This window comes from Lacerta agilis, chromosome 6, assembly GCF_009819535.1.
Source record: "Lacerta agilis isolate rLacAgi1 chromosome 6, rLacAgi1.pri, whole genome shotgun sequence".
Classification (NCBI taxonomy): Eukaryota; Metazoa; Chordata; class Lepidosauria; order Squamata; family Lacertidae; genus Lacerta; species Lacerta agilis.
Window position 1 is genome coordinate 89,305,449 of NC_046317.1, and position 136,738 is coordinate 89,442,186.

Sequence of the window (136,738 nt, forward strand, 5' to 3'; positions counted from 1 at the left end):
CCCAGCACGCACCTCTTTAGCAGCTCAGGGCATGGTGCTTCTGAAGCCCCGCTGGTCAGCTGCTCTTATGGAAATCCAGCATCGAATCGGTCTTAACTCACTTCTCAGTGTGTAATCTGGGCATGCTCCTAGATATACCTCTGTCGCTGGAGGTGCAGGTGTCCTTGGTGCCTAGGAATGCCTTTTACGAGCTCTGGGTGGTAAGACAGCTGCAGCCATTCCTGGACTGGGATATCTTGACTACCCTTGTCCACCACTGGTAACCTCAAAGGTGGATTACTGCTGTGTGCGAGACTGTCTTTGAAGTTGGCCTGGAGGCTGCTGCTGGTCCAGAATGTGGTGGCTAGGCTGCTTGTGGCAGGACCCTAAAACCAGCATATGATATGACACATTGACTTCCAATCTGCTACTGGGCCAACTCAAGGGTTTGCTACCAGCATTTAAGGCCCTGCACAGCTCAGGGCCAGGATGCCTGAGAGACTCCCTTATCTCCTTATATCACTGCATTTTGCAGGATAGCCTTTTCCTGAATTCTGTCAAATATGACAGAATCCTGTCAAACAGCTACTCAAAGCAAGGATTTCAGTGCTGCTGCCCTTCTTTTGTGGAACAGCATCCCTGTTGAAATATGTCAGGTCTGTACTGTTTGTACTTCCCAAAATCAAATGAAGACATTCTCCTCCACCCCACACGGTGCCTTTTCAACTGGATGAAGGGTTTTCCTTTTTATGTCTCTGCCTTGGATGTTTACCTGTATTGGGTGTATATATACGGGGGCTTTAAAACCCATTTATAGTTGTTTTTTATGGTACAATTGTAAATCCCGTTGAGACTTCTGTTGAAGATGATTCATAAATATGTATTATTGCTGTACGACTCAACTACTGTTTGGGCAGCTTCTTCTTCTGAGATGTCGACCTCTGCAATATTTAAGTCACTTTTGAAGTAGCACTGCTTGCCTCTGAAGCCTACCCCATGATGCAATGCAGGGCTCTTCCACACTTGTGCTTGTCCCATGCCTGGAAAGCATGGGTCTGAACCAGGCTCTCTCGGCATGGGTTCAAGTGGTTTTGCCTTTCCCCCACCACTTTCCCCCAGAAAACCTGTTGTTTGCAGCTGAATCAGAGCAAACATCACTCTGGAGAAAAGCTGGTTGACGTTTGCTCTGATTAAGTGGTAAACAGTGGGTTTTCCCTGGGGAAAGCAGCAGGATGAGTGAAAGTGTGGATGAGCTCACAGAGATGGAGACTCCAAGTCCCACCATCCCTGACCACTGGCCATGCTGGCTGGGGCTAATGGGAATTGCGGTCCAGATCTCCATCCATGCCGAATGCCTGCTCATTAATAATCCTTGACAAAAGCAATTATGTTTTGTCCTCCCAAGAAGGGTTTCCTCGCTCATGCATTGTAAGGATTTGGGAAAAAACAAGATGCAAGGTCTGGATCTGAAAGGTGTTGATGCTCCAGCTTTTATTTCTTTCCAATCCAAGCCCCTGTTATGCAATCCTGCTCTTTGAACCTGATGCCACTCTGCCGTTTCAAAAGGGCTCCTCCTGCCATTTGAAGTCCTTTCCAGAACTATGAGCTCTGAACTTCAAGTGTGAGCCTGCTGTGGCAAAGATAAGCAGCCTGATTTCATAGACCTGTAAAAAAGAAGAAGACATGGTGCATTTCCTGGTCTCTGCTTCAGAATGATTGTTTTTAAGTGTAAGGAGGGAATGCCCACCACCAAAATGATGGAGGAAGGGGAGAAGCCAAAAACATCAGCTTCTGGCCATAACATCACAGAACTTGTGTTAGAGGATTTGATGTTCCAATGTGTAGGTCAACAGGGAGTTACAGAATTGGAAAGGTCTGGGAGAGGGAATCCAGTGTGGAGCAAGGAACAACTAGGAACCAGGAGAAAGGAGCCAGACAACAGGAACAGACCAGAGGCTTTCAGGCAGATGGTTATAGCGTGACTTTCCAGCACCATGGAGAGCTCCAAGAGAGGGCACGTGTTGCTGAGATGAAGGGCAAAGGCATGCAACCTGGTCATCTGCAGATGATCCAGAATACAACTCCCATAAGCCCTTGCTAGCTTGGCCAAAAATCAGGGATGATGGGAGTTGTAGTCCAGGACATCTGGAGAGCTCCAGGCTGTCTGCTCCTGTTTTTAAAATAGCAAGCTTAGGACTGGACATGATTCTTTCTCAAGAAAAGGCAGCTGTGTGGCCCCTGATCTGGATCAGGTCAGCAACATGGGGAGGAGTTTAAGCTTAAACCCCTTCTCCTGATTCACGTTCCCAACTCCCCCCCAAAAAAACCCACCCCAAAGCCACTCATTATTTCCAGCAGTGCTATTTGCAAATAGCTCATCCAAGAGCAAGCACCAGCTTTGGAGGGGATATGTCTCAATCTGAAACAACTTGCTCTCTCTCCTCCCACTCCCAATGGGTGCTTTTTGTTAAGAAGGAGACATGCCCAGCCCACTGCTATACAGTATATATGAAATTATTGTACCATGTGTTGTAGAAAGCTAAAAGAAAACCAACACACTTTTAGCGTTCCCGTTATTGTCCCCCAGGAATGTAGACAAGTTAAAGTCTGAGGAATCTATCTGAAGGACACATTCTGCCTTGTGCTTGTGCCAGTCACTGCCTCTCAGACTGACCTACCTGACAGGGTTGTTGTGTGACTCAGATGAAGAGCCATGTACACCACCTGTAGCTCCTTGGAGAAGAAGCTAGGCTATAAAGATTGCAAACAAAAAAATATTAGGAGAAGTGCTGACAAATTTTCACATGGAGTTTTGTAAAAATATATATATATTATTGCAAACTGATGCAGAAATGTGGCAAACTGAACTGACGTTTGGGGAAAATGAGAAACCGACAGCAACATTATCTTGAACTCCTAACAGGGCTCCCAAACCTCCTGCAGACTCCAGGAAAGTCTCTTTTAATTTTCCTTTTTTTAAAAATTGCATTCTTCAAAAACTGTAATTTTTAAACAAGCAAAAACCCCATTAAAAGTTCTTATTCCCAAGCCTTGTTTTGGCCTGCTGTTTTTGCACTCACAAATCTCGGGCTAACCCTCATCTCTGCATGGCCAATGCCTGGCCAGTTTTGGACTCTTTTCTGTTTGGATTCAGCACAGAACGTAGTTTTCTTGAGGGCAGCTCTGGAGGAAAAAAAGCATAAAGAGCTTTCTTTTCATACCAAATCTCATCTTTCCCCAGAGCTGAAAGCGTACCATATCTGCGTGTGTCAGCCTAGAGCAGGAAGGCCTCGGTGGAAATGCTTTCATATCTTCTCCACCAGCAGAGGAGAGAGATGCTAAGAAAGACAGGAGGGATGGAAATCAAGGCTGCCTGCTTCTTTCTTCTCTCTGCTTCTTTCCAGAGAGGCCAGCAGCCTATCCAGGTCAGCAGGGAGCCTGCCAGACAGTGCTGAGCTCACAAAGTCCATCGAATGCAAAATCATTAGAAGACTCTTCTGCATCAGAGAGAAAGCAGGTTCAAGCTGTTGCAGGAACTGCGGAGGTGACCTCACCTGTCTGCAAAGTCCGAGGAGGTTGGGAGGAAATTACAAGAGGCTTCTGTGTCTATGGCATGTAAGGCAGACAGATTGACAAAGTATCTGCCTTTGCACATTTGAGACTTGCAGAATGGGATCCTGACAGCCTTGTTAAATTTGACTGATAAATGGTGATGCTTCTTTTTTTAACACACACAAACACACATACATACACACAAACACACACACACACACCGTTATCTTTCTGGCTGGTTAGTATCTCTGACATCAAAAGGAACCTAGGAGGCTGTATCCCGTCGGTCCCTAGGGAACATTCAAGCCCCTGAGGTTTCAGGGCCCAGTGATTTCAGCTGATGGTCAGGTGGACTTGGTTTGGGGGAAATGGCCTTGTAGGCCAAATTGGGCAGTCTCCTAGGCCAAGGTTGGTCTGCAGGTTGGAGGTTCCTCCTCCTCCTCCTCCTCCTCCTCCTCCTCCTCCTCCTCAATTATTCCTTGTGCCCTGCCCATCTGAATGGGTTGCCCCAGCCACTCTGGGCAGAATATAATACAGCGAGGGCATTAGAGGGCTGTTGTAGAGTGTGATGGGGGCTAATAGAGAGGCACATTTATTTATATACTTACATAACGCTAATTCGTTGTTTCAAAAAGATATCAGCCTGGTTTACAACAATCATACATGAAAACCACGCAATAAATATCATATAAAAAAGTTAAAACCAGGCAACTATTGTGGAAAGGTTTGTTCTCCGTCACCTGCACAAGCCTGGTGGAATAGATTTTTTTTTCAGCAGGCGTTTAAAAGCTGGCACAGAGGGACACCTGCCAAATCTGTATTGGTAGAGCGTTCCACAGGACCGAGCCAACAACACCAAAGGCTTGCTGTTGTCAAAGGAGCCTCATCGACTTGGGGAACGGCCAGTGACATTCCTGCAGGCAATCTCAGCGATCAAGCTAGGATGTAATGGTTCAGGTGGCTCCTGAGGTACCCTGGACCTGAGTTGTTCAGGGCTTTGCAAATTAATACAGGCCCCTTGAACCTGGCTTGGTAGCAGATGGGCAGCCAGTGCAGATGCTTTAACAATGGTGTCACAGGTTCTCAGCCAGATGCCCTCATCAGCAGTCCGGTGGCAGCATTCTGTGCCATCCGCCCCACTCTGCACCAATATGCAGACATGGCACAGGGGGTGTGTGGATGAACACAGTCTGAGACTGAGTGTTCCTAGTTCAGATAAGCGTTTGCCAAGAAACTCCTTACAAGATCTCTGACTGTAGCTGCAGCCTCCTCTTACCAGGGCCATGTGCTCTCACGCCCTTGATTGCTGAGTCGATAATTAATTTGGCTTTTCTTCAACAGCACTGGTGGGTAGGGATTTCGGGGAGGGGGGCCTTGATGCAAAGCAGTTGCTTTGGAGACTGAGAGAAAACGAACTTTAAGTGTAGCATGGGGGGTTATTTTGACTACAGCGGTAAGAAATGTGTGCCTCTTGTCTGATGGGAGCAGGGTTAATACCTCCATATGTTAAAAAATAATTGCATCAAATGACTCAGAGCAGAGAGGCGATTGATTTGTCAGAAACCACTGGGAATGTTTGGGGTTGGGGTTGCATTTGGACTGTGCGATTATCAGCCATAACTGCAATTCAAAGCACAGGCAGCCTCTAGCCCAGGGGTCAGCAAACTTTTTCAGCAGGCGGCCGGTCCACTATCCCTCAGACCTTGTCGGGGGCCGGACGATATTTTGAAAAAATAATAATGAATGAATTCCTATGCCCCACAAATAACCCAGAGATGCATTTTAAATTAAAGGACACATTCCATTCATGTAAAAACACGCTGATTCCTGGACCGTCCATGGGCTGGATTTAGAAGCCAATTGGGCCGGCCCCAGCCCCTGGGCCTTAGTTTGCCTACCCATGCTCTAGCCCTCTGGATGTTGTTGGACTCCAACTCCCAACAGCCCCAGCTAGCACGGCCAATTGCCAGGGTTGATGGGATTTGTAGTTCAGCAACATTTTTTTTCTTTCAGATTTGCCAATGACACCAAACTGCAACAGGTAGCTAATGCCACAGAAGACAGAACTCAAGATTACGATAACAGATTGGAGAACTAGACCCAAACTAACAAAATGAATTTCAATAGGGACAAATGTAAGGTTCTGCACTTAGGCAGCTGCACAAATTTATAGCTAGCCACACAATTTAAGATAGGGAACACCTGGCTTTCCTGTCGTACATGTGAATCAGATTTAGGGGTCTTAGTAGACTGCAAGCTTAACATGAGTCAGTGTGATGCAGCAGCAAAAAAAGCTAATGCTATTCTAGGCTGCATCAACAGAAGTATAGTGTCTACAGCAAGGGAAGTAATAGTCCTGCTCTATTCTGCCTTGGTCAGGCCACACCTGGAATACTGTGGTCCATTCTGGACGCCACAGCTTAAGAAAGATATTGACAAGCTGGAACGTATTCAGAGGCTGGCAGCCAAGATGATAAAAGGTCTGGAAATGAAGACTTATGAGGAATGGTTGTGGGAGCTGGGTATGTTTAGCATGGAAAAGAGAGTGAGAGGAGATCTTCAAACATCTTAAGGGCTCTCACATGGAAGATGGAGCAAGCTTGTTTTCTCCTGCTCCGGAGGGTCAGACCCAAACCTGTGGATTCAAGTTACAAGAAAGGAGATTCTAACTAAACATCAGGAAGAACTTTCTGACAGTAAGAGCTGTTAGACAATGGAACAGACTCCCACAAGAGGTGGTGGACTCTCCTTCCTTGGAGATTTTTAAGCAGAGGTTAGGTGCATTTCTGCATGGCTGGGAGTTGGACTAGATGCCCTCGTGGTCCCTTCTAACTCAACGATTCTATGAATCTATGAACATCTGGAGGGCTGCAGGTTCACTACTGCACTGTTGTAGAACTTGGCATTGTTCAGAGGCTCTGGGCCAATTCCACCCATCCAGGCTGATCATTATGCCCCTGTTAGACAGGAAGGGCTGCAAAAGGCTTCCTGTTTGGTCTGGGACTTTGCCTGAGCAATAAATCCTTCCTGCCTCCAATGTGTTTTTTGGCTTTGCCTCTCAGCTTGGTGCTGACTCTATTGTTCAAGACTGCTGTGTTTTTCTTGAGCCAACCACAGGTTCTTCCCAAGAACCTGCCTCTTGGAAGCAGGTGTGATTGAGTACCGTAAATCAGAATCTTGAGCCTGGGAAGTGCAGGTTTCGGCTGCTGCTGGTTTTCTTGTTATCTGAAATACCTGAAAGACCACCTCCTTCCCTGTAGACTTTCTTGGGTGCTCAGGTCAGCAGGGCGGGCTGTCTTAGAAGTTCTGCCTGCCTTGGAAGTGCAGAGAAGCAGTGGGGGGGCATTCTGTGTGGCAGCCCCTAAGCTGTGGAATTCCCTCTCCTTGGAGGTGCACCTCACTCTGCCCCCACTAGTCTGACCCCACTCATGTTCACATACATGTTATCTAAGGTCAGTGCTTTTTTCTGGCAGTACGCAGCAGGGATTAGGAAGAGGCAGGAGGGCTGCAGGATCCTGCCAGAGGTCTCACACCTCATTCCCAAAGCCCAGGAAGTGTTTAGGGAAGTTTTTAATGTGTGACATTTTAATGTATTTTTAATCTTTGTTGGAAGCTGCCCAGAGTGGCTGGGGAAACCCAGCCAGATGGGCAGGGTACAAATAATGAATTATTATTATTATTATTATTATTATTATTATTACTACTACTATTATTACTTAGGGAGGTGCAATGCTCTGGCAGGGTCGAAGAGCCCTCTCTTGCGTGGTGAGTACCGACACCCTTTTTGTAGAAAAAAAAGCACTGTCTAGGGTCACTTCCATACCATACATTTAAAACACATAGCTTCCCTCAAATAATCCCAGGAGCTGTAGTTTACTTTTCACAGATCTACAGTTCCCAGCACCCTTAACAAACTACATTTCCCAAGAGACTTTGAGGGAAGTCATGTACTTAAAAATATGGACTGGATGTAACCCAGAACTACTTCCGTCTGTTCTTGTACAGTTTCTGTAGTGTGTTCTCGTCTCTGCTGGAAGTGAATATTGAATTTGCTCGGGGAGAACAAAGTTCTGGCCCAAGTCCTGAAATCAGATCCATGTTTTGCAGGAAGACTTAACCAATTTATACAGTTGATGGTTTTAGGACTGTAGTCTTAATTGGGGCCCAGACAGAGAATGAGAGAGATGCTCAGTGCTCCAGCCATCATTCTCATTAGACATCCCTTGCAATCTTTACTTTCTTCCCTTGCCAATGATAACTGAATAGGGATGTTCCTGCTGCCTGCCTTTGGATCGACAAAAGATAAAATATTCATAACCCAGGGATGCAGACTCGGCTGCCAAGCATGATGTGATCTGTTTCTTTATCATGTTGGTGAGCTGTCGGAATCTGTGGAAGGAGCTTTCTTTGCCAGCTTCAGTCCTGGGAAGTGGCACAGGCAGAAAGGCTATCTTCGTTTAGAAATACTGGACACGCTCCATTTTAAAATGAGTTGATGGGTCCTAGGATCCATGAAGCATCACCCCAACCCCAAAAGAGTCTGCCTTGCCTAGGTGAGCTGAGCACCTGGCAGTGCTGGTTGTTCTGGAGGAAATGAAATGCACTGTGATTGGAATGGGTGAGCCAACTTGGGAGGCAGTGTTCTTCTGCATACCAGTTCCCCTCATGTCCAGCTTGGGGGCTTCTCAGAGACACCTGGTTGGCCCCTGCAGGGCTCTTCTCATGTTTATGGGGTGTCTTTTGTACCTTCAGTGTGGCAGGCTGAAAGCTCAGTTTCTGGGAGCTTCATTAACTACAAACTTGCACATTTGGGATCCCCTCCAAACCTTTTGCAGGGTTTTGTAAGGGGAGCCCCATGTTTAGCAGGAGCCCCAGTTTTAGTATCAATTACTCACTTGGGGGGTGGACTTTCAAAATGCTGGTTTGCACTGCAAAGCCCCTACAAAACAACTACAAAACTCTGGCACTGGTTCAGACTGAATAGGATAATGTTGGGTTTCCGAGGGATACCTATGGTTTGAGTATCAGGGACCACAACAAAACATGGAGTTCATGCTACAAAACAACTACAAAACAATGGCACAGGTTGAGAGTGAATCGCACAATGTTGGGTTTCTAGGTGTTAACTACAAGCCCCGGTTTGATATATCAGTTATTCAGTTTGGGGGCCCTACAGAACACAGGGTTCACCCTACAAAACCCCACAAAACGACTACAAAACCCTACAAAAGGGATGTTGGGGTTCATAGTTAATGAAGCTGTTTCAGAACATGTGGAGGAATTTGCACTCAGCTAGCTGAAGAATTGATGCTTTTGAATTATGGTGCTGGAGGAGACTCTTGAGAGTCCCATGGACTGCAAGAAGATCAAACCTATCCATTCTCAAGGAAATCAGGCCTGAGTGCTCACTAGAAGGACAGATCCTGAAGTTGAGGCTCCAGTATTTTGGCCACCTCATGAGAAGAGAAGACTCCCTGGAAAAGACCCTGATGTTGGGAAAGATGGAGGGCACAAGGAGAAGGGGACGACAGAGGATGAGATGGTTGGACAGTGTTCTCGAAGCTACTAACATGAGTTTGGCCAAACTGCGGGAGGCAGTGAAGGATAGGCGTGCCTGGCGTGCTGTGGTCCATGGGGTCACGAAGAGTCGGACACGACTGAACGACTGAACAACAACAACAAAAGCTTCCCACAAGCAGGGAGTTGTGTGTGTGTGTGTGTGTGTGTGTGTGTGTGTGTGTGTGTGTGTGTATGAGTCAAGCAGATAGTCTGCAGGGTCAGGGATGCTAAGCTGAAAAGCCTCCTTCCTCCAACTCAGTTAGGTGGCACAGAAATAGAAAAAAAGGTCTTCTTTGAGTGGTTTAGAGTTGTGTCGGTGGATGGGAATGCTTCTTGATCTGGGCTGCCTTTGCCCTCAGATATTATCTGGCCAGTCTTTTCTGCCTAGGCTGCCACTTCCAAGTTGGGCATTTAGCCCAGTTGCGAGGCCTGCGACATCGGGAGGGTGGCTGGAATCTGTAAGAAGCAAGTGGAATGGCTGTCCCAAACAGGATGCCTATTGTGTCGGCGAGTGGCAAAGTGACCCTTTTCACCCCACACACCCTGCCACTTTGCACTCTGCCAATTCCGCCCCCCAGCTTCCTGGTTTTGTCTGCCTGCCATCCAAGGAGAGGGCAACAGCTTCTTGTGGTCCTTGTTCAGTGCCAAAAGCTGAAAAAGAATTCAGCAGGATGGGTGACCTCCAGACTGCAAGTAATTCCTGGGCCCAGCTTTCCCATAGCGGAACATTGTGCCTGAGTAGAGAGACAGAAAAGTTTGTGCGATAAAGGGGTTGTTGAGGGAGCAGCCTGCTTCTGGCATCAGGCTGGTATTTGGGAGCCAAGATGTGACTCATCAGCATTGGCAGATGAAGGGAAAGCTCCCCAGACATGCAGAAATTGGAGAAGACAGCCCTTTGTGAACAAAGAAGGACTTTTATCTGTTGATAACACCAGCAGGAAGCTCCCTGCTGTCTAATCCGTTGTATTTCTCTCTTACTTAAGAGAGACCTTCCTGCACCTGGTACCCTCCAGATGTTTTGGGCTACAAATCCCATCAGCTCCAGTCAGCAAGTCCAGAACCACAAGCTTGGGATGGAAGGCCGACACATAGCAACTTTAGTCTACAAAGCGGTTTTTAAAATAGATAATTAAAAAAGAAGTTCTAAAAGCAAAGGAGCTGGTGTGGATCTATCGACCTCCTGGATCCACATTGGCCTGTGAAGCCAGCTGACCATATTTGGGCCATGGGATTAACTGACAGAGACCAGAGTGCTGGTGGTGCAAAGAGGGGTGGTGTCAGGAGCAAGCCAGCAGTAAATCACACCATGCAAGTTGGAGTTAACTCTTGATTAGGAAAAATATGATCTGCATAGGATTGCCAAGCCTAATGAGCACAGCAACCCATCCCCAGTAGGTCCTGCCCCTATGAATCAGTTGCTGAGACTGAAGGTCCCCGCCTCCCAACAGCTGCCTAAGTCCCCTCCTCTCCAGGGTTTTCCCCAAGCGATCAGAGATGGTGTCTGCACACAGCCAACCTCTCCTCCGCCCTTTTCATACCTCATTTGGTTCTGGGAGACAAGTGGAGAGGAGAGCTTGTCGCAGCAGGAGGGGTAGACATCCTTGCTTATTCACCAGCCTGATTCACTTCTGCTTCTTGGTCTCTCAGCTCCAACCCTCCTGTTTCAGCTTCTGCCTTTGATTCTGGACCACTCTCTGCCACAGACTCCCTCCAGCAGCTGAACACAAACAGATTTGAATTTTGCAAGTTAAAAGAAAGCCCAGTAGTATTTAAAGCAATCAGATACCTGTACTCAGAAAATACCTGGAGCATCTGTACTCAAAGACTGGACAGGTGAGTTTAGCTGTCAGCCTAGAACAGTCTTTGGTGCCCTGCAGATAGTTTGAACCACGGGTCCCATCAGCACAGCAGATGGACAAGGATAATGGGATTGCGGTTGGAGGATGGATGGCGGCTAACAGATTGAGGTTGAATCCTGACAAGACAGAAGTACTGTTTTGGGGGGACAGGAGGTGGGCATGTGTGGAGGACTCCCTAGTCCTGAAGGGGGTAACTGTGCCCCTGAAGGACCAGGTGCGCAGCCTGGGAGTCATTTTGGAATCACAGCTGTCCATGGAGGCGCAGGCAAATTCTGTGTCCAGGGCAGCTGTTTATCAGCTCCATCTGGTATGCCGGCTGAGACCCTACCTGCCCGCAGACTGTCTCACCAGAGCGGTGCATGTTCTGGTTATCTCTCACTTGGACTATTGCAATGCGCTCTATGTGGGGCTACCTTTGAAGGTGACCCGAAAACTACAACTAATCCAGAATGCGGCAGCTAGACTGGTGACTGGGAGCGGCCGCCAAGACCACATAACACTGGTCTTGAAAGACCTACATTGGCTCCCAGTACGTTTCCGAGCACAATTCAAAGTGTTGGTGCTGACCTTTAAAGCCCTAAACGGCCTCAAAGGCCCAGTATACTTGAAGGAGCGTCTCCACCCCCATCGTTCTACCCGGACACTGAGGTCCAGTGCTGAGGGCCTTCTGGCGGTTCCCTCACTGCAATAAGCCAAGTTACAGGGAACCAGACAGAGGGCCTTCTCGGTAGTGGCACCCGCCCTGTGGAACGCCCTCCCACCAGATGTCAAAGAGAAATACAACTACCAGACTTTTAGAAGACATCTGAAGGCAGCCCTGTTTAGGGAAGCTTTTAATGTTTGATGGATTACTGTATTTTAATATTTTGTTGAAAGCTGTCCAGAGTGGCTGGGGAAGCCCAGCCAGATGGGTGGGGTATAAATAATAAGTTGTTGTTGTTGTTGTTAGTGGCCCAAAAATCTGAAGTGCACCAGGCTGGGGAAAGTTGCCTCGAGGGAGAGATGAGTTAGCCATTTCTCCCTCTGTGTCTATTTATTTGCATCTCTAACAAATATGCAAATCCTGTTCCAGGAGCTTGAATATAAGTCTGGAGGGAAATTTTGTACCAGAAAGGGAAATTCTTATGCACCCAGAGGGAAATTTGATGAGGAAAATCAACACACACATCGCTGAAGGGCTATAATGGAACAAGCTGTTTCCTGCTTCTTTGGTTATACAGAGTGAGGCCCAGGGAGAGCAGAGGAATTGATGTGCAATCCAATTCTCTCCTTTTGAAGAGGAACCCCAAATTGTAAGGCTGATTTTTCAAATCATCATGTTTTGCCCCCCCCCCCTTTTGCCTATTGTTCTGTTTTGGCTGCATTTGAGGTTTCTTGGAGCACTGTCATTTGCAAAACTAACTTGCACACAAGAGCTGAGTTTACTAGCCCCCCAAAAGAGGGAGGAAAGACATTTTGTAAGTCCAGATCCTCTCTAAGCTTATTAAAATGAGGCTTTGGGAACCGGGGTGATGGGGAGGAGTACATCCCTGCAAGATAGCAGCTTAGGTAACCATTGCCAAACCTGAGCTGCAGCACTGGCAATCCTAGAGCAAGAATTCGGCATGAGCACTGCCTTATGTAGTAAGGATTAGAAAGCCTAGTAGACACTTGTATTCCTGTAAGAGTAATTAAATCCTGCCTAAGAGCCATTATTCCAGAGCATGGGTAGGCAATCTAAGGCCCAACCGCCTTCTAAATCCAGCCAGGGATCAGCATATTTTTACATGAGTAGAATGTGTCCTTTTATTTAAAATGCATCTCTGGGTTATTTGTGGGGCATAGAAATTCATTCATTATTATTATTTTCAAAATATAGTCTGCTCCCCCCCACGAGGTCTGAGGGACAGTGGACCGGCCCCCTGCTGAAAAAGTTTGCTGACCCCGGTTCCAGAGGAAAAGAATCTGTGGTTCTCCAGATGTTGTTGGACTCCACATCCCACCACCCCCTGCCAGCACATACCCTCCAACATGTTGAGGCCGAAAACCGGTACATGCGTCTTCCCGGCTATGCTCCTGCATGAGTCACATAACACGTGTGAGAGCACAAAGCCCAAAATCGTGCTTTTGGGGGCTCTGTGCTCTTGTGCGAGATCTTTGGGGCTCCGTGCTCTCATGTGAGAGACCAGCACCCCAAAACAGGATCAGGGCAGTTAAGGGGTATGCAATAGTCAGGGATGATGCAAGTCATATGCCAGAAGCACATGGAACCCATTCCCCATCCCTCCATTATACCTCAAATATATGAAGCTGCCCATTCTACTGACCCAGACCACCTAGCCCTTATCTCCTCTGGCAATGGCTCACTAGGGTCTCAGGCGGAGACTTCTCCCTCTGGAAGGGTCATACCTCAGTGGCAGAGCATCTGCTTGGCATGCAGAAGGTCCCAGAGTCAGTCCCCAGCATCTGCAGGAGGTCTGTGATAGTTTCCCTGTCTGAATCCCCAGAGATTTGCTGCCAGTCACTACAGTCCATATGGAGCCAGGTGAACCAATGGTCTGACTCAGTATATTTTCCTATACTCCCGCCGCCTGCTGCTACCAGGTTCTCTGCTTGTCTTGAGTTATCAGGGACTGAACGAACGCAGGCAGATTTGCCTGTAAAGCAGGGGCTCATATAGTGAGTCCTGATCTTGTATGGAAAAGCGCTGCCATTTCTAAATCCGCTGCATCTTGACCTCAGGTTGTTGCCTTCTTCTATTATTGTTAATTTTGGGTGTGAATAATTCATCCCTGCTCGGCTTCCCACCATGCCGTTCATGCTTTCGCCAGCTCTCTGTCAACACCATCCTCCAAACTCTCCTTTCCCCAAAGCTAATTGCTTAGCCTTTTAAACTAGGACCGCAACATTTTCTTTTTCCTATTTGGCCGGGCTTCTTCTTATTGCATTTGATTGTACTGCAATCTGGATTCTGTGCCATACAATGGAAGGCAAAATATGTCTGTAATAAAAGAGGCAATAAAAATAACAATTAAAAATCATACAGCGTCTAGCACTGTCACAGGTAGGTAGCCGTGTTGGTCTGCCATAGTCAAAACAAAATAAAAAATTTAAAAAATCCTTCCAGTAGTACCTGAGAGATCAACTAAGTTTGTTCTTGTTTTCTGAAGAGGTGTGCATGCACACAAAAGCTCATACCAAGAACAAACTTAGTTGGTCTCTAAGGTGCTACTGGAAGGAATTTTTTTTATTTTTTATTTTTTGCTATAATTATTACGGCTGGCAGGAAAATCAATAAGCAATCCTTAAAGACCCTTTGCAATTTTCTAAGTAACGCATTTTGAAGCAAGCGAAGCTACTGCACGTTCCCCTCTCAAGAGAGGGGTCTGCATCACACCATTAACTCCAGATTTTAGCCATCTGCACTATTGACCAGAAGTGTGTGCCACATTCCAACTTCAGGCCTGCTGCAGACTTACATAACGGCACGACAAAAGTTGATGGTTTGTTTCTGAGACCTTCTGAATGCGGCCTTTGCATTCCTCAGCCGCCGCATGACAGTCTGACATTTTCCATGAACTTTGGACCGTGAACCCAAAGTTTCATTCTTGTGCATCAACCGTCAATTCAGATCCTTCAGTTTATTGTAGGAGGGGAAAACCCTGGCAGTTGCATCATGCCGCTGTTTGAAAAGCTTGAGGAATAAAGTTGGGCTGGTCTCTCTTCAGGCTTTCTGATTTTCTTGACTCCCATCCAAATTTTTTTGGGGGGAGTTTGAGCCTTCCATATATTTTTTGCCTTCCCTGTAACACCATCAACTTACCTTGTCCGGTTTTTTTTCTCTATTGGTAAATACCCATTTTTTAATTTATTTACTCATTGCATTTACATCAGGCATCCCCAAACTCGGCCCTCCAGATGCTTTTGGGACTACAACTCCCATCATCCCTAGATAACAGGACCAGTGGTCAGGGATGATGGGAATTGTAGTTCCAAACATCTGGAGGGCCGGAGTTTGGGGATGCCTCATTTATGTTTACCACCTTTCCTTCAAGGATCTCAAAGGAGTGTACAGGGTTCTCCCCTTTGCTCTTCTCTTCTCACAACAACCCTGTGAGGTAGGTTCTGTTGAGATACAGTGACTGGCCTGGGGTCATCCCAACTTATGGGCAGTGACTTCATCCCTGGGAGATCAGCTGTGCAATTGAGTTCCCTACGTGAATCTCGTTCAGTCAGCAGATCCAACAGGGTTGACCTCACAACCTGCATGTGGGATTTATTATTACCGGTATTTAATTGTTGCATTTATACCCCACCGTTTTGTACTCCATCTTTGCCTGGTGCTAAAGAAGTCCCTCTACACTCCGATAGAAGAATCAGAGACCCAGGGTGCATATTTTGATTTAATCATGTTTTGAAATATTAAGGGCATTTAACCTTTAGAAAGATGGAACGCATCACTGAATCGTTTTTTTATGTAGGGCTCCTGTGCGCCTACATTTTATAACCCCTGTGCTCTCTAGGCGATAAACAACAAACCCCTGCCTGACCCCAAAGACGGCACAAATAGTCATTAAGGATGTTGTTTTAGTCAACGTTGGAGTGTAAATCCAAACATATCCTTGAAGCTTCCTGGGGGATAGGAGAGGCAAGGGAAGTGAGATAGAGAAAGGAATGTCAACAAGCCAGCTGCAGGCCTGTTTGCCAGGGGAACTGTGATAAAAATGCAACATTTGACGCCCAAATGGCCTGGGCACTTGGGGCACTCCCAAGGTAACTGCAGGGGAGAAGATAGCAGCATGGAGCCATAAATGTTCACCATCCCATGACCTGTAACCTTTATGTATGTAGGATGTTTAAGAATGCTATATTTTGGTGTTGTAGGACCCTTTGTGTGCCGTGGCTATAAAACCCTTGTTCTGAAGCTTCTCATGGCAGAACATTTTCTTAACCTGCTAGAACAACAACGTTGAGTTGAGCTCTGCCCTATTGCAATAACTAACCGGACACTGGACTTGCTTAATTTCCTTGGGTCCATGTTTTTTATTTAAGGGGGGTGTAGTAACAGGTTGAGCTCCTGTTGCTCAGTCCCAGCTCCTGCCAACCTAGCAGTTCGAAAGCACAACGGAGTGCAAGTAGATAAATAGGTACCATTCTGGCAGGAAGGTAAACAGTGTTTCCGTGCACTGCTCTGGTTCACCAGAAACGGCTTAGTCATGCTGGCCATATGACCTGAAAGCTGTCTGCGGACAAACACCGCAGCCTATAGAGTGAGATGAGCACCACAACCCCAGAGTTGTCTGTGACTGGACCTAATGGTCAGGGGTCCCTTTACCTAGAAGCTAAATTCTTGCCACAATTCCAGGCTTCCTTGATATCATTGCCAATTAGCCTCTGGAAATTCTGTTGTGCACAAGAGTCAATGGGACTGTTTACGTTATGTATTTGACAGTGCAATTAGATGACTGGTCTGGGATTATTATTATTTTTAATTCATTTATTTAAATGAATTTAATAAAGAAAGAAGTGCAAAATTTGGACTCCATTCACTGATTTCTGGAGTTGGAGGGTCGTGGGCGGAATGGGCACCATACCTATTTAATAGACACATTTGGAGCCAGCGCCAGATGGAATGAAATCACCAGTTTGTTTGGGCTGCCTGTGTGTTAATTAGACGCACGCTTAAATGTTGCAAAATGTGCGCCCACGTCTTCTCGGCTGTTCCTTCACACATACACATATGCACTCACACACCGAGCTGACTAACACAGCACATCGCACATAGCGTCACAGCTTCTTGAGTGTGCGAGGTGTGAAGTGTAATTGAAGGGAAAGAAACAGCCTGGGAAATGTTTCTCCATGCAAATTGGAAAGTAAACTCCCGTGTGCTGAGGAGAGAGTGCGTTGTCATCCTCGACTGTAGATTTTGATCATATTTTTTGCACCTGCTGATCTGCGCCGCCGTTTCTTGCATTCAGGTAAAAAGCTGCAACGCCAAAGAGACATTAGGAGGCCCATCTTAGTTTCAGCTGCTTTAAAAAAAAAATGATTTAAAAAAGCAAACCTGGAAACTTGTCTGAGCAGCTCCTGAATTAACACTTGTGGCAAGTATTCTTTCTCAATTATTGCGCAGGGCTGCTGCAACTCTCTGAAGGCAGGGTGGCCTATTTAGCAAAATCAACTGTGCATTAGGTAAACATTCTTCCTGAAATATTCATTGGTCCCAGGGAGGTACATCAACAGAAGGCCCTCAAGTCACAAGCTACCAACATCTGATTGCTTCTGCATGGGAAGCGGATGGTCAGATCTGAGCAGCGAAAAACACAAGTGTGTTAAGGAAGATGCAAGGGGGGCCTGCGACAAAATGCTGCAGTCATGCTTCTCCTGTTCAGTTCCCTCCTACAGGATACTCCATTCCTTTTCCCTCCCCCCGGTTTTCCCAGTGGTGTAGCGTGGCTTGCTGGTGCCTGGGGCAGTCATGAGCGCAACGGGGGAGTGGAACACAGAGGGTCATAGAGCCTGCCATACTGGCCCTGAGCTGCTTTGCGAGGCTGGGATCTGATCTGAATGATTTGACCCAGCAGAGCCAAGGAAGAGATTTCAAGGGAAATTGGGAATTATAGCTCCTGGGGGGGGAGGCAGTAGGAGACTCCTAACAACTCTCAGCACCCTTAACATGCTACAGTTGCCCAGGATTCTTTGGGGGGAAACCATGACTGTTAAAGTGGCATGTTTGCACTTCAAATGTTTGGTGCAGGTGTGGACTTTTATTTCTGTGGACTTACGATAAGTAGGGGGACTGGCACCCGGAGAATGGCTCTGCTCACTCAGATGCATCCTGAAAGGGTAAAAATGAGGATGTACAGGGGAGGGATGCGGGTGGCGCTGTGGGTTAAACCACAGAGCCTAGGGCTTGCTGATCAGAAGGTCGGCGGTTCGAATTCCCATGACGGGGTGAGCTCCCATTGCTCGGTCCCTGCTCCTTCCAACCTAGAAGTTCAAAAGCACACCAAAAAGTGCAAGTAAATAAATAGGTACCGCTCCGGTGGGAAGGTAAACGGCGCTTCTGTGCACTGTTCTGGTTCGCCAGAAGTGGCTTAGTCATGCTGGCCACATGACCCGGAAGCTGTACGCCGGCTCCCTCAGCCAGTAAAGCGAGATGAGCGCCGCAACCCCAGAATTGTTTGCGACTGGACCTAATGGTCAGGGGTCCCTTTACCTTTTACAGGGGACGGGCATCAGATAATGGGGCTGTCTCTGGTAAACAGGAACAGTTGAGCATCTGACTGAAGGGAGAGAAGAAGCCTGGCAAGATACAATTACACAGGGACTTAGCAAGGAGGGGGCGTAGGAGGCGGTTCGACCCAGGTTCCATAATGGAGGGGGTGACAAATTATCAAGGAACAATTACTGCCCTACTAGGGTGGTTCATAAAAATTGTTTTTTTTTAATGCCTGCTCCGAAGGTCTTATCTTACTATACTAGGGATTATATAGCTATATATGAAATTTCATGCATATCAGTTAATATCTTGACCCTCCTCCACCAAAATAGATGTTTACTTGGCTGTTTTCTTATGTCGTGAAGGCTGAAATTTCAGTTCAGTGGAGCACTTACTGTTCCCAAGCCTGACCCTGTGGAAAGCCATCTAATTAGACTTTTATTTGATTTTGAGATGTTTTTAGGAGGTAGTTTAATTATTATTTGATTTTATACCAATGTTATGTATCTGATGTTAGCCACCCTGAGCCCGACTTCGGCCGGGGAGGGCGGGATATAACGGAAAGTTTATTATTATTATTACTTGTTATTATTCCTTTGTAAAAAAATGAAATAATGTAAAACCATTTTTGCAGGGGGGAGGAATCAATGGGGGTGTGACAAGAAATTTTCCGCACTGGGTACCACCTGACCTTCCTACGCCTCTGCAATTACACAAGCAAATTGAAGAGGAAAGAGCACAAACAGATGCTGACCCATTAAGAGCTCAGGGGGAAAGAGAGAGAGAGAGAATGTTGGTGAGTTGTCAGAGACCAATATAAGCACACAACTCTGCATATCATTTACATAACTTTAAACGAGACCCAAGTCTCCGGAACAACTGTGGATCATTACCAAGGCCTATTTTTTTTACCACCACCCCCCAAGCTTCCACCCTCAGGAGCCAGGAAATCTGCTAGTCTCAGCTAATAGTTTACTTGGAATATTCACCATTTGTGGGACAACTCAGAGGAAGAGGAGAGGGCACTCCATTTCCTGCCAGCTGTAATTCTAATAATAACCATTTTGCCAGCTTCAGCAGTTTGGTTGAGATCTGGAATGCTGGGTATTTTTCTTTCTCCTCAAGCTGGGCGCTTTGAGGGAGTCTGGGATTTCATGGAAGCAACGAAGTTTCCAAGATTTCAGTGGTCGCAGAGAGAAAGCACAGAAATAGAACCCGTCAAGCAGCGTTGAATTGTCTCCCTGGGTATTTTTGCACGTCAGCCTTCTCACATTGGCGAGGAATCGGTGCGATTCATTGACGACTTCCCTAATCGCAGTTTTAAAAATACAGGGTTTTAATGTGCTTGTGGTTGAGGAAGGAAGAATCTGGCTGTTTCCTGAAATAGATAGCTGTGTACTTGACATCCAATCAGAAAGGCCTGTTGACTCCCAACCAACTGGAACGCAAGGTTGCATCCAAACAAAAAAACAAAAAACCTCACAACCTAAAAGTGCAAGGATTTCTGTTTGTGCAACAGGATTCTCCCCCTGTCCCCCCAATCTGTTCTAGGGGCTCGCCAAACCTACTGGATCACATCTGGGGAGAGTCTGGCTGGAACAATGCTCCCTACTTGCCTGGGAGAGCGAGAGGTATAGAAACATTTAGTGAAATGCTAAAATATACATTTTTGTCCCTGGCCCTGCCCATCCTTGGCATGTGGCCCCTGGAAGGTTGCGCAGATGGCAGAGTGGCCTTCAGTCTGAAAAAATATTTCCCAACCCTGGCCTAGGACCGGTTCATGTAATGGAACAACCTTGCTGCAACAAATTCACAAAGGATAAGGGCTGTCCACTGGCTACAAGTCCTGATTTCATAGAAATTGAGGAGTTGGAAGGGACACCAAGGGTCATCTAGTCCAACCCATTGCAATGCAGGAATCTCAGCTAAAGCATCCATGACAGGTGGCCATCTGTGTGGATTCTATAGTCGTTTCTGTAGTGGTTTCTCATGAGTAAGGAGGCTGGACTCCGGTTCGTCTATTTACAGGTTGTATTGTGCAAGTATATACAGTGCAGACCTCAAGAGTTCAAGATGAGCTCTGGCACATCCCCCAGCCCTCTCCCCTCCAGGCTTCCCTCCTGCCTTTCGTTTCCGCTGGATGCTGTCCTGCTCCCCTTGCGGCGCTGGGGCCCTGTGTCCTTTGAGAGCCCCTGCACCACCCAGCGGGTCTACGGCGGTTCCCTGACACCATCCAACCTCTGCTTAGAAACCTCCAATGAAGAAGAGTCCGCAACTTCCTGATAATGTTCATTCCACTGTCTAACAGCTCTTGCCTTCAGAAAGTTCTTCCTGATGTTTGCTTGGAATTTCCTTTCTTGTAACTTGAAGCCATTGGTTTCAGTCCAGAGCAGGAGAAAACAAGCTTGTTCCCTCTTCCATGTGACAACCCTTGAGATATTTGAAAATGGCTATCACATATCTCTTCTCATCTTCCTCTTTTCCAGGCTAAACATACCCAGCTCCTTCAACTATTCCTCATAATGCTTGGTTTCCAGACCTTTGGTCATCTTGGTTGCCCTCCTCTGCAAACGTGCCAGATTTCTACATGCTGTAGCTCTGAGATCGGAGGAACCATGCCTCTGAAGACCAGCTGATGGGGAACAACAGCAGAAGGCCATTTCCCTCATGCCCTGCTTGAGGACTTTCTCTGGGCAACTGGCTGTTCACTGCAGGAAGCAGGGTGCTGAACTAGACAGGCACCTATGAGTTGGATCCAGCACAATCTACATTTTCTGTTTGGTGCCTGCATAGGAAACTGCCTACAAACCTGTGCACTCTACCTTGGGTCTCAAGATGGAAGAAAGGTAAGTCAAATATATGGTGTAGCTTTGACCATAGCATATAATCTGCTTTGCACAGGCAAGTCTAGATGAATGGTCAGTAAATAGGTTGTCTAGAGGAGCTCGTGGTTTTCCAGGGACTTTGCAGGTCAGTCCTGGCCACTAGCACCACACCCATTCCGAGCTGGTCCTGCTTTGACCTTGGGACACATCAGGTCATACCCACAGCAGAGACCTGTCTGATGAGACATGCCAGCCAGGGGAGCAGCAGCTGGTGAGTTGGCAAGGGGAATGGGGACAGGAAAATTGTTGCATCTCCTGAAGGTCACCCATGCTAACACCCTCACCTCCTTCCTTGTCAACATCCTCCCCTTGCTGGGCATATCTGCGGTGACTGTTCTGTTTAGCTGGCTAGAACAGCCTGTCAAAACTGATGAGGTTATACTCTTTCTGTGGCCTGTACTACACATTGCATGCTGATAAGATCATTAGCCACGGCCGGGATTCATTATATTGGATTTCTTATTATGCTGAATTGGATTCATCTTTTTCTTCTTCTTCTTTTTTATCCCGCTCCCGTGGAATAAGCCTGATTAATTTTTCATGGGCCTTTACACTACTGTCTCTCCAGTTATACGGTCAAATTAAAGGCGAGCAGGTCGTGAAACCTGGTGAATTTAAATGGAGTAACGGGAGCTCTTAACACCTTTGTCCCAAACAATAAATTAAAAAGACAAAGCTTACTCCATCTGCTCCAAAGTAGGAAAAAAACTATGTAAAGGTCAATGGCTACCACTATGTCAGCAAAGAGGGTGGCAGCCATACAGAAGGTAGGGTATGCATTTCGCAACGTTTTAGAGCTGTCTAACTAACTCTAGTGCTGCTGAGGGCTTCTCACAGGCATCTGGTTGGCCACTGTGAAAACAGGATGCTGGATTAGATGGGCTTTCTGGGGAGAACACTTAGGCTGATATTGCTAAACAAGTGAGTGTCAGAAATCCATGCCTATCTCCCAGTAGACCCCAATCTGCCTTCTCTCCATCCCTAACAGAGGACTAGATCCGCTTGTAGCATTTGAAATCCGTTAGGTGCCAGGAGCATTTTGACCCCGACGTCTCCACCGCCTGGAGGTACATGCCTGGGGACCCTCGGATCCTGACTGTCTTTCACACACTAACGGCGCATCCTGTAGAATTCTACCTGCGATACTTTATCTGCACAGTCAGAACAAATTTCAGGAACCCAAAAGTCATATGGAAAAGTACGGCTTTGGAGTTGCTTGGCCCCAGGAGCCACTTGGCACCTAGCTTATATATCTTGAGTTTCTAACATGCTGCTATGTGGCCACCCTACAGCTTATTCCGCCCCCTGTCTACCAGCAGTCTTATCCTCAGCCAGAACTGACCCCACGTGACGTGGGTAAAATACCTGAGGGGACATAAGCTGTGGTGTGGGGGGATATTTGGCACCCTTGACCACACGCTCCTCTTGCTGTAAAAACAGGACCCCCTTCCTTCTATGTGCTTGGGGTCCGAAGATAGGAAACGGCCACCCTCTTACCATTTTTATGGGTCGAAGAAGCCATAATACGTAACACTGAAGTCTATTGCTGCTTTATGGTTTTTCATTGAGGCCTTCTGCAATATTCTTGCACGCTGGGAGTCATTGCATTGTATTTGCATCACACGCGCTTCCGTCCATATGCTTGCTACAAATGGTGTGTTCAATAATCCACAAGTGGAGACGTCATAGGTCACTGGAACACTCGGCAGTGACTCTGTTGCCTGAATAAGTAATCCAGGGCCTTCTTTGTATAGCCCAATTTTTTGCTCTCAGGGTCACTTTAGCAAAGCAGTCCATTGTATGCCTTAAATCTTCAGGCGTACCAGGCCTTGCCAAACTTGGCCCTCCAGCTGTTTTGGGACTACAGCTCCCATCATCCCTAGCTAACAGGACCAGTGGTCAGGGATGATGGGAATTGTAGTCCAAAAACAGCTGGAGGGCCATGTTTGGCCATGCCTGCCCCAATATAACCAAACTTCCACAGCTCTAGCTGCACTTGTGCAAGCCTGCTGTGATGGCCTGGGAGTCAGACTCAGATGCTGAACCTGAGGGATCCCAGCCTGCACAGGATTCCCCGCCTCCAGAACCAGCTGAGCCGGGGCCAGGGCTTGAGCCTGAAGGATCCCCACCTGTGCTGGATCCCCAGGTGCAGGCATCAGCGGAGTCTGCTCTGGCTCCTGATGGGAGGGAGGACCCATTGCCTGCAGGTGCTCCACTCCCAGCCTCTTCAGAGGAAGCTGAGGCAGCCCCTGGGTCCAGTAACCCACCAGCCTCTCCTGAGCTGCAGAGGCTCAGGGCAGAGAGATGAAGAGAGCTAAGTGCTTACAGGAGGAGTGCTCGCCCCCAGGCCTGGAGGAGAGGCGAGTCTCCAGAGGATCGGGGCCGCCCTAAGCATAGGGCCAGATAAAAGCCAGCCAGACCCAGCCCAAGTTGCGTGAGCAACTTAGTTGCAAATGTATGCTTGACCTGCAACCTCGTGCCTGCACCTGCCTTGGACCTTGACCTGCTCCCTGCCTTGCTCCCCGCTGGACTGACCTCCTTTGGACCCCTAGACCCAGGACTGGACTTGGACCTCGCTTCACGGACAAACCCCTGGGGCCAGCACACCTGCATCCCTCACAGTGTCTCCTTTCTTCCTTTCTTTATCAAGGAAGAGCTGTAGCTCAGGGGTAGAGCTACATATTCCTTGCATGCGGAAGGCTACAGCACAAGACTCTTAATCTCAGGGTCATGGGTTCAAGCCCTCGCCTTGGGCAAAAGATTCCTGCATTGCATGGGGTTGGACTAGATGACCCATGTGGTCCCTTTCAACCCTACAATTCTATGATTCAATCCCAGGCATCCCCAGGTAGAGCTGGGAGAGACTAGGAGAGCTACTGCTGGCCAGTGAAGACAGTATTGATTAAGATAGGCCAATGATCTGTCTCAGTGCAAGGCAGTTTCCTATGTGCTTCTATTTCCTATGGTCCTCTGTCTTCCCTGCTGTCAAGGCACAGTCTCTCAGCTCCTCAGGAGGTGGCTAGTTCCCTATCTCTCTGGCTGCTGCTGTCAAGCACTGTGTACATGGACTGCACCGCCTTATCCCTAACCGCTAGCTAATAGCAACCATTAATCAGGAGGTGGAGGGGGGGGGGAAGGAGGAAAACAAAGGACAGAGAGAGGGAGGAGTAAAACAGGCAACTCTAGAAAGACGTTGGCATATGGCTACAAATATATAATAGCTGATCCCTCCCCTGTGGTGGCTTGAGGCTAAATGACAGGTGAGCTTCCTTCCGATCTCAGAGTATGCTTTATTTTATTTTATTTTAATTCTGAAAGTGGCCGAGAAGCAGCTTAAGAAAAGACAGTCTGTGGTTTAAAACATCCCCCAAATAGCAATAAAGCCAAGCGCATTCTTAATAATAATAATAATAATAATAATAAACTAAAAGATTAATCAATTCAACCCTCTGGATGCCTACACGAAGCTCCAGCGAATTCGATTGGGTTGCTCTCCGAGTTAAGCGTGCATAGGATTACTTGGGAGTAAGCCATTGACCTGGGTAGATATGCATAGTATTGCACTGCAAAAGGCGTGGGGGGAAAAATAAATGAATAAAAAAGGTACGGCTGGCAAAACCAGCCCAACTAGAGGCAGGGCAGGGCGAGGCGGATCGGGGCGTGTGCGCAGTGGGAGCACGTGCGCGCCCAAGCGCGGGGCGACGGCGGAGGCCTCCCCGGGAGCGCCCTTGCGCAGCAGCCGGCCAAGCCGAGAGCCCTTCAGGGCGGTGGCCGCCGGGGAAAAGCCAGCGCGGGATGGGCGGGATCGCGCAGGGAGAGCTGCTGCTCGCCGGAGCTAGCCAGAACCCGGCCGGATGGTGCCCACGCCGGCCCGGCGGCCGAGAGGTAGCCCGCGAGCCTTGACCTCGCCTCCAGCCATCTCGATACGCAAACCAACGCCGCCAACGCGCCCTCGCCAGCCGCGCTACGAAGCACCTCCCGGTCGGGCACGCCGTGCGGCTCCCGGCTTCTTTCCCCGGCCGGCAGGTTGCAGGCCCGATCCCGGCGGCTCTCGCCTCCCGCGGCTCCTCCTCTCCTTTCGCAACCTCGCGGAGAGCTTCTCCTCCCTGCCGGAGCCGGGGTCGTGCCTGCTGGGCCCAGCCCAGGCGCCGCCGAAGGGCTCTCGGCGCGCTGGAGACGCGCACAGCGGCGCTCCTGTGCGCCGCCACCACCAGCACGACGCCTCGCCTCTTGCTGGGCTTTGTCCGGGACTTGCAGGCAGCCGCTGCGTCCGCAGCGCTTCCCCGCCCAGCTCGGGGTGGGAGGACCGGCGGCGGCGAAGGCGAAGGCGAAATTATCGCCTTGTTGTTGGACTCTGCCGTGCGCCTTGCTGCGCAACGAGGCAGGGGCTGGCATGGGCGGCGGCGAGGATGACCTTGCAGGGATGTCGGCGAGGGGCGTGTTTGAGCATCGTCTCCATCCGATCCGGCAGCAGCAGCAGCAGCAGCAGCAGCAGCGTCGTCGGGTGACTTGAGAGTAGGAGAGAGAGAGAGAGAGAGAGACAAAAGCGGGAAGGGAGGAGGAGGGAAAGAGGAGGAGGCGGATTTGCAGTGATAGGCGGTGCGCAAGGCGTGCGCTGGCCACTTTGCCGAAGTGTCTTGAACGCGGAAAGGAGGAGAGCGCCGGGGTCTGTCCACATCAGCGGCAGCAACGCGGGCTCTTGTCCTGCCCCGCCCAGCCTGGACCTCTTTGCGCCAGACCGTCTATCGTCTGAATCCCGCCGCCCATCCCCGCGCCTCGGGCCGCATGCGCTTGATGTTCGCGGAATTCCGCTCCAAAGGCAACCCCTTGCCGGACACGGGAGGGGGCCATGAACGGGCTCTGGCGATGAACTGCGGCGAGACCAAGGAGATGGAAGGTAAGAAAGCAGCGGGGTGGGTAGCCGTCACGGGGCGCCTGGGCAGCTTTGGGTACCTGGCGACCCTCGCCTGTGGCTCTCAGGTGAGCGGGGGGGCCCCCTCTTTGTTCTGAGTCCGGCTCGAGGGCTTGGCTGATGCCCTCCGGGGCTCTTTTCTAATCATCGCATGCAAGCCGGGACTCCGGAGGGCATTTGTTCGACCTCCGTGTTAAGTTAGGCGCGCGCGGCGTGTGGATGAGGAACAAGAGCTTAAGAGACTGAGAAATGGAGGTGAAGGGCTGGGGGTCGCCAGCTATTCTTCCGTCTTGCGGGTGAGGATGAAGGATGAGCATGCCCGAGGCTCTGATGCGCGTAGGTGGCTGGGCAGAAGAGGTGGTATGGGGCTCGGAAGGTGCCCCGATGCTTGCGAGTAGCTTCATGTGCCCGTGTAGGGAATGGTTGCACGGACTCTCCCGAGCGCTGGGTTTCTGAAAAGATGTCTGACCTGGTAGCCTTCCCCTGCTGTCTAGGTAGGTTGCTGTGGCGTCCTCCCATGCGTGCACGGGAAGCACTCTGCACAGGCTCAGTGTCCCTCTTGACTTCTGATTCCAATGTCAGAGGTGAAAATGAGGCTCTGTGACTTGGGGGGGGGGCACTGCTGCTTTTGTAGTGGTGGGTGCTGCTCTGGGCATCTTTAAAGTGAACAAAATGAAAAGCTGGCATCCCTGGGGACATTTGCATGGGAGTCAGCTGCCTTGAGCTGGGGGTGCCTCTGCTCCTGAAATGACCTGTATGGGGATGGGAAGTGTTTGAGACTGCCAACTGACAGCAGATTTAAGGAGGGAGGTTGCCGCTGGGAATGCTTGTATCTCAGGCACAAGGAACACTGTGTTGGGTGGGGGGGCTGTTTTAATTTCTTTTTTTAAAAAAAGGTTGTGGGTGTTAAGTCTGCTAAGCCACAGTCTCTGGCCTGGGTACCCTCAGATGTTGTGTAGATGTTATTCAGTGTGGGAGCGACTTCCATTCTGCACATGGTCAGGTGTACTCTTTGCTCTGCAGGTGCCTTTTTATATTCCCGAGTTTTGCCAAATTGCTGAAAACCATTCCCAGCCCTTAGAGAGGCTTCTATTTAGACCTTCTGTGGAGTGCTGTGAGTTTTCCAAAGCAGAGTATATACTACCCGTCCAATGTGAGAGCTGTAAAGTGCGATAAAAGAGAGAAAGACTAGCCTTGCATCCAGTTAGACCAGCTGTGCTGGATGAGACTGATAGGATTTGAAGTCCAAAATATCTGGAAGGCTCCCGGTTGTTGGAAGCACAGGGCAACTAAACAACGTTGCAGCTCATATGCCAGCCATGTTTACTAGGGAGTAACTCCCACTCATTCACAAGTACAGGCACTGAGCATTGACAGACATATCCTAAACAAGGAGGCTCCCTTTATACTGAACATTGGTCCATCCAGCTCGGTAATTTGTCTCTGTTGATCGGAAGCTGCAGCCCAGGATTTCAGACAGGAGTTTCTCGCAGCACTGACTGGAGATGCCATTGGGGATTGAACCTGGGACATTTGGGTGTGATTCTGCCGCTGAGCTATGGTTCTTTCAATAAGCCCCACTGAATTCAGCAGGACTTAATTCTGAGCACACATACATGTTTGGGGACAGATACCCATTGACCTTCCTAAATAAAACCACCCTGGGAGTAAGCCTTGAGGACTCGCAGATGTGTGTAAACAGCATTTCCATGCAATCTTCCAGACTGAATAATTCAGAGTAAATGTGGACGCTCGGTTCAGAGACTCACAGGGGCAAGAAGGCAGTAGAGGAGCAATCTCAAGAATCCCGTGTTATCCCTCAACATCCTTTAATGACCTTGTCAAGCTCTGAGTGGCGAAAGAGCGGTCTCCATCAAGGTTCTCCCCAACCTTTTTTTAAAGGAGCAAAATGGGTTTCCGATCAGCGTTTTGCATCTGCGAGGAAGGAGCCTGGGGTGGTAGTTATTCCGCAGCGAGGCACGACAACGGCAGTAGTAACGCCGTCACATTTATATGGTGCTTTGAAATTCACAGAGGCAGTCCATGTTCATTCTGGGCTAGCCCAGCACACTATGCAGAACAGGCAGCTGCTATGTGTGGGGCAAGAGTTCGGGCCCTCCAAACTAATTGGAGAAAGTCCTCTGGGGCGAGAATGGGGGGAGCTGTGGCCCTCCAGATGTTGGGCAGAGGTCAGGGATGATGGGACTGTGCCCCAATATTTTTGACACCTTGTGGGAAGGATCCAAGGGCATACCAGGAATCTAGGCTTCCACAGTTAAAGTGGATTTAAAGCAAATTAACTTTAAAAAAAGGACTTTTGGTGGATAGGAAGTTGGCAGGAAAACACACTGCAAAGTGTGTGTGGGGGGGGATGAATGAACGATTAAGAGGAAGATGTAGATAGATAGATAGATAGATAGATAGATAGATAGATGATAGATACATAGAGCCAGCCAGCCCCCTGCAAGTGAAAGGGAATGCTCACTGTCGTATAAACACCCCATAGGCACATAAGAATGAATGAGTAAAGCCCACATAAGATTTGGGCAAGCAAATAAATGGGTTCCCTGGAGGGGGCCAGACAAAATCTTGAAAGGCTGCATGGGCCCCATGATATCCTTCCTGGACCCTTGGGGTGTCATGTTGGGGGGTGGGACCAATGAGCCACCCCCATTTTCATTTTCCCGCCTTCTGCACAAGCAAATGGAGCGGAAGTTCCTCCTTTTTGCTCCATTCACTCCGATGGAACTGGAAAAGAGGTACCAGGAGAAGACATAATTGCTGCCTGCCACCACTTTCGCGCTGGGAGACAGTGTCTCGTAGTGGTTAGAGCCGAGTTTCAGACCAGGACCAGGGCAATCTGGGCTTGACCCCCCATCTCAGACATGAAACTGAATGGAGTGACTTGTCCTAGTCACCTGCCCACCCCGCAGGGTTGTTGTGAGGCTGGATTGGTGTATGGGGAACATACATGCTGCTTCTATATGGGGTTGGACTAGATGACCCTTGGGATCCCTTACAATTCTATGATTCTTGGAGGAAGGACGGGATACCAATGTAGTGCTTGAGTAAGTTCCGTTGAGCAACATCCTCGTGAATAGACAGGCAGAGGCTTGTTGTTGTTCGTGAGGGCTTGGCTAGGATGAGATTTGAACCTGGGACTTCTTGGGCCCCACCGGACCGATGTCTTTTTGTGGGCGTATCCTCCCAACATATCATTGACACAATAATGGCACGTTAGCTGTGGATTTATACTTGGCCACTCGCATGTCCTTCTGCTTTATTAGTTCTGCAACACTTCTTACCGCATAATTGCTGGAAACAAAGCCGTATGTCTACCCTGAAACTTTTGCAGGTGCAGAGCGCATTGGAAGCAGGTTCACGTATAACTGCCCAGATAGAGTCACGTGTGGAAATAATCAGGAACGCAGAAGAAAAGGAATCTCTGCAGGTTCCCTTTATTCTGTTACAGCTCAAGCCATGCAGCCATGACATTTCAGGCTGCTCTCCTGTACAAAGCATGTAGCGCTTAGGTCGTTCTTTCCTGGAGTGCTTCACGTGCAATATCTCAGCTGTCATAGAATGGTAGAGCTGGAAGGGACCCTGAGGATCATCTAGTCCAACCCCCTGCAATGCAGGAATATGCAGCTGCCCCTGTCGGGGATCGAACCTGCAACCTTGGGGTTATCTGCACCACAATCTGACCAACTGTGCTGTCCAGGCATCAGACCTCACGACAGTCTTGCAAGAAAGCGATAGTTCCGTTGACAAAGCATGAGGTTCTTAATCTCAGGGTGGCGGGTTTGAGCCCCACATTGGGCAAAATATTTCGGCATTGCAGGGGGTTGGACTAGATGACCCTGGGGAGACCCATTCCAATTCTATGATACTAAAACTTATTGCTGGTGGTTTATGTAAGGCAGAGGAATAGCGACGGCCCTAGGTAGCTTGAGACATGTGTGGCACATACAGAGGATCCTGCTGTAACGAACGAAAGCAACACATCCACATCAAACCAAACCAATATAAATCCCCCTTTCCCCAAATCAAGTCACTAGTCCATTGGATCTGTGAGCCACTTTGGTTTTCTTCTGGGCCGGATGTGTTGGCAGCCGCCCCAGCTATTTAAACAGCTGTGTGCCCTACTTACAACACTAAAGAGGGTGACGATGGCCCCAGTTTGTTACAGGTGCTGGGAAAGGTAGCTCTCAAATCCTGTGAATTATAGTTCACACAGAACTCTAATTCCCAGCACCCTTAACAAACTAAAGCTCCCAGGATTCTTTGAGGGGGGAGCCATCTGCTTTATATGGACGGTGTGCACGCAGCCATAGTCTAGCGATCTAACCATTGTGACACGCTGTCTCTAGCATGGAAGGGTGGCTGGGTAACAACTTTGGTCAGCCCCTGCCATCAAACAATTGCAGCTGTTTTGCTTCATGCGCTGAGAGCTCTGGCTATTTCTCTCTGCGGTTCCTGCCGCTTCCCAGTTGAGCAGGTGCCGATGTCCTGGCACCACACCCTTGCTGTGGTTTACGCTTAGCAGCCCATCCTAGCCTCAAAGGCTGAGGCAGGACAGCCAACCCTGTGACTCAACTCAGTATTATTCCCATTTTACAGATAAGGAACCGAGGCTGTGAGAAAGTGACTCACCCATGCCTCCTAGTGAGATTGCGTCTCGCCAGAGATTTGCGAACTCCAAGATGCTGCTGTAAGATTTGGACCTGGCTGCTAGCCCAGCTGGCTTTTTTTTAAAAAAAGGCAAGGATTATGTCAAATTCATTGCAACTAAAAATATTATGAGCAAGTTCAGGCGTGACAGAAACTGCATTATCTTTTCTGGCAGCTTCAACTCCCAGATATGTGGGAGCTGGTTCTGACTACTTGCTGAAATGCACTTTGCACATGCTCATATTTTCTTTTTATTACTCGCGTGCTCCATAGCCGAACCCCAGAACAATAACTTCTGGTGCAGCCCCCCCCCCCGGGGGGGGGAGAGACTATTGCTATAACGTCCCCATCCTGTTTTACAATGTAACAGTAATTTGAGTGTCTTGCCCCTCAAAAAGGAAAGGGGGGGGGAAAGGTTGTCACAATATTTACGCAGAGGAGACTGACCGCTGGGAGCTAGCGAAGCGAAATGTCTCGCTTGCAAAGTTGTTCCTTTCAGACGGGGAAGGTGAAGAAAGGGGTCAAGTTGTCCTTTCTGATCACACCTCTGGGCTCAGTGGGCAAACACAGCCCAATTGTTCTCTTTGCAAAAAAAAAGAGAGAGAGAGAGAGAGAGAGACCTCAGCCGGTAAGGAAGGCGATGTTGACAGCACACGAAAAGCTCATACCAGGAACAAACTCAGTTGGTCTCTAAGGTGCTACTGGAAAGAATTTTCGATGTTGACAGCGGCATGTAAGAATAGTCTGAGCACCTGGAGGTTCTTTCCACTGCGTTAAGCGGTCTCTCTTAGATGCCGGGCCGGGGTGAAAATGAAACGTTTCTTCTCCTGCCTCATTTCCAGTTGATTTGAATGGCCGCTGGAGAGCGTTTATTCCTCTGCTCCCCCACCCAGATCCTCAACACATAAATACAGTATAAAGGACTTGTCACCTGCAAAAGAAGCCTAACAAATTCATTGTGTGGTTTCCCTCTCCTCCAAACCCTCCTCCCTGGTCCTTCTCTGCTGCGTATGCAAATTCTTTGGGAGATATTCCAAACCACACAGATCAATCAAGTTAGAATCATAGAATCCTAGAGTTGGAAGAGACCACAAGGGCCATCCAGTCCAACCCCCTGCCAAGCAGGAAACACCATCAAGGCATTCCTGACAGATGGCTGTCAAGCCTCCGCTTAAAGACCTCCAAAGAAGGAGACTCCACCACACTCCTTGGCAGCAAATCCCACTGTCAAACAGCTCTCACTGTCAGGAAGTTCTTCCTAATGTTTAGGTGGAATCTTCTTTCTTGTAGTTTGAATCCATTGCCCCGTGTCCGCTTCTCTGGAGCAGCAGAAAACAACCTTTCTCCCTCCTCTATATGACATCCTTTTATATATTTGAACATGGCTATCATATCACCCCTTAACCTTCTCTTCTCCAGGCTAAACACACCCAGCTCCCTAAGCCGTTCCTCATAAGGCATCGTTTCCAGGCCTTGGACCATTTTGGTTGCCCTCCTCTGGACATGTTCCAGCTTGTCAGTATCCTTCTTGAACTGTGGTGCCCAGAACTGGACACAGTATTCCAGGTGAGGTCTGACCAGAGCGGAATATAGTGGTAGTATTACTTCCCTTGATCTAGACGCTATACTCCTATTGATGCATCCCAGAATTGCATTGGCTTTTTTAGCTGCTGCATCACACTGTTGACTCACGTCAAGTTTGTGGTCTACCAAGACTCCTAGATCCTTTTCACATGTACTGCTCTCAAGCCAGGTGTCACACATCCTGTATTTGTGCCTTTCATTTTTTTTGCCCAAGTGTAGCACTTTACATTTCTCCCTGTTAAAATTCATCTTGTTTGCTTTGGCCCAGTTCTCTAATCTGTTAAATTCATTTTGAAGTGTAATCCTGTCCTCTGGGGTATTAGCCACCCCTCCCAATTTGGTGTCATCTGCAAACTTGATCAGGATGCCCTCAAGCCCATCATCCAAGTCATTGATAAAGATGTTGAATAGACTGGGCCCAAGACAGAACCCTGTGGCACCCCACTAGTCACTTTTCTCCAAGATGAAGAGGAGCCATTGATGAGTACCCTTTGGGTTCGGTCAGTCAGCCAGTTACAAATCCACTGAATGGTAGCATTGTCCAGCCCACATTTTACCAGCTTCTTTACAAGAATATCATGGGGCACCATAGTGTTCCATAGTGTTAGTGCAATAGCCTTCCTTATCAAGTGACCCTCTCTTGCTCGGTATCATCATCATCATCATCTCCCTCCCAAACTCTCTCCTTCCACTTCCTTCTAAGAACTTCTAAGACCGCAAGAAGGGCCCTTCTGGATCAGGCCAGTGGCTCATCTAGTGCAGCATCCTGTTCTCACAGTGACCAGCCAGGCACCAGCAAGCAGGATTTGAACACAGGAGCAGCACTCTCCCTTCCTGTGGTTTCCAGCCACTGGCATTCAGAAGCATTACTGCCTCTGACCCAGTGGAGGGCAGACCATCATCATCATCATCATCATTTTATCTGTATGCTGCCTTTCCATAGTTAAAACTATGCTCAAGGCGGCTTACAAGATTTACATAATTACCAACATAACCAACATAACAAAAGTAATAAACAATAGATAAAACGCATCAAAAGGTACATAATAATAATAATAATAATAATAATGATAATGATAATAATAATAATAATAATAATAATAATAATAATAATAATAATTTTTTATTTATACCCCGCCCTTCCCCTCCAAACCTGGCTCAGTGCAGCTAACACCAATAAAATCACAACAAAAACACAAAACAAATCATTAAAAATACAGATTAAAATACAATTTAAAATTTAATTTAGACTGCAGCCTCATTTTTAAGTAGCCCACCAATCACACCAAAAGAATGAAAACATCAGGGTTAAACTGAAACCAACCCAAAGGCCAGGTGGAACAGCTCCATCTTGCAGGCCCTGCGGAAAGATGCCAAATCCCACAGGGCCCTGGACTCTTGTGACAGAGTGTTCCACCAAGTCGGGGCCAGTACTGAGAAGGCCCTGGCCCTAGTTGAAGCCAACCTAGCATCCTTATGGCTCGGGATCTCCAAAAAGTTATCATTTGAGGCCCTTAAGGTCCTACCCGGGACATACCAGGAGAGGCGGTCCCTTAGGTACGAGGGTCCTAAGCTGCATAGGGCTTTAAAGGTCAAAACCAGCACCTTAAACCTGACCCTGTACTCCACCGGGAGCCAGTGCAGCTGGTAGAGCACTGGGTGAATGTGGTCCCGCGGCAAAGACCCCGTGAGGAGCCTCGCCGCGGCATTCTGCACCCGCTGGAGTTTCTGGGTCAGCTTCAGGGGCAGCCCTGCGTAGAGCGAGTTACAATAATCAAGTCTGGAGGTGACCGTCGCATGGATCACTGTGGCTGCATCAGGGCGAGAGAGAGGTAGGGGGCCAACTGCCTAATACAACCAAATGGAAAACAATTTTCCATATAAATCATAAAATCTAAAACTAAAAATACAACATTAATAGTAACAACAATTTAAAATGACATAGTTAAATAGATAAATATAAAAAAACAATATTAAAAAGGAGCCCTCTCTGTTGATGAGCAGCAGCAGCAGCCCTTTATGGAGCCTGTCGGGCCCCAAGCCAGGTGGAGAGAAGCAGGGCAGGGCCCTTTGGCTCCCAGCAGGTCAGTCCTGGGGCATAGTTATCCTGGCTAGTAGCTGTTGATAGCCCTCTGCTCCATGAATTTGTCCAACCCTCTCTTAAAGCCACCCAAGTTGGTGGCCATCACTGCATCCAGTGGAGGTGAGTTCCATAGTTAAACTATGCACTGCGTGAAAAAGTAACTTTCTTTTATCTGCCCCTTCACATCTCTCTCTGTGGGCCCTCCGGACTCTCCACAGCCCATGCCCCCATCCTCAAGCACTTCTGATTGGCAGGAATGCATCCTTGGACTGTGATATTAATGCCTCTTGCTCACCTGGGAGGCTGGAGAGAGGTATTGGTTGTGGTTGGGGAGGGGCTGTAAAATCCTGTGAATTTTTGCATAGGTGTTGTATTGTGCAAAGGTAAAAAAAAAAGTTACCGGATATATATCTGTTGCTCTGGCCCTTTTTGCACCTGGCCCTGCCCAACACTGCAATGCAGCCCCCGGAAAAGGAATATGGCCCTCAGGCTCAGAAAAGTTTCCCATCCCTGCTTCACAACCTGCCTGAGCTGCAGAAAGGAAAAGCTTTTATCGCTGCACCTGAAGCTGTCTTTCTGCAGGAGGAAAGGGACACTTGTTAAATTTGCCAATTAAGAATCCACAGGATGCAGCAAGGTCAAAGGATCTCGGCTGCAACCACAAGTTGTGTAAGTAAATGGATTTTTCATAAAAGCACTCCAAGGCTGAGTTTATTTGCTCCTAGAATTATGTGCCACCTTTGGGGACACAGCCCACCTTAGGCGACTCACGTTGCCGTGAAAACAAAAAATACAGCGGTCTCAACTAAGCAAAACTAACCAAGGCAGTGGCCTTAACAAGGATTTAAAAGCCCAGTTTTTCAGTCTGCATGTGGTGGTGACTTTCTCTGTGTGTGTTTGAAGAATGGCAAGTACGGTGACTGCTCCATAGTTCTTCCTGGAAGGGGGAGCAGGAAAGATCGGCACTGACAGAGGAAAAGGGCTCTGTCTTCCTCAGAGGAATAAAAGACAGTGACTCAAAGTTAATTTTTAAAATGGATAGTAGTAAAACTAGAAATCGTTCTGTGGTCTGCTGCCATCGCTTTCAGCAATATTCATGTGGTCCAGTGCAGAGTTGGGACAGAATTTTGAAGGCACTGCCCTAGCTGGCTAGTTCTCTATATGTGTCGGGAATATATATATATATTGCATCAAAGGAGCATTCATTTGCCTGGGCAGTCTGAAGTGCAGATCTGTCAGTGAGGACTAGTCCTAAGAGCCAAGCTGTATTGTGCCTTCATTTGTTTACTTCAGTTCTGAATTATTTCCCATGAGGCATCCTAAAACGATTTGTACAATATAACACACACACACACACACACACACGAAGTTGCATATATAAAAGCATCTTTTAATAGAATCCTAGAAGGGACCCCGTGTGTCATCTAGTCCAACCCCCTGCAATGCAGGAATCGTTCACCCAATGTGGGGCTCGAACCCACGACCCTGCTCTAGCATATGAATAAGAAAGAAAACATTTTAACAACAACAGCACATACACAGAATCAGTTAAAACCCAAGACAGATGCCAACCGGGATAAAGCTTGTTGTGCGAGAGAAGCAACTTCAGCAGGTGCACTGAACAGCCTTGCTCTCTTGCACCCGCGCTGTGCTTGTGGGATTCCCAGAGGCATCTGGCCATCATCCTCTGTGGGAGACAGATTGCTAGACCAGATGGGTCTTTGGTCTGATCCAGGAGGGCCCTTACGAATGCTGCAGCTCCCATCTCCTTCCGCATCGTGTGAGAAGACAGGGATCTTCTCCCGTGCTCCATGTACCGGTATTTATTGTGTTTTTAATATTCTATTGGGAGCCACCCAGAGTAGCTGGGTAAATCCAGCCAGATAGGTGGGGAATGAATGAATGAATGAATGAATGAATGAGTAAATAAATAAATACTGTGGCTGTCTACAACAAACATGTGGTTTTTTAAAGGCAAGATCAGCCCGAGAATTTTCTGGACCACATAGGATATCCTAACGCTTCTACCCTGCTTTCCCTCCAAGGAACTCAAATGTGGCATGTGTGGTTCTCCCTCTCTTCATTTTATCACCACAGAAACCCTGTGATATATTTGATGCCGAGACAGTGGCTGGCGAGGTCCTGTGAGGTTCATGGCCATGTGGGAATTTAAATCGTGGTCTCCCGGGTCTTAGTCCCACAATCTAACCACTACTCCAGTGTAGCCTAGTCTCTGAAGCTGCTTCTTGCATCTCAAGCGAGACAGTGAGTTAAACTTTCCCATCCCTACCTCCCAGAGTCCTGAGGAAACTCAGGGAATGCTCTGCACTAAACCAAAAAATATATACCGTAATTACATCCGCACAGTAAACATCACGTCCAGTTTGACTCTTAAGAACCCAGCGTTCTCTCCTTTTGGAAGGAAAGCAGCTCTGCTGATGATGCTCCGAGTTTGTTACCTCTCACGGAAGAGGGATTAAAACCAATATGTTCAGCCGAAGAAAATAAGTCAGACCACAGTGAGCCTTCCTTCCCGCCTGGTTCTCTGATCAAGTACAGCTAGTACATAAAAAGCTGCTGTGGCGAGGCGCTGGATCTATGCGAATGATTCTCCTTTCCAAAGGAATCCCAGGGGACTCTTGATTTTCTTTGTTGCCTGTTACTGAAGAACACGCACCTAGCTTGTCGTTCCTGACCGCAAATCCATTTCCCCGCCTGGAGATAAATAGCTCGTAGGATCTGGAGGCTAACTGGCCTATTTCCGAAGCACTTTAACGTGATATGTTGTGTGCGTTGCACTCGGCAAGGAAGTGCGTGTCTCAGCATTGCGAGCTGACCCGATCCTATGTTTGTTTACTCAAGGACTGCTTCTCCCTAGATGAACTGACCCGGACCCTGAGATCATCAGCTGAGGCCCTTCTTCACGTGCCTCCTCCACGAGAGGGCTGTAGGGTGGCAACAGAAGAACGGGACTTTTCTGTGGTGGCTCCCCACTTGTGGGATGCCCTCCCCAGGGAGGCATGCCTGGCACCTTTCTTGCATATCTTTAGGTGCGAGATGAAAGCATTTCTCTATAACCAGGACTTTGAAAGGAAATAAGCAACTATCCCACTTTTAGAAGACGTCTGAAGGCAGCCCTATTTAGGGAAGTTTTTAATGTTTAATGCTGTATTTTGTTTTTAATATTCGATTGGGAGCCACCCAGAGTGGCTGGGGAAGCCCAGCCAGATGGGTGGAGTATAAACAAACAAACAAACAACAACAACAACAACAACAACAATATTTGACTAACATTTCATGGGAAGAAATGGAGACAGTGAGAGATTTTACTTCCTTGGGCTCCATGATCACTGCAGATGGTGACAGCAGTCACGAAATTAAAAGATGCCTGCTTCTTGGCAGAAAGCAATGTCAAACCTAGACAGCATCTTAAAAAGCAGAGACATCACCTTGCCAACAAAGGTCCATATAGTTAAAGCTATGGTTTTCCCAGTAATGATGTATGGAAGTGAGAGCTGGACCATAAAGAAGGCTGATCGCCAAAGAATTGATGCTTTTGAATTATGGTGCTGGAGGAGACTCTTGAGAGTCCCATGGACTGCAAGAAGATCAAACCTATCCATTCTGAAGGATATCAGCCCTGAGTGCTCACTAGAAGGACAGATCCTGAAGTTGAGGCTCCAGTACTTTGGCCACCTCATGAGAAGAGAAGACTCCCTGGAAAAGACCCTGATGTTGGGAAAGATGGAAGGCACAAGGAGAAGGGGACGGCAGAGGATGAGATGGTTGGACAGTGTTCTCGAAGCGACTAGCATGAGTTTGACTAAACTGCGGGAGGCAGTGGAGGATAGGGGTGCCTGGCGCGCTCTGGTCCATGGGGTCACAAAGAGTCGGACACGACTAAACGACTAAAGAACAACAACAAAAACGGAATCTGAACGGTGGAAGGGCACCGGCGGTGGGAAGCCTCATTAGGGAAAGCATGCCTTGGTTTAAGAATGGATCAACGACTAAACAACAGCAAACATTTCATGGCCTTTTAAATGTGCTTGCGGGAGGGTTTTTTATTTTTGTTTAATTGTTTATTTTGTGTTCTCACTTTATATTTTTATGTTGTGAAGCACCCTCTGATCTTCGGATGAAGGGTGGTATACAAATTTAATAAATAATAATGTAACACTGAAAAGTAATTATCTGTCTCTCTCACACCAGTGTTGCGTACTGTACTTCATTCCTCCCCAATCAGGTGCCTTCCAGATGTTTGGGGAAGCAACTGCCATCAGCCCCAGCCATGAGACATCTGGTTGGCAGCAGGTTGCGGAAGACTGCTGCAATGGTTTGATTGCTGGACTAGAACCAGGGAGACCGGGGTTCAAATCCCCAGTCAAGAAGCCCACCTCTCGGCCGAAGCTGCCTAACAGGGTGGTTGAGAAGAGGCAGGAGAGAAGAATAAAGGAAGTTGCAACAAGAAACCAAGTGCTGCTCAGTGAGAAAGCAAGAAGTGCGGGGCTTTTAGCAGATGACTGTTGCAGCTGGCGGATCCTGGAGCTTCCACAGTCACTCAGAGGCTTCTCATTGCTCTCTGCTCCTGTAGTTTCCAGCAACAGGTATTTAGAAGCACTTACTGCCACCAATTGCGGAAGCAGAGCAAGCCTGTGTGCTGCTTGGATTTCTTCAGCAGCTGCATCGCAGCAAGATATTCAACAGGCGTAGCGAAAAGCAGCATCCATTGAGTGTGTATTATGCAGTGCTGGTCTCTGTTGGGGGCGGCATACCCTCCAACGTGTCTTGGCCAAAAACCGGGACACACGTCTTCTGGGTTAGTGACCCTCATGAGATCACAGCCACTAAAAAAGTGCACTTTGGGAGGTGAGATCACTTGAGATCCTGGCGCCCAAAATAGCAGCTGTTTTCTTGCATGAAAAATAGAGGATGTCCTGGTTTCCCCAGGGCATTTGCGGGGTATGGGGTGGGGTGGAGATGCAATCCTTGAGGGCAGAGGACACTTTCATTTTCGAGATACTCTCTTCTCTTCTCTCCCCTCCTCCTCCTCCTCCTCCTCCTCCTCCTCCTCCGTTGGGCTTGGCAAATTAAAGAACTTTCCTTCATAGGAGCGGTGAAATTGAGTGTTTATGAAGCCATCTTGGAAGCTTTGACCTGAACGCATTTGCAGAATTGCTGAGTGGTGTTCTGCTAATAAAGAGGCTAATAAATCAAAGAGAGTTGTTTAAAGGCATTGTTTTCGTTGTTTCCCACCAACACCTCTAGTTGCTCAATTATTATTATTTTTCTGTAGAAAACGACTGGAGACCAGCAGCGATAGAGGCTGCGCTGTTGTTTGCTGAAGGTGAGAAAGGGGGAGTGTTGTTGTTGTTTTAATTTTATGGTTCGGAGGTGGTGTTGATTGTGTTGGAAATTAGGCGTGGTAGAAAATGCCCCCTGTGGCAAAAGTGAACAGCTTGTCAAGGTGGGAGCCAAAATGTACATCACGGCCAGGAAATCACAGAAAGGAAAAGCATTGTGGGGCTGCAGCTTTGTTTCATTTTGCAGTTGAGAAGAGACTGGCTCACCTCTTCCCCTGCCCTTTTCAGTTGTTCTAAGGGCCTAAGTCATGGCTAGTCATACCCTGCATGCTAAATACAGAAGTCACGTTTATTTACCTGTCGACTTAAGCCAGGGGTCAGCAAACTGTTTCAGCAGGGGGCTGGTCCACTGTCCCTCAGTCTCAACCTGTGCACCATATGGTCAGTTTTCACCCATCAGCTACGCTGGCAGGGGCTGATGGGAGTTCTGGTCCATCAACATTTAGAGGGTGCCATGTTGGTTGTCCCTGCATTCAAATGTCTGCGGAGAATCCCTCCTGCACATATGGGGCAGATCCTGCCACCGCAAAGCTGATTTCCCCTTTCCCCTGAGTTTATCGTATTTGTTATTTAAAAATGTCTATGCTGCGTTTCAGGGCAAAAACCCTCCCAAGATGTCTTGCACGTATAAATAAAACGTAAAATGCAAAACTAAAACCTCTTCTTCCAATAAAACTAAGGTGTTAAAACGGCAGTTTAAAATCATTTCACGGCACAACGCTCATATAACACCAATTAAGGCAATCTAGAGGAAACCATTTTAAGAGCCGGAGAGGTATAAACCATGAAATCCTCAAAAATTGCACCCACTTACAGCATCGCGGGTGGCGCTGTGGGTTAAACCACAGAGCCTAGGGCTTGCCGATCAGAAGGTCGGCGGTTCGAATCCCCGCGACGGGGTGAGCTCCCGTTGTTCGGTCCCAGCTCCTGCCCAATTACCAGTTCGAAAGCACATCCAAGTGCAAGTAGATAAATAGGTACTGATCTGGTGGGAGGGTAAACAGCATTTCCGTGGGCTGCTCTGGTTCGCCAGAAGCGGCTTAGTCATGCCGGCCACGTGACCTGGAAGCTGTACGCTGGCTCCCTCGGCCAGTTAAGCGAGATGAGCGCCGCAACCCCAGAGTCGTCTACGAATGGACCCTAACGGTCAAGGGTACCTTTACCTTGACTTTTACAGCATCTCAAAATACTCTTTTCTGCGGTGTCAGGGCACTAACTCCACCTCCCCTTTTTCTCTGTCATGTAGTTTGGTGTTAGGTTGCCAGCTCAGATCCAGACCCTAAAATAGCTCTTGGAGCATAGCTAGAGGAGAAGAAGAAGAAGAAGAAGAAGAAGAAGAAGAAGAAGAAGAAGAATCTGACCTCTGTTTAAGAACCTCCAGCGAAGGAGTGTCCACTGCCTTCTGAGTTGCATGGAACAATTCTCATGTATCTAAACATAATTGACTGATCAATTAATTACTTAAACAAATGGTGATAAATCAACCCCAGAGCGTTTTTGCAGCCGGGCCCAGCATCAGCACCCAGCACCTGAGTAGCTGTTAGTCACTGGCCCAGCAAGGCAGTGCTGTCACTCAGGAGCCAGACATCTGTGTCTGCAAACCACTGTTTAAATTTCCCACCGTGCCCCAAAATTATCAGGGACATTGCTGGAAATTTTAAGGGTCACATGCCGCTGTCACCAGCTAAGCTCATTACTTTGGCAGGTAGAGGGGCATTAGAAGCCCATTGCAGTCAAACCTGGAGCTAGCCTCGATTGCAGCCTTCCAAATGAGGTACGTTGCAAAATAATCAAATGAATCTGGAAGCAAATTTGCCCAGATGTGTTTCTTTCCCCAATTTATTCCCCTATTTCTGCTAGTGTGAAGGAGTCTTTGGCTGTGTTCAGGCAGCACTTTATTCTTTGAGGTTTCTTCGCCTGATAATTTCCAAACGTTATATGATCTTTCACATGACATGACGGCCTCTTCTGGAAATCTAGCTTACGGTTTAACACTCATCTCTGTGATAATTGCTTCCAGAAAAAAAAAATCCATCCGCAATCTCACGAACATGGAGTTTTGTGCTGCAATTTCCTCACTGTTTCCATTTATTCATTTATCACATTTACATCACACCTTTCCTCCCAAGAGCTTGAGGCTTCCCATTTTATCCTCACAACAGCCCTGTGAGGTAGGTTAGGCTGTTTTGAGGAACGCGACGGATTTGGGGGCGGTATTGATGGGGGAACAGATGCACGAATGTGCCACGAAGGTGACGACCTGCCCAAAGCTGTGTCACACTGTGCCTACTGGTACGAGTGAAATTTTACGCAGTGTGGAGGTATATCTGCCGGAGAGCCACAGTTCCGCAGCGCAACAGGCAGGGGTGGAGGGAGGGGGGTGCAGTAGGTGCGGGCCGCCCCAGGTGTCACCACTGAGGGGGGTGAAAAAATGCCGGGCGGCACTCACTGCCGGGGCCTGCAGCATGCCTGAGTCATGTGTCTCTCCTGCGAGAGACGCGGTGGCTTGGCTGCACTCAGGCTCTGCGCTGCCCAAATGGTCTACCCACTGCCTCCCCCCCCCAGCTGTAGGGTGGCTGAGTGGGAGGAGGCAGGCACACTCTGGAGGCCCTGTCCCTATGGGCAGTGCGCCCCGCCCCTGGGCGCGCTGCCGCAGACGCCCAAGCAGCTTCCTCCACCACTGGCAATGGGCAATGCAGCGTAAAAGGAACATCAGAAACCAGGGCAGAGGTGCTAATATTTGAACCAGGAAAGCTAAGGCAGCCAGCCCCACGTCTGAATGCACCCTTGGAGAGTGGAACTTGAGGGACTCCCATCGGAGAGCCGTGTCACGCAGGCAGTAATGAATGTGTCTGCAAGGGTCGTTCAGCCTTGCTCATCTGGGTGTATGAAAGACCCTGGAAATCCCCACTTGACATGGGATTAAGAGGGGCTGAGCTGCGGAAGTGGGCCGCAGATTTAGAAATCTGGTGGCGTTTGTGGATTAAGCTGTTTTCCAGCCCTTTGCATCCTGCCTCGTTTTGCATGGCCCGCCTTGAGAGTGAATGAAACCAGCAAGGGGCTGGGGGGGGGGGAAGGGATTATCGGATGGGGCGGACAATGAGGCAGGAGGGGGGGGGAGCTCCCCTAGCCAGCGGGAGAGTGTTGTGTGTGCACGCAAAGGATGCCAAGCTCTTAATCCTCCTCTTTTAATTACAAGGCCCAGATAGGTAGCTTCCAGGAACTCGGGGGCACGGGAAAGAAGCCGGGGACAGACTGTGGTTTGTGCAAAAAGACGGAAGCAGCAGTCAGAGGGAATTGTTTGAGGCGTTGTGAAGAACAGGAAAAGAAATAAAAGCCAGCAGGTCCCTCAAAGCAGGCACTATGCATTCTCTCACACTTTGGCATCTTTCCTTTATCCCTCAAGATCTCAGCGGTCCCAACCAATCTGCGTCTGAGTGGCCCAACCATTAAAAGTGTGTTGTGCTAACAGAACCATAGCCTAAACAGCCAGCAAATTCCAGATTCTGCAAGCTCCAACTGGAACCTACTAGCGGAGCGCACAGCAATATGGAAGTATTTTGCAGAAACAAAAAATAAAATACTATTTTTAAATGGGCAGTGTAATTTGTGAGCTTGGGCCCGTCATGGCAAAAAAATGGGCCCAGTCCATCCAAAGTCACATTTGGTCCACCTTCTTGATTCAAAATGTCACCCAGCATCCAAGCATCAATGAAGACTGCTGCCCCCAGCTCGGAAACCCTCGTGTCAAATTTGGTGATTATATCTGAAGAGCTGGCCAAACCTATGCCAAAAAATATGGGCAAAGTCACACCAAAATCACATTTCAGTGTGCCATCTTGAAATCAAAATTGCACCCAGCATTGAAACACCGACAAAGACTGCCCCCCCCATAACCCTCATTCCAAGTTTAGTGATGATATCTTAAGGGGCAACCAAAGTTGTACCAAAGGCACGTTTGGGGGTAGATCAGGGCAAACAAGATGAGGTTAGTTCCAAGGAGGTTGTTGTGGTTGGGAGATTGCCTACTCCACAAGGTAGTCTCCAACTGAGACCAAGTGTGCAGACTGGGACTGCAACTTGACACTGCAATAACTCGGGAAGTCCAGGTGGTGGTAACCAGAAATGTTCTTCACCAGCTTCAAAGCAGCCCTGCAGGGAGAGATCTGGCCTGTAGACTTTGAAGGCACCCCAAGGGTCAACTAGTCCTTGCAAGGCAATAATAATCCATGTTCTGCTCATGCCCAGCTCAGGTTTGTCATTCCCTGTAGGTAGGGCTTCTTTTAAAGACAACCAGGAAACTTAATGCCTGCTGCAAAATGTGGCCGTGAAGGGCATATCTTGGAGTGGTACCATATAGATGCGTTAGAATGACATGCATTTTAATTTAAATCTCTTTTTTCACATTGCATTTCCCGTTTACAAAAAGAAAGCAGTTCAGACCTCCCCTCCGCACAACCCCCCAATCCAACATTTGGTGCAATGAAATCAGGATCCCTGATGGATTGACTGTGCGCTCCCATTTGTTCTGCCACCGTTCCAAACTGGAACCCTTTTGCCCTGGAACAAAACATGTTCCCTCCACCCCCGTACAGATGTGCGAATTGTATCTCCTGAGCTTGAGGCTCTGCACCCTGTTGTGTCATATATATCTCGCAAGTTGACCAAAGGCTCTCGAGGCCTGGACTCCTCCATCAAAGTGCGAATCTGCTTGCCATTCCCGAAATCCCTCTTTATTTACGGCCCCATTTCCTTCCATCTGCTCCAGCTGTTGCTCAGCCAGCCTCTTGCTTTTCCGTATTTTTAACTAGTCCAAAACCAGCAGTTATCTTCGAAAATGAGAGTTCCCCAGTGCTTGGTGACTACTCGTGCGATGATACAGATTTATTCAGCAAGGTGCCCATTTTTTAAGTACGCATACAATGTATACCCATTCCAACACACTATCTGTTTAAAGCACACATGCAAAGAATCCTGCGATCCCTCCTTTGTCCCTCCTGGAACTACAGTTCCCAGCACCCGTAATGAACCACAGTTCCCAGAATTCTCTGGGGGAAGCGTCGTGCTTTAAATGTATGGTGATAGATAGATAGATAGATATTATTACGGCCATTGGCCCATCGCACACGATTTTTCAAACAACATATATATACTTAGCCTTTCTACTTAGAACTTCGAAAGGACTTTAAAGTAACAGACTAAGCAGTAAATTTACAACATAAAACATCACCCCACATTTATAAAATTATAAAAACATCAATTAAGGTAACACATAATTACATCCTGAGTCATGATTTAAAAGGAATGTCCAATCCACCCAGAAGTCCGTTTTTCTTCTTTTGGGATAGGACGGTGATCAGAAATCTGGCAACCGTAAGTGATCTTGGAGGGTCTTCATCATTCAGTAGGTATCTCAGTTTGGCTTCGTTCGAGTCATCGGCAATTCCCTTTAAATATGGAGCAAGAAACTTACTCCTGGACGATGAGTGAAGAGCACAATCAAAGATTATGTGATACAACGATTCTGGTGCTCCGCAATTACAGTCACATAAGAGCAATATTTGTCCATTGGAGAATCTATTTCCCAACACATTGGATGGGAAGGCGTTAAATCTTGCCTTTATAAAGGCATATCTATGAGCTGAGGAAGTTAAGGAATTCAAATAATTTGGGAGTTTTAGGGGGGGTAGTAAACCAAGGTTTAGAGGTGAACGTGTACCATTACCCAACGCCATTTTCTGCTGCAAGTCCATCTCCTCTAATCTACCCGTTACCGTTCTTTTAGCAGGAACTATATCCTGCTCCAGTAGTTTAAAAGGGGAGATTCCCATTGCCATGATTTTCAGTTGTAATGTTTTTTTTATAAATGTATGGTGTGTGCACAGCACAAGTGTACCGGTTTTCATGCACTTTCGGAACTGTGTCCCAATCACACCTCTCAGGTGAGACACCGTTCTCAAATCATGCAATGTAGCCATAAACAGTGAATGATCTGAACCTCGCAGGGCAGCATTCTTAACAGTTTTGTAAGATATAAGAAGCTGCCTTGTTGGCCCACCTAGCTCAGGGTTGCCTGCACTGATGGGCAGTGAATCTCCATGGTCTCAGACCTGGGATCTTCTGCATGCAAGGGATGCTCTCTGTTGCTGATCTGTTGCTGATCTGCGGCCATTCCCTAAGTGCTATCTCGGGGGCGCCTTTGAGATTCTGTTTATGCACTGCATGATCTGAAAGGTCCTGCTCAGCACCACTTGTGATTTCAAGGGATTCTAAGATGCACTCCTCTCCCAGGAGCTTGCCGGTCAGTAACCGCACCGTTCAGAATTGGAGTTAACGCTTTATTAGCAGAAACACAATCTGCGCAGGAGTGTCAGGCCTAATGAGCACAGCAACCCATCTCTGGGCCACAGGAGCATTGCTGGATGCAAACGCCCATCCAGATTTGTCTCAGCTGCAAGTGTGGAAGGCTGATGTCTGCACATGGATCTTCCTTACCACGTTGTCTGTGTGCACATGCATGTGTGTTCCACATCATCTCTGTGCCCTGGAGTCCTTTGTCCGCTTTCATTAACTGCCCAAAGTTAGAGCATGAGAAATCACGAATCGATGCCAGGGACTGTAGGCCGCCACACCCCTTCTGCCGGAGCGCAGGGGAGGGAAGACTCCCAAATTCCTCTCTGGCGTGAGCATTTGAAATCCAGCTACAACCTTTCGAATCAAGGGCATTTGCAACCTTTGCAAGGATGCAGTAATCCTGCTTTTGCAAAGGGCTTGATTAATCTTCTCCATTTTGTTGTTGTTTCCAATTTCCATTCCTTTTCCCTTGACCCCTTTCTACTCGCTTATGCCCCTTGGCCAGGTTTATTGCTCCGAAAGGGCAATTGCTCATATTTATTTCCCCCGCCTCTGGCTTTGAAGCTACCTTCTTTCAGGGGTGGATTTCACACATCCGGCTTCAGTCAAGGGTCTCGCAGCTAGAGAGGCAATGGAATTAGCACACAATAGATCAATGGCTTTCCGGAACACTTTCATTCCTGGAACACACGAGGCAGACTCACACAGGAGCCCCCGTTCCTCAGCTCTCTGATCTGCCTGTTTATTGTAGTGCTCGCTGCTCGTCTTTGCTTGCCAGGATCAACGGCAGCTTAGACAAAGCCGGACGCTTTTTTAATCCGGTGAGACAGGCGCGCGAGTCTCATGCAGGGGAGTTTCCTCATTGACACACACCCCCTTCCTTGATCATGGCGGGTTTTGATATTCTGATTGTTAACGCAGGTGGAACAGTCTGATCTAAGGGTGATTCTCTGTGGATGGTATTTGAGAGACTCTGCCATGCTCTCTCTTTCAGAGCATCAAAGACCTACAATATGTCCACATGGTAAATGCACCACTTACGTGTTTTGATGTGTGTGTGTTTTTTTTGTAAATGCACCACCTTCCCAAAAGTGCTGCAGTCTTGGAGCGGCATCAAGGGTCAAGTTGACCAGGCACATGCCAAGGTCCACAGCTCTGCAGAGGATGCACCACTGACCTGGGTTTTTGGAGTGATCTCCCAAGGGAAGGGCCTTAGCTCTGTAGTAGAACATCTGCAGAACATTGAAGGTGGAGACCTATCCCAAGCGGATTTCCATAATCTTTTGAAAATACCCTTGGGGAGTATATAGAGATATACCATGTAGCAAGTATGTTGTCTGTGCACTAGGTCAACATCTTCTTTGAGCGATTCGCAATGAACCCAAGGTCTCTCTCCTGCTCAGCTGCCCCCAGTTCTGACCCAGGAGTGTATATGTGAATTTAGATATTTTGTCCCCAATGGGCATCACTTTGAACTTGCTTAGATTGAAATGCATTTGCTGTTTTACTGCCCATTCAGCCAGTTTGGAGAGCTCTTCGCAATCCCTTTTGTTTTGGACACCCCGAACTATTTTGGTATCGCCGGGAAACTTGGCAATCTCACTGCTTTTCCCTTAGCTCAAAATCATTTATGAACGTGTTTAAAAACACAGGTCTCAATACCCATCCTTGGGAGGCTGCACTTCCTGCTTCCTACTTCCTGCTTCTTGTTGCTTAACCTGTCACGGATGCGAAAGAGGAACTCTCCCTTTATTCCATGACTGCTAAGCTTACTAGAGTCTTTGGAGAGTTACTTAGTCAAAAGCGTTTTGTAAGTCTTAAGTACACATGTCAACTAGATTGCCTCTATCCAGGGGCGTAGCATGGAGTGGGGGTGCCAGGAGGGCCATGGCCCTGGGAGCACAATTTTTAAGGGGGCACAAACCAGATGCCCCCCCCCAGGCACTCCCAGTGTGGCCTGGCCCAGTGCTCCTCTCTACCTGCCAAGGGCTGTGTTAGCCGGTTCGGTTCCCCCCTGTGTGGCCGGGCAGCCAGTTCAGTGTGGCCCTGCTTTGCTCTGGTGGGTCGCAGCAGAGAGGGCAGGGCTGGCATCCCACTGCCCAGCACCTTTATACCCTCCCTGCTCAGCGCCCGCCACAGCCACCAGAAATCGACGCCACGCCGCTGCCTCTATCTCCGTGTTGACACTCTCAAAGAATTCAAATTATTGATTAGTGAGTCAAGAAGCCATGCTGCTTCCATTCCATTTTTAAGTTCGGAATAGAGTAGTTGCTTTGGAAGGCGATAATCAGGCATCCGAACAACATGACCAGTCCAACGAAGTTGATGTTGAAGAATCATTGCTTCAACACTGGTGATCTTTGCTTCTTCCAGTACACTGGCATTAGTTTGCCTTTCTTCCAGTTGGAATTATGCCCGGACTGCAGAATGAGATCGTAGGAGGACAAGCCACATATCCTTTTCTTTTTTACGTGATGATTTATAAGTGAGATGGCTAACTCTCCGAAGATTAATAAGTCGGTGCAGATCGGGGCTTTTAAAAGTGGAAAAATATATGAAATATAAAAACAAGAAGATGGCGACCGTCTAAATATGACTTTTGGATTTCAACCAGCAAGGGAGAAGGAAGGAATGTGGAGTACAGACTTAAAATCACACAGCGATACTGTTTGTTTGGACTTATCTTGCTTGTTGGATATGTCAGCGGCTGCGAAAATATTGGAAGTGAAAGCAAAGCAATAGTTATGATAATAGAGCCTCTGGAATTTTGAAGCATGGGAAGCCTTAAGTAAAATTTAAAGTAATAATTTGGACAATCTGGAACCTTTTTTTTGTTTTATAATTGGAGGAATAATTTGGAATGTAATTTGGAATGTTTCAGATCATGTTATTTTATTGGAAACCTTAATAAATATGATTTGTAGTTTGCCTTTCTTCCCAAGTGATGTGTAAAATTCCTCATCCTCCTAAGTAGTCTTCACAGGGCAGCATGGACCCACACTCTGACTCTGTGTAAGGCAGATAGAGTCTGGAAGTAAATTATGTTTTGGAAAGCAGAGGATGTCAGGGTCTCCTGTTTCCCTATCGTGTATTTTCGGCTGGTGCGAAATGATGCGCGGCTTTTTGCATCGAGGTCAGTGCAGCAGCAGAGTTCCAGAAAAACATCTACTTCTGCTTCAACCACAGCAAACTATGGAAAGTTCTTAAAGAAATGGGAGTGCCTGATCACCTCATCCGTCTCCTGAGAAATCTCTATTTGGGACAAGAAGCTACAGTTAGAACTGGATATGGAATAACTGATTGGTTCAAAATTGGGAAAGGAGTACGACAAGGCTGTATATTGTCTCCCTGCTTATTTAACTTATATGCAGAATTCATCATGCGAAAGGCTGGGCTGGATGAATCCCAAACCAGAATTAAGATTGCCGGAAAAAATATCAACAACCTCAGATATGCTGATGATACAACCTTGATGGCAGAAAGTGAGGAGGAATTGAAGAACCTTTTAATGAGGGTAAAAGAGGAGAGCGCAAAATATGGTCTGAAGCTCAACATCAAAAAAACTAAGATCATGGCCACTGGTCCCATCACCTCCTGGCAAATAGAAGGGGAAGAAATGGAGGCAGTGAGAGATTTCACTTTCTTGGGTTCCATGATCACTGCAGATGGTGACAGCAGTCACGAAATCAGAAGACGCCTGCTTCTTGGGAGAAAAGCAATGACAAACCTAGACAGCATCTTAAAAAGCAAAGACATCACCTTGCCAACAAAGGTCCGTATAGTTAAAGCTATGGTTTTCCCAGTAGTAATGTACGGAAGTGAGAGCTGGACCATCAAGAAGGCTGATCGCCGAAGAATTGATGCTTTTGAATTATGGTGCTGGAGGAGACTCTTGAGAGTCCCATGGACTGCAAGAAGATCAAACCTATCCATTCTCAAGGAAATCGTCCCTGAGTGCTCACTAGAAGGACAGATCCTGAAGTTGAGGCTCCAGTACTTTGGCCACCTCATGAGAAGAGAAGACTCCCTGGAAAAGACCCTGATGTTGGGAAAGATGGAGGGCACAAGGAGAAGGGGACGACAAAGGATGAGATGGTTGGACAGTATTCTCGAAGCTACTAACATGAGTTTGGCCAAACTGCGGGGGGCAGTGAAGGATAGGCGTGCCTGGCGTGCTCTGGTCCATGGGGTCACGAAGAGTCGGACACGACTGAACGACTGAACAACAACAACAGCGCAGCAGACATCTGAGTGGAGGAACCCACCGCAGCCAATTCCTGGCATAAATCTAGGGTGATCGTGTGGTGAATCATTTGTCTGCCTCTGGTGCGAAAGCTGGCTGTTGAGCGCATCTTCCTCCCTGTGGAAAGTGTCTGGAGTGCACAGCCACCACCGGCCTCACGGTTTAATTGCCTCGGAGTGAATCAGTATCACCAGTTTGGGGCTTTGTTAGAAGAAAAGGAAATGTGTGTGTGTGTGTGTGTGTGTTTAAAAATAAGATGACATTTAAACCAACATTTGGGTGACTAGACTGACAGAGAGCAGAAACAGAAAGACCCAAATGATGCTGTGATTTTTGCTCCTGGTGTCTTTTCACACCACTGTGGAAAAGACAGGGTTGAGAATGAGACTGAGAAAAAACTAAGCGTTGTTTTCTCTCTCTGTGTTATTAATATTTTTATTTTAAGGTTTTTCTTTATCCCGTTTGATGCACCTTCAAAGGTGTTGCTGCCTGAGCAATTGAAATACAGTAGAGGAAATATTTATATGAGATAAAAATACACCGCATAATGCAGCTGGGAAAGGCTGGGAATAAAACCGTCATGGAGGTAAAGGTGGGAAGTCAAACCATTAAGGGAAATATGTATTAAAGTCAGAGTTAATTTGTTTTTTTGGTTTTTTTTTAAAGTGTTGCTGCCATAATGCCAGCTTGTTGTTGTTTAGCCATTTAGTCGTGTCCGACTCTTCGTGGCCCCATGGACCAGAGCACGCCAGGCACTCCTGTCTTCCACTGCCTCCCGCAGTTTGGTCAGACTCACGTTGGTAGCTTCGAGAATACTGTCCAACCATCTCATCCTCTGTCGTCCCCTTCTCCTTGTGCCCTCCATCTTTCCCAACATCAGGGTCTTTTCTAGGGAGTCTTCTCTTCTCATGAGGTGGCCAAAGTACTGGAGCCTCATCTTCAGGATCTGTCCTTCCAGTGAGCACTCAGGGCTGATTTCCTTCAGAATGGATAGGTTTGATCTTCTTGCAGTCCATGGGACTCTCAAGAGTCTCCTCCAGCACCATAATTCAAAAGCATCAATTCTTCTGCAATCAGCCTTCTTTATGGTCCAGCTCTCACTTCCATACATCACTACTGGGAAAACCATAGCTTTAACTATACGGACCTTTGTCGGCAAGGTGATGTCTCTGCTTTTTAAGATGCTGTCTAGGTTTGTCATTGCTTTCCTCCCAAGAAGCAGGCGTCTTCTAATTTCGTGACTGCTGTCACCATCTGCAGTGATCATGGAGCCCAAGAAAGTGAAATCTCTCACTGCCCCAGCTATCTAACACAATGAACAAAGGACGCTGCCTTAAACATTTTGTAAACTGCTTCAAGCGGTATATAAAATGTATTAAATGAATAAACAAAACTAAGTCAAGCTGCTGGTCCATTTAGCTCAATATTGTCTACACCAGTGGTTCTCAACCTTTTTTTGGCCGTGCCCCACCTAAGCATCTCTAAAATCCTGAATATAACATATAATTCTTATTATTCAAAAACTGAACTCCTATTCACGTGGAGGAAGCCTAAAAGGCCATTAACTTGGTCAGAACAAGCTTCCAAAGAACATGGCATCCATGAAAGGGGATAAAAAAGGACAGTTGAATTGCTGAGGAGGACATCACTAAGAAATTGTTTAAAAAAATAACAATAATAATTTGAAGTGATATGAAAGAAATAGCAAATAAAGTTTCAAAACGTAGAGAACTGAAATGCATAAATATAAAATGATTTTAATGGAAGCTTTTCCACTAATTTTTATATACAGTAGTACCTTTGTTCTCAAACACCTTGGTACTCAAACAACTTGGAACCCAAACACTGCAAACCCGGAAGTAAATGTTCTGGTTTGCGAACTTTTTATGGAAGCCGGACGTGCTCCGTTTTGAGTTTTACGCTGAGGTCTGTCTGTTTTTGCTATTTATCTTGCGTTTTTGTGGCTCTTTTTTTGTTTTGTTTTTGTGACTGTGTGGAACCCAGTTCAGCGACTGATGGATTGTGTGACTGTAGCGCATTGTTTATGGATCAGTGGTCTCGTTAGAGAGTAAAATTCACGTTGATTTGCTGTTTTAGGGGTTGCTTTTAAAAGTCTGGCACAGATTAATCCACTTTGCATTACTTTCTATGGGAAAGCGCGCCTTGGTTTTGGAACGCTTCAGTTTTGGAACGGACTTCCAGGACGGATTAAGTTTGAGAACCAAGGTACCACTGTACTGTATGTGAGGCCCCTATAACCATAAGAAATGCAAAAATAAAAAATCACTGTTAATAACTCATTCTCGAATTGCCGCCCTTAAAAATCAGATTCATACCAGAGGTATCTCCATTTTTAGCTCTGCTGACCTCCAGAATAGCCAGCGGTAACAAGTCATCCCATCTCTTAAAGAAGAGCATTCATCCCAGGAGAATATGCAGAGTTTTACCGGTAGTTCCAGTACTTTAGGCTAAGTTATATTAGATTAATTGCACAGACTTTCTGCCAAAACATCCATTTTGCACGCATTCTCCCTCTAAAATATATATTTTCTGTATGCTTTTCAATGCATTTTCCTGCTAAAGTGCAAATTTTTGTATGCATTTTTTTAACCAAAACAGCACCACCATAATCAGAGAAGCGTAGGAACCAGCTCCTAGGGACCAAGGTCCCTTTGCCCCACCCCATAAAAATATTTGAGGGGGCTGCCCCCCCTGAAGTTGATGGGCATTGCCATTCAAATGGTATGATCCATTATATGGGCCAGGGCTTACATGCCCTCCCCGAATATTTCATTCAGGTTGGCAGGGGCATAGGAAAGGGGAGCGGGGGGGGGGCAGTTCGCCCCAGGTGCCATCATGGAGGGGGGGTGACAAATTATCAAGGAACAATTACTAACCTACTAGCGTGGTTCATAAAAAAACTTTGTTTTTAAAAATCCCTGTTCCAAAGGTCTTATCTTACTACAGTAGGGATTGTATAGCTATATATGAAATTTCATGCATATCAGTTAAAATCAAAGTGGGGGGGATGACAAGAAATTTTCCACACCGGGTACCACCTGACCTTCCTACGCCTCTGCCCTGGTGTGGATCAGCAGCTGTGTTCTGATGTACATCGAAGTTCCAAAAATACATTCTGCCTCTGTTTCTCCTCTACTGGTGCAAAATATTATTTGCTACATGCCAAGCACAGGGTCCTGGGAGGCAGAAACCACTGACCCAGCTCTGGTTCCAGGCATGCAGCTTCTGTTCCAGCAACCCCGCAGTCCAACTAATGGCACAGCTCATCCCTTTGAGTTGGGCTTTTTTTTGTACAAACAGCTCCACCCTGCAGCCTGATTGCACTCCCCTTCAATAAAGCTTTTAATTGCTGGGACATAACGTTTAATTGCATTGCATTTAGATTGCTGGAGGGGAATTGGCAGTCCAGCCGAGCCGAGATCAGAGAGCGCTGTGGCTCGGCTAACCGCAGCGTTTGATTCAGCCCTGCGCTCCAGCCCCGACCGCAAAGACTATATGTATATAGTGAAACGACACGATGTGCGTCTGGGAGCAGATGTGTCCGAGTTCAGTGGATTGCGCGTTTGAGTAAATAGGCACAGGGATTGGGCTGCAACCTGAATCCGTGTTGTTTCACTTGGGTTAGGGAAATATTTATTATACCTTCCAGCTCGGTGGGAACCCCGGGGCGGCTCTCGGTAAGGACGTTTGACAACGAAAAAGTTTTAAAACAAAAGAAGCTGCCAGCAATAATAGCAAGGCCAAAGAGCAGCCAAAAAAAGGCCACCACCCCCCTCAAAAGCCAGGAGGAATAGACATACATAGCTGATCGTAGGTCATAGGAGGGACCCCAGGGGGTCATCTAGTCCAACCCCCTGCAACGCAGGAATCTTTTGCCCAATCCACAACCCTGAGATAAAGAGTCTCGTGCTCTACCAACAGCTGCATGCAAGGAGATGCGAGATCATTCTGATATGCTTTCTGCAATTTTCCAATGAGTAGGTCAACTGAGACTCCCGAGGCAGAGAAATCTAAGATCTGGATGCCTTAACCAAAAATGTGCTGTTTGCACCGCCTCTCTCCAAGCCTCCGAGAGAAGGAGGCGCCTGGAGCAAGGCCTCTGTCAGTGACCAAGCACTGACTTTCCTCGTCTGAGGAAACCGCTCTCATACGGTTCCCTGAGAAATGGGATTGATGGTTTAACCACTCTGGGAGTTGTAGCCCAGAGTGAGGAATGGGGGTCTCCTAACTACTCTCAGAACCCTTAGCAAACTATAGCTCCCAGGGTTCTTTGGGGGGAGGAAGACGTGATGGTTAAAAATGCTATGGCAGCTCGCACCAGGCCCTATCGCCCTGCCTGAGCCTACCTCACAGGCTTGTTGTGAAGATGAAAGGCGAGGGAACAGCGTAGCCCCCCAAAGCTCTAACGAACAAGGGTGGGATAAGAACATTGCATTCATTTGTGTGCTTGTTTGCTTATGGTTGCATTTATATCCCACTATTTTCTCCGAGGGTCTCAAGGTTGACCGCTCTTCACTTAATCCCTACAACAACCCTGTGGGGTAGGTTAGGCTGAGAGGCAGTGACTGGCCTGAGGTTGCCCAGTGAGGTTCACGGCCGAGTGAGGAATTCGAACCCAGGGGCCCTAGTCCGACACTCTGAATATGATTTGATCTTCAGGGGACGGGTGTGTTTGTGTAGGGGAGGAATGTTGCATTGAGAGAGGATTACTGCCCCCTCCGCTTGATTGCCTCGGTTGGTTTTAAGTTCTCACCCTTCTCTGCCCGACAGCCGCCGCCGCTCACTTCAGCTTCTGCCAGAACCTTCTAGAACACACCGTGTCGGCCGAGAACCTCAATTACCGCCTGCAGAGGAACTCTGGCAGCAGCCTGACCTGGCACGACGGGCGAAGCCAGCGGTCGGCGGGAGGGAGGACCGTCAAACTCCTGCAGCAGCCAGGAACAGAAGGCTCCCAGGTATGGTCGCGGGCAGGAAGTCTGCAAATGTCGCCGGGATCCACCCCTCGGCAGGAACCAGAGACCCGCTGGTGCTTATTCTCCCACATGCAGCGAAACCGGCCGTGTGCCTGTGCTGACAAGGGTCTGGGGGCCACATGCGGCCCCCAGGCCTCTCTGCAGCACCCATCACCATGCGTGTTTCTGCCTGGGTAGGCAATGCCCTGGAAACCAGATTGCAACTCCTGCCTAGTTGGCTGCAGGATACAGAGGGGTGTGGGCGCATGTTGACAAGCCAGCCAACCGTACATAGGCAGAATTCACGGCCATTGCCCCTCCCACTTTTGCCTCTGGCCCCGCCCACTGGAGTGCAGCTCCTCCCTCCTGGCGCCAGTCAATCCAGATCAGCTGCGGAGTCCTGGGTTGAAAAAGGATTCTGGCCCCAAAGAGGTTCCTCACACCTTAGTAGTCCGTGGAGATCCATGCGCAACAATTGCGCATGCCTGTGCATTTTGTGTGTGCAACTGCTGGAAAGCCAGGCCACGTGCGCTCGTGTGTTTTTGTTGCACAATGTGGCTGGAGCAAACCAACCAGATGGGTGGGGCATAAATAATACAATTATTATTATTATTATTATTACTATAATTATCTGCCTGTGAATTGAGGGTCACATCCACACTGTTGCAGGGGGGGTTGGGCGGGGGAGGGGGTTCAGTCTGGATGATGCCCTGAGTCCCTTCCAGTTCTTGGGATCTTGTGCCCAGTGAGGGCGAGAATGCAATAGGATTCAATTGCTGAAGCAGCACGCAAGCTTCTTTGTAATGCAGTGACCTTCACAGCTGGCCACCCAAGTGTCCCCCTCCTCAGCATCCCCCCCCAAATGAGCTTCCTTGCAGGAGCTGCAAGGAAGTGATGGTGCCCTCCAGGCTAAGGGGTGGGCCTATCCTCCCCTCACCCTCACCTGTTGTGTAGAATAATAGCTGGAGAGTTCATAGAATCATCGAGCTGGAAGGTACCACCAAGTCCAAACCCCTGCAATGCCATGCATGTGAGTGAGTTGAAAACAGGCTGGAAGCTGGAGACACAGAGGCATGCTGGATCCGTGTTGGAACCAAAGCTGTGACTAATGGAGAAGCGAGATCTGTTGGGGTGTCCATGCTGCGAGCCCCTACATCTTAGGCTCAGGTTATTATTATTTATTATTTTTTGAATTTATACTCAGGGCGATTCACAGAATAATTTTTTTAAGAAAGTTAAAAGAACCCTGAACACTTAAGTCCAGTCAAAGGCGACTCTGGGGTTGCGGCGCTCATCTCGCTTTCAGGCCGAGGGAGCCGGCATTTGTCCGCAGACAGCTTTCCGGGTCATGTGACCAGCAGGACTAAACCGCTTCTGGCACAACGGGACACCGTGACGGAAACCGGAGAGCACAGAAACGTCGTTTACCTTCCCGCTACAGCGGTACCTATTTACCTGCACTTTGGGGCGTGCTTTCGAACTGCTAGGTTGGCAGGAGCTGGGACAGCGCAATGGGAGCTTGCCCCGTCGCGGGGATTCGAACCGCCGACCTTCTGATCAGCATGCCCAAGAGGCTCAGTGGTTTAGACCACAGCGCCACCCGCGTCCCTGAATCGCAGAATAAAATCAGGATATAAAACCACAAAATACATAATAGAAATTAAAATAACAACCCAGTAGCCGCCCCCCAAACACACATTATGCTAAATGAGAGCAGTTTTCATGAATGCTTTCACATCAGAAAGCACCCCGCTCATTCCAGTGAATCTTCAGGTTGCGTATATGTGTAACTGAAACCATCTATCCTAAAGACATTCCGCTCTCCGCTGACCTTCATTCCAAAGAAACTGAACCCTGAATAAGTGTGGGAACCTTTGGAATCTCTCACTGCTCAGAGATTGGGGTGGTCTGTGGCTCTCCTGGAAAGGGGTGGATGGAAAGGGGTGGATGGAGAGTTCGGTCTGTAATAGAAGGAGGGAGAAGATGGCGCCGGCCAGAATGTGGCATTTGGAATGAGAGTGACTTTATCCATACAGAGACATTACTTATTATAATCGTGTCTGCTTGCTGGCATATATCAGAGGCTGTGAAAGTATTGGACTGTGAATGCAACTGAATTGTTTTAATTGGGAATTGTATAATTAATTTGGATTTTAATTTGATTGGTAATTGGAGATATATATTGGAAAATCAATAAATATGATTTTTTTAAAAAAGAGATTGGGGTGGTCTGTAACAAGTACCCCACCCCAATAATTTTGGGAACTATAGTTTACTCCTCCCCCAGCTACCATTTCCAGGGCCCTTAAGAAACTACAGTTCCCAGGGTTCTTTGACGAAAGCCATATGCTTTAAGGGTGTTGCACAGTTTCTTTGAAGCCATTGTGGCACATCTGCAGCAGCCCAAAGGAAGCCAAGTCCAGCCTCCTGCTTTTGGGATTACGGAGGTGGCCTTTCAGTCAGAAATAAGCCCCAGAAATACCTGCCAAAAACCAGCTCTTTTGTTCCTTTCCTTCTCGAAAACAGAGCTTTTCCTCCCTAACATCCTTCTTTGAATCTCAGTTCCGTCTTTTGCGGGAGGGGCACTGAAGCAGGGGAGTTGGGTGGGGGACGGCGAGGGGCTAGAAATGCAGAACTGGCTGCCTTCAGCCTGGAAGGAAAATACGGGAAAAAGGGGGGAAAGAAAAAGAAAAAAGCTTCCTTTTAAACCATCTGAAAAATTGCCTCCAGGTGCCAGTCTCTGCATCTGTTCCATTTATGGGTCACGTTTGAGGCAATGTACGCCAGTTTGGGTTGTGGAGAGAGGGAGGGAGATGAGAGTGGCAAATCCAGACCGTTTGCCAATTTGCAAGAAAGAGACTTAGCGTCAAGAATAATGTGCAGTTTGCTTTGGTCTGGGGGAAATTGCTAGTTGCTCTGGGTACCTATTACTCAGAAGTAAGGAGGGTTATTTGGATAACGGTTGCTGTGGGCTTAGCGTCTTTTTCCCCAGGAAGGATGCCGTCACTCTTGGGCGCAGATTCCCTGGACCAATATCCTCTTTTCTCTCTGGGAAATAAGGCGTGCATTTGCTCTGCTCTGCACGTTCGAAAGCCTGCTTTTCATGCTTAAAAACAGAAAAAAGATTGGATTCGCTTAGAGACTCTAAAAGTAGGGCCAAACCGAGGGGTTTCTTTCCGTCCCCAAATATCCCTGACTCAAACAAACAAACAAACATGGGCAGAAACTGGCAAGGGGGCCGAAGAGGGTAACCCAAAGGATCATGGGGTGTGTGTACGCATTAAACACTCAAATTGCTATGCCATGCTGGTACTTGCCTTTGGAGCATGTGCAGAGTGTTTGTGTGCCAGTGTCCATGTGATGTCACAAAGGATCGTGGGCAGCAAGGAAGTTCAGAGCAGCCTTTTAAAAGGAGAGTGTTGTTAGAGGGGAAAGGGTTGTTGTTGTTGTTATTGTTGTTATTTGAATTTATATACCGCCCTATACCCGGAGGTCTCAGGGCGGTTCACAGAAAAGTTCAACATAAAAACCACAAGATATATAATCAAAATAAAAACATCAACCCAATAACACACACACCCCGTACTTGTTAAGAATATTAAGACCCTAAGGGGTAGTGGCAACAATAGAAGCGCTTACATGATTGCTGCTGAACTAACCTGACACTTGTTAAACTTGTATTCTGATTTTTAGGAAAATGTAAATATCTGTACCTGTTGAAAATATTAAGCTCCTAAGGGTTAGCATCGATGATATCCCAATTTCCTGCGATGCAGAATGTTAAACCCTATATTGCTGCACGGAATGACCCCAGCCCGTTTCCCCCCCCCCCTTCCTTCCTGTACAGTATTACATATATGTCTATAGATATATAATAATAATAATAATAATAATAAGTTTTTATTTATACCCCGCCCTTCCCAGCCAAAAACCGGGCTGTTAAGCCACTTGGAGACCTTCAGATAACAAGCAGCTATAATAAGCTTAAAAAGCAGTAACAATAAACAGCCCCAAATGTACGCTGGACCACTGTTCTCTAACTAAGCCCCTTAAGGAGGTGGAAGGAGCAGGCCAGCAGCCTCCTGAGCCCATGGCCTGCGTTATTGTGATCATCTGCATACTGACGGACGTATTGCTTGAGTTAAGAATGCACAGGTGGAGAAGCAAGCCCTCCAGTAGGCCACATCCACAAGGCTTCCCCCCTTTCCAAGGATCCTGGGAACTGTAGTTTACTGCTGACGGAGCTACAGTTCCCTCAACAAGTTCCCAGGAGAGGAAGTGCGCTTTAAATGGATGGATGGAATGGACCAGATTAGTCTCAGAGGAGCACCAGAAGGCAAGCCCACGGCGTCTTCCTGCCTCCTTGACCAAGCTCCCCAAAATAGTTTCCATGTCAGAGTTTGCAAGATTGGCGTCTGATTGCCTTTGCAGAGGAGGAATGGGCAGATGCGTTTTCCAGCCTTGTTGCAATCTCAACAACGCGACTGGCAAAGCCGCCGCCTCCTTGCTAGACTGCGCCAGGCATGACAGAAGCCCTTGCGCAGATCTTTAGGAATTATTGGGCTGTCCCTGTGGCCAAACAGCCCCGTGGTCAATCGGGCAGGGAATTGACCTCAGTCTCTGCTTGCCGGGCTTTTGACTTCTCTGAGGGACAAGCCATTAAGCAGGGCAGCAGGTCTTGACATGCCTGTTGTGCTAATTGCGGCGGCTCCTTAATTGGGTGTGCTTAATTAGCCAATGTTCACACATGCGGAAGTTGGCTGTGGTACAATGCATGTCAAGCGCCATCAACCTTCTGAGCGCTGCCTGGTCCCTGATACTTCCAATCTCTGCTTGGTTTCTGGTTTCCAGGTCCACAGAGTTGCCCTGAGAGATCCATTTTTCATTTATCAACCCTTCTCTGAATGCCTCTGTCTCTGCTGCTCCTTACACAACCTTCAATTGCTACTCTTGCCGGCTTTGACGGTGGTAGTGGTGATTAGTTTTCACGACTGTATTGGGGCAGTTAGACCCAAGTCCCATTTTCAATACTCTTTCAACTTCCTTCCCTCCTGCCTCATGACTTTCAAAATTAACCTTTGTATCATTGCATTTGCCCCTTAAATATTTTATTGAGGGGCAAGGGGACCAGGCCCCATAGCGTTGATACCTATTCACCTGCAAGTTTCAGGGCAGACAGGCTGCCAATCGGTGCATCTTCTGTAGTTTCCTGCAACTTTTTATTTCACAAATATTCCAGGGTGTTTTTCTTCCCCTTTGAGTTGCACTACAGTGCAAGAATGAGGCAGTAATGTGGTAACGCTCCCAGTACATTTCCGAGCACAATTCAAAGTGTTGTGCTGACCTTTAAAGCCCTAAACAGCCTCGGTCCTGTATGAAGGAGCATCTCCACCCCCATCGTTGAGCCCGGACACTGAGATCCAGCACCAAGGGCCTTCTGGCAGTTCCCTCACTGTGAGAAGCAAAGCTACAGGGAACCAGGCAGAGGGCCTTCTCGGTAGTGGCACCCGCCCTGTGGAACTCCCTCCCTTCAGATGTCAACTACCAGACATTTAGAGGACATCTGAAGGCAGCCCTGTTTAGGGAAGCTTTTAATGTGTGATATTTTAATGTATTTGATTTTTGTTGGAAGCCGCCCAGAGTGGCTGGGGAAATCCAGCCAGATGGGCGGGGTACAAATAATAAATATTATTATTATTATCTCCACCCCCATCGTTCAGCCCAGACACTACGAGAAGTGAAGTTACAGGGAACCAGGCAGAGGGCCTTCTTGTTGGTGGCGCCCGCCCTGTGGAACGCCCTCCTGCCAGATGTCAAGGCAATAAGCATCTACAGTGGTGCCTCGCAAGACGAAAATAATTCGTTCTGCGAGTGTTGTCGTATAGCGAATTTTTCATCTTGCGAAGCACCAACAGGAGAATAGCGGTTTGACGGAGGGGGGGGGGAATCATCTTGCAAGGCAAGCCCATTGACATTTTCATCTTGCGAGACAGCCTTCTGCTAGCGAATGCCTTTCGTCTAGCGAGTTTTTCGTCTAGCGAGGCATTCGTCTAGCGGGGCACCACTGTATCTTACTTTTAGAAGACATCTGAAGGCAGCCCTGTTTAGGGAACTTTTTAATGTTTAATGCTGTATTGTGTTTTTAATATGCAGTTGGGAGCTGCCCAGAGTGGCTGGGGAAAACCAGCCAGATGGACGGGGTATAAATAATAATTTATTATTATTATTACGCTGGGGAAGCATCGCAGAACCAACCAATAAAGCAGAATGTGTGGACGATCCAGTATAAATCCACCACAAATGCATTCTTATTGTGTCAATGGCACGATGCATAATACATCTGCCCAAACCCACCTGTCTGGAGGGGCCTCTAGAAGATCTGCACTTCAAGGTATTCCTTCCTCCGTGCATCTGTCCTAGAGCATTTTCAATTTGTTTCATGTCGGGGTTTGGGTGCTGGAGCTCCTCGTGCACAGCCTTGGACTGGTTATGCACGAGGTACCAGTTGCGGGGAAAGCGGCCAGCGTTCCGCGTGCTTTTGAGCACGGTCGCCGGCCAAGTCTCACGATCTGAAGGAAGTTGAGTAAGCCAATTGATGACTCCGAAGGTGTGTGAGTTCCTAATTGCCTTCTTAAGGAAAAGTTGCCTCGTGAAATAAAATATATATATCCTGACTCTGAATAGACGGACCAACTTAAAGAAATTAAAATTTTTTATTTTACTCCCCCTTTTAACCCCAAAGGAAGACAGACACCGGTTGTATCTTTAGTGGCTTCGGCAGAACCCGCATAGGCTCGTCCCCTAAGCTAAGTTCTCCTAAGCTTAAAGTCCCTGCGCGCCCAATCTTCCGCGAGGCTAGCTAAATAAAACTAAAACCGAAATATCTTCCGCGGGCCTAACCCTAGGCTAACCTAAAAGAACCTATCTAGAACTAAACCGAATGATCTTCCGCGATCTAACTCTAACTAAAGAAAAACCCATCCAACCCGTCCAGCCCGCTCCCAATACCCTTAAACTAAACCCTGAACTTAAAAGAACATCGACTGACTAAAACCAAAGAAACCAAGGAAAAAACGAAACCTAAGCGGGGGTGCCTCTGCCTTTTATTATGGAGCAAACGTGACATCATCATCAATGCCTCAACCAATAAAATCACTGTCGCTGCCCTCCAAAAAGGCGGGAAGCAAGTTTAACGCTCATTAACAACTTTGAACATGACCGGAACTATAAAATAAAGGCGGATTAATCTCATAAGTGAACCACACTATTCATTCATGCTTTCACTTTCGCTTTTGTGCGTAGTTATACAAAAAATAGATCTCGAAAAACCTCATTAAATAACTACATAAATATGAATCCATGGCGGATCCGTGAAACGTATTCCGACAGTTTCACTTCCTTTAAATTAAGGCTGCCATACGTCCAGGTTTCTCCGGACACATCTGGGAATCGGGCTGCAAAAAGGCGTCCAGGTGGATTTTTGCTGCAACAGCTCAACAACTTTGACCCTCTTTGGGGAATATGGCAACCCTATTTAAATTGATATTGCAACCTTCCCTCTGAAATAGCCTCCCAAGGGCGGCACCTCAGAAAACTACTAAAAATTAAATAGGAGATCCAAATAGCTCCATATGAAATCCAATTTAGAATAGTGCATCTTAGAAAGTAAATAAATCTGCAGTGTGGTAAAAGAAATGGGGAAGGAGAAAAATGGCAGAAAACAGAAAGCAAGTCGGCGTTACGTTGCAGGTTGGGATTAAAGGCAGATCCTGACCGAAGGCTGCTGAGCTGTGCAGTGATTCACAGAATCCTTCCCTCGAGCCCGATGTCCCTGAAACAGCTTGTTGCTGAGAAAGGAAGAGGGGAGGGTTAGGCATGGGACTCCAACGGCCAGAGTTGGCTGCTGTTCAGCTGTCAATGCCATGCTGAAGCCAGCTCTTAATAGCTCTTCATTTTCCAGATTTCCAAATCATCCGGAACGTGATGCTTAACGCATCCCGAACGTTGCCTCTTATTAACAAGCTGTGGCTTTTGTCTGCCAAGAAGATTAAAACCAACACGGCGGCCTCCGCGATTGCTGGGATTCTGTTCCGCAATTATCCAAACGGAGCCAGGGGTGAGGGAGTAGATGGGACTATGTGGGGGGCATTCCCTAAATTCTGTGGTCTGAAAGCCCCACATGTGCTATTGGAATAAATTCAGAATGGGCGGTTCAGTTAGATCTGTATCTCGCCTGTTCCTAGAGGCTCGCCCTGGGTTCATTATAATCTGAAAACAAGGCTAAAGAGAGGGGAGAGGGATACAATACAGTGGGTACCTCAGTTTAAGAATGGTCCTGATTATTAATGATTTGGTTTACCAACTCCGTAAAACCGGAAGTCATGTCCCGGTTTGAGAACTTTACCTTGGTCTAAGAATGGAAGTGAGAGCTGACCATAAAGAAGGCTGATCGCCGAAGAATTGATGCTTTTGAATTATGGTGCTGGAGGAGACTCTTGAGAGTCCCATGGACTGCAAGAAGATCAAACCTATCCATTCTGAAGGAAATCAGCCCTGAGTGTTCACTGGAAGGAAGGATCCTGAAGCTGAGGCACCAATACTTTGGCCACCTCATGAGAAGAGAAGACTCCCTAGAAAAGACCCTGATGTTGGGAAAGATGGAGGGCACAAGGAGAAGGGGACGACAGAGGATGAGATGGCTGGACAGTGTTCTTGAAGCTACCAACATGAGTCTGACCAATCTGCGGGAGGCAGTGGAAGACAGGAGTGCCTGGTGTGCTCTGGTCCATGGGGTCACGAAGAGTCGGACACGACTAAACTGCTAAACAACAACAAGAATGGAATCTGAACGGTAGAAGGGCACCAGTGGCGGGAGGCCTCATTAGGGAAAGCGTGCCTCGGTTTAAGAATGGATTTGGTTTAAGAACGGACTTCAGGAACAGATTCAGTTTGTAAACTGAGGTACCACTGTATTTCCAATGTTTTTCAACATGTGAAGCTTTGAAGGCTAACATCCCCAGCAGAAACCATCCAATATTAGCTCTTTCTCCAAGCTGCTCATATGAATGCAAAAAGAGCCTGCTGGATCAGGCCAATGGCCTGTCCGATCCAGCGCCCCGTTCTCGCAGTGGGGAGCTTGCAAGCAGGACCTGAGCACAAGGGCACTCGATCCATTTGCGATTCCCAGCAAGGATCTCCTCTGGCAGTAGAGGCAGCCATGATGACTAGCAGCCATTAATGTTCAAACTGCTCCAAGCTCCATGGATTCACAGCTGTGGTTACTGTTCATTAATTTATATGCCGCTTATTTGCCTGGGTGGCTCCTAAGCAGTTTACAACTATAAAATCAAGAACAGACTTAACTCTTCCTGTGCTTCATGAGACACCTGGCTAAGCCCAAGGAACTGGATGGCTGACATGTGAAATCATAGAATTCTAAGGCACCCCAAGAGACTGCAATCTACTCACACAATTAAAATCTGGCAGGGATCTACCCCTTTTTGGGGGGGGGGGGTTTCAGATAAAAGTTTTGGAGCTTTTTTTAGTGAGGAATGTCCTGCTTTTTAGGGGGTTGTTCAGGTCTTAAAAAATGAAAAAAGCCGCTCAGCAATAGATCGCTAAGCAGACAGTCAGCCTCGCAGTGAAAAATCCGATTTCTACCGATCTAGAGGATGGGGGGAGGGAGGGGGAGGGGTCGGCAATCTACCGCAACCTTCCTAAACCTCCCGGGGATCAACCAGTCGATCCTGATTGACCTGTTGGATATCCCCGATCTAGAGCCAGTGTGGTGTAGTGGTTGAGAGCGGTAGACTCGTAATCTGGTGAACCGGCTTCGCGTCTCCGCTCCTCCACATGCAGCTGCTGGGTGACCTTGGGCTAGTCACACTTCTCTGGAGTCTCTCAGCCCCACTCACCTCACAGAGTGCTTGTTGTGGGGGAGGAAGGGAAAGGAGAACGTGAGCCGCTTTGAGACTCCTTCGGGTAGTGATAAAGCGGGATATCAAATCCAAACTCTTCTTCTAGTCCAACCTCCTGCAATGCAGGAATCTCAACTCAAGCATCCATGACAGATGGCTGAAGTGTTTTTTGATTGTTGGAAACACTTCAAACCAACCTTAGCACAACTGGAGCCCGGCACGCTTCCGCTGCACGTACCTGCGAGTACCTGCCTGAAGCGTTTTTCCTTGCTGCCGTCTCCTGTGCTATTCAGCAGAGTTTTCTTTTCTTATCTTCTCTCACGCAACGGGTTGTGTGCATGCCAGCATATTACAGACAACAGAGTCCGGCTTCTTTCTAATCTAGAAGCTTTATTTTACAAGGCATAAATCATTACATTCCGGGAGAGTCGCAAGCCATGTTGGTGGCTTCTCCCTTCTCTCCGTTCTCCGGACACAGAAAACAGAAAGTATCACATTACACAGTACAACAGTACACAGAGCATCCGGTGACGCTCTTCCTCCTGTGGGTGGGACAATCTGGTTGAGCTTGTTAACTCTAAAAGCTCCAAACCTCTACACCCCCTCTTGTCCCGCACACAGGGGCGTCGTAAGCATGCAGCTTACCCTACACAAACCCTCACAGAACTCCCCATGACGTTGGAAGCTCAGGGGCTTCGTGAACCCAACCCTCTGGTTCACCTGACCAGGACAGTACTTCAGCTTCTCCAAGCCGGTCTGAACACACACGTCTCGAAAGAGAACGTCTAGGTGTTTGGGTCTGGCCTTGACTTGTCCAGACTCTGCCGCCAACAAACAGAGTTGGTTGTCCTCCCAAACCATCACGGGCAGGCAACTCTGAACGCAGATCTCTTGGACCAAACACCTATAGAACTCCAGTTCCCTGCAAAGCACTGACAACGCACTGTACCTGGCTTCTGCACGAGAACGAGCAATGAGGCTCTGGCACCGGGACTTCAGCCCGTCTAGAGCTCCTCCACACTGTACAACCATTTCAGACACAGATTTCCTGTCCTCGGAATTTGCCCAACCGCCGTCGCACCAGCGCGTCAGCTGGGGCTCACCGGTAGCTGACAACTCCGGGCAAAACTCCTTAGTCTCCTGCAAACTCTGGAGCACTCTCACCATGCCATTCCAGGCATGCACGCTGGGATTTGCAGCCACCTTGCTGAACAGATCCACAGCAACTGCTATGTCAGGTTTTGCTCAACCGTGAAGGAAACAACAGCCTCCCAGGAGCTGACCTAAACACCTCGGGGCTCTCGAACTCAGAGCGTTCCCCGGTCTGACTGTCCTCACCTAGACACGTCTCCATGGGTGTTCTGACACTAGCACATTCAGACACTCTGAACTTCTTCAACAACTGCACTACCTTGCCAGTCTGATTGAGCAAGACACTACCGTCTTCAGCTCTGTCTACCTGCACACCTAGGTAAACACCAACAGGGCTTAGGTTCCTGAGCTGGAAATACTGACCAAGCTCCTCTGCGAACCGTTGCACCTGTCCCCTGGTCTCCACCAGGTAAAGCATGTCCGCACTGGACTGCAGAACTAGACCCTGTTCTGGGCTTACTCCTGCCAGAAACAGGCAGCTATCAGCACAACTCTGGCTGACACCTAGCTTTCTCAAAGCTTCTTGCACGCCTGAGGACCAATCTCTGGCTGACTCCTTCAAGCCAGTGATTGCCTCGTGCAAACTCCACACTTGATTTGGCCCGTTGTCCTCGAACCCTGGCGGAGGTACCTCGTACCTCTCCTCATCCAGGTCGGAATCCAAACAGGCATCCAAACCAAAGTGGCTTGCCTCAAAACTGCTTTGAGTTGCGACCGCTAACAGCATGCACGTGGTTTCGCTTCTGAGAGAGGGCGCGTCCAGTACCTCGGAACAATGGACCTCCTCCTCCTGAGTGAAACCTCTGGCTACTGACCTAGCCTTCCACTGCAACTCGCCAGTTGCTGCCGTCTTGAGTCTGCACACCCAACGACCTTCTGACAGCGTCGTGGTTGTGCACACACCCAAAGACCTCATTGAGCTTACCTGCTCTACCATGGCATCCTGCCATTTCTGGGCCTCACCTTGAGATACCCATTGAACCTTCACGAGGCTCTCCGGTTCACACTGAACCAAACAAGCACTCACGCTAGTGGCCGTGAACCTCTCGGGCAGAATCCCTTCAGTGGATCGTGCAGACTGCTGTGATACCACTTCAGATTCTCCCTCTGCTCCAGTTGCACTGGACTCCACCTGCACGTCCTTGACGTCAGGCATCTCACCTACAGACTTACTGCGCCTGTGCATCCTAACTGAACCACTCAAGGATGACGTTGGCGCGCCTTTGGGCTCCTGCTTCACTCCCAAAGAACCCCCCTCTTGCACCAGGACGAGACCTGCGCCAGGCTCTCCTGGAGAAGAGTTGCCACACAAAGAGTCACCATGCGTGGCCTGCCTCCTAGTCCGTGACATAGGAGATGCGGGTGCACTCCCAGGCTGCTGCCTTGGAGTTGACACTAGCTGCGCTGCACCCTGGTGATGGCCGGGAACTCGGCCCGAGCCACCAGCAGGTGCCAAAGCCACAGCAATACCCCCTCTTGGGGCTGATCCACCTGGACCACTGCCACCAGCAGGTGGCGCATTGGCCTGTCCAGCACTGACAGGACCATCCAGAACATCAGGGCTTCTAGGGATGTGTTCCAATCCATTCTGCTCACAAAATTCAGCACTCCTGCTGACTAGAACCTGGGTCTGGTCACTATCTGGGTTAACTAACCTCCAGCTATGCAAGCTGGGTTCGCACCCACAGAAAGACACTTTCAGAACCTTGGTATCACCCAGTTCCACCCGGAACCCTTGTGGAAGCTCTGCATCCAAGAGCATGTCTTCAGTGGCAGCATGCAGCATCCTTTGCTGCCTCTCTGCAAGACCACATACCTGTGAAGAAAGCAGGTTAGTCACACTGTGCTTACTCCCCCTCTCACTGAGGACCTGGGAACAGCCTACTCCAGTAGAAACCTGCTGTTCCACTGCAACCAGTGGTGCTGCCTCAGTTGCCTCCTTGAGCAACGCAGACCACGTGTGGTGGGAGAAAGCATCAACCAAACACTCAGAACAACACGCTCCCCCCAGGTTAGCTTCTGGCATCCCTTCAGAAACAGCCACATGAACCAGGGAAAAGGGACGCGTGGTTCCCCCTTCAGACGTGGGGTAGCAGGATGTCGACTCCTCGACCTTGCACACCCTGCAATCAAGAAAGCTGTTACATGCCCTTAACTTGCACCCTTCAGAGAACTCAGGCTGCTTCAGCACACTGTCCCAGTGGCGACTTGCCAGCCTTTGGTACCACTGACACAAACATAAGTGGTGCATGGGCACATTGGTGCACTGAGCAAGCATTCCATCAGTGCCACCTCCCCCTGTTCTGGATTGAGACTTCTTAACAGCAAACAGCCCGTCCTGGCTGCCTTTCACGCGTAGAAGCAACTTCTGACCCCTGCAAGCAGAACAGGTGTTAATCACAAAGCAAACAGCAAAAACATTGGACAGAAGGTTTGACATAAACAAATACAGAGTTATGTCAACAGCCAAAGAAAACGCCAGTTCTGTCCCTTGGATCTGTCCCTTGACTGTTAGCAAAAAGTCAAGCCTTTTCTTGCCTCCAACAGTCAGTTCTTCAAACTGCTCTGTAGAAAAAGAGCTGCAGTTCCTCACAAGTCCACCAGGAGGAACGATGACGATGCAAAGAGACGCTGCACAGGCACTCATCATTCGCAGCCCACCAGGGTTGGCCTCTCTCAGCGTTGCCTCGGTGACTGCATCACACCAGTAGGGCTTCCTCTTCCGCCTGGGCTGTGGTAGAGCTGTTGCGATTCTCATGGCCAGTACCACATGTCATGTCCTTGGCCTTATCTTCAGCCATGCACGTCAACAAAAGACCAGGTGCAGGCGACGTGACAAAACACAGCTCCACAGTCAAAACTTTTTACACTGGCTTCAGACTTGGAAACAGCCCCTCCCTTTCTGGGAGCAAAGCCCACGGCGATCTGGCCCCCCCTCCTGCTTTCCATGGCACTGTTGCTGCACAACAGCCATAAGCCGAGCTGGGGGCGAGCTTTCCAAAGCCACTTCAGCCAGTCCCTCAGCCCCAGGAAACTGGGCTAGGGTCTTCTTCCAGGCTTCACAAGCACTGGCCAGACCTTCTTCCTCACAGGTGTTGGCCAGAACATCAACGCTCTCAGGGAACAGCCCTCTGCATTGAAGCTGTGAGGCTGGGGGTGCTTGCAAACAAAAGCTTCCCTCCTCCTTGCTGGGAATGCTATGGCTCCCTCCATCTTGCCCAGGGGTAGCGTACTTACGAATCTGTAGCTTCGCACCCGGCTCCACAGATGGGGGTTTCACCAGAGAGGTACAACTGCTGTTGCAGCCCTCGATCTGGGCTTCCCTGCTGCCTTCCAACCTCTGGCAGCAGGTTTTAGGCTCCTGAGCCATTCAGCAGACTGCTGAATGCTCCTGCTGGCAAAGCAAACTCCCTGGATGCTCCATCACAGTCCAAACCAGGGAGGCACTTCTCAGCTTGGCACACACGTTCTGGATCCTTGGAACTGCTCCAGAATCAGTCCAGAATCGGGAAAAGCTTGGATCCATAACCTGAAGTGTTTTTTGATTGTTGGAAACACTTCAAACCAACCTTAGCACAACTGGAGCCCGGCACGCTTCCGCTGCGCGTACCTGCGAGTACCTGCCTGAAGCGTTTTTCCTTGCTGCCGTCTCCTGTGCTATTCAGCAGAGTTTTCTTTTCTTATCTTCTCTCACGCAACGGGTTGTGTGCATGCCAGCATATTACAGACAACAGAGTCCGGCTTCTTTCTAATCTAGAAGCTTTATTTTACAAGGCATAAATCATTACATTCCGGGAGAGTCGCAAGCCATGTTGGTGGCTTCTCCCTTCTCTCCGTTCTCCGGACACAGAAAACAGAAAGTATCACATTACACAGTACAACAGTACACAGAGCATCCGGTGACGCTCTTCCTCCTGTGGGTGGGACAATCTGGTTGAGCTTGTTAACTCTAAAAGCTCCAAACCTCTACAATGGCCACCCAAACTCTGCTTAAAAACCTCCAAGGAAGGAGAGTCCCCCACTTCCCAAGGGAGTCCGGTCCACGGTCAAATTGCCCGGAAATGAACCCCCCACCCAGATCCCTTCTGTCAATGCCCCCCTATCACATCCCCTTCTTTCAATGGGTGGCAACCCCTCTCCCCATTTTAGCACAAACCTCCCCCTCTACACTGTAACCCCCCCCCTCGTGAATGGTGGTGGGGCTGCCCCAGTTGCTGTCCACAGAGCAAAAGAAAAAGGATTGCTCTTTCTATCTTACCGGTCTGTTTTGTACTTTTTTTTTGTCTTGATGTACGGTATTTATTGGTTCCCTTGTAAGCCGCCTTGTGGGGGGATTGTACCCTAAAAGGCAGGATACACGACCACGTTGAATAGATTACTAAAACCCCAGAATGACCCCTCCACACACACACACACACACACACACCATTCTCCGCAGCCCTGTATCCCTCCCTCACAGGCAGCGAGAGGCTGCATTGCAAATAGGTCCCTGTCCAGCAAGCATCTCAACAACACGATCGAGCCACGCACTGGGAAACGGACCATTTCTAAGACAGCAATATTGGGGTGCAGCTCCATGCCTTGCTGTATACCTGAGGTCTCTAACATGGTGTCTCTGTTAGTACGCCCGGTTCAGCCCATGTCTTAAGCGCTTGCATGGGCTGGGTAACCAGAGCACCTTCACCGACCTTGCGATCACAGGAACATTCCTGGAGAACAGGTCCTGGTGCAGTGGACTCACATCTGCTCATTGTGAGCACCAGACTAAATGCAGAGTAAATGCGGAAACAAACCATGGAGGTTTGAAGCATACCTAATTTATTTCTAACCGTTAACTACAAATAATTACAGACATACATGAGAGGAGGAGCTCTCATGCAGCCATTTTATCTCTACATAGATAAGAGCGGAACCCCTCTGTGTCAGGGACGGAAGAGCAGTTTCTGCCCCCTCCTTTCTCATAACATAAGATCAGCAGATTCTTGCAATGGGAGGGGTGAAAATGCCAACAGTCTTCACCAGTAGGGCATCTGCCTTGCATAAAGAAAGCCCCAGGTTCACTCCAGGTAGGACTGGGAATGTCTGTTTGCTGACGCCTTGGAGAGCCACTGCCGGTCCATGTTGGCAATACTGAGCTAAATGGACCAATGAATCTGACTCAATATCAGGCGATTTTCTCTCTCCCCGTTCCATGACCTCCTCCAATGGCCCCTACTCTTCCTAGTTTAAAATAAAATAAAATGAGGGATGTTGTTGTTGTTTTCCTTGGGAGAGGATTCCCTGATTTTTGATTTTTTGGGGTGGGGGACAATCCTGAATTTGCCTCCGTTTTATTTGTTTGAGGAGCTGTAGGTGTTTTGCCCATTTTTGGAGTAGGGCCGTTTCTCTTCTGTGAAGCGGGCATTTCCTGCTGCCCATAACATTTTCTTAATCCCTGCTACTACATCCTCTTGCTGCGGGCGGTATTTTGATATCCTAGGACCAAGGAGGAGGCAATGGAAAATAAATATCTGAGGTGAAGAACCCCATTTCCAAGACGAACAGAGCGTATGACGGAGGCGCCGGGAAAAAAAACCCGGAGGAGAAAAGTGGGAACTGGTACCGGGGGTGGGGGAGAGACGGTTAGCGCATTGCAGCCTTGAGCATTTCCCGTAATTGGATTCTTAAGAAGCTGAGCCGCAGACGCCTGGGATGGTTTCACCCAGCGATGCCACAGACACTTTGCTCTGAGGTGGAAGAAGATGCCAAGTGACAGCCCACTCTGAGCAGCGAGGTGGTACCAGTTGCATAAGAGTCAGATGGCAGGGAGGGGAAGCGTTCGGAAAAGGACAGGGGGGTGCCGTGTGGGATTGTGGAAAGGCAACGGCGGCTCTGAAATGGCTGGCTCAGGGTTTGGTGGCAGGAGGGCAGGTCAACGGCCCCAGTGGTCGGCAGCTGGCCGCGTGGGGGCCAAATATGCCCATGGCCTGAATCTTCTTAAAGCAATTAAATACAAGTACAGTGGAACCGCGGTTGTCGAACGTAAACCTTTCCGGAAGACCGTTCGACTTCCGAAACGTTTGACAACCGAGGCGCAATGGGCGGTCGGCAAATTCCACTGAGAGAATGGAGAAACACACCTCGGAAGCCGTTCGACTTCCGAGGCGTGTTCGGAAATGGAAGCATTTGCTTCTGGGTTGTCGGCGTTCAGGTTCCGAATTGTTCGGCTTCTGAGATGCTTGAAAACCGAGGTTCCGCTGTAGTCGTTGAAGAGTGGTAGAGGAACCAATCATAATAAGAGTTCGTTCTTGTTTTTATCTTGTATTTTGTGTGTGTTTTTTCTTGTGTTTTTAAGTTCTACAGATGAAGGGCGGGATACAACCTCAATAAATAAATTCAAGTAAATAAATAGTGCCAGGCCAGGCCAGCCAAAGCCACAACATTGACAAAGGGACTCATATTGGCTTTATTGCCGCCATCTTGGGCCAGTGTTGCTGAGGGAACAAGACGGTGCTCTGACTGGCGAACTGTGGTTCAGGGCCATTTTTTCTGGCTACAAGTAAGGTCCTCGAAACCAGAGAGAGCACGCAGCTCTTCTCAAAATGGAGGGGGTTTATTCCCGTAATGAGACAGAATTCTGTTGGGGCAAGAAATGAGCCTATGTGTACAAAGAAAAAAAAAAGACTGCGACTCCTGGTGACAAACCCAACAGAACCAGAGTAATCTGGGGGAAGCAGCAACATGGCACAAGCAAAGTTCTGCTCCAACTTATCTGCCAAAGCCATTGGACACAGGATCCGAGTGACGCTGCATCCACCTAGAGTCGAAATTTAGAGTGAAAATAAAATTACGACTGCATTGGCGAGCTTCCTCTTACACATACATTCTACCTGTGTAAACCACTGAGCCTCTTGGGCTTACCGATCGGAAGGTCGGCGGTTCGAATCCCTGCAACCGACTGAGCTCCCGTTGCTCTGTCCCAGCTCCTGCCAACCTAGCAGTTCAAAAGCACACCGGCGCAAGTAGGTACCACTGCGGCGGGAAGGTAAACCGTGTTTATGTGCGCTCTGGCTTCCGTCATGGTGTCCCATTGCTCCAAAAGCGGTTTAGTCATGCTGGCGGCCACATGACCCAGAAAGTTGTCTGAGGACAAACGCCGGCTCCCTCGGCCTGAAAGCGAGATGAGCGCCGCGCCCCATAGTCACCTTAACCGTCCAGGGGTCCTTTATCTTGCTTTAACTTTACATATTCTACCCTCACAGATACAGGATTGCAAGTCTAGGGGAGGGGCATGGGGTTTCATCCGGACTGACTCATGATATTATCCCAGCTGCAGTTTTCCATCATTTGTGCAGCTGCTTAGAAGGTCTTGTTTGGGATGCTGAGGGTCCCAGGCACCACTGACTTGTGGCAGCCTGCAGGGGACTCCCTAATGCTTCTCGTCTCTTTCCCCTCTTCCTCAACCCCACCAGGTCCGGACCTACGATCACTACGGCATCTACCACACCAGCCCGACGCTTGGGAGCCTGACCAAGCCGGTGGTCCTTTGGACTCAGCAAGATGTGTGCAAGTGGCTCAAAAAGCACTGCCCACACAATTATCTCATCTACGTGGAGGCCTTTTCCCATCACGCCATCACAGGTAATCGAGCCTCTCCGGGTTCCCCCAAAAGAGGAGGCTCCCTGGGAGAAAGGGGTGGGCTTCGTCGTCAGGATAACAACCGCAGAAAAAGTGCTGAGGCACGAGATTGTAACAACCGTTCCTTGACGAGGAGGGGAAGTTTGGAATAAAGCAGGCTTCCTCAACCTCGGCCCTCCAGATGTTTTTTAGGCCTACAACTCCCATGATCCCTAGCTAGCAAGACCAGTGGTCAGGGATGATGGGAACTGTAGTCTCAGAACATCTGGAGGGCCGAGGTTGAGGAAGCCTGGAATAAAGCAAGGCGAGATATCACGGCAAAGTTGCAAAATGCAGATTTTAGCAAGGCTCGCAAGGAACTACACACACAGGGGTTTTCAACCAGTGTGCAGTGGCACCCTGGGGTGCCTTGAATGATGGTCAGGGGGTGCTGTGAGCAACACTGGACTCTGTCCCTCTTTCCTTCCCTCCCTCCTCTGATGCCCTCTCGCATCTCTGCCTCTCAAAGGCTTGCACAGCTGTTTGTTGCAGCAGCCGTGGCTACAAGCTCCCCAGGCAAATGGTGCCTCTGGGGCTGGCCAGGGGGTGCTTCACAGGCCTCTGTGGGGCACTGTGAGGAGGCACCTCTTTGGGGCAGGCAGGGCAGCTCAGAGACCAGGGGCGGTGGCAAGGACTCCCAAGGAGAAGGGAGAGGGGGCTGAGGGAACACTCCACAAAGGAGGGTGTTCAAGAAAGGGTGAGAGGCCGCAGGCAAGGGGTGCCATAACTGGGCTCCTGAGCCCCAACAGGGGTGCCGCAGAAAGAACGTAGTTGGTCAAGGGAGCCGTGGACCCAAAAAGGTTGAAAACCTAGCAGAAAAATAATATTTATTGTATTGAAGGATCCTTTAAGCAGCTAGGAACAGGCATGCTTCTAGATAATGCTGTGGCGCTAAGTTTTTGGGAGAGTGGCCGTATTACAATCTGGCATACTTTGGCAAACAGTGGATGGATGAGTTGGGGAGCAGCCGATGGGAAGCTCAGGAGGGCGGGGGGACATGTTTTCTCTAGCTTTGGCACTATCTAAAGGTTATTGTGGTGCTGGAGGGAATTGTGGTGCTGGAGGAGACTCTTGAGAGTCCCATGGACTGCAAGAAGATCAAACCTATCCATTCTCAAAGAAATCAGCCCTGAGTGCTCACTGGAAGGACTGATCCTGAAGTTGAGGCTCCAGTACTTTGGCCACCTCATAAGAAGAGAAGACTCCCTGGAAAAGACCCTGGTGTTGGGAAAGATGGAGGGCACAAGGAGAAGGGGACGACAGAGGATTAGATGGTTGGACGGTGTTCTTGAAGCTACTAACATGGGTTTGGCCAAACTGCGAGAGGCAGTGAAGGATAGGCGTGCCTGGCGTGCTCTGGTCCATGGGGTCACGAAGAGTCGGACACGACTGAACGACTGAACAACAACAAAAGGTTATTGGATTCTTTGGTCAGAACTTAGCATCTTCACGCCCTTGCCCAGAGGACCGTTCCTTTTGTCACATATGCACAGGCGAGCAACAGAGCCAGCGCAGCCATTGGGCAGAGGGAGGCAACCGCTTTTGGCGGCAGAAGCTGAGGGGTGGCAGCTGCACCGCTTCGTTGACTGTTCCCCTCTGTTGGTGGGCGGAAGCAGGAGTGCCCTGCACCAGCCAGCAGCCCTCAGGTGTGCCGAGGGATGCTACTGTCCTGTCGCCAGCATGGAAGTTTGAGTCAGCTCTCCGCCCAGTCACCTTCTGAACGTGAAAGTGGAGTAGGGGAGCCATCTTATTGTCCTTCTGCCTCAGGCAGCAAAAGGTTTTGGGCCAGCTCTGCCAGGCAGCATTACCGTATTTTTCGCTCCATAAGATGCACTTTTTTCCTCCTAAAAATTAAGGTGAAATATCTGTGTGTCTTATGGAGTGAATGGTGGTCCCTGGAGCCGAATTGTCCAGGGGCCAAAAGCAGACAGTGCTTTTTATTTTACAAAGAGAAAAAGGGGTGTTGAAAGGACCCTGCTCAGCAGCTGCCCAGCGACATGTGACTGGCTGGTTAGATTATCTGTCTGGAAACTGTAGAAATGGCTCCCTTTCCTTCAGAAGCTGCAGAAATGTGAGTTGAGCCCCATAAAAAATGGGGCTTTTCCTCTTTGCTTTTCCCCCTTTGCAAAAGGAGCTTTGCTTTTCTCCCTTTGCAAAAAAGCTGTAAAACTTTTAGCTGATCCTAAAAAAAAAAAACAACCCAGGGCTTTTCGCTTTGCAAAAAAAGCTACAAAACCTTTAGCTGATCCTCAAAAAAACAGGGCTTTTCCCTTTGCAAAAAAGCTGCAAAACTTTTAGCTGATCCTCAGAAAAACAGGGCTTTTCCCTTTGCAAAAAAAGCTGCAAAACATTTAGCTGATCCTCAGAAAAACAGGGCTTTTAGAGGAGGAAAACCAGAAAAAATTTTTTCCTTGTTTCCTCCTCTAAAAACGAGGTGCGCCCTATGGTCCGGTGCGCCCTATGGTCCGGTGCCCCCTATGGAGCGAAAAATACGGTAATTGCTCCTTGTGTAGGTACTTGCGGCAGCCTTTCAGCGTGACATCCTTTCTGGGTTTTCCAGGCTGACTGAAAATAGTAGATCCAGGGCGGCTTGATCTGGAGAACAAAAGGATCTTTGCAGAAGAACATGAAGCAGACAAGCAAGCGAAGTTGCTGGATTAATATTTTACAAACCTCGGGAATGTACTCCCGTCGAGCAAGAGAGAAAATATCCGGATCCAATAATTACTGCACAGACACTGTCTGGGGCGTGTGTTTGTGTACGTTTGTTTGGAACCAAAAAAGGCAGACAGCTCAAGCTGCCTGTGTTTCCCACCCAACCTTTGCTTAGAAGAGGGTAATGTATCTGTGCCCTGATTTGGGAGGCAGAGAGGAAGAAAGAGGAGAGAAGAGAAAGGGAACGGAGTTGTGGTGTTTTCTCCCCGGGAGTCACAAAGACTGATTCCCTCAGCCTTGCGTGCCTTGGAGGGCTTGGTGAAACACTAATGGAACAGCTCGCTCAAGCCCTTGCGTTGGAAATAAAGGAAGCATTAGCAATTGTACCCGCAGGAGAGGTAGGCCGAGTGAGTTATAAAATCCCTCTGCTCACAAAGCCTGGATGGCAGGAGAGGGGGCTGATGGGAAACTCCTGCATTCTAGGGGGGGTGCACCAATCTGCTCCAACATTCCACCAGTGCACACAGAGGAGCCTTTGGAATAAAATGTGTCTCGATGCAGGAGATAGATTGGAGAAACAGAGGAAGACCCTGTTTTTTTTTTCCAATAAATTTTTATTATTTTTCAAAATACATCAAATTACAGCCAATTCAACATCTAACATAAAATACATTAACCATTGCTCTGCCGAGCTACGACTCCCCTCCATCTCGTCAGCAGGTTTTCTAGTCCATTCTCAACACGCAGTTTTTATCACTTCATATTAAACTATGTCAAAGGTTTATTGCAGTCCTACTAGTGTTTTTAAACTTCCACGGTTCAATCTTGAGTATTCCACAAATTTACTCCAGTCTCTCCGAAACCTCGAGTCATCCTGGTTTCTGACCCTACCGGTCAGTTTTGCAAGTTCTGCATATTCCGCCATCTTCGTCTGCCACTCATCGATCGTTGGTAATTCCTGTAATTTCCAGTTTTGGGCAAGCAATGTTCTTGCTGCAGTTGTCGCATACATGAACAATCTTTTGTCCTTCTTAACCATTTCTTCTCCCATCAACCCCAACAAAAAGGCTTCGGGCTTTTTTGGAAAGGTATATTTAAACATCTTCTTAAGTTCATTGTAAATCAGAGGAAGACCCTGTTGCAGGAAAGAAATACCTTCCAAGTTTGTAGGGTCGGGGCAGCACAGCATCATTTTATGGCAGGCTTCATTTTATTCATTGCACTTAAATCGCACCTTTCCTCCGAGTTGCTCAAGGCGATCCTCCGCCTCCCCATTTTTTTTCCACAACAGCCCTGCGAGGCGGTGCACTTTGCAGCTTAGCAGGGATTTGAACCCAGGTCCTGGTCCAGCACGCAACCCACTACACACACACCCCCGATCACAGTTTGTGGGTCTGGGGTTTTGTTCCTTGTTGTTAAATAGCAATCGGTGAGCTGGTGGGGGGGAGGAATCGGGGTCAGGATCAGGACTGTGGGGCATGGGGAGGGGGGAGGTCAGTCCTTCCCACCCCCCGCTGTAGCCCAAATGAACGCCAACTCCTTGAAGCCTATGTCACAGCAGTCTCCCTCATGCGTCTGGAGGGCAGGGATTTCTGAAAGGGCCACAGGGTGGGGAGGAAAGGGTTAAAACCCCTCATGTGCACGCAGGCACACACATGTATCTGAAACGCCCAGATACATGAATTGCGTATCATCCAGTTTGACCTTTTTTACACTGTAGAAAAACCACCATAAAATTCTGGGACAAGGCTGGGAACAATAGGGCATGCCATTTGAGGGAGTGAAACTTGTTGTTGTTGTTCATTCGTTCAGTCGTGTCCGACTCTTCGTGACCCCATGGACCAGAGCACGCCAGGCACCCCTATCCTCCACTGCCTCCCGCAGTTTGACCAAACTCATGCCAGTCGCTTCGAGAACACTGTCCAACCATCTCATCCTCTGTCGCCCCCTTCTCCTTGTGCCCTCCATCTTTCCCAACATCAGGGTCTTTTCCAGGGAGTCTTCTCTTCTCATGAGGTGGCCAAAGTATTGGAGCCTCAGCTTCAGGATCTGTCCTTCCAGTGAGCACTCAGGGCTGATTTCTTTAAGGATGGATAAGTTTGATCTTTTTGCAGCCCATGGGACTCTCAAGAGTCTCCTCCAGCACCATAATTCAAAAGCATCAATTCTTCTCCGATCAGTCTTCTTGATGGTCCAGCTCTCACTTCCATACGTTGCTACTGGGAAAACCATAGCTTTAACTACACTGACCTTTGTCGGCAAGGTGATGTCTCTGCTTTTGAAGATGCTGTCTAGGTTTGTCATTGCTTTTCTCCCAAGAAGGGTGAAGCTTACATTTTGCAAATCTCTTTAGCGAGGGGTCTTAAAAAGATGCTTTTGGGTGCGAGGAATTCAAATCTGCCATCATTTTAGTGACTGGACATTTAGCTTGGTAAGAGGAAGAAGCGCAGAAACTGCCTTTGGGAAAACCAAAGCGTTTCGATTTTAACTTATGAAAATGGCAGGTAATGCTTTATAAAATACAGAGTATGGCTGCAGGTACCTGGCAATGATTTTTAATGATTCCTGTGCCACGTTGCACACATTTTACTTACCGAGCAAAGCTAAACAATACTGATTTAACCAAATACGGTACCTGTTGCGTTCCCAAGTCACTTTTTAGGAAGGCCTTCAAGGCCTAGGCTGTCTCCACTTCAGGCTGCAAGAGGGAGCTGGGCTGGATTGCTCCCCAACCCAATAATAAAATCCCTCTGCACAGAAGCCTGGTGTCAGGGAGGACACACACACACACACACACACACACACACAAACACAGCTCTTATCTTGCCCTTTCTCCCTCCCTCCTCTTCCTCATTGTTCTGCTTTCTCCCTGGCAGGACGGGCGCTGCTGCGGCTGAACGCGGAGAAGTTGCAGCGTATGGGGATAATCCACGAGTCTCAGCGGCAGGAAGTCCTCCAGCAGGTGCTGCAACTGCAGGTGCGCGAGGAAGTCCGCAACCTACAGCTCCTCAGTCAAGGTATGGTGGCCAGGGAGGGCGGGGGGATGTCCACGACTCACTCCCGATTCCCTGCATTTGAGTGGTCTGCTGCGTTGGTCAGCCTAAAGATGAGTAACTTCTGGGGGTTACTTCTTGTTTCTCCCAGCTAGGTCTGTCTGTGTCTTGCCGCTGGGGAAGGGGGGGACGTTCTGATAGAAGGAAGCAGAAAGAGATATGGATTCCACTTCGCCTGCAAAGCTGGGGCTTGTAGGGTGAAGCTTTGAGATTCGGGGCACGTTCAGTCTGCTGCTAATTTTGGGTGGGATTCAGCAAATCCATGTTGCACAGTTAAAGCTCTTAGTTGGGCCTCTTGCGCAACAAACCTGCTTGCCCCGCCCTCCAACTGGACTTTTTGCAATAAGGGAATCTGCCGGCAAATTGCACTGGGGAAATGTGGGCTAACGACCGCCAGGCACAATATCGTCTAACCTCCCTGCCAACAAATCAAGATGAATTCGTCCGGCCTCCCTGCAATCTCCGTGCAAACAGATCAGGGGGAATCTTATCTGGAATTGACATTTGCATCTCAGCCATCCTTTTAAAGAGCATTTTAACGGGATGTTGTGGGTGCTTCAACGCACAGCAGTTTATTGTGGACCTGGGTGCTGCTTATTCCTGCAGTCTTACTGCAAAATCCACATGTTGTAGTATTAATAATAATAATAATAATAATAATAATAATAATAATAATAATAATAAAAGTTCCCCATAGTTCCCCATCCCCGCACCTTCCCATTTGCCATTTCCAAAGGTACTGTAACATCTTTTGACTTTTACTTACTGGATTTTCTGCAGAAATAGAAAATCCGTTTTAAATTGGAAACTAATAGGGGTGGGAATTTGATGAGGATGGCATCAGATAAGAGTCCAAACAAATTTTGCATGCACCGACCCCTCCATAAACTGCTGCGAATTCACCAGCCAGCCATCTTTCTCTCTTTCACCCTCAATTCTCATTCCGTCCTTTGAGTCTGCTCCCCACCTTTGCCCTTCCTTCCCCATCTCCCTGCCTCCTCCTAGTCGCCCTCTCTCCTTCCTCCATTCCTACTTCTTTCTCTTCCCCCATTTCGCCAATCTCCTTCCTTCCTTTTCTCTTCAGCATCCTCCCGCCCTCGCTCCTTCCCTCCACATGTTGTCTCCTTATGCTTGTCCTCAGCCAGCTTCTTCCCCTCTGCATGTTGTGGCCTTGCTGCAGAGGAGGGGAGCAGGGTCAGCCTGTCCTTGTTCCTTCTTCATGGGTGGGGCATCTCTCTCTTGCAGCCGGGCTTCCCCCCCCCTCCATTGCATTCACCCAGTTGTCTGGCTCCCAAAGCAAGACTGGACCAGAAGCCTCCAAGATCTGTCCAGAGGAAACCCTTCTGAGAACCTTCCAAGTGTCTTCACCCTCTCCCCCTTGGCCTCATTTCCAACTTCCAGGTGGGCCCAGGACTGCTGTCCCCCAGTCTTGCTCGATGCACCCCCTCCCCAATTCCCCCGTCACCGCAGCGAGTTTTCCCCCTGTGTCCTCCGCCTCCGATCTCCCTTGACAGCTGTGGTACTTACTCCCTTTTTTCTGTTTCTTTCCTTCGCTCCCAACTCTCCTCCTTCCAGCCTCTTTTGGGAACATCTCCTAACCCCTCCGGCTTGTCCCAGCCCGACACTGTGAAGTTGCATCGCTTCTGGGATGCTGATGGCTTGTGTGGACCGCAGGTCTGGACACCTCAATTGCATGCTTGGGAAATTAGGAAGGGACCCGATCCCAGACTGGCTCCAGGGGAGGCGGTATTTGGTATGCTCTCTCTCTCGCCCCCCCCCCCACATACCCCTCACTCTTCTCTTTGATTCCTCATTGGTTCCATGCAGAGACCAGCTGCTCTCTGGCTCAGAACTCATGCCACACCAAACCACCGCCACTAGGACTTGTCAAACTCAGCCTTGTGGGATCCGATCACAGTGCGAAATTGTTTCCTTGACGAAACCAGCGAGGACAGACTTTTGGTTCGCTTTCCCCTGAGAAGGACTCGGAAGACTTCTGAATCCGAGGATTTTGCAAATGCTTCACTCGTTTCGTTGTACAGGCATCTTGGATCTCGTCCAGAGGCTCTCCTTAGTGATCCGGGTGTGTGGGCTGGAGTGGTTCAGAGGCCGTCCTCCAAATTCAGGACTCCCAGGTTGAACCCTTGCCTTTGTCACAAACTCACCAGCCTCTGACACTCCGCACACCGCTGTCTGCAATATGAGGATAAAAGTCCTGGCCTACCTTACAGGGCTGTTGGGAGGATAACAACCAGGTGCCCATCATTTTGAACACTCGTTAACATGCTACGTAAGCACTGTTGATTATTACTAATGCTACGTGAGAGTAAAAGCAATTGGGGAGGGTCCTGTTTGTGGGTGTGTCGCTGCAAAACTTTGGTCAGATTTTTAACCTGAATGCACAAATGCCCAGACTTGACTTTTTAAAAATAATACGCTTTTAGGGCAATTCCTGCTGCTAATTGCAGTGGATTCTGCCCAACATTCAGACTGTCTCCTCCTTGCTGAGGCTGTGATGTATTTGGGGAGGGGGGGTTGTATTGAGAAGCCAAGGCTGGATTGAGACTAATGGCAACCGGTGGCTCTACATACTGCCAGACTCTGGCCACGGAAGCAGCCTGTCTCTGTCACTGGTCACCTTGGAAATTTTGGAGGGACTGTTGCTCATTGGTAAATCACCCCTTTAGCATGCAAATAGTCTCACGTTCAGTTCCTGGGGTCTTCAGTTCCAAAGATTTGGGAGCAGTTGTTGGGAGGGACCTCCTGGCTGAGACCCCGGACAGAAACTCTGCCCCATACTAAACTTTGCGGACAAATACTTGGACCTGCTATAAGGCCACTTCCTAACAACAACCCACATTTCTGGAACAGGAATTTAAATTAAAAGTTGCCCAGTGAAGCTTTATGTATTTTAACAAGGTTTTCTGTAAAACAACAAGAACAACAACAACATCAACAAGAGTGAGCAAACACACAGAATCCCCGAAAGGTAGTAAATGTTATTATCAATATTAATTTGTTAAATTTGTATATCGCCCTTCATCCAGAAGATTTCAGAGCGGTTCACAGCATAGAATTATAAAATGAGAACACAAAATGCATAATGAAGCAAAAACAAAAATAAACCCATAACCCCCCCCCAAAAAAAAAACAGTTAAAAGGCTAGAGAATGTTTATCAGCCAAAGGCTAGAGAGACTTCCTGGAGAGAGCGTTCCACAAATGGGGAGCCACCGCACAAAAGGCCCTGTTTTCGTGTTGCCGCACTCCAGACCTCTTGTGGAGGAGGCACACGAAGAAGGGACTCCGGTGATGATCGCAGGTTCTGGGTCGGTTCAAATGGGGAGATGGGGTCCTTGAGGTATTGCAGTCCTGAGCTGTTTAATAATGACTTTTGTGAAAGAGGCTTTTGACATTCCCCCCCCCCACAACCCACCCACATCTAATAATGATGCTTGGCATGTGCTGAGTAGTGGTTCGCAAGCAGTGTCACAGCCCTCCTTTCAACATTTGGGGGGAACAGTGGCCCTGTGTCCAGGGGTGGCCTGGAGAAGGAGGGCACGTCCTCTGAAAAAGGTCAAAGAGTCGTTGGTCCTTCTCCTAGCAGACTGCTGGGTAGGGACGACAGAGACAGAGATGGAAGTGTCAGAGAGAGAGAGAGAGAAGGGGTGTCACAAAGGGAGAAGAAGAGAAAAGGAGATGAGGGAGAGAGAGAGAGAGAGAGAGAGAGAGAGAGAGAGAGGAAGGAAGGAAGGAAGGAAGGAACCCCAAATACCTTTGGCTCTCGTTCCATCTCGTACTAGCATGCACCTCAAAGATATTTTGCCCTAACTACAAACCTTAGCACCTTCTGTACTTCCGTGCCCAGCCTCTATGCACAGCCAGTGTGGTGTAGTGGTTAAGAGTGGTAGACTCGTAATCTGGTGAACCGGGTTTGCTTCCCCGCTCCTCCACATGCAGCTGCTGGGTGACCTTGGGCTAGTCACACTTCTCTGGAGTCTCTCAGCCCCACTCACCTCACAGAGTGTTAGTTGTGTGCGAGGAAGGGAAGGGAGAATGTTAACCCCTTTGAGACTCCTTCGGGTAGTGATAAAGCGGGATATCAAGTCCAGACTCTTCTCTTCTTCTCAACATTAAAAAAAATGTCTGCACCAAAACACTTGTGATTGGAAAGTGCTGCCTGAGCATCGCTTGGTTTGCAAGGCGAGCCCTCCAACACTGCTCCACTCAAGCACCGAAACTCACTGTGAAAATCCTAGAGATCAGGTCACCACTGGATACTTGAAGGCCTTCCTCGAGCTAAATAGCGAGGGCCACTTCTGATGCTTCTCCATTCAGAAACCAAGCCTGTTCCGCCAGCCCATCCTTCGCCCAACATGGCGAAGAAAAGCTCCATACCTCTGAACCGGAGAAGATGCCTTATGCGGAGCCAGGCCATTGGCCATCATAGAATTGTAGAGTCGGAAGGGACTATCGAGTGTCATCTAGTCTGACCCCTATGTCAGTATCATCCACTCTGGCAGCTCTGCAGCACCCCTGGTGGGGACACTGTCTTCAAGGTCTTACTAAACACCCCGCCTCCCCTGACAGGCAGCTGACCCATTTCTGGGAAACTAGGCAGATTCACCTTGGTGGCTGAAGTGAGAGTTTTTCCCGTGGGGGGAAATCTGTAGCCGTATAGATTTGGGTCCATAACCTTTGGGTCCATTTCAGTAACTGGGCTGAGTTACTCTTCCCCACTCCCTGCACAGACCCACCTGAATGCTTTCCTGCCCTTCGCTTGCCTCCGGTGCAGCAGACTCTTGCTCCACCCACCCAATAAAATGCACAGCTCACAATGCACCCAGAGCACACGGGAAAACCGATTTCGCTTACATCTAGAGGCAATGCTTTTGCAATCATTGCGCTGCCCTTGGCAGATTCCTCTGCTTCTGAGGGTGCCCCCAGTCCTTCAATACTCCTCCTGTGCACAGTCTATTAAAATTAATAGCAGTACTGTTATCTGCAAGGTACGCCCCACTGCCAAGGTCGTGTCAGCCCATTAAAACCCACATTTCTCAGCACGTTATTGCTCCCTCGACGATGAATTATTATTGGCGTTTGAAATCACAGGGACTAGTAGCACAGAAGGCAGCAAGGCCGCTTGGCCTGATGGACCAGCCTCCGATGATGTCATAGCCGGTGCCATTGGCCATGTGGTCTGAGGCTGATGGGAGTCGGAGTCCAGTGACCTCTGGAGGGCCACAGGTTCCCCTCTCCTGCACTGGGGGGAGGGGGGACCTCGCAGAGGTGGATTTAGGGTAGGAAAGAGTTCCACCGCGCTGGGCGCTGAGCCCAGGGGGTGCCGGAACTATGAGCAGAATGGAAGGCGAGAGGTGAATTTGAAAGACCAGAGTCTGCCCCTGGTCTGCCAGTGTGGTGTAGTGGTTAAGAGCGGTAGACTTGTAATCTGGGGAACCGGGTTTGTGTCTCCGCTCCTCCACATGCAGCTGCTGGGTGACCTTGAGCTAGTCACACTTCTCTGAAGTCTCTCAGCCCCACTCACCTCACAGAGTGTTTGTTGTGGGGGAGGAAGGGAAAGGAGAATGTTAGCCGCTTTGAGACTCCTTCGGGTAGTGAATAGTGGGATATCAAATCCAAACTCTTCTTCTTCTTCTTTTCTCTGCCCATGAGTGTTTCCAGAGCCACCAATAAGCTGGGTTGTATGAGCCTTTTCCTGCAAAGGGTGTTCTTCCCAGCTTCCCGGCCTCTGTCACCCACCTCTCCCGCGCAGCTCTTCCTGACCACCCAGCTGTGAAACAATGCTTTTGATTAGCTCCCCGGCAGTCCTCCCCGAGGCGAGCTCATCCCCGCGACAGGCTGGGCAATAAGGTCTCTTATCAAATGTCCAAAGTAATTTCCGTAACCCGTCTCTCCTCTCCCTCTAAATGGGCAGCTCTGCCTTAGGGGAACCTGTCCGTCTTCGCCCTGCAGCCTGGCTGCTCAGACCCGCTCCTGCAAAATTAGATTGGGGGCAACGGAATTGCCTCGAAGCTCCAAATTCTTTTACGCCAGATATAAAAGCTCTTCGGTATTGCATTGCGTGACGAAGGCTCTTTGCTCTGGGCAGGTCTGAACTCTGGTTCGGCCGATTATTTACAGTGGTACCCCGCTAGACGAATGCCTCGCAAGACGAAAAACTCGCTAGACGAAGGCATTCGTCTAGCGGAAGGCTGCCCCGCAAGACGAAAAAGTCTATGGGGCTGCCTCGCAAGACGAAAAATTTTCGTCTTTTTTTTTTTTTCGTTTTGCGGAGCGCGGCTGTCATTGCCGCTCCGCAAGACGAAAAACCCGCTAGACGAAAATTTTCGCAGAACGAATTATTTTCGTCTAGCGGGGCACCACTGTATTTCCTATACTACTCAATATATTAAAAAATATTGTCCAGTGACTAATGTAGCCCATTTGCATCAGGGCCTGCCTTTGACTTAGAACCATAAGAATTGGAAGGGATCACCAGGGTTCATCTAGTCCAACCCCCTGCTAGGCAGGAATCTTTAGCCCAACGTGGGACTCGAACCCACAACCTTGAGATCAAGACTCTCAAGATTCGGGTCCATAATCCGTCTGGCTCAGGGCTGCTTTGCTCCCTGCGAGCTGTTACCCACCAAGGCAAACGCAGCCCATTAGCTCAGCCATCCTGTCTCATTTTGCATCCGCAGCCTGGCAGACACTGCCCCTCAAGAAAAATAAGGCGTATTGAGCACCTAGCCCACTCGGAAGCTTGTGCCCCCCTCCAAGGAGCTCAAGGTGGTGTGCATGGTTCTGCCCTTTCCTGTTGGATCTACATAAGAACCCTGCGAGGTAGGTCGGGCTGGGAGGCAGCAACTGGCCCAAGGTCACCCAGGAAGAGCCTTGGTCTCCCAGGTCCCAGCCTGACACATGTCACCATCATATTATGCTGGCTTCCGCAGGCCGGCAGCTACTCCAGGCTTTTCTTACCTGGAGACTCCTGGGCTTGAGTCTGGACTTTCTAAGGTGCAAACCATGTGGTCTACCACTGACCCGAGACCCTGGAGTGATGAGCAGAGAAGAACCAGAAGGAGACACAATTGTCAGTTGCCCGTGCCGTTAGAAATGAGAACACTGTTAAGCCACAGGAAATTGAGAAGAGAGGATAAAGTAGGACTGTTTTTTTTTCTGGTGTTTTCATAAGAGCAAAATGCCTGTCGCTGTGACACGCACAGTCTTTGGCAACCTGGTGCCTTCCAGATGTCTCAAACTACAACTCCCATGATGGGAGTTGTAGTCCCAGGCACCTGGAAAGTGCTGCCAAATTGGTGAAGACTTGGCCACGGGATGGTGTTTGTAGCGCAAGGATCATTTGGGGCATCGCATTCTAATGTCGTCCTCTCAAGTGCAGCGCTGTTACTTTTTTCCATAGGAGTGAATGGCATCCGTTGGAGACGGTCCAGGCAAACACTCCAGCCCATGGTAACCTGCGCTGTTGCAAACTGAGCTTCTGCTGTCAGCATTGCTCGGCCGAGCTCCAGGGTTGGGAAACCTCCAGGCCAGGGGGTCTAACCATATAGAATGCCAGGTGTGGGGCAGGTAAAAACCAAATGGAGGTTGGCTGGGCCCCCCAACCAGCTGATTGGTGATGCCTCCCAAGCCCTAACTGCTAGGCAAGATGGTGCTTTGAAAGGGGCTCCTGTTTGCTGCCTATGGAATAGCTCCTTTCAATGCTCTCTGATGCCCAGTGCTTTGGAAGGGGTTTCTGAAGACCCCTGTGGGTGAGTGGAGGTCACTTGTGGCTCCAGGTGATGGACAGGTGAGTGGTTCCACTCGCCTGCCAAACATGGCCCAGGAGAAGTGGTGGGAGGTAACAATCTAGCCCATCGGCCAGATCCAGGCCATAGCTGCCACCTGGGTTGGGTTTCAAAGCTACACTTCAATCATAAGAGTTGGAAGGGACCCCCAAGGTTCATCTAGTCCAGCCCCCTGCCATGCATGGATTGATTGGTTCAGATCCCACCCTCTGGAGCAGCAGAAATCAAGCTTGCTCTGTCTTCCACCTGGAGTGCTACAGAAACGGCCTTTGTTGTAGATTCTCCAGCCGACAGGCCTCCTGCCAAGTTTTCAGATATCACCCGGTTCTCTTTTGCTTTTGCCACATACCCTCCTCTTAATAGCAAACCTTACTTCCCTAGTTCCAGTCCTTCTGTAGCCCCAACAGGCTCCATATGCAAGGAGGAGCTACCAGGTGGGTTGATAGAAGCCCCCATGTTTGCAGAATTACAAGAAAACCCTAAGCATCAGGGAGGGGGGAGTGTAAAGGGGGGGGAATGCACCCAAAAACCACCCTAAGCAGGACAGGATGGAATGGAGTAGCCTGATAAAGGGCATGGCTGGCTGAACAAGAGTACTCTACCCTGCAATATTTGGTTGCAGGCCTCAGCCTTTTCAAAGGGCTCATCTGGGCTGTAATTGTGCACACAGGGGGTGCCTGGCAGCTGGCTGCATCCCTCCTGTCTCTGGGGGCCTGGGGCCCCGGACAGTTAGCAATCATTAATTACTCCGCTGGGTGGATTTGCCTTACGCCGAGGAGACATTTTTTCCCGGGCATTTGCACCCCTGAAACCTCGGGGTGAGTTACTGACTCAACGAAACATCACCGAGCAGGTCTCAAAGAAACCGCACTCCTCCCCCTGCAGTCTACCCACATTTTTATTCCCATTGACCCCAAGACTGGCGATAACACAGGACATCATGCAATAAAGTGTGTGGGGTGTGTGTGTGTGTGTTTGTTTTTCTTGAATGTATTTATTGTGTCTCCGAGAATTCGATTCCAATGAGGTACCCCTGGGCTCATCTGCACTGCAAACGTAAACTGGTTTAATCATCGGGAAACCCTGGGGGGGGGTATAAGTGGGGGCTGGGAATCGCTTAGCACCCTAGACCTGACTTTCGGTCATCCGCATGGCTGCTTTGTGCTGCGGTGGGGAGTTGGGGGAGGGGGCAAAGCGGCAGCAAGGGCAGCATGGTGCACACTCACCGGCGGGGCCAAGCCGGTATTTCTGCTGCCGCATTTGCAACTTGCCAGTCTCGCCTTCCCTCTCCTGCTCGCCTTTTCCCCTGTGCAGCAGTGGGCGCCTGGTGAGCACTGCCACTCTCTCTCCTTCTGTGCGCTACTGAGCCTTGCCAAACTACAATTCCCGGGTTTTTTATTATTATTGTTACTTAAGAGACTCCATGGCACTTAATGAAACGAGCCAAGATAGGTTTGTAGTGCAGATCAGGCCGCTGGGTAAACCTTTCTCTACTAGATGTGATTTTGTGTATATTTCCAATGTCATGCTGGGGGAAGGAAAGGGAAGCATCTGTGTCTACTTTTCGTTTGTTTGTTTCTGGGGGGGGGGCGGGGGGCGAAAATCGGGGAACTAAGGTGAATAGAACAACAGCTTTTTTGGTTTATTTGGTTGGTTTTTGTACTCGACACAAACATCAAAATTAAAAGAAACTGTTCTTTAAAATTAAAAGAAGAAAAAGAAGCCTCGGTTGGTTAATTATTTCTTCCTGCTGGTACTCGCGCCGTTGCAACTTCAGGTCTTGACGGCCTCGGTCCTGTATACCTGAAGGAGCGTCTCCACCCCCATCATTCAGCCCGGACACTGAGATCCAGCGCCGAGGGCCTTCTGTCGGTTCCCTCACTGCGAGAAGCAAAACTACAGGGAACCAGGCAGAGGGCCTTCTCGGTAGTGGCGCCCGCCCTGTGGAACACCCTCCCATCACAGGTCAGGGAAATAAACAACTACCTGACATTCAGAAAAAACCTGAAGGCAGCCCTTTTTAGGGAAGTTTTTAATGTTTGATATTTTTGTATTTGATTTCTGTTGGAAGCTGCCCAGAGTGGCTGGGGAAATCCAGCCAGATGGGCGGGGTACAAATAATAAATATTATTATTATTATTATTGACTACTGCAATGTGGTTCCTGCAGGGCTGCCCTTGATGGCTGGGTTGAAATCTTTGCTGGTGAAGTCAGGTGAGGCACCTGGCAGCCGCAGGTAGATGCCGGGACCCACTGGTGTGACATCATCTTTCCCTTGCCCCCTGAAGCAGGTAGCCGGTGCCAGAAGCTTCCTTATTTTAGTTACATCATTAGTATATAGTCCCCAATTAACAGTGCCTTCTGGGCAGTTAGCGCACACACAAAAGCCTTAAGAACAAGTGTTAACCGCTCTAAAGATAAACAGAATGAAACAAACCACAGCACAAAGCCATCCACTGCAAAACCTTCATGAGCGCACCTGATCAACGATTGAAAATGCCTGGGGACAGGTAAGTAAGCAGGTGAGTGCTGAAAAAGGTAGCCAGACCAGAAGCTCATGCGGATGGTTCAAGAAGAAGAGTTTGGATTTGATATCCCGCTTTATCACTACCCGAAGGAGTCTCAGAGCGGCTAACATTCTCCTTTCCCTTCCTCCCCCACAACAAACACTCTGTCAGGTGAAAACAAAATATAAAATAAAATAATAAAAAATTCCTTCCAGTAGCACCTTAGAGACCAACTAAGTTTGTTCTTGGTATGAGCTTTCGTGTGCATGCACACTTCTTCAGCACACAAAAGCTTATACCAAGAACAAACTTAGTTGGTCTCTAAGGTGCTGCCTGGCATGCTCTGGTCCATGGGGTCACGAAGAGTCGGACACGACTGAACGACTGAACAACAACAAAGGTGCTACTGGAAGGATTTTTATTTATTTGTTTTGACTATGGCAGACCAACACGGCTACCTACCTGTATCTGTGAGGTGAGCGGGGCTGAGAGACTTCATAGAAGTGTGACTAGCCCAAGGTCACCCAGCAGCTGCGTGTGGAGGAGAGGAGATGCGAACCCGGTTCCCCAGATTACGAGCCTACCGCTCTTAACCACTACACCACACTGATCTACTCAGCACATGCTCTGCCTCTCAGGTATAATTCCTCAAAGGGGAGAGGTTCGCCTATCCAGAATATATTCACACATTTCCTTTCGCCCACTACCATCTCTATGATGTGAATGTTTGGGGGGAAATGTAAAAACCTGCCCAGCCTGTTTACCCAAAGAAATAGGGTCAGTGGGGACTGCTTGACCCTTTCCCTCCAGCCATCCTTCTGCTTAAAAGCAGCCCCTTCTGGCAACTGCTTTTCCACCCAAGACAGGCGCCCCTTCCCCCACCACCCACCTGGTCCATGGGTGGAAAAGCAGCTGAGGAAGGACAATCATGTGCTCTCCTGCTCATATAGGAAATCCTCCTCTGGGGTTGCCATATGTCCAGGTTTTGCAAAATGGTGTCCTGGTGGATTTATTATTATTATTATTATTATTATTATTATTATTATTATTATTATTGAATTCAGGAAAACCCTGGGTTAATTCTTTAGAAGAAAAGCCAAGAAAAGCCCCAAAATGAGATGTTCCCCTCAAAAAAGCTCAACAACTCTGACCCCCCCCCAAAAAAAGCTCAAAAACTTTGTCCAGATATTCACTTTTGGGAATATGGAAATCATACCCTCCACCCTTGACTGCTTTTCATTTACAGTCAAACCTCGGTTCCCAAACGGCTCCGTTTTGGAACGTTTCGGCTCCCGAACGCTGAAAACCCGGAAGTAAATGCTCCGGTTTTTTAACGTTTTTCGGAAGCCGAACGTCCAACGCAGGAAGCTCTTGCAGCCAATCGGAAGCCGTGCCTCGGTTGTCGAACATTTTTGGAAGCCGAACGGGCTTCTGGAATGGATTCCGTTTGACAACCGAGGTTTGATTGTATTTATTTTTAAACAGGAATGTCAGGAAGCTGGTGGGCATGGCACCACTGCAACACCCAGTTGGGCCATTCGGACTGCCCCTCACGCTCTCCGGAGGGATAGAAGTGGCAAGAGTCTCCGCCTTGTTGGTGGGAGTGACTTGCATTTCATGGAACTGCCCATTGTCCGTCCTCAGCGGCCAGGGAGTCAGCAGGGAGAGTGTGCAATTGCTTCCCTTCCCATAATAGAATTGTGTGGCACAGAATGCATGAGACAAATGTTTGCGCCTCCCCAGGGAGTAACTAAAGCACAACCCGCAGTCCTAAAAATGTTCTTTTGGCGCATCACAGAAACAATGGGCTCTTAATGCAGTAGGATGTTCTATGGGAGCAGAGCTCCGTCTCGTTCACCTCTTCTGTTCCTGCTACCTGGGAGAAGATAGAATCATAGAATCCTAGAGTTGGAAGAGACCACAAGGGCCATCCAGTCCAACCCCCTGCCAAGCAGGAAACACCATCAAAGCATTCCTGACAGATGGCTGTCAAGCCTCTGCTTAAAGACCTCCAAAGAAGGAGACTCCACCACACTCCTTGGTAGCAAATTCCACTGCCGAACAGCTCTTACTGTCAGGAAGTTCTTTCTAATGTTTAGGTGGAATCTTCCTTCTTGTAGTTTGAATCCATTGCCCCGTGTCCGCTTCTCTGGAGCAGCAGAAAACAACCTTTCACCCTCCTCTATATGACATCCTTTTATATATTTGAACATGGCTATCATATCACCCCTTAACCTTCTCCAGGCTAAACATACCCAGCTCCCTAAGCCATTCCTCATAAGGCATTGTTCCTCATAAGATAGCGGCAGCCGGCCGTAGTGAAAGGCCATGGAGGGTTTATGCAGCAAATGGGGAATGGGTAGCTGTTTAGGTCACTTGGTTTTGACCAGGGAGACCCTTTAGAGAGAGCCTGGGAGACTGTTCTCTTTCTCCCCCCAGCCTCTGGGCTTCAGGCCCCATGTGAGTGTGACTCAGGAGCACCCATATTTGTAGCTGACGTGGTTTCTACTCACCGAGGACACGATTCAATATATTACACTTGTGGCAGTGAAGGCTGCGACAACCACTGGGAGAACTGGTGTGGTGCATGGAACTTTCACAAACATTCCAGTTTCAAAGCTAACATAATTAAAAAAAAAAAAAAACATGTTCCCAGTCCAATTTCTGAGAGGGAAAGAAAAGGTGTCGGTTTGGCTGGGATTAAAAGTTTACAAGTTCTTGAGATAAATCAAAGTTTGCCTTTTCGTGATGTCTTGTTTAAATGTTCAGCGCATCATTGCGCTGTCCTTGTTCAGGTCTCAGTTCTCTTCCCAGGGGGTTGGACCAGATGACCCTTGGAGTCGTCCCTTCCAACGCTATAATTTTATGATTGTATCACATGTGCATTGGGCCCTTTGAGTGGTGCATCTCGTAGCCTCTGTGCATCTACACCACGACATAATTCAACGTGGAGCTTTTCAATTCACACCCTGTACCTGCTGCGGTATATATTGAACCGCTGTGATAATGTCATAGGAATTTCTTTTTGCTCGTCGAGTGTATCTTCTGTTAAAACAAAACAAAGCATTATTTTTGACCTTTAAATCAGTGGAAGATAGGGGACTGAAGCATGAATGACAGCCTTTAGCAATCTTTAATAACGGCTGGCGGGGGGGTAGAGAAGAGAGGGGCAGCGATCCTTGGAGAATTGAGTTCTCAGCTTCTCCCTGTTTCTATATGTGACTGTGGGGCATGGCGGCAACACTAAGGGGTCTTCCTAAGGCTAAAGAATGGGGAGCAAAGTTGGTGAGGGGTTGATTGAAAGGCTCGCGGAGAATTAAAGGGGTGGCAGACAGAGAAAGGTGAAGAAAAGAGAAGGCAAGGTAGAAGCAGGAGCAAGCGCTAAACCAGACATCGGTCCTAGAGACAGGACGGTCTGTGCATTACAGCATTGGCAGCAAAGGGTGGTGGTGGAGAGGGCTGTGGGATACCAGCTGTGGACCACAGAGCCAAATCTTCATTGGGGCAAAATGGCCCGTCAGGCACCAACATAGCCAGTTCAGAGCAAGGTGCCAACATAGCCAGTTCAGAGCAAGGGCAATGCTTCCTGTGTCACGTGGCCCACACTCAGTATAGGCGAGAAGGAAGCCGAGTCTAAGTTCTAATGGAGTTTCTGTGCCTTCATGGGTTGGATAGCAGGCAAGTGTTGTCTGTTATGGCTTCTATCACTGCAGTGTTTTGACCCGACAACCCTAAGCGGGAGGAAGGAGCTTACAAAGGCCAAAAAGCAGTGAGTGTGGGTGAACTTCACACATGGATTTGAACAAAGCAGGTGATTCTGTAGCCACAGGCTTCAAATCCTTTTCAAATCGCCTGCTGCTGTATTTCAGTTTGTTCCAGCCTCAAAGACCCAGACGGGAAGGAAATCTCGTGCTTCCTTTTGCAGAAAACAGTTTCGGCTTCATTGAAAGGGGGAAAGGATAATAAGGGAGTGGGGCAAAGGGCCGCTGAAACAGCCCACCAAGGACTGTGAAATATGAATTTCATTTCTGCTGCCTTTTGACCTTCTTCCAAAATGCACCCACCACCGTCTCCAGAGCCCCAGATGGCAACGGCACAGCCTGGGATTGTTTGAATTAGTTGGCTTCGCAGATTTCATGGATAAAATTCAGCTTCTCCCTGCGGAGCAGCAAAGATCTTAGTCCACATTCTTTCTTTCGTTTTCCAGAGTGTGGCTGTGGGATGTCTTGGGGTTTTGCTTGTTTTTTTAATCTTCATTTCTGCGTTACAAAAGGACAAGCATATAAAGCAGGGGTAGGCAACCTAAGGCCCATAGGCCACAAGCAGCCCACGGGGGTCGTTTAACCGGCCCATGAGCCGCCCCCGAACCGAGCCGCCTACTTGGCGAGCCCCTGCGCGCTGTGCTAAACCAGCGCAGCGCAGCGCAGCGCGGGGACTCGCTTCCGCGGTGCTGAAAAACGTGTCTACACAGACGCCGGAAACCGCGGGCACGCGAGCTCATGCACTCAATCCAGCCCACGGAGGGATCTCCACTGGATTGAACCGGCCCAGATGAGGTAAACCTTGTCGACCCCTGTTATAAAGCATGCAAGATAAAGTCCCATCTCCCCACTCTCCCCAAAATATCCCACGTGTACAATTCAATTCCCTCAAATAAAAAAGGTAATTAAGAGCAAAGTTCATTTGTTGGAGTTTGGATAGTTGGGATTGTTGGTTGTTGTTGTCTAGTCTTACTTTAACTGGAGGAGACCATGAGTCTCTAATGAACTGAATAAACATACACCATGCTTTCTCAGAATAACTTCGGCTCTCATGGGATTTTTTCAAGATTTGCATTTAAGATTAACAGTCTGCTCTGCAGCCGAAGCCTGAGTTGGGGAACAGGGGTGCTGTTTAGCGTGGCACCCCAAAAGTAGAAATACCTCACCAAGGTGATTGGTGGAAAACCCGTCTCAGTGGTGAGACTCGAGCCCAGGGCTGGTCCAAGACATTTTGCCACCTGAGGCAAACCACAAAATGGCATTCCCCCCCCCTCCCCACCCGGGAAGAAGGGTGAGTAAAGATCTAAATCTGGAACAAGCAGAGAATAAAGTTCTACATTAGGATCTGCTGCCCCTGTGGATCTTGCCGCCCAAGGCTGTCACCTAACCTTGCCTCATGGGTGGGCCGGCCCTGGCTAAGCTTTGCCTGGCACCTACACTGCCCTTTGGGCATCAGGCAAAGACCACTTGGACTTAGAAAAGAAATTAAACCCTAAGTGGATTGCAATTCATGCTATTTTTTATCTGCTGTTTTTCCAGTTTTTACTCTGTGATATTTTCCTTGCATTTTCTTGTGTTTTTCTTGTATATAAATCACAATAATGAATCCCTTTGGAAGGGTGCCATAAAAAAAGTATTAAACTTCAAACTCTACGCTGTTTCCAGGGTTTTAGGTATGAGGTCTTGCAGAACAAGGCCTTGGGTTTGTGATCTGAGACGTGAAACACACGTACGACACTTCTGAACCATAGCCACTGTTTGCCTAGGAAGGAGAACCTCTGGCCATCCAGATATTATTGGACTTCAGCTTCCGTCAGCCCCAGCAGTATGGTCAATGGTTAGAGATGACAGGAGTTGTGATCAAACAACACTTGGAGGCCCACAGACTCCCGATCTCGGAACTACGTCTTCTGAAGAAGTGTGCATGCACACGAAAGCTCATACCAAGAACAAACTCAGTTGGTCTCTAAGGTGCTACTGGAAAGAATTTTCTATTTTGTTTCGACTATGGCAGACCAACACGGCTACCCACCTGTTCTGTAACAAGATGTTTTTAAGATGGCAACCGTTCAGCGTGATGGGAATCCAGTTTTGGGCGTCCTCTTCACAATAGGAACCCAGGTTTGGTGCACCCACTGAAGTCCTTAAAAAGGTACACATTTGATAGCCGTGATAGCTATGTTCTGCATCTGCAGTTGGAGACAGCAGTGCTTCAGTGTCCCAGTTGCTGGGAACTGGAGAAGGCTCCTGTGTTCGAATCCTGCTTGCGGATTTCTCACAGGCATCTGGTTGGTCCCTGTGAGAAGAGGATGCTGGACCAGTAATAATAATAATAATAATAATAATAATAATAATAATAATAATAATAATAATAATAATAATAATAATTGTACCCTGCCCATCTGGCTGGGTCTCCCCAGCCACTCTGGGCGGCTTCGACCAAACATTAAAATACATTTAATATATCACAGTTTAAAAACTTCCCTAAACAGGGCTGCCTTCAGGAATTTTCTGAATGTCAGGTAGTTGTTTATTCCCTTGACTTCGGATGGGAGGGCGTTCCACAGGGCGGGCGCCACTACTGAGAAGGCCTTCTGCCTGATTCCCTGTAGCTTTGCTTCTTGCCGTGAGGGAACCGACAGAAGGCCCTCGGTTCTGGATCTCAGTGTCCGGGCTGAATGATGGGGGTGGAGACACTCCTTCAGGTATACAGGACCAAGGCCGTTTAGGGCTTTAAAGGTCAGCACCAACACTTTAAATTGTGCTCGCAAACGTACTGGGAGCCAATGTAGATCTCTCAGGACCGGTGTTATGTGGTCCCGGCGGTGACTCCCAGTCACTTGTCCAGCTGCCGCATTCTGGATTAATTGCAGTTTCCGGGTCACCTTCAAAGGTAGCCCCACATAGAGCGCATTGCAGTAGTCCAAATGGGAGATAACCAGAGCATGTACCACTCTGGCAAGACAGTCCAAGGGCAGGTAGGGTCTCATCCTGCGTACCAGATGGAGCTGGTAGACAGCCGCCCTGGACACAGAATTAACCTGCGCCTCCATGGACAGCTGTGAGTCCAAAATGACTCCCAGGCTGCGCACCTGGTCCTTCAGGGGCACAGTTACCCCATTCAGGACCAGGGAGTCCCCCACACCCACGTGCCTCCTGTCCCCCAAAAACAGTACTTCTGTCTTGTCAGGATTCAACCTCAATCCGTTAACCGCCATCCATCCAGTTGGGCCATTGCCCTGATCCAGCAAGTGCTTCTCATGTTCTTATGGTGCTGGTACTCACCAGGTTTCAAGGATGCACACTTAGACATTTGGAGATAAAACGAGGACAAGGGCAAACAGCCGGTTGTGTTCCAACATCTCAAATCTCAAGGACTCACACTCAAATGCACTTGGTAATAAAGGAGAACCGTAAAACTTTAGCACAGGGGTCCCCAAACTAAGGCCTGGGGGCCAGATGCGGCCCAATCACCTTCTAAATGCGGCCCGCGGATGGTCCAGGAATCAGCATGTTTTTACATGAGTAGAATGTGTGTTTTTCTTTAAAATGCATCTCTGGGTTATTTGTGGGGCATAGGAATTTGTTCATATTTTTTTTCAAAATATAGTCCGGCCCCCCACAAGGTCTGAGGGACAGTGGACCGGACCCCCTGCTGAAAAAGTTTGCTGACCCCTGCTTTAGCATGTGGAGGAGTTTTTTTTCAGCAATTAGCCCCTTCGGAAACGCTTGCCAGAAGGGAAGGAGGTGCTCACAGCTTTGGGGATGATTAGAGTTAAGAACAGGTCAGGTCGGTGAGACGCACGGAGCCGGAAAATTGTACCAAGTGGTGGAAGTGAAGCAGCTTGTTTCCGATAACAGAACGGAGTCTCAGGTGAGTCGGCAGCGAGAGAGAGAATCTAGAGAGCTGATAAGAGCAGGTGGTGGATTTGATTGACAGCTGAGAGTGCCTGCAAAGGTCAATGCAAATATGTAGCATCTGTGCACGAACGCTTAGGCGTACTCCCCATAACGTTGATGCCAAATGAGGACAGAGCTGGGTGTTTAGGAAGCAGGGCTAAGCCGACACTCTGCACGCCTCCCGAGTCCGGTGTAAAGTGGTTGCGCTGACTGTTGAACTGCATTCAGGCCCCATAAAAGTGATGGCCATTGGCATCCGTCCGTCTTGGGAGACAATGGAGTGTCAGGAAAAGTAGGGCCCTGGCACAGACACATGCCCGACTGGCATGTTCCCTCCTTCCTGGACAATCGTTCAGGACCTTCTTAAGCTTCTTCAGCCTGAACATCACTGCGACTGATGCCGGAAGACATCAGCACGCTCTTAGCATCCGCAGAGGTTTGCGCAGTTGTGTAACAGACCTCAGCAACTCAGCATCTTGGCTAATCTACTTTGTTTACATATAAACACACACGGAGCACTTCAACATGGCTCCCTCTCTCTCTAGCATCACACAGCAAAGAGAAAGAACAAAGGACAATAGTCCCACTTCAGGGAACACAGTAAGACAAACATCCTGTCTACGTCACATCCTTTTCTGTGTAATCAAAACACATACCCCATGGCTACACACGGGGAATGAATCTCCAACATGGAGGAGTGCATATTTGGGGGTGAAGTCAAGTGGTTGAAACGTTGCATCACCTAACGGGGCAGTAGAGACAGAAGCAGGAGAGACATGTTTTGTTGCAGCTGGGCAGTGCCAGATTTATGTATGAGCAAAACAAGCTATACATAAATCTTGCCCCCCCAAAAAAAAATTAAAGGGGAAAAAACCTGGATGTACATTTCCAAAATATAAGGTTAAAAAACAAATAAAACTTACGTACAACAACAGTGTTTGTGTGTTGTGTAGGCTCCTATGATGTAATTAATGGGCCCCGCCTGCTAGCCTGCTCCCTAAAATATCACTGGTTTACTCATTTCTATATAAAGGGTGCCTACGTTCTGCATGGGCCAGTTGAATGGCACCAGTCCGCACACAGCCTTCTCTTTCCCAAACTTGGGTCTCCCGCTGTTTTTGGACTACAACTCCCATCATCCCTGACCACTGGTTCTGCTAGCTAGGGATCATGGGAGTTGTAGTCCAAAAACAGCGGGGGACCCAGTTCTGGCTGGTCTCCAAAATACGGCACTTTGAGCTGAACACAGGACCTTGGTTCTCACCCAGTGGGTTCTTCTGAGAAGAAGAAGTTACCAAATCTCATGAAAATCGCCTGCACTTTCGTTAAGTGAATGTTCAGGATAGACATGGTTTTTTCAATGTTTTTAAATTCAGCCGACAATCCTTGGCTGAACAATAAACAAAGCAGAGAGTGGTTTCATCCAAATTTTCAGTTTTGAATTACGGTTTTTTTTGGGGGGTGGGGGGCAGTCCTGTGTATCTCTGCACAAGGGAGATAAAGACAAACGCTGCCTCGAACAAGCTGTCAATTATCCAAAGATTTATTCATTTAGATTACAGCTCCTCCTGTGTCTCAGGCTCAGGAATGGATAATTGGGCCTGTCAGCCAATTAAAATTTGTGAAGATTAGCCAATAAATCAATTAACTCAAAAACTGTTTAGTGAGTGGGAAAGGTAACCCTGGCAAGAGATTAGAAGACACTAATTATGTTCAGAATCTGTCCTTGATTTGCCTCCCAACCACATCACAACTTTTCACACTGGATCATTTGGGCCCAATTCATGTATTACTTTTTAAATGTTTACTTAAAACATAACATATGAATGCAACAAATTCATGCTGTGCACATTCATTGGGGAGGTGATTCTCTATTGCAGGGGTAGCCAATGTTGCCACATCTTCCAGATGTTTTCAACTAAAACTCCCAGCATCCTTGGCAATTGTGGCTGGGGCTGATGGAAGTTGTAGCTGAAATCATCCTGGAGGGCACCAGGTTGGCTACCTCCGCCTCAACTGCAGACCAGGTTTCTTTCTGTGTGAAATAGCCTCATGAGTTTATTCAGAGGTAATGGCTCGACAGAATGGTAACAGCGGTGAGTAAAGAGACCCTCAATAACCTGGGCTTTTTTTATTTAACTTCATATTTGTTTTGATGGTATAAAGCTGTGGTTCTCAAACTTTTTTTCTCTGGGGCACTTTTAAGGGGGGGAGTTTTTCTCCTTGTTTGCTGTAACTCTTGAAGCTCAGTGAGTAAAGTAGCCACTTGTTTGCGAACCCAAGTCTCTGTGATTTATTCTAGCCTAAGTATTTTTGTGGAGAACATTTGTTTAAAGGCGAATGAGGGCAGATGTCAATCTAAACAACTTGTAATGTGCTCAGAGCAATCACCTTTGTGCTAATCCTACTACAAGAGAGTAAGAATCACTCTCCAGCAGATCCAAAGCCAGGCAACAGTCCAGGGTCCATGACTGTTAAGAGTGCTAGGGTAGCTTGGAGCAGGCACTATCACTCTGCCTGAGCCTACCTCACAGGTTTGTTGTGTGGATAAAAGGCAATGGGATAATGTAACCCCACCCCCAAAGCTCTAAGGAACAAGGCTGGGATAGAAATATTTATTTGTGTGCTTGTTTGCTTATTGCCGCATTTATACCCCACCATTTTCTCCAAGGAGCTCAAGGCAGGGTACATGGTTCACCCCTCCTGATTTAATCCCCACAACAACCCTATGAGATGGGTTAGGCCCAGCATAGGCAAACTCTGGCCCTCCAGATATTTGGGACTGTTGTGTATTGATTCAAGGGTTATTACTATTGTCTGTATTCACATTAGGGGAAAGGAACTGCCTTCCTGTTCCAGAAGGAACAGCCACTATTGGTTCATTCAAGTTGCTGCATTTGGATCCTCAGTCTTATTGGTTTCCACCAAAAGGCAGCTTTGTGATTGCTTGAGATTGTTCCCTCCAAAATGTATCCTTTCTAGCCAGTCTTTCTGTCCCTATAAATGTAGCATCCCTCTCCTCAGTTCCCCAGTCTTGTTTGTCTGAATAAAGAGTGTTGCATGAAGAAGCTGTCTCCTGCCTGCTATGTCAGAGCTGAAATCACTTGCTGAATCATGATCCCCACGTTACAACAGGGACTAGAATTCCCATTATCCCTAGCTAACAGGACCAGTGGTCAGGGATGATGGGAATTGTAATCCCAAACATCTGGAGGGCTGGAGTTTGCCTATGCCTGGGTTAGGCCAAGAGGCAGTGACTGGCCCAAGGACACTCAGTGGGCTTCACGGCCAAGTGGGGATTCGAACCCTGGTCTTCCAGGTCTTAGTCCAACACTCTAACCCAGGCTTCCTCAATCTCGGCCCTCCAGATGTTTTTGGCCTACAACTCCCATGATCCCTAGCTAGCAGGACCAGTGGTCAGGATGATGGGAGTTGTAATCTCAAGACTTCTGGAGGGCCGAGGTTGAGGCAGCCTGCTCTATCCACTGTGCCATGCTGGCTCTAGTGGCTACATACTCTGACCTCCCAAGCTAACCACAGCTGCTGGCCGTGAAGGAGTATCATGGATAGCTTACTCATAAGGACTCCCGTGTCTGGTAGCAGGTCAGGATGGCATTACAAGGTGGCTGCCCTGGCACACCCTGTGAGGGTGGGACCAGACCACCCTTGTCAGAGAGGAGGAGGAGGAGAAGAAGAAGAAGAAGAAGACTTTGGATTTGATATCCCACTTTATCACTACCCTAGGGAGTCTCGAAGCAGCTCACATTCTCCTTTAGACTCGTAATCTGGGGAACCGGGTTCGTGTCCCCGCTCCTCCACACGCAGCTGCTGGGTGACCTTGGGCTAGTCACACTTCTCTGAAGTCTCTCAGCCCCACTCACCTCACAGAGTGTTTGTTGTGGGGGAGGAAGGGAAAGGAGAATGTTAGCCACTTTGAGACTCCTTCGGGTAGTGATAAAGCGGGATATCAAATCCAAACTCTTCTTCTTCTTCTTCTTTCCCTTCCTCCTCCACAACAAACACTCTGTGAGGTGAGTGGGGCTGAGCGACTTCAGAGAAGTGTGACTAGCCCAAGGTCACCCAGCAGCTGCATGTGGAGGAGTGGAGACGCGAACCCGGTTCACCAGATTACGAGTCTACCGCTCTTAACCACTACACTGCACTGGCCCAGAGAGCACTGGGTGTATTTCTTGCAGAAGCCCGTCACCCCTTCAGGACAGGAGGTTTGTGTGATAACGCAGACATGCTTGCAGCATTTGCTTCTATAACATTAGAGCCAGCCTTGCAGCTCCCAGCAGCGGCTTTCGGGGCAGTTTATGGGGGATTAAAGCACAGAAGCAAATCAATGTTAAAACAATTAAAACGCCCTAACCATCACACACCAGCATGATCCGGGGAAGCAATAAACTCAGCAAGCGTTTCATGCAGCAAAGCTCTGTTGAAACATGAAAGTCTGAAACAGCCTCTTAAAAGAAGTCCGTCAGCAGACCACCCGCGTCTCCTTAAAGGAGGGACTTGGCAGGGAAGGGTTCCTGCACACATGCAACGACAGAGAAGGCCCCTGAGGCATGCCACAGGAAGAAGACACTGGCCTAGCTACCCCACACTGTGGGGGCAACCTCCCCTCTGCTCCCCACGCTAACACACAGAGCTGCTTTTAAAATCAACGTAAATATGCAAGCTCAGATCTCCAAAATCTCATCTAGTTTGGCTCTAGGAATATCCAGTGACCCATATTTCCCACCCCCACATGTGTATGTGGTGCTGAACTCCCTGAAAAAGAAGTGGAAGAGGGGTGAGGACACACTGAAACCAGAGTAAACAGTAATTTGTAAATGCCTTGAAGGACAGATCCTGAAGTTGAGGCTCCAGTACTTTGGCCACCTCATGAGAAGAGAAGACTCCCTGGAAAAGACCCTGATGTTGGGAAAGATGGAGGGCACAAGGAGAAGGGGACGACAGAGGATGAGATGGTTGGACAGTGTTCTCGAAGCGACTGGCATGAGTTTGGCCAAACTGCGGGAGGCAGTGAAGGATAGGCGTGCCTGGCGTGCTCTGGTCCATGGGGTCACGAAGAGTCGGACACGACTGAACGACTGAACAACAACAACTACTGCAGGATCATAAAGGCTGTAGTTCAGGGGGCAGAGCATCTATTTTGTATGCAAAAAAAAATCCCAGATTTGATTACTGGCACCTACAGATAGGGTAGGGGAGGCCTGCAGCCAGCAAACACGGTTACCCCTCTGGGAATTTCTTCCTTGTCAGGTTGCCTCCAGATTATCCGTATTTTGTGGGAGGGACTCAATCACATAATGTGTGTGTTTGACTAGATGTCCTTTCATTTCCTCCCTCTTCCATGCTGTCATTAGGGCGAGGGAAGCGATGGGAACGGCTCTGATGCCATCTAGAGGGCCTTTGATTTCCCCAAGCCCTTTCGAGTTGTTTTTCCGCTCGCAGCCTGTATTTCCTCGCACACACAGATGTCTCCTCTCGATGGGCGGTTGGCCTAAAACAGTAACAGGCTGATGCCACACACCTGACAGCGTTCGAGGTGGAAAAAAGAGGGTAGCAGGATTGGAATCTATTTTGAGAGAGAGAGAGAGAGAGAGAGAGAGAGAGAGAGAGAGAGAGAGAGAGAGAACAAAAGCTCTTTGCAGGACAATTCAGAGTTCAATGAGCTCAAGGCTCTCTACTGTCAGGCAGGGTTCAATCACATGCCAGGTGGAATTCAAACCAAAATTTGGGTTATACACTTTGAGTTGGTGCTTTTGTGGAACAAGCCCATCGCCCCAGGGCTGGATTTAGGTTTGATGAGGCCCTAAGCTACTGAAGGTAATGGGGGCCCTTTATATGTCCATCTGTCCTTTGTCAATAAAATATTGTCGCTGTTTTTTGTGTTGAATAAATGCTATATGGTAATTTATGGACCTAATAGGTATCTAAAGCCATTTGCACATAACAAAATATGTATTTTATCAAAGTAATTGTTGAACTGAAATACAATTAAGAAGAAGTATATTTTTATTTTTTGTTGTTTGCTCATCTTAGTTATATTCTACTCTCCAGAGCATGCCTTGGAAACTCTTACTTTCTTCTCAAAGCTTCTCCTTTTTTATGTCCATAGAGTTTTCTTGGCAAAATACTGGAGTGGTTTGCCAGTTCCTTCTCCAGAGTATATTAATAGTAAAATACAATTAAAAAGAAGTATATTAATGGTGAAATAATTATTAAGTTCTAACTTTGGGGGGGAGGGCAAGAGAGTGAGGCCATAAATCCGGGACACGGGTAGTGCTGTGGGTTAAACCACAGAGTCTAGGGCTTGCCGATCAGAAGGTTGGTGGTTCGAATCCCCGCGACGGGGTGACCTCCCGTTGCTCAGTCCCTGCTCCTGCCAACCTAGCAGTTCGGAAGCACGTCAAAGTGCAAGTAGATAAATAGGGACCGTTCCGGCGGGAAGGTAAACGGCGTCTCCGTGCGCTGCTCTAGTTCGCCAGAAGCGGCTTAGTCATGCTGACCACATGACCCGGAAGCTGTATGCCGGCTCTCTCAGCCAGTAAAGTGAGATGAGCGCCGCAACCCCAGAGTCATCCACGACTGGACCTAATGGTCAGGGGTCCCTTTACCTTTACCTTTAAATCCGGCATTGCACCGCCCCCTCCCAAAGTAAGGCTTTTTGCAATAATGAAAGTGACAGGAAAATGCTGTGGAAAGTGTGGGATACCAATTGCTTGTTGCAAAATTTTATAACCACCCCACAAGCGAGGTGGAATGAATGCCCAATAAACTGTAACATCATCATTAGGATGATGATGTTGTTGCTTTGTTAACAATGGTTTATAGACTGCAAACTGCGTCAGTGACAATTTGTTAATTATTCTGCCAAAACAAAATAAAAAATAAAAAATTCCTTCCGGTTGCACCTTAGAGACCAACTAAGTTTGTTCTTGGTATGAGCTTTCGTGTGCATGCACACTTCTTCAGATACACTGAAACAGAAGTCACCAGACCCTTATATATAGTGAGAGAGTGGGTGTGGAAAACCTGTTGACAACTGTTAACGACTGCAATTATTCTGTGTGATTTATGCTGAGCATTTGATGTTCTTTTATATACTGTATAATAATAATAATAATAATAATAATAATAATAATAATAATAATAATAATACTCTGTCCATCTGGCTGGGTTTCCCCAGCCACTCTGGGCATCTTCCAATACATATAAAAACATAATAAAACACCAAACTTTAATAACTTCCCAATACAGGGCTGCCTTCGGATGTCTTTCAAAAATTGTGCAGTTCTTTATCTCCTTGACAACTTATTGTTATTTATTGTTTGAAAAATGCTTTGAGAGCTATTTGAATGAAAAGCATCATAGAACTATAACAGATCAAATCAAATCCTTACCATAGTCCTGTAAGGAAGGTCCACATCCCAGGTGGTGTTCTTCAAATTTTGGTGGAGTCCAGCTCCCTTCCACTAGAGACAGCATGGCCAGGGGTCAGGCATGATGGGAGTTGTAGTCCAGCTAAATCTGGAGGGCAACAGGTTGCCTACTTCTGGAGGCTAAGACTGGGGTTTGACAAAGGGTCAATGTAGATATACTCTCCATGCTCTTACTTCTGCTAAAAACTGATATTAATTCATTGGAAAGATAATACCATGGCTTACTTCATTCAGGAGATATGACAACTCTAGCAACGTAGGAACAGATTGCTTTTAGACACAGATTGTGTATGGATAAATACGACAATATTTGGAATCCATTCAGGAAAAGTATAATGTCATTTACTGGATTAATTGTATCACTTATATATAGTAGCCCTATGCTGTTAGAAGACTCGTATTGCATTGGTTAGTTTTCCTCTTTATTTTCTTTCGTTTTCTTTTTAAATCTTCTTTTATTCATATTTTCACTTTAAAAATGTGGACTTTTTAAAACAGCAAATTATAGTAAAAAATATTGGTTTAAAAAAACTTGGGTGTCAATCAGAGATTAATTTGTAATATATGCAGCAATGGGAAAACATCATGGACTTATCTAATAGTGACAGTGGGAAGCCAGTTTTTTTTTTTGAAAAACCATATAGAATTAATTCTAATCGGGCAACGATTTGTAATAAATTTGGAAAACCAATAAAAATTAATTGGCAAAAAAGTGGACTTTTTATGTATCAAAAATTTATTGATTTTTACAATTTTAAGCACATTTCATAACAGTTAAATTTTTCCATTCTTCCCCCTCTCCCACTGAGGGGAGCAATTATGCAAAAAAAGTGGACTTATTGTGTATCTGAAGAAGTGTGCATGCACACGAAAGCTCATACCAGGAACAAACTCAGTTGGTCTCTAAGGTGCTACTAGAAAGAATTTTCGATTTTGTTTTGACTATGGCAGACCAACACGGCTACCCACCTGTAACTGGAGTTATTGTGGTTAGGAAAGAGATGGGGGAGTGCATTTAAAGGTGTGGGATAAATTGCTGATTAATGGGAATACATATAACCACCAAACAAACCAATCAAGATGAACATTCATTGTCGTATAAAAACCCCCCCCCCCCCAAAAAAAACCCCAAATCAGAACATATGCTCAATAAAGACATCCTCAAAGATCTGGGTAAATGAAACACAATGAATGCTCCATAAACTGGGTCATCTGGAATAGCCCTAAGTAAGATCAGGACGGAAAACTTTTTAAAATATTTCTTAAAAGCACTTTTCGGTTGAACATCCCTTTCCTGCCACCAGAGGGCCTTGTGGAGCAACTGGAAACGGATTTGGGTGGTCCTGGAAGGGTGCGATTCAGAGGGATTCTGTCCTGTTGCGGCCTCTGAAGTCCTTGCTTGCAGCTGCCTCCAAGACCCGTTTCTTCAATTACAGTGGTACCTCAGATTACGGACGCTTCAGATTACAGACTCTGCTAACCCAGAAATAGTACCTCAGGTTAAGAACTTTGCTTCAGGATGAGAACAGAAATTGCGCAACAGCGGGAGGCCCCATTAGCTAAAGTGGTACCTCAGGTTAAGAGCAGTTTCAGGTTAAGAACAGACGTCCAGAACGAATTAATTTCTTGGAAATTAATTCGTTCTGGACGTCTGTTCTTAACCTGAAACTGTTGTTAACCTGAGGTACCACTGTACCTTGCAAAAATAAAAGAAACTGAGCATCTCTCTCTGTGTGCCTTTTGCTCCTTAAGCCCCTGTGCTGGCCCTGGGGGTTTGTCCGTGAAGTGAGGTCCAAGTCCACTCCTGGGTCTAGGGGTCCAAAGGAGGTCAGTCCCGGCGGGGAGCAAGGCAGGGAGCAGGTCAAGGTCCCAGGCAGGTGCAGGCACAAGGTTGCAGGTCAAGCATACATTCGCAGCTAAGTTGCTCATGCAACTTGGGCTGGGTCTGGCTGGCTTTTATCTGGCCCTATGCTTAGGGTGGCCTCGATCCTCTGGAGACTCGCCTCTCCTCCGGGCCTGGAGGCGAGCACTCCTCCTGTAAGCACTTAGCTCTCTTTGCCTCTCTGCCCTGAGCCTCTGCAGCTCAGGAGAGGCTGGTGGGTTACTGGACCCAGGGGCTGCCTCAGCTTCCTCTGAAGAGGCTGGGAGTGGAGCACCTGCAGTCAATGGGTCCTCCCTCCCATCAGGAGCCAGAGCAGACTCTGCTGATGCCTGCACCTGGGGATCCAGCACAGGTGGGGATCCTTCAGGCTCAAGCCCTAGCCCCAGCTCTGCCGGTTCTGGAGGCGGGGAATCCTGTGCAGGCTGGGATCCCTCAGGTTCAGCATCTGAGTCCGACTCCCAGGCCATCACAGCGCCTCTGCTGCTAGCGAATATTTCTCTGTGCCATTTCCTTGCTGTTAGCTTCTGGCAGTGAGAGATTTCACTTTCTTGGGTTCCATGATCACTGCAGATGGTGACAGCAGTCACGAAATTAGAAGACGCCTGCTTCTTGGGAGAAAAGCAATGAAAAACCTAGACAGCATCTTAAAAAGCAAAGACATCACCTTGCTGACAAAGGTCCGTATAGTTAAAGCTATGGTCTTCCCGGTAGTAATGTACGGAAGTGAGAGCTGGACCATCAAGAAGGCTGATCGCCGAAGAATTGATGCTTTTGAATTATGGTGCTGGAGGAGACTCTTGAGAGTCCCATGGACTGCAAGAAGATCAAACCTATCCATTCTCAAAGAAATCAGCCCTGAGTGCTCACTAGAAGGACAGATCCTGAAGTGGAGGCTCCAGTACTTTGGCCACCTCATGAGAAGAGAAGACTCCCTGGAAAAGACCCTGATGTTGGGAAAGATGGAGGGCACAAGGAGAAGGGGACGACAGAGGATGAGATGGTTGGACAGTGTTCTCAAAGCTACTAACATGAGTTTGGCCAAACTGCGAGAGGCAGTGAAGGATAGGCGTGCCTGGCGTGCTCTGGTCCATGGGGTCACGAAGAGTCGGACACGACTGAACGACTGAACAACAACACCACTGTACCTTGCAAAAATAAAAGAAACTGAGCATCTTCATATTTCAAATAAAAGAAACTGAGCATCTCTCTCTGTGTGCCTTTTGCTCCTTAAGCCTCTCTGCTGCTTCTGCTGCTAGCGAATATTTCTCCGTGCCATTTCCTTGCTGTTAGCTTCTGGCCACTTCCAGCAGCCTCCCCCAGCGCTGCCCCCCCCCGCTCCAGCTTAAAGTCGCTCAAGGACCTCCCTCCCAGTGGAGTTCCAGACCCTTCCCCAAAACAAACACACCAGACAATGAAACCTGGGATTAATAGGCTTCAGATGTAGGGGAGATTAGAAACAGGCAACAATGGAAATGACCCATTTAAGAAGAAAGCAAGAAAGGGAATAAAATCAATGTAGCATAAGGCAGGTCTGGGGGGGGCAGCGGCGTGTTGGAGCGGGAGCTTCAGAAACACAATGAGGAGAAAGTTTCGCCTTCAGAACGCACAGTGGGTTGCGAGAGATATACCTCTGCATCTTTGCATCCTCCCAGCTATCGGCCCATAGCGGGTAGCTGTTAAAAATTATGTTAATCACCTGCAACACGCACACACAGCCAGGAATATCTAAGAGTCTGGCTTCCTGCGGCAGAAGAGGGCGTTTAAAATCAGCCGACGCAAGGCTTTCCAATTTGCAAGGCTATTGGGCCCAAACGCGCAGGTAATTTGAGCAGGTAATTACGACGACGGTAAAGGGGAAATTATGGGATGGGTGCAGGATAGTGGCGGCAGTCAGTAGGGACAGAGGAGGAATTCAGGATGCATTCAAATCCGAATCTTTCAAATTCATGCATTCAGGAACGATGTGAACTGAAAGACAGCTGTCCTTCCGAATCTTCACGCCTCCGAATTTTGCAATGCAGTTCTCCAACAAAAACGCACCCGCTTGGAGAAAATGTGCTTAACAACGAAGCTGTTAGGGAGAATAACATACGAAAGAGCATTATGTTAGGAGAAGTGGCTTGCAAAAATGTGTACGTTAGTCAAAACCGCATATCCAATGTGTTCATCAAATGCTCATGAATTTTCATTTGGATTTTTTTAAATGCAAATTGCCACAAAATGTGGAGAACTGAATTTATGATTGGAACCATGAGAATCTAAGAGAACCAGGGAACTGAGAGAACTCAACGGGCACAGAATCTGAGCGTCTGTTTACGAGGTGGAAGAAGCAGGTGACAGCATGGAGTGCTTTTAGCATTGCAGGGGGTTGGACTAGATGACCCTCGGGATCCCTTCCAACTCCACGATTCTATGATTCTAACCTGAAAGACCACCTAGCTGGCTAGAACAGGAGCACTCCAAAATTAATTTCAATTTAGTTGTTGTAATGGATTTGGGATTAGACAATGGAAGTTTAGAAATACAGTGAATGTGGAAGATCATTTAAAATGATAAATTAGATTTGTAAGTTGGAAAAGTACTTAGTAAAAGATATATGGAAAATGTAAGAAGGAGAGAAAATAATATGGGGATTAATTGGCAATAACTGTAAATTAGGGTTAATTTGGGAATCAATGGGGGGGAATCGGGGAAGTCTGTGAATGTAAAAATGATATGAGTAATGTAAGTGGTTAAATTGAGAAAGTATTATTGATTACCCCAGTGAGAGGGGGGTTTGTTTGGTATGCTCCTCTTGGTGAGAGAAAGAGGGGTTAGAAAAATTTAATCATGTATTGTAATTTGGATTTAATTGGAAAACCTTTAATAATTTTTTTTTTAAAAAAAGAACAGGAGCACTCCACCCTGCAACATTTTGTTGCAGTTCCCCCTTGATATTAGCGGTACTCCTGTTCCAGGCGTTTTTATAGTCGCTGACACTCCGTTGAAGAAATCTTAGCTGATGATTCAATTAAACTATTGATGCAATTTGCACAAATTGGCAGACGGGGAAAAGCAATTGTCCTGAAGCAAGAAGCATCACCTCCTTTGTTTTCAGACTGGAGAACACCTGGGTTGTAGCAATGACACCGTCTCAGAAGATGCGCCTGTTCCTGTGTGACAACAGTGGAGAAATGGCTCTTTTGCAACGGGGCTGCATGTTATCTGTGGTTTTTAGAAGCTCTTGTTTAAGCATCTTTCTCAGCTGCCTGATTAATTGGAGACTCCTTTTGAGTGGACTAACTGTGCAGTCCTACACATATGTTCTCCGAAGATAACCTATTGAGTTCAGTAGGATTTACTACCACGTAAAAGGATGTAGGATTGCACCCTAAAATTAACCAAACTCACCACAGTCAATAAACCACCTTCTTCTTAATCATAATTGTGTATAACGCACCTTATTCTAAGTTCAGAACAGCGAGAAATTCAAACTTAAAGAACTGTAGCTTTTGCCAGCTGACTGTAGGGCAAGCATATGCCCTGAATGGAAGCTTGTTAAATTGTGGGAGATGTTCCCTGGCACCTTGTAACAATTTCCCAGCAAATAATAAAGTTTTGAGGTTCTGTGTGTTTCCCCCATGAGCTCTCAAATATACAAGACGCATCTGCCCGAGATTGAAGATCTACCATCTGCATGGGGAGGAGAAAACAAACCCCCTTCTGCTTTCCAGAGCTCTCCATCCTTATACAAATAACAACAACAACAACAACAACAACAACAACAACAACAACAACAACAACAACAACAACAACAACTGGCCCCCCACGTCACTCTACTCCCAATGCATAAACCAAAAACACGAAGAAATAATGTAAGAAGATAATGGGAAGGCGAGGGGGAAACAATTACTTTCTGAATATCGACAACGTCACTGTATCAAATAATAGAACTCTGTAGGCCTCTTAACCATAGCTGTCAACTTTTCCCTTTTTTAAAGGGAAATTCCCTTATTCTGAATAGGATTCCTCACAAGAAAAGGGGAAAGTTGACAGCTATGCTCTTAACCCAGTAGAAACAACAACAGACAGTCACGGTATCTGTACCTCAGATAAAATACAAAACCGTGCATATCTCTGGATAGAAACGTGTTTAAATATTGAACTAAACTGACAATATCATCATACAAAAAGCATACATAGATGTTTCCTCAGAGGCAAAGCCTATATATACCATCAAACATCAAAGTGCTGATTCAAAGTGCAATATACAAAGTGCAATATATAATGTAAAAGATGGTTATGCAAAGTCTATAAGACGTATGGGTCTATCTTCCCAATGTTGGAGAAGGTTATACAAAGTCATTCAGACGTGTGGGTATGTCCTTCCGACGGATGGCCAGCTTCAAATCTTCCCGTTTCACCAGCAGTTTCGTCAAGGTCTGGACTTTATCATCAAATCAGAACCAGGATATTAAACGTAGCTAAGCTATTCAAAGTGACTCAGACTCCCATCATTCCAATATAGCCAACTTTGATGTTTGATAGTATATATAGGCTTTGCCTCTGAGGAAATATCTATGTATGCTTTTTGTATGATGATATTGTCAGTTTAGTTCAATATTCAAACACGTTGCTATCCAGAGATATACACGGTTTTGTATTTTATCTGAGATGCTCTTAACCCAAGCATCTATCTGCCTCTAGCAGACAGGTAACTGTTGGGAGCGAAACACTTATGAAAGATCATCTCCTCCAAAGACACAATTGCACTTACAACCCTACAGATTTCTTTTTTCCCCTGTTGCAGGGAAAGGTTCAACAGGCAAACAATGTGTTTACCATCCAGTGTTTCGTGGCAGAAGGATCCGGTCTTTAGCCGTGTTGCACGCCACCCCCCAATCTCCGAGCAGTGCAAGAATCCAGAGGTTCCAGGCACTTACCCAGGATTTGGTTTTCTTGGGATGAGTGGGGACTGTGGTGTCTTTAGGATGTATGGTTTATTTGCACATATATACAACCTGAGCCTACGATGGAGGGGCTCACAGCACTAACACCCCAAAAGGTCTTGCTTCTCCCATAGTTGCAGCCTTGGAATGAAGCAGAAATCAAGCATCTCTCTCTTTCTCTCTCTCTCTCTCTCTCTCTCTCTCTCTCTCTGATTTCTACCTGCTTCTAGCTGCATTCACGCAACTCTAGCTTTTGTCTTGTTCACTACCAGACAAGTGAGGTAGGAGGTCCACTCATTTGCTCTCTGGTACACGACTCTTTGTCCATGGAGTTTTCTTGGAAAGCTACTAACATGAGTTTGGCCAAACTGCGAGAGGCAGTGAAGGATAGGCGTGCCTGGCGTACTCTGGTCCATGGGGTCACAAAGAGTCGGACACGACTGAACGACTGAACAACAACAACACACGACTCTTGCCTGGCTAGTTCAATAATGGGATCCTCCATTAGATTTTAACCCTTGCTGGATCCAGGACCCCAGGAACTACAAGGAGTCATGCAGCCTACGCCCCCAAACACACAACACTGTTTAGTGCAGAGCGTTGATAGTACAGTGCTGAGCAAGCCAGAAACACAAGTCTATTCCATGAGGACTGGTGCCTTGAACCCACCAAAGAATTGAAGCACACACACTCCAGAAGCACACAACTCAAACCACCCCCCAAATCCTAGGCAACCTATTTTGAAGTTTCTCCTTCTAACGTCACCTTAGTCATTTAGGGAGTCATTTGATCTAGCAATTCCTTAGCTGCTAAGGTAATGATATCATAGACTCAATGACTACCTTAGCAGTTAAGGCGATGCTAGAAGAGGCCTCAAAATGTGTTGCCTGGGATTTGTGGAATTGGAAATGCTTAGCTTAATTGTTGTGTGGCGCCAGTGGTCTTTGTGAAGGCGGCAGCTGGGGAGGGAAGGGGTTAAACTTTATCCCTGCCACTGCAGTCTCCGTGAAGATCTCTCCTCTTTGGGGTAAGAGGGAGGGGTGAGCTCCATTTTTTCCAAGTCTAATTGCTAAGGAGGGGGGTGTTGAGAATGAGTGTGTGCGTTTGTGTGTCTGTGAACGTATGCACATGTATGTGTGGGTGTAAGAGAGAGGAATAAGGAGCTGAATGGGAGTATACATGTGTGAATGAAATAATGCCTGGGCGGTGTTGTGCATCATGTATGCATGGGGGGGGGCTTCAGGGGAGAGGAGAGGAGGGGGATATTTCATTGCACAAACAGCAGTCTGTTGTACATAGGGAATGATGAATACAACCCTCTGCTCTCACGGTGATGAACCAGTTACAGGTGGGTAGCCGTGTTGGTCTGCCATAGTCAAAACAAAATCGAAAATTCTTTCTAGTAGCACCTTAGAGACCAACTGAGTTTGTTCCTGGTATGAGCTTTCGTGTGCATGCACACTTCTTCAGATACACTGAAACAGAAGTCACCAGATCCTTAAATATAGTGGGGGAGTGGGGAGGGGTATTACTCAGAAGGGTGGTGGGAATGGGTGATGAACCAAACACCTCTGGGAAGACCACAAGCAGGATATGAGTACAATGTTGGAAGATGGATGGCAGCTAACAGATTGAGGTTGAATCCTGACAAGACAGAAGTACTGTTTTGGAGGGACAGGGGGCGGGTGGGTGTGGGGGACTCCCTAGTCCTGAATGGGGTAAGTGTGCCCCTGAAGGACCAGGTGAGCAGCCTGGGAGTCATTTTGGACTCACAGCTGTCCATGGAGGCACAGGTTAATTCTGTGTCCAGGGCGGCTGTCTACCAGCTCCATCTGGTACGCAGGCTGAGACCCTACCAGGCCGCAGACTGTCTCGCCAGAGTGGTGCATGCTCTGGTTATCTCCTGCTTAGACTACTGCAATGCGCTCTACGTGGGGCTACCTTTGAAGGTAACCCGGAAACTACAACTAATCCAGAATGCGGCAGCTAGACTGGTGACTGGGAGCGGCCACCGGTCCTGAAAGACCTATATCGGCTCCCAGTGCATTTCCAAGCACAATTAAAAGTGTTGGTGCTGACTTTTAAAGCCCTAAATTGCCTCGGCCAAGTATACCTGAAGGAGCATCTCCACCCCCATCGTTCAGCCCAGACACTGATGTTCTCCTCTGAGGGTCTTCTGCTGGTTCCCTCACTGCAAGAAGCGGAGTTACAGTGTACTGGGAAAAACAAAGATCACCAGTGTCGAAGCAATGATTCTTGAACAGAAACTTCGTTGGACTGGTCATGTTGTGTGGATGCCTGATGATTGTCTTCCAAAGCAACTACTGTATTCCGAACTTCAAAATGGAAAGCGTAATGCTGGTGGTCAACAAAAGAGGTTTAAAGAATGTCTCAAGGCAAATCTTAAAAAATGTAGTATAAACACTGACAACTGGGAAACACTGACCTGCGAGCGCTCCAATTGGAGAACAGCCTTTACCAAAGGTGTTGGGCTTTGAAAAAATAAAAAAATCCTTCTAGTAGCACCTTAGAGACCAACTAAGTTTGTTCTTGGTATGAGCTTTTGTGTGCATGCACACTTCTTCAAATACTTCAGATTCTTCAGGTATCTGAGGAAGTGTGCATGCACACGAAAGCTCATACCAAGAACAAACTTAGTTGGTCTCTAAGGTGCTACTGGAAGGAATTTTTTGTTTTATTTTGTTTTGACTATGGCAGACCTCCTGGCAAATAGAAGGGGAAGAAATGGAGGCACTGAGAGATTTCACTTTCTTGGGTTCCATGATCACTGCAGATGGTGACAGCAGTCACGAAATTAGAAGACGCCTGCTTCTTGGGAGAAAAGCAATGACAAACCTAGACAGCATCTTAAAAAGCAAAGACATCACCTTGCTGACAAAGGTCCGTATAGTTAAAGCTATGGTTTTCCCAGTAGTAATGTACGGAAGTGAGAGCTGGACCATCAAGAAGGCTGATCACCGAAGAATTGATGCTTTTGAATTATGGTGCTGGAGGAGACTCTTGAGAGTCCCATGGACTGCAAGAAGATCAAACCTATCCATTCTCAAGGAAATGGGCCCTGAGTGCGCACTAGAAGGACAGATCCTGAAGTTGAGGTTCCAGTACATTGGCCACCTCATGAGAAGAGAAGACTCCCTAGAAAAGACCCTGATGTTGGGAAAGATGGAGGGCACAAGGAGAAGGGGACGACAGAGGATGAGATGGTTGGACAGCGTTTCGAAGCTACTAACATGAGTTTGGCCAAACTGCGAGAGGCAGTGAAGGATAGGCGTGCCTGGCATGCTCTGGTCCATGGGGTCACGAAGAGTTGGACACGACTGAACGACTGAACAACAACAACAACAACAACATGGCAGACCAACACGGCTACCTATCTGTAAATGGGCTTTGAAGACACTCGAACTCAGGTCTGAAAGGGAGAAATGCGCCAAGAGGAAGGCACGCTTGGCAAACCCTCACTGTGATTAACTCCTGCCCGGAAACTTATGTCCCCACTGTGGAAGGACGTGTGGATCCAGAATTGGCCTCCAGAGTCACTTATGGACTCATTGTTAAAGCTGTGTTTATGGAAGACAATCTTACTCGACTACGAGTGATCGCAGAAGAAGAAGAAGAAGAAGAAGAAGAAGAAGAAGAAGAAGAAGAAGAAGAAGAAGAAGAAGAAGAAGAATCCAGGACATTTGTTGCTGTTCTCCAGCAGATTATATACATCCATCATGACTAGTAGCCATGGTTAGTCTTTTTCTCTATAAATTTGTCGTGCACTGTAGTTTGATGTTCCTCACTTCCCCCAGCAGTAAGAAGTTCGAGCATCAATGCTGCATGACTGAGTTTGCTTTTGCACAGAGAAACCATGGACTTAATGAAAACCTTTGCAACGTTTCTTTTATTTACCCATTTCCAAGCAGAGCACATTGAAAGCAAAGAGATTCTTACAGCAGGCAGCGAATCTTGTTAACCCAAGGATCCAGATTTCGGGGAAGCGCCAAACTCTCCCTCTGCTTTCCTTATCCCCTTAGCCCCCCTGCAGGGTGTCACATTCCAAAGAGGGATTTCTAGGCCATCATGAAAACATTCCCACCTCATTAAGGCGCATTAAGGCTCTTTTGTCCAAATCCCTGGCCACTCCTCAGCTGCCTAGATCCAGGGATGATGACTGCCAAACTCACAACGCAACCCATATTGTGGGTCAGGCAGCCTCTCAGGCTGCTATGCAGCAGTGGCAGGTAAATAAACCTGAAGTTCAAATATATTTTACTAAAATTTCTGGTCCGATCAATCTCAGCTCATTGCTAATGAACTAAAAACAGTGCCTTGAATGGACCAGTTGTCGTTTGGAGCTAGATTGATAATATAATTAAGATTCCCTCAAAGGCCCTTTGTTTTTGCCTTGTTAATTAAGCTGATGCTGGTGAATGGCGCGCTGGGGGGGCGGGGAGGAGAGACCCAAGCAGAAGACAGCTCAGATTAAAAGGATCATGATTTCCTCCCCAGCTCACTTATCACTTTGTGGACTTCATTCGCAGACACAGATAGGTTGGTGGGTGGGAACAGACGGGTGTTTATGTCCAAGTTTCTCCTGGGACATAAAGATGGGAAAACCACAACTGCCTTTCTGCTCTATTTCTTGGGGCTATTTATAGACTGCCTTTCAATTGTTCTCAGTGTGCTTTGCAACATAAAAGGTTGAACGATAACAACACCCTGAAAGATGCAAAAAAAATGAGAGCCACTTAAAACCTCCAGGCAGAGGTAGTCTCCCTTTCCTTATTGACGTTGACATGGGCTGCTTCAGGAGACAATAATTGGCTGGAAAGCAGGATAGAAATTCAGTTGTTGTTCTTGGCATCCATCTGCCTTGGGAGACAGTGGGGGAGTGTGCCTTTGGGAGTAAAGTCATACCGTTGGAGATTTACAGATATGGGAGAGACAGGTTTTGTTGCAGCTGGGGCAGAGGAAGGCATCCGGTTGTGCTGGAAGAAGCCTGCTGGAATGAGAAAGTGGAAACCTCTTAGAAGGAACTGCATGGCCTAGCTGGGTAATATGCAAAAGGCTGAGTCGAAGTACTGGGAAAAGATAGACACCGTTCGTTTTGTGGGATGTAAAACGCAGGAGCAGTCAAACACAACATTGCTAGAGTGGACATAGAAAGGGAACTCTAGGCCATCCAGTCGGAACTTGCTGTTTTTTCTGGGCTGGGATGACTTCCTCTGTGTAACAGGAGATGGGTGTGGTCTCACCTGGGCAGGTTAACACAAAACCACAGGGACCACACTCCATCTTCCTCTTTTTTGGACGCCGTTCTCAAAGGAACAACATCGCTATGAGGGTCTCTTGCTTTCAGCCAAGAGAACACAAAGGGGCTGTTTTTCCCTTATACAACAGTCTCCTGAGTAAATGTTACTTTTACTAAGTTTAAGTCTGCCGTCTGGGATCCAATTGTGAACAGATGATTTATCGTGTGTAAACGTTTTATGCTTTTATAGAAGACTGGGTATTGTCTTATTTTGAGAGGGATTAATGGAGAAAATACCAGGACATTTATTACAGAGGTTTTAACAAACCTAAGCAAGCTATCTGCTGCATGTGTGTTTAAAAGGGGAATGAAAACTCTGCTAATTTCTGGGACTTGTAAACACAAGTTGGAATAGGATATCTTAAACAATATATCCCCTCCTGCATCCCAAAACATTCCCACATGTCATCTTCAACTAAGAAAAATGAAGCCCATGCTTGGATAAGCATGTAAATACTTTGCATATATTCTTCTTTAGCTGTATGTCCTGCAAATAAAAACTTTTGGATATTTTAACAAGTATTTGGACATTGTTTTAATTTCAATAAAAGTCAGCATTGCACAGGATTTGGCTTCCTGGCTGCAATTTAGCTACTCTGCCAACACAGCAGTGCCCAGACAACAGGTTTGTGATTTTCCCTTATTTGAAAAGGATGGAACGACAGGTAAATTTCAAGACAAGGACTAGGAAAGGGTGTGGGGATAAGCTTCAACTTGACAGTTTTCTAATGCCGTATCTGTTAGGGGTGGAGGGTTAGTTAATTGGCATCTAATTTAAGCGAGCTTCCTTAATTGAAATGTACTGAGGCAAGGCTAATTCCTTCATCACAAAGGCTGCATCCCATTTGACTCCCCGGTTTTAAAGGTTTCCGCATGCCCACACTGTTCACAGAGCGCAAGTGAAGAAGTGTGAGCCCTCGGTCACAGCTCCCAAGCACTGCGCAACCTTCTAGATCCTTGAGCCTGCAGGCGGCAGGCGCCACTGAAAGATAGCAGGTTGTCAGCAATGCAGTCTAATCCTGACCACTTGTGCCCAGAAGCAAGTCCTGTTCATCTCAAGGGGGTTTACTCCCAGGTAAGTGGGCAAGGGATGCGGGTGGTGCTGTGGTCTAAGCCACTGAGCCTCTTGGGCTTGCTGGTGAGAATGTCGGCGGTTCAAATCCCCGCGATGGGGTGAGCTCCCGTTGCTCTGTCCCAGCTCCTGCCAACCTAGCAGTTCGAAAGCATGCCAGTGCAAGTAGATAAATAGGTACCACTGCAGCAGGAAGGTAAACGGCGTTTCTGGGCACTCTGGTTTCCGTCACGATGTCCCGTTGTGCCAGAAGCGGTTTAGTCATGCTAGCCACATGACCCAGAAAGCTGTTTATGGAGAAACGCTGGCTCCCTCGGCCTGAAAGTGAGATGAACACCGCAACCCCATAGTCGCCTTTGATTGGACTTAACCGTCCGGGGGTCCTTTATCTTTTTTTTACCTAAGTGGGCACAGCCTTAGTTTTGGATGTACCAAAAAGGCCACATCTCAACAGTACCTTACATCAAGAAGGTTGCATGCTCAGTTCCTGACATTTCCTGGTAGGGTTGGGGAGGACCTCTGCCTGAAATCCCAGTAAGCTGTTGCCAGAGATGTACCTAGGCTCCCTTGAACCCTTGGCCAAGAGCAATATCAGTGCAAACCCGCCCCCCCTTGCGCCCTTGGCAATTAATGGCTTTCTCTGGGCCCGCACTATTGCATATATTAATACTGCGTAACTTTAAACTCAAGGTTGCAGGCTCATTCCCTGCATGGGACAGCTGCATATTCCTGTGTTACAGAGGGCTGGACTAGATGATCCTCAGGGCCCCTTGCATCTCTACAATTAATAATATTTATTTATTTATTTATTTATTTATTTATTTATTTATACCCCGACCAACAAAAGATTGAAATTCATTAAAACACCAGTCATTAAAAACTTGCCTAAACAGGGCTGCCTTCAGATGTCTTCTAAACGTCCGATAGTTGTTTATTTCCTTGACATCTGATGGGGGGGGGGCGTTCCACAGGGCGGGCGCAGATCTAGCACTTGCCAAGGTACCATTTGGGGGGGGGTCCTTTAAGGATTCTGGTTGCTTCTTTGTAGACGCCTGTCTCGCCCCTGGCATCGTATGGTTGGGCCCAGAGGCTGGAGGTTCCCCAGGCATATATCGTTTTAAAAGATGTGCAGTGTTTATGACTCTTGGATGATTTGGCTGTCTCCTTGCAAAGACCTGTCTCCCTTCTCCTCCATCTGGTCCATTTCACCTGGCCTGGGAGACCAGTTGACTTGCTTAGGTGTTGCTGCTGCAAGCAACATTTAGTTTGGGACAAGATAATGCCATTTCTGCTGGTGTATTTGACTTCGGCTTTTTTTATATCTCTCAGTATGAATCATTAGCGAATAGTTTGCATGTATATTTATTGGACTGGCCTATTAATAAACGTATGAAGGCTTAGTTTAAGTGTTGTCAATACCTTGCAATTTTCAGGGAGCTGTCTTGAAATGGTGCTTCAATTAATTAATTGTTTTTGCTGTGCTTTTTTTAAAAAAAATAAATAAATTATGTTTTTCAGGTTTATACATTTCACTAATTTTACAATCATTTTAACATTTCAAAACTTGACTTCCTTCCCCCCTTAAATGTATTTTAATATCTTCTGTATATCCAAATTAACTTAATTTGCTCAATTATTCATCTACTTCAAGTATATACTCTTATAAAACTGCAGGTTATTACAAGAATCCTGCCAATGTTTTTATCTGTTTACAATTTATCTGTAAATATGCAATAAACCATTTCCATTCTTTTATATAAAAAAGTTATCTTGATTTCTTATACTTCCAGAAAGTTTTGCCATTTCTACATATTCCATAAGTTTCTGCATCCATTCTTCCTTTGCTGGGACTTGAACTTCTTTCCATTTTTGGACGAGTAACTTTCTTGCTACTGTAGTAGCACACATGAATAAGTTTCTATACAGTTTAGGTAATTCTGTCCCTATAATTCCCAAAATTGGGAACTGGGCTTCATTTAATTTCAGTTTTACTGGTGTTGCCATGAGCTGCGTTGAACAGGACTAGCCAGGGGAGAGTGGCGTGTGAAAAAAACCAATGGCGAGGATGCTGTTGGGGCCAATGATAGAACCCTGTGGGCAGGACAGAGCTGGATAAGGAAGGAGATCAGATCTTCTTGCATACTTTAGATTGGTTCCCAGTACGTTTCCGAGCACAATTCAAAGTGTTGGTGCTGACCTTTAAAGCCCTAAACGGCTTCGGTCCAGTATACCTGAAGGAGCGTCTCCACCCCCATCGATCTACCCGGACACTGAGGTCCAGCGCCGAGGGCCTTCTGGCGGTTCCCTCACTACGAGAAGCCAAGTTACAGGGAACCAGGCAGAGGGCCTTCTTGGTAGTGGCACCCGCCCTGTGGAATACCCTCCCACCAGATGTCAAAGAGAAAAACAACTACCAGACTTTTAGAAGACATGTGAAGGCAGCCCTGTTTAGGAAAGCTTTTAATGTTTGATGGATTATTGTATTTTAATATTTTGTTGGAAGCCACCCAGAGTGGCTGGGGAAGCCCAGCCAGATGGGCGGGGTATTATTATTATTATTATTATTATTATTATTATTATTATTAACAATAATTATAATTTTATTGTATATTAATATTTTGTTGGAAGCTGCCCAGAGTGGCTGGGGAAGCCCAGCCAGATGGGCTTGGTATAAATAATACTAATACTAGTACTAATACTACTAATTATTAGTATTAATAATTAGTATACTACTACGAATAAATTTTTTAATGTTTTATGGATTATTGTAAATTAATATTTTGTTGCTGGGGAAGTGGCTGGGGAAGCCCAGCCAGATGGGCAGGGTATAAACAACAACAACAACAACAACAACAACAATTTATTTATTTATTTATACCCTGCCCACCTGGCTGGGTTCCCCCCAATAAATTATTATTATTATTATTATTATTATTATTATTATTATTAGGAAGTCCAAGTTGACAGAGAGGAGCTGCCAAACGCCTCTCGGAAGGGGGAAGCCCACCAGGCATTTGAAAGCAGCAGCCCAGGTTTACTGCCCCATAAATCTCGATTAGACACCGGCATTTTCCTCCCCCCACTTTAGAGCGGCCAGTGGTTGATTTACGGCAGCAGCTGAGCTGCTGTTGGAGGGGGGACCCAAACACAATTTATCCTAACAGCTTGGGGGTGATTCATTTACAGGAGGGAGACAGGTCGTTCGTTTCCCAACAATTATCCATGGAGAGGGCAGGACAGACTCACCTCCCCAGCTGCCTCCCATAAGTCACCCCTCCCCTCTCCGTAGGCAGCACACGCGTGCCAGCGCTCAGGGTGGTCAGTGGCTGGCCAAGCGAGCTCCCAGGGCGTGCAGGAAACTGCTTGTCGGCATTTGGGAACATCCACTTGTAGTGTCTACTCATGGACACCCCCCCCCCAAGTTATGCAAAGGAGACCTTCAGTATCGCTGGGTCCACGGCAGCTTTACAAAGACAGTTTCTGCATATTGAAAGAGTTGCAGACTCACATGCGCTGTGGACACACGACATTTCATTCTAGAATCAGTGGAGACGGAGTACCTCCCCCCCCCCACACATAGTCAGTGCCGGATTTATGTATAAGCTAAACAAGCTATAGCTTAGGACCCTGCTCTCTTTGGGGGGCCCAAAAAAAATTTAAAGGGGAAAAAAAACTGGATGCACATTTCCAAAATATAACAATTACTTTGATAAAATACATATTTTGCTATGTGCAAATGGCTTTAGATACCTATTAGGTCCATAAATTACCATATGGCATATATTCAGCACAAAAAACAGCAACTATTTGTTGCTGGACATATAAAGGGCCCCATTACCTTCAGTAGTTTAGGGCCTCATCAAACCTTAATCCGGCCCTGCACATGGTCCACACACAATCTTGACCTATTGCAATTTCATCCTATTTTTGTGCCTGAAAAGTGCAAAAAGAGAGAGCCTCGACTTGTATCACATTGCAGTTGCCTTTACTGAATTGCATTTGTCATTTTAGCGCCCTTTTGCTCCGTTTGGAGAGGTTCTTTTGGAGCTTTTCAGAATCTCCTTTGGTTTTAGCAACCTTGAACAATTTATTGTCAGTTTGCTTTTCTTGGTGAAGAAAGTATCGCTCTGGTGTGTAGAGATCTTTCCTATTCTAATTAATTCACGAGGGTGCTGGAAGCTTCTCTGTGCAAAAGAAGCAAGCAGAAGGTTCGTGATGTTTGGGTTGTTCCTTCAGAGAAGCTGAGTACAGCTGGCTTAAACTGATTCTGTTATCTCTCATGTCAAGGTCATGCGCTGACTATAATAAGAGGCCAGAGGGAGCCTGGGTTTCTCTTTCTCTTTCTGTCTCTCTTCCTTCTTGGTGTGGCGTTCTGTATACTGTATAGTGTTAAGGTTTAGTCTTAGTTATTGTAAGTTTAAGATACAGTAAGTCTGCTGCAGCTGGATTTCTTATGGACAGGGCCAATCCTGAATGTATTGGATTTGTGACCATTATGCTCATTTGCCTTCAGTAGCAGCAAAGCTCATGAAGCTCAACATCAAAAAAACTAAGATCATGGCCACTGGTCCCATCGTTGTTGTTGTTCAGTCGTTCAATTGTGTCCGACTCTTCGTGACCCCATGGACCAGAGCACGCCAGGCACGCCTATCCTTCACTGTCTCTCGCAGTTTGGTCCCATCACCACCTGGCAAATAGAAGGGGAAGAAATGGAGGCAGTGAGAGATTTTACTTTCTTGGGCTCCATGATCACTGCAGATGGTGACAGCAGTCACGAAATTAAAAGACGCCTACTTCTTGGGAGAAAAGCAATGACAAACCTAGACAGCATCTTAAAAAGCAGAGACATCACCTTGCCGACAAAGGTCCGTATAGTTAAAGCTATGGTTTTCCCAGTAGTAATGTATGGAAGTGAGAGCTGGACCTAAAGAAGGCTGATCGCCGAAGAATTGATGCTTTTGAATTATGGTGCTGGAGGAGACTCTTGAGAGTCCCATGGACTGCAAAAAGATCAAACTTATCCATCCTTAAAGAAATCAGCCCTGAGTGCTCACTGGAAGGGCAGATCCTGAAGTTGAGGCTCCAGTACTTTGGCCACCTCATGAGAAGAGAAGACTCCCTGGAAAAGACCCTGATGTTGGGAAAGATGGAGGGCACAAGGAGAAGGGGACGACAGAGGATGAGATGGTTGGACAGTGTTCTCGAAGCGACTGGCATGAGTTTGGCCAAACTGCGGGAGGCAGTGGAGGATAGGGGTGCCTGGCGTGCTCTGGTCCATGGGGTCACGAAGAGTCGGACACGACTGAACGACTGAACAACAACAAGCAGCAAAGCTCTACTGGATGAAATACAATTGCCTCTGGTCTATTTTGGAGGGAATCCTGCAACATGTTTAAGTTGTTACTCTGCTAACTATACATTGGAATCTGCTCTGGATCAATATTGAGTAGAAGTTCCACAACATTTATTACCGTCCACAAACTTGTCCACCCCATTGCTCACCCCTAACTCTAGATGCTGTGTGTCAGGGAATTGTCCCCGATGCAGCGCAAGATGGTGGAAGGGCTCCCCGGATGCTACAGAGAGCCCCAGTCCCACCTTGCCAGCAGCTCCTCCTCTGGTAGCAAAAGGAGCGGTGAGACGTCCAGCAAGGAGGGGGAGAGTTCACAGGGGAAAGGGAGTAGAGGCTCTGGGGATGCAAGAGAGACCCAGCACTCCCCCAGTCCCGAGGGCGATAGAGGGCGAACGCAATTTCCGTCGCCCCAAAGACGTCGTGGGGTGAAAAGGAAGGATGGAAGGCAGGGTTTCCGTGTACCGAAACTCTTTTGTTGGGGTCAGAACCGGAAGGGGCCATTCCCGGATTCTGACACGGCTTGATACAGACATGAACTCTTTAGCTCTGCACTGTACATACCGGTAGTTTGCACAATAAAATCTTTAAAGGAAACAGCGGGGTCCTGGCAGTTTACTCATGAGCAACTAACTGAGAACCTTACACTGTGTGAACAGGTTAAAAAGCACAGGTCTCAATAATCTTGGGAGACTCCAGTTTTCTACAGCTCTCAATTTGAAGAACATTCCGCTTATTCCTATGTGCTTCTGGCTACTTAACCCATTCCTGATCCACTAAAGGACCTCTCCTCTTATTCCATGGCTGCTAAGATTACTCAGAAGGATTGCTTCTGTTTATATGCTTGTTGACACCCTAAGAACTCAAATAGGTTTGTCAAGCAGGGCTTGCCCTTACAGAAGCCATGCTGACTGCTACAGCAAGGCTTGTTCCTCTGCATGCTTAGTTATTTTATCTCTAAAAATACTTTCCATCAATTTTGCTGGGACAGACACTAAGCCAACCGGCCTGTAATTCCCAGGGTCACCACTCCAGATCTTTTTTTTTTTAATAACTGGAGTTACGTTGGCTAGTTTCCATTCCTTAGGTATGGAGGCTAATTTGAGGGAGAAAAGCCACTCTAAAAATCCAAAATCCATTCTATTCCAGCAGAGTTAATGGTCCAGAAAGGGCCTGTTCACAGCCTGTTGGGTATTAACATGCATTTGAGAATTATTCACTGTACAGTATAACTAATTATTCACTGTATAACTAACTACCTTCTTACCAAACAAGGAAACAGAAGAGTCTCCACTCTGCTTTTAAAAAATACACACACTCCAAAATTGGGTTTCACACCTATTGTGACTGTAAACAGATCCTACATCTCAACGGATATGTCTTTGCCTACCATGAAAGAATTCTTTTGTGGGCCTGGGGCCAAGACACAGACTATTATATGGCCCATAATTTTGTTAGGATATATTTTTAAATTTAGCTCTTGGAGCGTAGCCACATGGCAGATGTAAAGTGGTTTGAACATCTTTCCCTAGATGTTTATACTGTTTTATTGATTGCACATTTGCCACCCTGGTCCCTTTGGGAGGAGGGGCAGGATATAGATTTAATAAATAAATACATGAAATAAACAGATCTGTTGCAAGGAGTTTTAGATGCCCTTGAGCAACCCTAACTGCCCTCTGCTAAGTGGTCCTATCTCCAGTGCTGCAGTCACAGAAGGGGCCTTGAGTGTACTGCCCCACCTTCATAGAATAAGAGAATTGCAGAGTTGGAAGGGACCCCAAGGGTCATCTAGCCCAACGCCCTGCGATGCAGGAACCTCAGCTAAGCATCCATGACAGGTGGCCATCCAACCTCTGCTTAAAAACCTCCAATAAATCCACCACCTTCCACTGCTTTTAAAATTCTGTGACACTACAACTTCTGTTCGAAGACCAAGGAACTGTTTTTAGAATAGGAAAAATTCCTTGTTGCTTAAAAATAAAGTAGCCAGTAACAGCTAATGGTCTCCTAAAGTGGTGGGGATTCATAGAATCATAGAGTTGGAAGAGACCACAAGGGCCATCCAGTCCAACCCCCTGCCAAGCAGGAAACACCATCAAAGCATTCCTGACAGATGGCTGTCAAGCCTCTGCTTAAAGACCTCCAAAGAAGGAGACTCAACCACACTCCTTGGCAGCAAATTCCGCTGCCGAACAGCTCTTACTGTCAGGAAGTTCTTCCTAATGTTTAGGTGGAATCTTCTTTCTTGTAGTTTGAATCCATTGCTCCGTGTCCGCTTCTCTGGAGCAGCAGAAAACAACCTTTCACCCTCCTCTATATGACATCCTTTTATATATTTGAACCTTCCAGAATTAAGAATCTTCCTTGTCCAAATGGATTTTTTACGGTCTTAATTACCATTTCCATGCTAAGACTCCTTAATGGAGCCTACTGGGTGAGGTAAAAGCAGTGGCATAACACGGGGATGGTTGCCCCGGGTGCAAAATTGCTTCAGCACCCGGTGCTGCCTCAATACAAACACATGCTTCCATTGCTGGGCTCTGTTGAAAACGGCTTCTCCATGCGAACCAGGAAGAGAGCTCTCCAGACAACGGAACAACTCTTCTCTTCTTATCTCTGTAGCTGCAATCTCCTGGGGTGATGTGGGCTCCGTTAGGCAGTTGACTGCATGTATGTACTCCATCTGTTTCCTTCCCTCCACATGGCCCCGGGCACTAGCAACCCACGCTACACCACTGGGTCAAAAGTCCACCTAATCTAGCATCCTCTTCTCCCGGTGGCCATCCAGATGCCTTGGGGCAGCCCAGAAGCAAGACCTGAGCTCAACAGCACTCTCCTCACTTGTGATTTCCAGCCACTGGCATGGAGAGGCATGCTAGATCTCCAAGCTTTGAGGACTGTGCAAGCAGCTTAAAGGAAGCAAGGACTCGAGGTATTAAAAGAAGCTTTCTAAGTAGGCCAAAACTTCCAAACTTAAAAATAAGTGGTTTTATTCAATGTATTTCATCCAAGCATATCCTGGAAATGCAGCTGTTTCTGATTTGATCCCGGAATGTCCTGCTTTTCCTTAGGACGTCCCAATATTGCATCAGAGAAATTTTGGAGGGTATGGAGTTATGTGGACCCCCCCCCCCCGAGCCTAGGAGACAAGTAACTATACAATCTTCAGAAGACATCTGAAGGCAGCCCTGTAAGGTTTTACTATGTATTTATGTGGACGCGGGTGGCGCTGTGGTCTAAACCACTGAGCCTCTTGGGCTTGCCGATCAGAAGGTCAGCTGTTTGAATCCCCATCATGGGGTGAGCTCCTGTTGCTCGTTCCCAGCTCCTAGCAGTTCGAAAGCACACCAAAAAGTGCAAGTAGATAAATAGGTACCGCTCCGGCGGGAAGGTAAACGCCGTTTCCGTGCACTGCTCTGGCTTTGCCAGAAGGAGCTTAGTCTTGCTGGCCACATGACCCAGAAAAACTGTCTGTGGACAAACGCCGGCTCCCTCGGCCTGTAAAGTGAGATGAGCGCCACAACCCCAGAGTCGTCTGCGACTGGACTTAACTGTCAGGGGTCCTTTACCTTTATCTTTTTATGTATTTATATATGTTGGAAGCAACCCAGAGTGGCTAGGGCAACCTAGTCAGATGGGTGGGGTATAAATAAAATTGTTGTTGTTGTTGTTGAATAGGACGTCCCTTTTTTTCTTCAGAGAAATGTTGGAGGGTATGTGACCGGCCAACTGAGCACTAACCCCACACCCATCCAAAGAAGGGGGATTTTGGTGAAAATGTTGGAGTGCATCCACCGCGTATCTCTTAAATGGTGAGCTTAGTCTGTATAGGATTACTACAGGTATATGTACTGTAGATTGAATTCTTAGTAATAAAATCCCCACAGAACTGTAAACTTTCTAGTGTTCACAACCTTTAAACAACAGCATAGTCATGTTTTCCTTTGCTTCCATCAGCACCTTGTGAAGAACAACCTGAGGTACAAAACTAACCCATCTGAATTTGACATCCCTGCACCGGGTATCCTGTCTCAGTCTGTTTGGGCCTGGTGGAATGCTCAAAAGAAATACTGCATGTCGTTGGGTGTTTTGCTCTGTTTGTGTGCATGTGTATACGTTCTATGTTTGACTTTAAATCTGAATTGCACAGAGGCAAGCGAAAAGTTACTTTATTAGCTAGCAATGCATACATCTTCAAGAGATATTCCCTCCATCTTATCCGCTCCTGCAACAGAGATGGGGGATGCGAGACAGATCTCAATGGATTCTTTCTTTTTTTTGCATAGCTGAATAAAAGCTCTTCTGAGCTCAGCCTGGCACCCGTGCATTAAAAATGCTAATCTAGAAGCTCTGTGAGCATGTTAAGAGCTTTAGCCTAGTTACCTGTTTTGCATGAGCCAGTTTCAACGTCTCTTGAGCAATTTGGGTCACCTGCTAAGGTACTGCTGTTTCAGGAGTGGTTGAAAGAAACCCATTTAGGATGGCTGGCTGGCGAGCCATCCACCCTTGGCACAACGCAGAGTAAGAATTCGGAGCATACGTCAATTCAAGGAAGAGGTTAGGGATAAAGACCTGAAGGCACAGTCCTGTGCAGACCTACCGTACTTGAAACAAAGACCAACTGGCAATTTTCAGGTGGGCTTAAATCACACACCTTGCAGCAAATTCAAGTTTCATAACTGAAGTTCCTTGAGGTGAGAGCTGTCAGAAGCTTCTACATATCCTCCAACATTCCTCAGATGAAAATAGGGACATTTCTCACTCCACCCCAACTGACCCCCTTTGATTCCCCCATTTTTGTTGCCCCCCCGACAGAGCATTTCCTATTGGAAAAAGGGCAAATGCCACCATCCCTACATCAATGGGATTCAGCACACATGCCCTCCATTATCCTGAGAAAACCGTTAATCCCAATTTTAGGGACATGGGGGGCGGCGCTGTGGTCTAAATCACTGAGCCTCTTGGGCTTGCCAACTGGAAGGTCGGTGGTTTGAATCCCCGCTACGGGAGTGAGCTCCTATTGTTCTGTCCCGGCTCCTAGCAGTTCGAAAGCACGCCAGTGCAAGTAGATAAATAGGTACCACTGCGGTGGGAAGGTAAACAGCATTTCCGTGCGCTCTGGTTTCTGTCACTGTGTTCCGTTGCGCCAGAAGCGGTATAGTCCTGCTGGCCACATGACCCAGAAAGCTGTCTGTGGACAAACACCGGCTCCCTCGTCCTGAAAGAGAGATGAGCGCCACAACCCCATAGTCGCCTTTGACTGGACTTAACCGTCCAGGGGTCCTTTACCTTTTTACCTTGGTCCCAAATTTATTTTATTCTTCCGTGGATTTACAAAAAGAAAAACACAGACAAATAAATAAATATCAGAGAGAGGCAATGTTAGGCGCAGATGCACAAAACATATATTTGTTTTAATCAAGGCTCCTTGCACTCTCCTCCCTCTTTCTTCCCATCCAGGAGGAGGAGGAGGAGGAGGAGTTTTGGATTTGATATCCCGCTTTATCACTACCTGAAGGAGTCTCAAAGCGGCTAACATTCTCCTTTCCCTTCCTCCCCCACAACAAACACTCTGTGAGGTGAGTGGGGCTGAGAGACTTCAGAGAAGTGTGACTAGCCCAAGGTCACCCAGCAGCTGCATGTGGAGGAGCGGAGACGCGAACCTGGTTCCCCAGATTACAAGTCCTCTGCTCTTAACCACTACACCACACTGGCCCATCCTTCTGCCTGCCCCCCAGAGCTGTCAAATCAGCCAGGGCTGGGCTCAGCGGTTGAAGCCTCTCCTCCTCCTCACCTGCTCTCCAGCAGCTGCTACGAGCTGCCCAAGGGGAGGAGGCTGACAGTGGCAGCCCCGGAGAGGCCTTGGAGAGGCAACAAGATGCTCCTTCACAGCCGCTGCCAGTTGGGACAAGCGCCGGCTCGTCCCTGAGCTCGGGACGGCAGCAGCACTGGTGAGGGAATAGGGACCTTCCAGGACATTCCAGGATCAAATCAGAAGCCGGGATGGATTTCATAGTCCCAGGAAAATCGTGACACTTGGAGGGTGTGCTTCTAGCACCCTTGCGCCCGAGAACATTCCTCAGCCCACCTTGCAGGATTGTTGTGAGAATAAAAGGGGGGATGGGCACATCCATCAGATTATATTTGGAAGAAGACCAGGATTGGAATGTAAGTAGTTACAATAAACACCAGCGGCCTTTGGGGGAAGGCAGAGGAAACAGCATCGCCACCCCATTGGGGTGTGTGTGTGAATGTTGAGTAGAGGTCCATTGTGTTGTTTGCATATTCTGTCAGTTTCCAAAACTGTTGCTGCACAAGATCAGCGATCTCTCTCTCTGTCTCCCTCTTTCCTTTTGGCTTTCTCCACTTCTCCTTCTACCCTCCCGCCCACGTTCCAGGGTCCTGCCTCTGCGATTCTTAGCAGCAGCAGCAGCAACAGCTGTTCCAACTAGAGAAAAGTTTGCTTCTTCAAAGAAGACCCCTCCTCCTTCCCCCACCCCAGTGCCATTCCCATTGTGGCCTGAGAAAAAGAGCAATTGCAATGGAATTTGGCAGGATATATTTGCAGTCTCTCTACTAGCAGCAGGCTTGTGCCTGGCTGCTCGTCCTCACCGATTTGCACAGGCAGGGATGTGGACCTCCTCCGTCCCTGCCTCCCCTCTCACGGACGGTCAGTGTGCCTGCTATGTGGCCTCAAGGACTTGTTTGCCACTGTGCATGTGTGTGACAAGTTCCAGCGCCTTGAGAGCACCAGGGAGAGTCCGAGCGTCCCCACCAGCCCTGATCTCGGCGTTGTGGGTGCATGTGTGCGTCCCGCTTGCAGACCCACCAACGGTGTGGCCGGTCAATTGAGAACCTGGAGCAAGGCTTTCTCTGTACAGTGGTACCTTGGTTTAAGAACTTGATTCGTTCTCGAGGTCCGTTCTTAACCTGAAACTGTTCTTAACCTGAGGTACCACTTTAGCTAATGGGGCCTCCCGCTGCCACCGCACGATTTCTGTTCTCATCCTGAAGCAAAGTTCTTAACCCGAGGTACTATTTCTGGGTTAGCGGAGTCTGTAACCTGAAGCATCTGTAACCCGAGGTACCACTGTAATGGCATCCAGTTGTGGAACACTCTCCCCTCGGATGCACAGACGGCTACGACACTGATGCGCTCCCTCCACCCCAAGTTTCCAGCCTATTTTTTCAGCCTCTGTCTGAATCAGTTGTTGGCATCCATCTGTCTCAGGAGACAATGAAGGAGTGCGCCTTTGCTGGTGCAGTAGCGGAGGAAGCCTCCGCGCTGCCCGGGGTGGTGTGTGGAGGCACACCCCTGGGGGTGGGGCGACGTCACGATGCATGTTGGGGTGGGCTGCTCATCTGCAGTCCATCGGCCCGGCGCTGCTGCTCCTGCGACGACCAGCGGGCTGCCGGGTGGGCGGCAGTTTGTGGGCTGCCCCGTCCGTGCTGCTTTACGGACAGGGCAGCCCCACGAGCCGCCACTCACTGGGCGGTTCACTCGGTTGCTGTGGCGCTGACTCGGATGCACTGTTCATGCCCAGAATTTCCGGGCATGCACAGTGCATCCCGCCCAGCGCTGCTGCTCCCGTGGCGACCAGCGGTTCGTGGGGCTGCCCTGGCCGTCCGTGGAGCAGCACGGACGGGGTGCCGGGCGGCGGGGAGTGGTGGGAGGGGCTGCCAAGTGTCACCCCCCCTGGAACCCGGGGCAAAGCGCCCCCTACGCCCCGCCCTTCATACGCCACTGTGCGGGTGAGGTCAAACGTTGGAGTGTTACACCGCCTGCTGTGGCTGTAGAGACTGATGCAGGAGAGACGTGTTTTGTTGCAGCTGGGGCATATGAAGGCGTCTGGTTGTCCTGCTGCAGGTGCACCATGGCGTTTCTTCTCTCTGCGCTCCTCCCAGCATTCATTTCTCCTCTGGTCACTGCTATGGATGCAGAACCTGAGTGTCTATCCCCTGGCACTGCGGTCATCTGCAAGGGATCCCCACATGGCAGGGTTGATGTTGCCAGCCTTCGTGTCTCATCTGCAGACATCTTTGTAGCACAGAATGGGTCTGCCAACAGGACCGGTGCTTGAAGCTAGGTCTCTACAGAGCACATATTTGGGGATCCTGCCAGCATAGACGTCGCTAAGGCAGGAGTGCGAACGTGCTGGGAATGTGGGCCTGGAAGAGAACTTCTTTGTTTGAGACTCCGTCCTGCCACGGGATGTCCAAAATCTCACTGACGCAGTGCCTGGGGAAGGCGTTGAGACTTTGCTTCTGGCCATTGTAAGTTGCCCATGACTTGCTTCCATAAAGCAGTATCTGCACACCAAAGCTCATACCAATAACAAACTTAGTTGGGCTCTAAGGTGCTACTGGAAGGAATTTATATATATATATATATATATAAAGTTCAACACCCAAGCTTGGTCGACCTTCATCTCGGTATTGGACGTTAACCTCAGTAATCTGCTAGGTAGGACTGCTTCAATTTTATTGTTAATTTTACTCAGCTGTTAACCCATCCGAAAACAAATGTTGTAAAGCTGGCTATAAATCTGTCAAATAAATAATAAATTATGCATTTCCACATATGCACGCGGCACAATCTGGACAGAGTCTCCCCCTCCCTCCCTCCCTGGTCCTTTTTTGGGGGGGGGAGGGGAGAGAATGCAAACTATTAAGAACAATCTGGACATGCAAACTTGTTTCAACCTTCGGATCATCCTTGCTGAATCAGGGAGTGTATATATTAGGAACACACTGAAGCTAGTAGGAAAGATGGCTCAGCAGGCAAGCATTTGCACTGAATGTGTGGGCTTGTCTTTGGAAGAAACCTCAGAGGTTGTGGCTGCACCCTGTTAAAACCATCTTTTTCTATATATAATCTATTAAATGCATACACTGTGAGATGAGCCATTGGCCCGACCCATCAGGGCTCTTCATATATATATATATATATATATATATATATATATATATATATATATATATATATATATATTAAATTTTCTGTTCTACAATTTAAAATACTCATTTAAACATCCTTAAGATATCAGTGACTTCCCTTCTTCTCTTCCCATGGTTCATTTTGCATACCCTAAATCCCTGCATATTTTACATAAACTAAACCATTCCATATTCCATTATTGCATCCATCAAAACCTATTTACACTGTTGAATTTATCTTAATGCTGCCAACGTTTTCAGGTGTACACAATTCCCCCCCATATATTCAATAAATGTTTTCCAATCTTCTCTAAACCTATGTCCTTCTTGTTCTCTTACTCTACATGTTAAGTCTGCAAGCTGCACACATTCTGTAAGTTTAAGCTGCCATTCTTTGGTTGGGACCTCGCTCTTTTTCCATTTTTGGGCTAACAAAACACGGGCTGCAGTAGTAGCATACATAAATAACCTTTTTTCACACCGGTTTTTTTCTTCCTCTTCTGTTCCTGTAGTGATGTGCTTGTGCAACGGCAGCCTCACACTTCCAAGTGCAATAAATTGATCCTATTTTGAAAAGAACATTATTTTTAATGTTTGATTTTAGCAGTAATTTTAATGTATATTTTATGTAAACTGCTTAGAGGTGCTGATGATTATGTGGTGCATAAACAAAAAAATCAGTTTATTAAGATGCTTAGCCATCTAATTGGATGCAGTCACCATATTCATCCATTTTCTGTTCATTCAATATGGGGGATTTTTCCGCTGCCTCGGAAACTCCCACTGAACTTTCAAACACACACAGACACACACACACACACACACACACACCATTCTCCAGAGGGTTCCCTTGGGAATAAAAAAAACATCAATGTGCCGAGGAGACATCTGCCAGGAGGGAGGAGGGGAGCAGGCAGAGGATTAAGCCTGATGAACAAACCTAAACGAACCTATTTGCATTCTCTGGATGGAACAAACTCCTACAGGCTGCGTTAATGGAAGGGATGTTGTAATCTTTGCCATTGCTGTAAACGAAAAGCCAGAGGTGGCTTGGGCACTCTGACTATGGTAGCAGGCAGGTAGGCACTCTCCTCCTTCAGAGCTAGGCAGAAGCGGGCAAGCCACCTTCTCACATAGGGGGGAAATATTGTGTCCAATTCGCATCAGCCCCAGGGAGCGTGGCCAGTAGTCAAGGATGATGGGAGTTGTAGTTTAGCAGGACCTGGTGGGGTACATGTGAGTCACCCATTATGTACACCAAAGTGGCAATGGGGGTGTGTGTCTCAGTTCTATTTTGTGGTGTGGCTTATGCCTCGATAAACATCTTAGCATGGCTTTTTTCAGCCAAAACTCACCAGAAGTCAGTTCTTCTTCTTCTTCTTCTTCTTCTTCTTCTTCTTCTTCTTCTTCTTCTTCTTCTTCTTCTTCCTTTTCAGGTTTATACATTTCACTAATTTTACAATCATTTTGACATTTCAAAACTTGACTTCCTTCCCCCTCAGTCTGCGGTTCCTTCAATTTATTCTTAATATCATCTGCATATCCAGATGAACTTAAATTGCTCTTCTTTAAATATATACTCCTATGAAACTGCAGGTTGGCCACATGACCCGGAAGCTGTACGCCGGCTCCCTCGGCCAGTAAAGCGAGATGAGCGCCACAACCCCAGTCGTCCGCGACTGGACTTCATGGTCAGGGGTCCCTTTACCTTTTACCTATTCCTTAGCCCTTTCTTCTCCTGAAGATATCCTGCAAGGCAGCAGAGGTTTAGGATCAGAGTTTTCCTTCTCTTAGATGGGCTCCATTCCCAGGTTGATGAGCCCCATTTGCCCTTCAGTTCCCTCTACAGAAACCGCCTTCTTGAAAACTCGAACCACACGCCTTCTGAATAGTTTCTATCCAAGAGCTTTGATTGCACTTAATAATGATCTCAGGGTCAGTAGTAAGTAATAGTAAGCAGTGAGTAGTAAGGAATGAGACAGGCTCTTAGGTTATGCTATGCTTTTAATAGGTTATGTTATACTCTGGATTATGTTATGTTTTAATAGATTATGTTTTAATAAGGATGAGAGTGTTGGAGATATGTGCAAATGTGTATGGTAAATCCGGTCTTTGGGTGTTTGATTTTCGTTGTTGTGTATACTGTGTATATACGGACAATGACAATAAATAAATCTTATCTTTGGACCAACTTTTGGTCTCATCTGCTCAGTCCGCCAGAGCCTGTCTTCGCATGCAGAGGAAGTGCTCTAACTCACCGAGGGTTTGAGACACATCACCTGCCCTCACCTGGTCGATGCCGTTTCCCAGGATTGTGGCCGCTGTCGCTGAGTGTATAGTGGGGACCAAAAGCAGGTACAAACTATCCGAGGAGGAGTACGACGTGTCCCCAACCAGAGGTACTAACCCCTCCCATAACATCCTGTGCAACCCCAATGGGAGTTTAGGAACAGAATTGGATGGGATACACCCATTACGCACAACAAAGGGGCAATGCCCCCCTCTTAATTCTTAATTTATCTTAATCTTTGTTGTTGTTGTTCAGTCGTGTCCGACTCTTCGTGACCCCATGGACCAGAGCACGCCAGGCACCCCTATCCTCCACTGCCTCCCGCAGTTTGGCCAAACTCATGCCAGTTGCTTCGAGAACACTGTCCATCCATCTCGTCCTCTGTCGTCCCCTTCTCCATGTGCCCTCCATCTTTCCCAACATCAGGGTCTTTTCCAGGGATTCTTCTCTCCTCATGAGGTGGCCAAAGTACTGGAGCCTCAACTTCAGGATCTGCCCTTCCAGTGAGCACTCAGGGCTGATTTCTTTATGGATGGATAAGTTTTATCTTTTTGCAGTCCATGGGACTCTCAAGAGTCTCCTCCAGCACCGTAATTCAAAAGCATCAATTCTTCGGCGATCTGTCTTCTTTATGGTCCAGCTCTCACTTCCATACATACTACTGGGAAAACCATAGCTTTAACTATATGGACCTTTGTTGGCAAGGTGATGTCTCTGCCTTTTAAGATGCTGACTAGGTTTGTCATTGCTTTCCTCCCAAGAAGCGCGCGTCTTTTAATTTCATGATGATCTTAATCTTTAAGGTGCCACAAAACTTTTTTGTACTTCTGGGCCACAGCTCAGCAGTAGTGTGTGTGTGCTGCATATATATATATGGGATGGAGAACCTGTGCCCATCAGCCCCTGCCAGATGGCCAATAGTCAGGGATGATGGGAGTTGAAGTCCGGTGACAGAAGGCTCCACCTGCCCCCATCCCTACTTCATAAGGTGCTGCAAGAACCCAGTACCGCAATAGATCTGCATGGCAGTGCAGAAGTCTTCTGGCTTCATCCTTGGCATCTCTGAGGATCAGGAAGGAATGTAGGAAGCTCCCCAATACTGAGCCGGCTCCATTATTCTACGTTGCTCAGTATAGTCTTCCTAGGGTTCAGACTACTTGGAGATGCCAGAATGAATTACGAGGGAAGGCTGCGGCGTTCGGGACTTTCCAGTTAAGAGAAAAGCTGAGTAATGTTAGAAGTTCGGAAAATTATGGATGGCTTGGGATAGCTCAGTCATTAGAGCCTGAGACTCTTAATCCCAGGGTTGAGGGTTCGAGCCCCGCATTGGGGGAAAAGATTCCTGCATTGCAGGGGGTTGGACTGGGTGACCCTCCTGGTCCCTCCCAACTCTACAATTCCAAGTGGATGGAGAAAAGATTTCTCTCTCTCTCATAACACTAAAACTTGTAGACATCCAGTAAATGTTGGGAGATTGAGAACAGGTAACAAAAAGCCCTTCTTGACGAAGGCAAAGAGCATTGTCAAACTGTGGAACTCCTTCCCACAGGAGGCAATGGTGGCCACCAACCTGGGTGGCTTAAAGTTCTGCTTGATGGTCGGCCAGTGTGAGAATAGGATGTTGGACTAGATGGGCCACTGGCCTGATGCAACAGGTGTTTCTTAGGCCAGGATCGAACCTTCTGGATTGAATCCTGCATGCTGGAGAACTGATACCAGTCAGAGTAGACGGTCCTGTACTCCATGGGCAAAAAACAAGGTAGCTAAAGGCATGTTCCTCTGTGGTTTCCCCTTAATTTTTTTTAATGGGAGGGTGTTTTATTCCTCCCCCCCCCCGCACCCCTGCTGCATGCTCCCATCCCCATTATATTTTAAGAGAGAGT

The 136,738-nt window shown here is 47.8% G+C and overlaps 1 protein-coding gene and 1 pseudogene across 2 annotated transcripts; both read left to right on the forward strand.

Annotated features, from left to right (window-relative positions):
- Nucleotides 1-25,548: 25,548 nt before the first annotated feature.
- On the forward strand, nt 25,549-82,583 carry SAMD10 (sterile alpha motif domain containing 10). 2 transcript variants are annotated; one of them, XR_004426914.1, is made up of 6 exons: nt 25,549-25,932; nt 55,037-55,221; nt 73,739-73,907; nt 79,475-79,615; nt 81,227-81,325; nt 81,479-81,575. XR_004426914.1 is itself a non-coding variant. In XM_033153757.1 (5 exons), the coding sequence occupies exons 1-5, from the start codon at nt 25,821-25,823 to the stop codon at nt 81,586-81,588; spliced, it is 717 nt and encodes a 238-aa protein (XP_033009648.1). In that variant the 5' UTR covers nt 25,550-25,820; the 3' UTR covers nt 81,589-82,583. The 2 variants fall into 2 exon arrangements, 1 of the variants encoding a protein (XP_033009648.1); XM_033153757.1 differs by lacking the exon at nt 81,227-81,325 and having other exon boundaries at nt 25,550-25,932; nt 81,479-82,583.
- LOC117049286 lies at nt 63,044-73,100 on the forward strand (annotated as a pseudogene).
- Nucleotides 82,584-136,738: the final 54,155 nt, after the last annotated feature.

Coding starts and splice junctions, on each gene's coding strand:
- SAMD10 (XM_033153757.1), top strand. CDS start 25,821: ATGCGCTTGATGTTCGCGGAATTCCGCTCCAAAGGCAACCCCTTGCCG. Junction 25,933..55,036: donor CGAGACCAAGGAGATGGAAG/GTAAGAAAGCAG, acceptor TCTGCCCGACAG/CCGCCGCCGCTCACTTCAGC. Junction 55,222..73,738: donor CAGGAACAGAAGGCTCCCAG/GTATGGTCGCGG, acceptor CAACCCCACCAG/GTCCGGACCTACGATCACTA.